The 144179-nt window shown below is 43.0% G+C and overlaps 1 protein-coding gene across 1 annotated transcript; it reads left to right on the plus strand.

Annotated features, from left to right (window-relative positions):
• Positions 1-592: 592 nt before the first annotated feature.
• TNFRSF21 (TNF receptor superfamily member 21) lies at positions 593-66151 on the plus strand. The gene is made up of 6 exons (XM_022582073.3): positions 593-1097; positions 19687-20338; positions 21875-22369; positions 40160-40425; positions 63144-63372; positions 64715-66151. The coding sequence occupies exons 1-6, from the start codon at positions 1011-1013 to the stop codon at positions 64942-64944; spliced, it is 1959 nt and encodes a 652-aa protein (XP_022437781.2). The 5' UTR covers positions 593-1010; the 3' UTR covers positions 64945-66151.
• The last annotated feature ends 78028 nt before the right edge of the window (positions 66152-144179 follow it).

The following is a 144179-nucleotide window of genomic DNA, read 5'->3' on the forward strand; positions in this document are numbered from 1 at the left end:
GGTTTGGAATTCTTTAGTCTGGATTTCCTTAACTGCATTCATTAGCCCAGAGGATTTCAAACTTTACTCCATAATCTCCTCAAATCACCTGGAGAACTGAAAAAATTCCCAATGCCCAGGCCACATCCTGTTTCAAGTAAAGCAGAATCTCTGGGGTAGGACCAGGCATCAACGCGTATGTTTTAAACTCTCCAGCTGATTCTAAAGCGCAGCTACGTTTGAGAACCAAGTTGCTGGTCTCTTTATGGCATACAGTTGATCTAATGCTATATGGTCGTTTGCTGTCCTTAATCATTGAGCCAGAAGCAATAGAAAGGCGTCTGTCACAGAAAATAATTTACTGAGAATCATCTTAGAAAAAGGAAATAAATTGGGGTCAAGGGTGTGCATACCTTCGCAAAGTTTTCCCTGGGTCAATAAGCAGCTGCAATTTCTTCGGCGAACGCCAGGCGGCAACTTCTCCCTCCTCGCTCCTCCTGGACCGCCTTCCCACTTCTGATCGCACAAAGAGCCGGCCTCCTTCGCGGTGACATCACAAAGGGCCGATTCCCCGCCCCTTCAGCACCACCACGTGTGTCCCCGCGCCCGGCGGCCACCCGACTTATTCCCTCGCCGGCCGGTCTGGGCAGCGGAGGAGGGTGGTTGGCAGCGGCTGGAGGCTTCGCTATGGGAAGTTGTTCCTTCGCTCTCTCGCGCCCAGCCCTCCTCCCTGGTTCTCCGCAGCCGCTGTCGGAGGAGAGCACGGGGAGGCGCGGGTTGCAGCCGCGGCTGCTTCTCCCCGCCCGGGCAGCCGCGCAGCTGGGCAGGTGCTGAGCGCCCCCGGAGCCTCCCTCGCCGCCTCCCTCCTCTGTCGGGCTGTCCGGCTGCCGCAGTGCACATGGGGTGTTGGAGGTAGATGGGCTCCCGGCTCGGGAGGCGGCGGTGGATGCGGCGCTGGGCAGAAGCAGCCGCTGATTCCAGCTGCCGGGGGGCCACGCGCCCCGGGCGCCCTGCGAGCCCCGGGCTCAGCCATGGGGATCTCCGCGAGCAGCAGCACCGCCCCGGCCTCCTGCAGCCGCATCGCCGGAGCCACGATGATCGCGGGCTCCCTTTTCCTGGTGAGAGCTCGGGGTTGCTGGGGGCGGGGCGGGGGGGGAGCCGGGGGCGGCGGCCGCGTGGGAGCAGAAGGCACCGCGCTCCGGGAGCCGGGCGGGTCTTCGGGCCGGGGATGTGGGGGGCTGGGGTCCGGCCGGCTGGGTCGGGAGGTTTGCGACCGAGGGAAGGCAACACAGCGGAGGGCTCGGACCGGGTCGTTTGGGGGAGACGTACGGCTCAGCCGGGACTCCGGAATGAAGGCGAATTGTTTTCCTTGCAGTCTGGCTGCGCCGGGCGAGGTGCGGGAGGTGTCCACCGGACTTCCTGCGCATTTCAGGGTTTCTCCCCCACCTCGGCCCCTCCGGGGGCCTCCACCCCCTCCATGCACCCCCACGGCCACCGGCCGCTGCCCCCGCCGCGTGGAGTGGGGCTGGGGCCGCGGGGTGGGCGACGAGGCTGGCGGCGGCCGCCGCTTTGTTGCAGCTGCAGTGTCATGTCGGGATGCTACCGCAGTGGGAGAGCGCGGGACCCGTGCGCGCTGGCTCCCAAGACCGCCGCGTGCATCCGCGCCTAGCGTTCGGCGCGGGCGCCTCGCCCTTCCCCCCATCTCTCCGCTTTGGCTGGGTGGGTCCCGGTTTCTGCACGCCCGAAGAACCACCCTGAGACCCGCTCTGAGGCGCCTCCAAAGCGCCGGCTCGCAGCCAGGCAGAGCCAGCGCGTTGGCACTTGAGTGGGGGGAGGGGGAGAGAGCTCTCCATAAAGGAAGCTGAATTTTCTCCAGCCTTTCCTATCGCTCGCTTACCTGTGGCCGGGCAGGTGAGCCTGCAGGGTGAGGCAGCTTCCTCCTTGGGCACTCGGTCTGCATTCAGCTCCAGGGCGTGCTCTGTAGGTAGTCCTCTCTGTTACTTATCTGGTCAGAGCCTGAAAGCACCCTTGACCCAAAACTTATCCCCAACTTCCCCAGCACCCTTCCCCTTCTTTGCAAATGTTGGGGGGGATGGGATGAGTTAGGGGGAAGAAAGTTGACTTAAGATCAAACCCGAGCCACCATAAGCTTCCCTTGCGTATCTTTTTGTCTCCTCAAGGAGGATGGAGATTCTTAGCTAAAGGCCGAACAAAAACAAAAAACAAGAGCCTATTTTCATGGCAGGGCTGTGTCAGGGAAAGGCAGGCTTGCTGTCTCCTTCTCGCAAAGGGCTTAATGCCTGGCCAGCCAAGATCTCTTAGATCCCAGGGCATTGCAGTTGCTATGGCCTGAGCATTCATCCTACAGACACTCTGGTTCCCTGTGTGAGGGTGTGTTTTAAAGGGGAAGAGAGAGACTAAAGAAAAGTTTGGTGCCGTTAGCATTTATAATGAGGCAAGTCCCAGTCTTCCTTCAAAGACCCTTCTCTGCCCATTTTATAGAAATGGCAAAGTCAAGATTTTTATCGTTGACTCAAGGGTGGTGGGTGATGAGCGGTAGAGGGGGAAGGTCTCTTAAAGCAGGGAACCTGGATTGGACAGTCTTGGTGTGGAGAGAAGCCCATCTAAGGCCCAGGGAACATTGATCCTAAGATGAAGTAGGTCCATCCTTCAGCTGCCTCCTTGTCAGCCTTAGATCTACTGTGCCCCACTGTGTGCCACCCCACTACATGCCTGTCCAGTCCCTCCAACACATCTGATCATTAAGCTCCCCATAGAGTCCATTTCTGGATTAAGTCTTAAGTCAGTGCAATATTTCATTGACTTTCCATTTCTGCATGAGATGCTTAAAGTAAGGTCAGAACGTAATCAAAGTGCAGCTTGCTTTAACCTCCAGAGAAAGAGCCCAGCTCCTTTTCTGAAATCATTAAGTCCAGTTGACCTAAAAATTGTGCACTGGATTTGCAACTGAAGACTTGAGAATGTAAGTTTGGCTGTCTTTAAAAAAAAAAAAAGAAATTTATAGTCATGTTTAGAAGCAATCTCAAGATATTAACTAAAATGTGTCCTTATTCTTCTGCTAATTATGATAAGAAAGTTTCCACTTCAGTTCATGGAATGGCCTAGAGTTGACCCCTTTGTCCTGAAGGGAAACTGAGAGGGTGGACCAGGGGTCACCAGGGTGGGGAGGCAATGTCTTTTATTTTTCCCATTCCCGCTCTGCAAGCTCCAGTCCTCAGCCCAGGCATTGTTAGTGTATAAAATGATGATCTCATGGGACTTCCCTGGCTGTCTAGTGGTTAAGACTCCACGCTCCCAGTACAGGGGGCACGGGTTCAATCCCTGGTCAGGGAACTAAGATCTTGCATGCTGCAAGTCACGGCCAAAAAAAAAAAAAAAAAAATGATGACCCCACGACATTGTTATAAGGATTCTTTATCCCACTGGGATTCTTGGCCATGTGAAAATGACAGACTCCAGGTACTGGAGCTCAGGTAGACACGGAAGCACACTCAGAACACTACCGGGGCCAGTGGGGAGATAATGCCCTACCCATTCGTTGCCGTTAGCTTCAAAAATACTAAACCCAATAAAATGTCTTTTTATTATGGCTTTCCATCACTCTTCTTCTTTCAAATATCTCCTTTTTTGGGTGACAGTGTTTGTTGTTGTCATGATTTTCGACAATTTCTTTCTTGTGATGACAGGCTAACTGAAAGAGACCTTACTATAAGCTTTAAAAAATCTTTAATATATAATATGTATACATATAACATATAATATGACTGTTATTATTGTATGTGTCAGGTGCTTTATAGAGAGTATCTCTCTTACTCCCAACATCTCTGAAGCAGGTGGGATGATTTCCATTTTACAGTTGGGAAAATGGAGGCTGCAAAAACTTCATTGATTGTCCTGGGCCACCCAGCTCCCAAGGGATGATGGCACTGGGGCTGGGACCCAGGACAGCCTGACTCCCTCTCCCACTTCACGCCTCCCTCCTGTGCCACTCGGCAGGTCTCACAACTCCAAATTGCCCGATGGTGAAATGTAACAGGAGGGAAGGCTCACGGGGGAGCTGAGGCTGGCGCTTTGGTCTGTTGCAGGGCGTTGATGCGAATTACACCAGCGCCTTTGGAGGAAAGTGTTTTCGCTGCTTGCACTTCTGTTTCTGATGCGTTTATTTTTGTTGTTGTTTTTTTTTTGGCCACACCACGTGGCTTGTGGGATCTTAGTTCCCTGGCCAGGGATTGAACCCACGCCCTGTGCAGTGGAAGCACGGAGCCTTAACCACTGGACCGCCAGGGAAGTCCCTGTTTCTTTTTCGTTTTTAATTAATGAATTTATTTGTTTATTTTTGGCTGCGTTGGGTCTTTGTTGCTGTGCGTGGGCTTTCTCTAGTTGTGGCGAGTGGGGGCTACTCTTTGTTGCAGTGTTCAGGCTTCTCTTGTTGTGGAGCACGGGCTCTAGGCTCGCGGGCTTCAGTAGTTGTGGCTTGCGGGCTCTAGAGCACAGGCTCAGTAGTTGTGGCGCATGGGTTTAGTTGCTCCGTGGCATGCGAGATCTTCCCGGAGCAGGGCTCGAACCCGTGTCCCCAGCATTGGCAGGCGGATTCTTAACCACTGCGCCACCAGGGAAGTCCGAAAGCCCCTGTTTCTGATGCGTTGAGATATCTGTGTGATATTGGAAAGTGAACCACACACTGAAAGGCAAAATATTGCGTGTTTCAGGGCTTCCCTGCTGAAGCCCACACGCCTGGAGCCCATGCTCCGCAATAGGAGAGGCCACCGCAATGAGGGGCCCCCGCACCTCAGCGAAGAGTGGCCCCTGCTCGCCGCAGCTGGAGAGAGCCGCGCACAGCAACGAAGACCCAATGCAGCCAAAAATAAATAAATAAAATATATTTTAAAAAACCCCCAAAAACAATATTGTGTGTTTCAGGCCAAAAGTCTGGAGAGCAGATAAATGAGACCTTAAGGTTTGTGCCAGAGTTAAGGAATGCCCTAGAAGGGCTTGCCCAGTATGACACAACACACTCAAAGATGTCTCTTGCCCTCAGGGAGTTGCTTTGACTGGACAGATAGAATATTGGCAGTGGGACAGTCAGAAGAAGGGAGCCGTAATTGATAAGGAAATGAGGTCTGAAATTTTAGAAACCACCCATCTGCACAGATTATGAATTCCAGATAGGACGGTTGCTGTAAGATCCTTCGGCTGTGCTAGTCTAGAAAGCCCCAAGTATGGTGTTTGTCAGTGTCTTTGAGACTAGATGTCTAGCTTAATGCCATCTCCTGACCTTTGCTTATCAAAGTTAAAATTTGATAATTTGATAGTACGTTTGGTGTATAAACGTACATGGCTATCAATAGTGCTGGTTGGGTTTCACGCGTTCAGAAAGAATCAGTGGATGAATGTACTATACTCAAAGTAATACACAAAATGTGATAGATGTTAACATCTTTAAACTACTTGAAATAATTTTGGCTTTTAGTCTGAAAGTCAGAAGAAGAAACGTCTTCCTACTCTCAGAATGATATCTACTAGCCTTGGTAGGGAAAGTGACTTATGACTCAGAAGAGTAGGGAATGCAGACCTGTCCCGGAAGGCAGGGTTTCTCATGTACCCCGGGAATCTCCCATCCCTGTTGTCAAAATGTATAGAATGGGATCGAGCTTTCTCATCTGAATTCTCATCTCAACTGTTTCTAAAGGCATATGGCTGAATCTGTCTCAGGCCCAGTCTGAAACAAATAAACAAACCTACCGTGTAAAGAAAACACACAGGCGCACCAAATCAGCAAGAAAACGATTCCTTGTCATGGAATGCAGGCTACCTTAAGTTGAGGAAGTACCCGGGACTAAATCGGCATAGGTCCACCAGCCGGCTAGATTACCTATTTTCGTGTGGCTAAATTTGAACAGAGTCTTTCAAGCTGGATGTGGTTAGCACAGTTAATGCTGTCTTTTCCAGCACTGTTTGCAGAAGGCCCCTTTCTCCAGGTGGATGGGGTGAGTGTGCGTGGGCTCAGTCTGCTTGTAGATCACAAGACATCACATTTCACCTTACATTTGACTCCATCTGTGAGGATGAGAGGTAACGTCTCTTCGGAGATTCCATAGAGAAGTTGCAAATTGGTTTTGTACTCAGCCGGCCCTTTATAAAACATTCAAACTATAACTGGCTCAAGTAAACTTTATTGTGTGTGTGTGTGTGTGTGTGTGTGCGTGTGTGTGTGTGTGTGTGATGGGAAATGGCCAGACGCATCCTCAGATTATTCAGGGGCCAGTGTGAATTGAGTGACTTTTCTTTCTGTCAACTGCCATGCCTTTTTTTCAGGTAAGCACTAACTCTGCTGGCCCTCTTCCCCCGAGCAGGCCTGGCCGACTCCGGTGATGCCAGGTCACCCGGCAACTTCCTGGAAGACTCAGGTGCTTCTCTTCGGTGACAAGAGTCTCTCATCGCCCTTGGGCATGTGCCCGACGACCATTTGGAGTGGATGCAGTCTGGAGCATTAGGCGCAGCTATGTCTGTTTGACAGAATGAAAACGGAAGCCGTAATAGGAGTTAACCTGGTCCCCAAATTGAATCCCCGTTTAGCGTTAGCGGGACACTGGGCATTACTGTTGCTGGGATAGCAGGTGCTGAGCTTCGATTCTTTAGGGGCGGGGTGAGGTCGTGAATAAATACTGGCCTAGCTCCAGTGTTTGTATTTGTCAAATACCAAAAAGTAAACAGGCATCCTAAATTGGCTTGTGTGCTGCCACCTGGCTACTCTACCACCTCCCATTTCCAGCCTGAGTCCAAGAGGAGAGGAGCCAGGCAGAGATCATAAGTAGGGAGGAACCTGGCAGATGTGTAAGTGTCTGCTGAACGCTCACGAGAGCTGTAGAAACCTGGCGCTCACGGACGTTTAGGCCGTTGGTTGAAAGCAGTGGTGACCTCACGCTTCATAAGAGCTGCTGAAGGCCTCCAGGAATGGTCCGTTCTCCTGGCTTCTGGCTCTGGAGTTTTTCCACATGTTAGCATCCTGGCCTTGGAGATGATGGATGCTTGCAGTGGTGGGAAAGTTGCGCTCAGGGTGTCCTCAAGCAGGGGTGGGACTGGGCGGGGCATGGGTGGGGAGTCAGGGCAGCGTGCTATAGCCCCGTCTTCTCTTGAGAATATCTGGGAATTTTGTCCAAGGCTTCATTCTATTTATTTATTTATTTTTGGCTGTGTTGGGTCTTCGTTTCTGTGCGAGGGCTTTCTCTAGTTGCGGCAAGCGGGGGCCACTCTTCATCGCGGTGCGCGGGCCTCTCACTGTCGCGGCCTCTCTTGTTGTGGAGCACAGGTTCCAGACGCGCAGGCTCAGTAGTTGTGGCTCACGGGCCCAGTTGCTCTGCAGCATGTGGGATCCTCCCAGACCAGCGCTCGAACCCGTGTCCCCTGCATTGGCAGGCAGATTCTCAACCACTGCACCACCAGGGAAGCCCCAAGCCTTCATTCTAAACGAAAAAAAACAAAACCAAATTTAAAAAAGACGGGGCTTCTGGGACTTCCTTCATGGTCCAGTGGTTAAGACTCTGCACTTGCATTGCAGGGGGCACGGGTTTGATCCCTGGTCAGGGAACTAAGATCCTGCATGCCATATGGCGTGGCCAAAAAGTTAAAAAAATAAAAATAAAAAAGGGGGCTTCATAAACGAAGTCACAGCAAGGCTCATGAGCTTATCTTGATATAATATTTTTATTTATTTTATTTATTTATTTTTGGCTGTGTTGGGTCTTCGTTGCTGTGTGTGGGCTTTCTCTAGTTGTGGCGAGTGGGGGCTCCTTTTCGTTGCAGCACGCGGGCTTCTCATTGCGGTGGCTTCTCTTCTTGCGAAGCACAGGCTCTAGGCACATGGGCTTCAGTAGTTGTGGCACGTGGGCTCAGTAGTTGTGGCTCATGGACTCTGGAGCATAGGCTCAGTAGTTGTGGCACGCGGGCTTAGTTGCTCCGAGGCATGTGGGATTTTCCCGGACCAGGGCTCCAACCTGTGTCCCCTGCATTGACAGGCGGATTCTTAGCCACTGCACCACCAGGGAAGTCCCGATATAATTTTCCATTTGCTCTTTTGCCACCCGGACTGCTTGGTGGCTCTAGTTCTTGGAGCCATTTGCTAATCTGTTTTGGGAGAAGGAGCCTGAGTTGAATGGATTTAGGAGAAAGGAAAGGAGTGAGTTCATGGGTTCTGGAATCCAATGAGCAGTGGTGGCTTTAAGAGGGCTTTGGCCCTGACAGCCCAGAGGGAAGGAATATTAATGGCTCTTAATATGAATCATCGATGTTGGTATCGTTAAGCTTCTATTTATTGAGCATGTACCATTGACATTGTGTTGAATACCTTCTACAAATGATCTCAATAAAACCTTCAAGTCCATGAGGTAGTAGCATTAGCCCCATTTTGTAGGAAATGAGGCTTAGGAGAAGTTATGGTCAAGCAATTGTCGACTGCCAGAGAGAGAGTTCAGATCTAGGCCGACCTGGCTTCCTACACACTGCTCTTTCTGCCAAGATGTGGGTAGGGCACAAGTAACCTTAATTGACTGGAATTTTGTTTCCCGTTAAAGGAATGCTTTTACCTGAGAGTCGAACATTCTCTTTCCACTGGGTGAGCATTTCTGCTCCACGATGGCATTTGGAAGTTTAGCCCAAAGGGCTGATTATAAAGTAAAAGCAACCTGTGTGTGTGTGTGTATTGAAAGGGGAGGGCATGCAGCCATTGGCAAGCATTTTCCTGTGGTGTGATTCTGACAAGGAATGGTGCCATGGTTAAGATGGAAAGATACTCTTGCAAATTGAAATGTTATAAATAGGGAATAGACGCTTTGCTTTCCTGCTCCTTGGGTCATTTTGAAAAATATTTGCTTAGTGAGTAACAGTGTGACATGGGTTCTGCTTAGCATGGCAGTTTCAACTCATCCTGAGAACCTGAGGACCTCTTGGGGCTTTTTCTTTGCTGCCAGCCTGATTATTTGTATAGGATCAGTGCGTGGGTTTGCCTCATCTGTTATTAGTATTTTCTTTGTTAACTTTTCATTTCAGGTCTCTTAGAAACTGGTTGGGCTCCATGATTTGCATGGTCTTGTATGTGATGTGTTTGTGTGTGGTTTATCACGCTTGTAGCGCTCTCCTAATCAAGGTTTTCATAGATTGTAGGTGCTGAGTAGACTAAAGAAAGGCATAAGGGGAGAAGAAATGTTACCGCAGGTTCCAGGAAAGAGGTTGGCATTCTGGTTTCCCAAAGAATCCTTTAGAGACAAGACCATAATCTGATATCAACTTAGGTATGGCCAGTTCAGCATAACCAGGGTTAATAGAGGCAAGAGGATGGGAAGGGGGAAAAGTACTCAAAGGCAAATGGTGACAGGTTCCCAGAATAATCTAACTGGGCGTTAGTCACTCCTTGCTCTTCCTTTACTTCTGGACGTCCATGGCTCTTCTCTCTTTGGTTGAAATCTTGTGTACCTGGTCCAGGAGAAATACCAAATCGGACAAGATCTGGGTATGCTTCCCTCCCCATGTGGGATGCTCAGGGCCAGCGTTACTCCATTTCAGCTTCTTACTGACGACAGACAATGTGCTATTCATCTTTGTGTTTCTGGCTCAATGCCCTGACACATAGTAGTTAAGCAATAAATGATTGTTGAATGAATTCCAGAAGGATTTTGCTGTAAACTAACTGTTCATTCATTCTAGACGAGTTAGAGGGTAGTGAGAGCTTGATCTATCTCTCAATACTTTGAGCTACATCTCAAGGGTATTTGAGTTACTAACAAGGTACATTTTATTTATTTATTATTATTATTTTTTTAGCCACGTTGCACCGCTTGTGGGATCTTAGTTCTGTGACCAGGGATTGAACCTGGGCCCGGGATTGAACCTGGTCCCTCGGCAGTGAAAGTACCGAGTCCTAACCACTGGACTGCCAGGGAAGCCCCTTCCCAATTCATTCTTATTCTTGGATGTTACACAACCATTCCTGTACAGTTAAAACTAATATGTACGTGCTTGTACTCTGCGTTTCTTTCTGTAGCTATTTTTCTGTGATCTTACAGGGATATATTTTTCACTCATTTAATAAATATTTATGGTGCATCTGTTAAACATCAGGCATTGCTAGACTCTGTGTATGTGATGGTGGTAAAAGGCTATTAATGGGTCCTCCCTCTTGAAGTTTATAGTTTATCAGGGAAGACAGAAGGGTTGATATTTAAAGACTAATCTTCTGAAAGAGCAGAAGGGTGAATATTCCAGTAAGAGGGAACAGCACGTGGAAGGGCCCAGAGGTAGGAAAGGGCCCACATGTTCAGAGACTGGAAAGAAGGCCATTGTGGTTGGTGCTCAGCGAATAGAGGCAGAGGGAGCATGGACTGAGGTTGAAGAGGTGGGCAGAGGCCAGACTGTACAAGATCTTTAAAGATACAAATATGTCAGGATATCACTCAGAGTACAGTGGGAAGCAGGGTTATAATATGGCTTTAATTAGATTTTTTTTTTTTTTAATAGATCACTGTGGCAGTTCTGTGGAAAATGGGTTGGAAAGGAGAAACGTAGATGCAGGAGGCCAGTTGGAACCTTTTGCCATAGTTCAGGGGAAAGATGATGGTTCTGGGGTGGCGGCAGTGAACATAGGGGGTTACCAGTTAGATCTGCAAGAGTTTGAAGAGAGTTTCCTGATGGTGAAATACGAGCGGGCAGGTGCGGTGAAAAGAAAGCAGTCATCAAGGCTGGCTCCCTGGCACCGTGTGGCTTGTGGGATCTTAGTTCCCTGGGGGGCACAGGTATCGAAACTGTGCCCCCTGCAGTGGAAGCTCGGAATCCTAACCACTGGACCGCCAGGGAAATCCCATGACTCTCCGCTTCTTGAATTTAGTCTTTGATGGTCTGATTCCTTTGAAGGGGAGGCTGGGGAAGGAGTGGGTGGGATTGGGGCACCCAAAGTTTGGATGTGAGTTTGAGGTGCTGTGATTTATGTCAGTGCAGTCTTCATGCCCGCCAGTTTTTAAGCCCACCTCTTCTCCGGTTGGCAGTGTGTTGAGTCATCCCCCTGTTGTTGGACACTTAGGTTATTGTCATTGTTTTCCTACTGCAAGCGAGCAGCAGTAATAGAGTTGTCTCTGTACAGACGAGCTGCTCTTTTCCCTTTTGGGTTGTTCCCAAAAGTGAGGTGCATTTGAAGTGTATTCCCCAAAGTGGAATTGCGGGGTCGCAGGAAATGAATGAACCATTTTATGGCTCGTGCTGCATGTTGCCAGATTGTCTTTAGAAAGACTAAATTCATTAAGAACATCACCAGCAACCTATAAATGTACCTTCTACCCCACAAGCCTGCCAACGTTGAAGTTTCTCATTTTAATTTATTTATGCTGCTTTAATATAGACATGTAAAGGTCCTTGGTTGTGCAAATTTACATTTCAGTAGTTGCTAGGGATATCATCAATTTATCCATGGGATAATTTCCCTTGTAATGATTCTGTCTCAACTGTTGAGTGGAATTTGTGTTAACCTCCTTTGCATTAATTCTTTACATTTTTAGTTATAAGCTTTTATTAGCTATATGTGGCATATATTTTTCCAGTCTACTTTTAATGTTTTTATATTTCGTAATGCAAACATTTCTGTTAATGTTTTTTTTTCTTTTTCTTTCTTTTTCTTTTTTTCAGCCGTGCTGTGCGGCTTGCAGGATCTTAGTTCCCTGACCAGGGATTGGACCCGGGCCACGGAATTGAAAGCGTGGAGTCCTAACCACTGGACTGCCAAGGATTTCCCTTGGTTAATTTCTTAAACTTATTTTCTGAAAGTATCAGAAAATGAGAGTATCTTCTTTTGTGTCTGAGAGTATCTTCTTTGTTGTTGTTGATTTTTGTTTTCACAGTCAGACATTGATCTTTTTTTTTTTAACATCTTTATTGGAATATAATTGCTTTACAATGGTGTGTTAGTTTCTGCTTTATAAAGCACTTTATAAAGTGAATCAGCTATACATAAACATATATCCCCATATCTCCTCCCTCTTGCGTCTCCCTCCCACCCTCCCTATCCCACCCTTCTAGGTGGACACAAAGCACTGAGCTGATCTCCCTGTGCTATGCGGCTGCTTCCCACTAGCTATCTGTTTTACATTTGGTAGTATATATAAGTCCATGCCACTCTCTCACTTCGTCCCAGCTTACCCTTTCCTCTCCCCGTGTCCTCAAGTCCATTCTCTACGTCTGCGTCTTTATTCCTAGACATCGATCTCCTTACAGATGGGCTAAATCAACTATTGCTATTACTTTAAATTTTATATTTGATCTTTTTTTTTTTAACATCTTTATTGGGGTATAATTGCTTTACAATGGTGTGTTAGTTTCTGCTTTATAACAAAGTGAATATATTTGATCTTTTTAATGTTGGGTTTATTAACCTTTCTGGAATTCAGCATCATGTTGGTGGTGAGAACTACATCAGTGTGTTCTGCAGATGTTCATACTCCTAGTGTGAGTAAAGGATTTCATGGTCAAATAAGTCTCACCATTTTCTGCAGTCCTCCCGCTGGGCCTCCTGGAGCCATCATCAGGCTGCCATTAACTGTGCCTCTGCAAGACAGGGCTTCAATCAGGAGCATTTCCTAAACTTTTAGACCAGGGGTGGGTGAACTTTATCTATAAAGAGCTAGATAGTATTTTCGGCCACGTAGACCCTGTGATCTCTGTGGAAACTACTCAACTCTGCCTCTGTACTTTGACAGCCGGACCTAGGCAATGCCCAGAGGAATGGGTGTGGCTGGGTACCAAGTAAACTTGATTTGTGGACACCGAAATTTGAATTTCAAATGATTTTTTTCATGTGTCACAAAATTTTATTCTTCTTTTGATATTTTTTCCCCAACTATTGAAAACGTAAAAGCCGGAGTTTGTTCACCGGTGTTGTAGACCCTAGAATCGTGAACATCTGACTTAACTTCTTCTCCGTTTGTCTCCAGTGTACCTACTAGTAACACATCCTTTCTCCTCTTGTGTTTTCTCATTTGCTGTATAGTAAGTTTATCTTCTAAATCTGTTTGGAAACGCCAGTTGGTCCTTGCTTGCCTTTTACCTCCTTGCCGTGCGGTCTGTATGTTTTGTTCTGTGTGGGCTCCTAGCCTAGTAGGGTGTGTTTTAGGATTACAGTGTTTTTTGTTTTTTTTTTAATTTAGAGTCTTTGACACACTTATCAAGAATTGGATATTTTCATGTTTTTTTTTTTTTTTTTGGCCGCACCTCACGGCTTGTGGGATCTTAGTTCCCCACCTAGGGATGATGGAACCCGTGCCCTCTGCAGTGAAAGCACATAGTCCTAACCACTGGACCTCCAGGGAACTCCCGTGTTTTGTTTTGTTTTTTAATAAAAAGGAGGCTACACGTTGATTCTTTTTTTTTTTTTTTTTTTTTTGCGTACGCGGGCCTCTCACTGCTGTGGCCTCTCCTGTTGCGGAGCACAGGCTCCGGACGCGCAGGCTCAGCGGCCATGGCTCACGGGCCCAGCTGCTCCGCGGCATGTGGGATCCTCCCGGACCGGGGCACGAACCCGTGTCCCCTGCATCGGCAGGTGGACTTTCAACCACTGCGCCACCAGGGAATCCCACGTTTATTCTTTAGTGTTGTAAAAAAAAACAGGTATTATTTATTTATTTATTTATTTTATTGAATGAAAGGTTCTTTAAATTCTGTAGTGCTTTACAATTTTCAAAAGCTTCATACACATGATTCGTATTCATATAATCCCATAGTAACCCTTTTTCCCCCATCCCCATATTGCTTCTCCCCCTTCCCTCTCTCCACTGGTAACCACTAGCTTGTTCTCTATTGGATATTTGTGTTTTAATTGGGGTGTTTTAAAAAGTTGTCTAATCCCAAGGGACTGAAGCTAAACTAGAGTAAAATGACAGTAGAAGGAGTGATGATTAAAATAACTAATATTCATGGAGAACTTCCTTGGGTCATGTGTGTTCTACCTGCTTTATGTGTAGTAACAATTAATTGTGAAAACAACCCTAGGATTGTTACCCTATGTATTATTTTTATTGCATTATTATTAAAATTGTTTAATTGTATTATTATTATCTCCATTATATTAATGAGGAAATGGAGACACAGGTCAAACCACTTCCATACCCTCCCCCCTCCCCCCTTCCCCCCCCCCCCCGCCCAGCTCCAAATCAGGATCTGGTAGAGCTGGGCTTGCTCAGATGCTTCAAGCTAAATTAGGTTTTGTTTATACTTTCAGGCTGGAGTTGCTGGCCTGGCTGGTGGTGTTAGTTTTGCCTTGGTTTATATGAGGATTCTATAAATTCTTAGTGAGCCCAGAGGCATGTTTCCCCTACACCTTTACCTGTCTTATTTATAAGTTGGCTTCTCCACGTAGGTGGGGTCTTAGCCTATAGAACTAGCCATCGTGATGGATGGAGGGAGATGCGTTTCTGTGGTCCAAGGCCTGAAGGCTGAGTACACACTCTTCTGCATTGTAGGTTCCAGGGAAGACAGCATCCGGGTTAGTTCAGTCTTGCCCATTTTTTTCCCTTTTCCCCTGGGTCCCCCGAGCTTGCCTCCTTCCGGTCCTGTTGTCAGCACATTCTAGCCTCAGCATTCTCTAGATTTGCCAGCTTTAACAGCAGTCCCTGCTTTTACCCTAGCAACAGAAGGCTTTTTTATATCAGAGAGGATAGTAGGCAGTGCCAGAGCCAGCCAAATTTATATAACACAACTGAGAACAGGTCTGTCCGTGCTTTGTAGAAGCTTTATCCCTGGTGCCTTTCTCTCTGTACATTCTTTTTCTTTCTTCAAGTCTAGAGAATTCCCAGCAGTCAGTGTCTTGTGATTACAAATTTAATGTGACGCTGAAAATAAAATGGTCAGAACTTCTGGGGGTGTTTCTACCCTGCCTGGTTTTTGCTGTTTGAGCATCTATTAGTATGTCTTATAGTCACCATCTCAGGAATAACTTGGTTCCCTTTTCTTTGTTATCGTATCCACAGTAGCGGAGATTCCTTTTGATGTACTAGTTTTAGGCAGCATTGAACAATTTTCTATAGCAAACTCACAAGTGGTCTTCCTGCTGATCCCTTACGAATAGACAAAAGTTTATCACTGTCTTGAGTTTGCTCATTTTCCATGAAAAGTGATTGGAATTTGATAGAGAACAAGAATGACATAAACACGTTGTACTTATAAACTGCGTGGAATTTTTTCCCCATTTGTTTGAAGGACGACGTCACGGGATAAGAATTGTTAAAGAGAAATAGGCATCAGTATTCTGACATGTATCAGCACAGCTGGTGCTTCTTGGGTCCATCTCTGTGCCCTAGAGTAGAAGCGATATAACAGGACAGGTGTGATGTGTATCACCAAGGTGAGTGTGGAGGCCTTTATAGCTGGTCGTTTTAGAGCTACCTCTTCCCTCCTTTGAAATTTGCTTTGTCTTGGGTTTTCCCTTTTAATCACTTCATAAGTATTTACAGTGCTCCCATATCCTGTACAGTTTGGGGTGGTACACTGATATTTGCTCATTTAACCATGATTGGTGGTGAAATAAGTGTCCTAAGTACATGAAATTTTTCAAATAACTAAAGTTGAAGCTAAGAGGGACATAGGTGACTTCCGGAGAATAATCTCATTACACTGCTTATAATTCCAAGCACCAAGTTAGTGTAATCTTTTTATGAAATGAAGGGGAGGTATTTTAAATTCTTCGTTACATTTGCTTGTCATCTTAAGCACCACACAAAGCATAATTCTTATAAGCCAGTTTTGGTTCTGTTAAAACAGAGTGATATCCTCAGGGGCTTTGGAGGCGAAACTAGTTGCCTTTCCACCGAAAGGTGCCAACCTGCTTTATCTCTTGAGTGATGATGGCTACGAGGCGGAGGCATTTTGGTTTTCTCTCACTTGCCTTTATATCCGTGCTCATGCCCAGCAACCTCTTCCATCCCCACCCTCTACTTTGCTGCTTCTAATTACTTACGGTCTGCAAAGCCATTCATTCATTTAGCCAACAAACCCTCGCCAGTTATACCACACATTGGGTACTGTCCTCAAGGACTTGGAGAGCATCAGAATGTAACAAGAGTCTATTCTTATCCTCATGGAGCTTGTGGTCCAGAGGGGAAGACAACACTAAGCAGATGGATGTGTAACTACAAAATAAAGGTAGTCGTATAGGAAAACCAGGAACGAGGGGATGGATAAACAACAAGGTCTTACTGCATAGCACAGGGAACTATATTCAATATCCTGGGATAAGCCATAACGGAAAAGAATATGGAAAAGGATGTATACATGTATAACTGAGTCACTTTGCTGGACAGCAGAAATTAACACAACACAATATAGTAAGTCAACTATATTTCAATAAAATAAATTTAAAAAAATAAAACATTTATTAGCCTAAAAAAATGTATATGAGGGGAGAATATGAGACCAGTTTTAAGTTGGGGAGGGGAGGGCAGGGATGGCATTTCCAAGTAAGCCCTAACTCTGGTAAAGGTTTTGCATTCCATCGTAAGTCACATGGGGAGCCATTGAGAGTTTTAAGCAGGGGATGGAAGGATCAGATTTGGTGTGTCAGTTGGAATGGGTGTCAAGAAAGGAAGCCACGCACTCCATACTCTGCTGGACTCTCCGAGGAGGTATGAGTGTTTCTGTGAGTGAGCTCCTGGTCCCTGAATTTTTTGACATTTCTTTTGACCGCTGAGCACAGGTATTGGCAGGCTTCCTTTTTTTTTTTTTTTCTTTCCTGTAAAGATCCAGATAGTAAATACTTTAAGTTTGCAGCCATATGGTCTCTATTGCAACTATCCAGCTCTGCCGTTAATAGCATGAAAGCAGCCATAGACAATACCTGAATGAATGCCTAGGTTCCCATAACACTTATTTACAGGAACAGGGGGCGTGTAGCTTGCTGACCCTTGGCTCAGAGGATGCTTTGTTTATCATTTCCATGATCTTCGTCACAGGTGGTTGAGCAAGGAAGGAAATGCAATCTACGTGGTTGACCCTGGCCTCCAGCTGCTTATAATCATTATGGGAAGATAAGTATATACACTGAGGAAGCCATCAACTAACATTACAAGGCAATATGTCGTTAGGCACCAACATGATGAACAGAAGAAACAGGAAATGTGTTGAAGAATTGCTCATCGGCTTGGCATCTGGGTTTCTAGGAATGGTTGTAAAGGCTTCATAGAGAATGTGGAACTTGATAAACAATCACAGACACCTTGAAGGTTAGAGCTGAATACAGCCTAGTCCAACCTGATAATTTTACAGGCATGTAAAACCGGGTCCAATTGATCTTAAGGCAGAGTCTGGACAAGAACACAAGTCTTCTGTTCTCTAAATCTTTGCCCAGGTATTCTTTGTATTTCAGGTCTGGTGCTCTCGTAGGCTGAAAATACGTATCTAGTAAATTCATAGTAATAAAGAGGAGAAGGAGTGAGAGGTTCCTAGTTATGGGTTGTATGGAGACTTCTTTGGTCCTTGAAGAAAGGGGTTCTCAAAAGCCTGAGGGCAGCATAGTTGTAGCTGTCATTTGGGATGAGAAGGAAAGAAAAGGGAAACCGGGGTGTTGTGTGGGAAGGGAAGGAGGCGAATATGGATTATAGAAAGACACGTGCGTACACTGACACATGGACAGAGAAGCAATCTACATGTCCTTAGTAGGAAGTATCTCTAAATTCTTTACCATGCGCATGTTCAAAGGCATATCCATACTGTTGAAGAGAGCTTGACCATTATAGAGAAGGAAGTACCTATGTGTTCAGACATGGAAAGATTTCAGTGATGCAGTATTAGAAGGTGAACAAAAGCAAGTCACTGTGAATAGTGGGTATGGCCTGTCCCCTTTATATACGTAAACCAAACCCAAACCCAAAGTAGCTGAACTAGCCAACTGAAAGCATGTATGTGTGTTTTATGTGTAAATGCTCAGAAAATGGTCTGGAACGGTGCACACCAGAATGAACAGTGCGTTTCTCTGGGGAATGGGTGGATTTGAGCAAAGACTTAAACATTTCACTCTATTTCATAATTATTAAAATTGTTACAAGAATGTTTGTTTTTGTTAAAAAAATAATCATTAAAAAAGAGTAATATTAAAACAGTAAAAAGTGCCAGGTTGGGTGAGAGGCAGAGGGAAGGGCTCTGACCGTGGAACTGAGCTGTCTCAGAATCATAGGTGATTAGAGCCCCAGGAGGCCCGTCGTGGTTCAGGGGGTCTAAAACTTAGTTGGGGATGAGAATCACTTGGAAAGCTTAACAAGCAAACCAAACCAAACCAAAACAGATTCCTGGCCACACTGCAGATCCACATGATACCAGGTGATGGGCTGGGGAGGTGGACTTTTAAAAAACTTCTCAGGTAATTTTGATGCTGCGTTTGAGGCCCGAGTCTCTGTCTGAAGCTGTGATTTAGTTTCCCTGCCTCTGTATCAAGGAGAGAAGTAAGGATCTTGATCAGGGAGAGCCAGCTTCAGGTTTTCTGGCTCCTGTTCTCCTGAACTTTTCTCAGTGACTGTGTCTCTCGATTCAGGTGTTTTCCCTAACATCGGATTTTCGGTATCATCTAAATTTGTCTTTACATTTTATAGGGAACATTCTTAAATACTGGTTTTTTTTTTTAATAATTTATTTATTTTTGGCTGCATGGGGTCTTCGTTGCTACGTGTGGGCTTTCCCTAGTTGTGGCAAGCGGGCTGCAGTTTGTTGCGGTACATGGGCTTCTCATTGCAGTGGCTTATTCTTGTTGCGGAGCACGGGGTCTAGGCGCGCGGGCTTCAGTAGTGGCAGCACATGAGCTCAGTAGTTGTGGCCACGGGCTTAGTTGCTCCACGCTGTGTGGGATCTTCCCAGACCAGGGCTCAAACCCGTGTCCCCTGCATTGGCAGGCAGATTCTTAACCACTGTGCCACCAGGGAAGTCCCTTAAATACTGTTTTTGAACTTGACTGCCCTCCTCCCCAAGCTTTGTGCTTGGGCTCCTAGGTGGCTGCAGGTTGACTTTGGCCTTCGGAGGCTCAACAAACAGGATGTGCATCTAAAAACATTAATTCTGTTATTTAAAGCTCGTTAAGAATGCCAAGGGCCTGCCTCTGTTTTACAAAATACAAACAAAAAACATTTACCTTTGTCTATTGGTCAACTCCAACCGGGTCACCTGTTAGGGAAGTAGCAGCTCAAATATTTGCCATGCTGCGTCTCAGCTGACTTGTCCTGGTATCAAGAAATGGCCACGCAACCTTTGGGTCATAGAAGGAGGACGCTATTCAGCAAGTTCTTTTCCTCTTGCATTAGAATTTTGACTTCTGTGTAGCGTTTTTAATGTGAGTCCCAAAGTGCTTTCACATTCATATTCTCCATTGATTTTACAATCAGTTCCGAGAGGTACTGTCAACTTCATTTTACAGATGGAAAAAAAGGAAGCTAATACAAAGGTCAGGCAACAAAACCAAAGCTCCACAGCCAGGAGATCAGGCCCCCATACGGAATTGGAGTCTGTTTCTCTCTCTGTTATGTTGCAGCCGCAGTCTTAAAAGGGTACAGAACGGGTCAGACCTTTCATGGGAACGATGATGATGGTGGGGTTGGGATTCTTCCATCCTTTCTCCTCCTCTCCCCGTGTAACACCTTCTTGGTTTTTGTCCCCCCACCTGCTTTTTCTTTCCTTCAGCTTGGATTCCTCAGTACCACCAGGGCTCAGCCGGAACAGAAGGCCCCAAGTCTCATTGGCAAATACCACCATGTCGATCGTGTCACCGGCCAGGTGCTTACCTGCGACAAGTGTCCGGCAGGAACCTATGTGTCTGAGCACTGTACCAACACAAGCCTGCGTGTCTGCAGCAGCTGCCCCACGGGGACCTTTACCAGACACGAGAACGGCATTGAGAAATGCCACGAGTGTAGTCAGCCGTGCCCCCGGCCGATGATTGAGAAATTACCTTGTGCTGCCTTGACTGACCGAGAATGCACTTGCCCACCTGGCATGTTCCAGTCAAATGCTACCTGCGCCCCCCACACGGTGTGCCCTGTGGGTTGGGGGGTGCGGAAGAAGGGGACGGAGACGGAGGACGTGCGGTGTAAGCAGTGTGCTCGGGGGACCTTCTCTGATGTGCCTTCCAGTGTGATGAGATGCAGAGCATACACAGACTGTCTGAGTCAGAACCTGGTGGTGATCAGGCTGGGGACCAAGGAGGCAGACAACGTCTGTGGCACGCTCCCGCCCCTCTCCAGCACCACCCCTCCTTCCCCTGGCACCATCAGCCTTTCCCGCCCTGAGCACGTGGAACCCCACGAAGTCCCTTCCTCCACTTATGTTCCCAAAGGTAACTTAACCTCATGAGTTATGTATGTGAGGAAGGCTTTGTGCTCCGTGGAGGTACCGAGAATGGGCTTGGACCCAGGATATTTTCTCCATCTGGTCTATTCCAAAGTCACCCCTTGAAGAAAGGGCTTGAGTTTTGTGGCTATTTAAAGTCTAGCTTCTTTGGACCTGTTAGAAACATTGAGAATCAGAAGTTATCTATTGGGGGGAGCAAGTATCTGAGAACTAGGTGACATCAAGCTAGAAAATAAAAACTGAGAGAAACAAGGTCAGCGTGTGGCCTTATGGAAGTCACTGAACTTCCCCAGGCCTTGGTTGCAAACTTGTCAATCGTATGACACCATAAATGAGTGATTTAGCTGTTTTAAGGTCCCTTCTAGATTAAAAGTTTTCCAACACCCAGTCAATCCTGGGGAGACACAGCCTGAAGGTCAGAAGGAGAAGGGGAGAAAAATACCATGACATCTGGAAGGGAGGGATGAATGTTGGATCTGAGGTGGGCCAGAAAAGGACAGTAAGGCAGAAGCTTCAGGAAACAAGCACATCCGTGTCACATTGAAGGTAACTAGCGTTCACATCTAGAAAAGAATTTCTTTTTTTCAAAGGACTTTATGTCCTCCATTAAGTGTATCCCAGTTTTCCTCAGAACTCATTTTGAACCTCAGGCAAGAATAACATTGTTTTTACTTTCATGTCCTTTTTGATTAAATTTAATTTTCATGAGATGACAGCCAGTGTGAGCTGTGCTTTCCAGCAGACTCACGTGTGGTTACGTTTGACCTTCCTGATGACTCCATAAGGAGGGCCTTCTCACAACCGCCAGTTGAAATGAAGAAACAACCTCAGAGAGATCCCATGACCTGCCCAGGTTTCCTCAGGTGTTGATTCAGGCCAGGTCCTGTCTCTTGGGACTCAAATTCCCAGGCTTCACTCCTTAATAGAGAATGCTTGTGGAAGCTTCTCCGAAAGCAGTCCACTGAACTGCCTGCCCAAATCTGGTTCCTCTTATCACCAGCACATACTAAGTAAGTCCTGCCTGATTTTACTCACTGACCTGTCTCACTGAACCTTTCACTAGTCAGACTTAGACTGGAGTTTGAGCTCTTTTCTTTATTTTAGTCATATTCTCCATTTTACCACTGCATCGTGAAATAGCCAACTGGTGGGAGAGTAGCAATAAAGAAACTAAAGGACAAAGGAATTCAATTGGAACTAGTTTTCTGAATAATCAAAACAATTAAGGGTTGACTCAGTATAAGCAGCACAGGAGAAGCTGCTGTGAAGCTCAGACACTGGATCCCTGAGGATGGTTTTGACATGAGGAAGTGAGTTTAGCTGTTAAGCTGAGTTTTTACCTTCTCCATAAAGGTGCTGTCAGGGTTTTTATGAAAATGTACAATGCCATTTATTCTTAAGCTCCAAAGGTCGTCTTTTCTTGGATTATCTGGCCTGGTTTGGAGATGACTAGGAAGAGGAGGGAATGTATAGAGCCCCACATATAGAAAAGCTCTTCCCCCCTCCTTACTCTTTTTTCTAGGCATGAACTCAACAGAATCCAACTCTTCTGCCTCTGTTAGACCAAAGGTGCCGAGTGGCATCCAGGAAGGGACAGTCCCTGAGAACACAAGCTCAGCGAAGGGGGAGGAAGGTATGAACAAGACCCTCCCAAACCTCCAGGTAGTCCACCACCAGCAAGGCCCCCACCACAGACACATCCTGAAGCTGCTGCCGTCCATGGAGGCCACTGGGGGCGAGAAGTCCAGCACGCCCATCAAAGGCCTTAAGAGGGGCCATCCCAGGCAGAACTCACACAAGCATTTTGACGTCAATGAGCATCTGCCGTGGATGATCGTGCTTTTCCTGCTGCTGGTGCTCGTGGTCATAGTGGTGTGCAGTATCCGGAAAAGCTCGAGGACTCTGAAGAAGGGGCCCCGGCAGGATCCCAGCACCATTGTGGAAAAGGCGGGGCTCAAGAAATCCATGACCCCCACCCAGCACCGGGAGAAGTGGATCTACTACTGCAATGGCCACGGTAAGCCTCCCCCATCTTTTCCCCTTGCTTCCAGATCCCCCGCCTCTCCCTCCCTAGTCCCTGTGGGCGGAAGGAATGGGAAATGCAAAGTTTCTGGAATCTCCTTTGAATACCAAGTGCTGTTTGATCTCAGTCGCATTACGAAAAAGGAGGTGGTCAGCATTCGACATAATAACGTTCAGAGAGAATAACTCCTCTGCCACCTGTCCCCGTGGCACATTTAGAGGACAGTGTTTTGGCATCAGAGACGTGAGAGTGACCTTTAGGGACTTTGTTCAACCTCATCATTTAACAAGTGAGGGAATCAAGTTCAGAGAGGTTTGGCTGCGTTGACCCAGGGGAGTCTTTTGTTCGGGACAGATGGGACTGAATCCATGTCTCCTGACTTTGGAGCCCTTGCTTCTCACAGGAGACTGCTCAGAAAATTGAGGGAGGAAAAAAACAACTTGTCTTAAATTTGCCTTGTTGAATTTGAACCTTGCTTTTAGGTTCCTATCACTTTTCTCACATGTACTTTTTCCCCCTTATATTTTTAGGATCACATTTCTGTCAGGAAGATCGAAAGGTCTTTTGGGTTTTAGACACTCAAAGCTTAGTATATCGGTTATCATCTGAGGCTGGGCCCTGTATCTTTTTCCTAGTTGTCAGTGTGTGCGGATATAGGCTGGAATTTTCAGTTCTTCCTCTTTTGAAGGCAAAAAATAGCTTATAGAACGTGTCCTAGCAGCTAAGTGTGATCTGAAGACTACAGTTTTCAGACTGTGGCAGTAACTTCCCTTAAATGATATTTCAGCTCAAAGTTTTGATAATCCCATTTGGGATCGTTTTCCTTAAAGATAAAGGGGAGGGCTTCCCTGGTTGCACAGTGGTTGAGAGTCCGCCTGCCGATGCAGGGGACGCGGGTTCATGCCCCGGTCCGGGAAGATCCCACATGCTGCGGAGCAGCTGGGTTCGTGAGCCATGGCCACTGAGCCTGAGCGTCCGGAGCCTGTGCTCCGCAACGGGAGAGGCCACAGCAGTGAGAGCCTCACGTAACGCAAAACAAACAAACAAAAAACAAACAAACAAAAAAGATAAAGGGGTAAGCTTAACTTCCTAAAAGGTGGTTTGGCCTTTTGTATTGAGTCTTAAAAATGTTTATACTCTTTGGCCCAGCAATTCTATTCTTGTGAATCTATCATAAAGATATAAACCAGAAATATTAAAAAAAAATTTAAGCACAAAGATCTTGAACTTTTAATTCAGCATTATTTGTAATAAATAAAAACTGGAAATACTCAAAGGGCTGGTTTTAGGGAAATGGCTATGTAAATTATGGCATATCTATATAGTAGAATATTATGTTGACATTGAAGATTTTATTATGAAGTTTTTTACTTTTTACCCATGACATAGGAAAATGTTTATACTAGGTTAAAGAATGGGAAGAAAAAAAAGCTCCGCACTACACACTTTATAGAATATTATCCTAGTTCTCTTAAAATTTGGGAATAAAGACTGAAGGAAATATGCCAAAATGACAATGATGTTTCTTCCAGTTTGGTGGGATTTGGTGAGATTTATGTGGATTTTTTTCCTTCTTTATTAGTTTTCTGTCTTTTCCCCAAATTTTCTATGATAAGTACATGCTACTTTTGTAATCAGAAATGTAGAGAAAGTTTAAAAGAACAACTCATTTTGCTTCTTTTTGCTAATTTGTATGAACGATCAAACCAAGTGAAAGTCAGACTGGGGTGAACCTCCGACTTGGGATGAGCCTATACAGACTTGAATAAAACAACCCTTTGCAGGCAACCATCTGGGCAAGGGAGGCTCCAATTCTTCCTCCTTTTTAATAAAAAATTTTTATTTGGATATAATCTCAAACGTATGGAAAAATTACAAAAATAGTACAAAGAATATCTATATACCTGTGCCCAGATTGACCTATTGTTAACATTTTGCCCTTTTGCATTATCATGTGCTCTCTTTCTATAAAAATATAAATTTTATATTATAAAATGTGCCATGTAGAATAATCTGTGTTATATATAATGTTATATAATATAATGTTCCATAGTACACAATATATAGCATGTATATGCACATATATACAGACATAAAATAATTTTTCTGAACCATTTTATGACCATTTATGCCTAGATTCTTCAGTATGTATTTCCTAACAGTAAGGATATTCTCTTAAAAAACCAGCACAGTTTTCAACTTCAGTAAATTTAACATGGATATAATATTTTAATTTGCTGTCCATATTCCATAGTTGTCAGTTGACCCAGTAAGGCCCTTGATAAACAGCATACTTTTTCCTCTGGTATAGGATCCTGCCTAGGATCCTATATTTCATTAAATTGTCCTTTAAGGTGGCCAGGCAGAACACTTGTTCTAATATATCTAATTAGCAGAAAACAGTGTTCACATTGTGCTTAATTATGTAAATATTTGGAACTCTCCTCTCATTATTCATTTTATTTTTTAATAAATTTATTTATTTATTTATTTTATTTTTGGCTGCGTGAGTCTTCGTTGCTGCACGCAGGCTTTCTCTAGTTGTGGCGAGCCGGGGCTACTCTTCGTTGTGGTGTGCGGGCTTCTCACTGTGGTGTCTTCTCCTGTTGCAGAGCACGGGCTCCAGGCACACAGGCTTTAGTATTTGCAGCACGCGGGCTCAGTAGTTGTGGCTTGAGGGCTCTAGACCACAGGCTCAGTAGCTGTGGTGCGCTTAGGTGCCTCGGAGCATGTGGGATCTTCCCAGACCAGGGATCGAACCCGTGTCCCCTGCATTGGCAGGCGGATTCTTAACCACTGCGCCACCAGGGAAGCCCTCACTTTATTAAAGAAACGACTCCATTACTTTAGTAGCTGGATTTATAGATTAGATTATGGTCAGCTATAGTTCTAAACTCTATTGCAGTGCAGTTTTCAGAATTCTTGAGAACACAGGGAGTTGTAGAAGTAAATCTGGTCCAGCAGCAGAAAGCAATTTAATACCATGATCTTAGGCATTCTTATGGCCACTGTAACCTTGTAAACAAACTACTATGTCTGTGTCCTTGAAACAATCCTATTTTGTAGAAAGAATGGAAGTGCCAAATTAAACAAAACCTGAGCCTACCTTCCGAGAAAGCAGTATTTCAGCAATACACTTTTCCAACTAAATCACAGTCGTCTCGCTCAGAAGTTATTATCCCTTCCAGTAGCTTAACCTTTTTCCCCGGGATTTTGCATTGGGAAGTTTATGTTTAAGGTGTTTTTTTAAGGAAGGCCTGTTTCCAAATTGCTATTCTCAAAGGTACACCCAGGTAAAATCCCATAACAAAGAGAGGTTCTGTTTCAGAAAAACCATTCCAGGTGCTCAGAGAGGCCTCTGGAAACAATACCGTGTTGATCTGATTGCAGTGAGTTCTGGGCAGCAGATAATCCTGTATAATAAGATCGTTTTCTGGTCCTTGTCCATTTCACACTGAATTGTTCAAGAGGATGAGGGTGGGGATAAAATCGCCTAGTCCTGTGTATTCTGTATAAGAGGTCGTGTAGGACCTCACTTAACCCTTACCCACCTTAAACAGATGGTGCCATGCTCCTGAATGCCTTGTAGACCCCCAGCACTGTGAAGCCAGCCCAGTGGTTCCCATCTTTCTCACCATCAAGAGCCTCTTTTGGTTCCACTCATCCCTCTCTGCCTTCCATGGGTTTACGGTTTTAAAGTTGAACTCCACAAAACTGCCTCCCTACTTCCATGGAATCCTAGTGTTGGAAACACATGACGAGACCTTATGTGGCCAGGAGGATGCGAGACTGAGGGGCTGTGGCATTTTGTATGTTTCCTTCCTTTCTGGAGTCATAGCTACTTTCTGTTGGTAGATTGGGACTGTACTGTGGTTTCCTGTAGTATGTCCTTTTCAGCAGCAGGAATTAATGTCCATTCAGAATTTATTTAAGAGTTTATTACTAGGTCCAAGTATCATCAAGATGTAAGTCTATTGTTAATGCTTAATGTGCCATGTTTTCGTCTTTTTCTTTTTGGCTACGTTGGGTCTTTGTTGCTGAGCGCGGGCTTTCTCTAGTTGCGGCGAGCAGGGGCTACTCTTTGTTGCAGTGCTCGGGCTTCTCATTGCGGTGGCTTCTCTTGTTGGAAGCACGGGCTGTAGGCATGCGGGCTTCAGTAGTTGTGACCCACGGGCTCTGTAGTTGTGGCTTGCAGGCTCTAGAGCGCAGGCTCAGTAGTTGTGACACACAGGCTTAGTTGCTCTGTGGCATGTGAGATCTTCCCGGACCAGGGCTCGAACCCATGTCCCTTGCATTGGCAGGAGGGCTCCTAACCATTGTGCCACCAGGGAAGTCCCTTTTTGTCGTTTTTAAAAATTTTAGTTCTTTTGATAACATAACCCAAGCATAATGGGGCAAGTGGGGGTCCAAATTGTTCAACTTAAAGATTAATGTGGGTTCATGTTATTTGGGAATTTACACGAAAAACAATATTTTTTTTGTCTGATCGCTTTGGAAACAAAAAGCACCAAAGTAAGGAGAGTGACACTTAGCATGTACGCACTGGCCGTCCATTGCACTGAGAAAGCCTCAAGTGATCTTAAAACAGTCACCTCATTCACTTCGTTAGGATTATGGATCATACAGAACAGTGTGGTCCTGTCCCAGTTAAGGACAGAGATGGCTTGAGAACGGGAGCCAGTGCCGTTCTCTCGGTGCTGTTTCTAATATGGGTCCTTGCTATTGACTTTCCTTCCTTTGTTCCTCTCCTCCCTTCTGCCTTCCCCACTTCTCTCTCTTCCTATTTGTGACCTGTAACTATTTGTGATGAGTATGAAGTTGGGTTCCCAGCAGCCCCGTTGCCCTTGGGATTTTGAGGGGAAGTTTGGAAAGCAGGTGAGGCGTGGGAATTGCCCTGAAATACTTGTGGAGGAGGTTCTGGATAGTGAGAAAGGGAGCAAAAAACGGACAATGTCTCTCTTCAGTCGCATTCCCTTTTTCTTTCAGACTTCAGGCTATGAAGAAAAATGAGGGGAAAAAAGGGTGAGAGACAAAGGAATTGGACTTACCTTGTTTAAACTGCACTTAGTTCCTGATGAGCACATTCATAGTCCTGGATCTTAGGGAGATCGGAAGCATGTGACAGGGACAGTAATCCTTCCCTGTGTAGTTTCTTAAAGCACGTGTTGTATAAAGACAGCGTCTCCTTTCAGTGGACGCAAAAGGGATTGTGAAGGTAGCTGGTGGATGTTTTCTCAAGCAGACCGTTTTGTACCTGCAGCAGCAAAAAGGCAAAGGGCTCATTCTGTAGAACGAGATACTATTTCTTTTTTTTTAATTTTTAAATTAAAAAAAATTTTTAATTGGAGTATAGTTGATTTACAATGTTGTGTTAGTTTGTGGTACAGCAAAGTGATTTGGTTATATCTATCTATCTATCTGTCTACCTATCTATCTACCTATCTATCTACATTCTTTCTTAGGTTCTTTTCCATTATAGGTTATTATAAGGTATTGAATATAGTTCCCTGTGCTATACATTAGGTCCTATGGTAGTCTGTATCTGTTAAACCCAAACTCCTAATTTATCCCTCCCTCACCCTTTCCCCTTCGGTAACCATAACTTTGTTTTCTATGTCTGTGAGTCTGTTTCTGTTTCATAAATAAGTTCATTAGTTCATTTGTGTCATTTTTTTAGATTTCACATATAAGTGATATTATACGGTATTTGTCTTTCTCTGCGTGACTTGCTTCACTTAGTATGATCATCTCTAGGTCCATCCATGTTTTTGCATAACTTTGACGTCCCAATCTGTACCTAAAGACTGTTCTTAGGGAAAACAATGCTGCTTAAGGAACAGGACAGAATTGGCTTAGTGCGCTTACTTAAAAGGTTCAGATATTGTCCTGGCACTGAGCTCTATTTTAGATCTTGAGTTTCTGGTAATGTATTTTTTATTTCTTCCATCCTTTCCCCCATCCACAACTCACTGCTCAAGCAAAGCAAAACAGGACATCATCCTGCCTTACCCAGCAAACAAGCAGATACACATCCCCTCCCATCTCTGTGGTCTTTAGGTTTTACTCCGTAACGACCATGTTCTCAGTTCTGGGTCCCTACAAATCCCAACAATAGGCTGAGAATAAATGCTTCCTTTCCTCCCAGAATTCTGATTCCTTACAAAAACCCAGCAATAGGCTGAGAAAAACTGCTTCCTTCTTTAGGATTGGCCCCGTGTGGGAGAAGTGGTTTTTATTGGGGCTTATGAAGGAAAACCATCCCTCAGTTTTGCAACTCTGCAGACTTCACCCTCTTTCGAGGGGAAGCAGGAAGATGCCATCGAATTGTAAGAGCGGAATTGTGACTGTGTGTCTCTTATAAATATTTCCCCGAAGTTGCGGGGGTTGGTTAGGGACAGATGCTGAGTAACTGACGTCTGTGCCTTGGATGCGTTGGAACAACATCAATCTACTCTTCAGTCAGGTTTCAGGAATGACATAACATTTTGCCTGAATTATTAAAACCACCATAAGCAGTGTTGAGAAATGAAGAACGAATGAAGTGCATTAGGAATTCAATAATAAGTACTTTTCCACTTTACATTTTTCTAAAGTGAGATTAGGGAGTGTTTGCTACCACCCACATAGGCAAGATCTTGAGGTGATTTTGGGGTGCAAAAGATGGAATAAACTGTGACTTACTAATATAATTTTCTAACCTTATAAGAAAGGTTTCTGCTACCATTAAGTTTTCATTGTCTACTTTTCTTTAACAAAGACTTGTATCGTGCTTACTGAATGCCATATCCTGTTCTAAGCATTTTTTATAAATATTAACTTGATTTTCTTAACCATATGAGGTAGGCCACTATCATGGCCATTTTATAGGTGGGAAAACTGAGGTACAGAGAATCACTTGCCCGAGGTCGCACAGCTACAAAAGGGCAGTAGCTAGGCTTTAAACCCAGGCACTGATCTGACTCTGGACACTGCCCCTTGATTCTTAGAATCTGGATTTATTTTTCTGGTTCTTGGCATCTGGATTTTAATTTTTCCAATGTTAGAAATTTCTAGTTTCTATGGTTGATTTTTTTAAATTGTGCTCAATCAAGAAAATTTTATTTCCCTTAGCAAAACCCAGCTTGTTCTGAAATAAAACAACTGAAAAATTGTCACCAATAATGAGTTTTCCTCCATAGAAATCACCCCGATTTCCTACTTTTCACTGTTTTCTTGGATTGCTTGAAATGGAAAAATTCTAAAGCCAGATACCCAATGGCTGAAGGCTCTGAGGGCTGTTTGAAAACATAAAGGCTGTTTCAGATAAGTCAGAGGTGATGGAGTCGTGCTAATTGGAACTCACATCTGTTGAACTTGGTGGTAGTTTTCTCAGCCCCAGACGGCAGCAGCTGCAACCAAAGAAACGCTCCTCCCTTTGCCAAAAGGCTCCTGGACTCCAAATTCTAGACAGTCATCCTGTCTGTCAGCCCAAATTTCCTACGGGAAGTAGACTTGAAGTGTAAACACCGGGAAGCCGGGCTGAAGGGAGCAGATTATTCCATTTAAGAGGTTGCTGTGCCCTTGCTCTGCCCCCAGGGCCGCAGTCATTTTCTGGGAGCAGGCAGGAACAGGCGGGCTGTTCTCCATCCCATGCTCCCCAACCCCGGTCTTTGCCACCTTTGCTTCCGGTAATGCTACTTCCAGCCGATGGCACCTTTCGGTTGAACCTCTAAGATGTTTGAGAATTATAAAGCACACACAACCACTGCAGTAGAAAAGCCTCTTATTGCGACAGCCTCAAAAGCATTATCTCGTGCACAGAGTCTAGAGTCTGTCATACAGAGTGAAGTAAGTCAGAAAGAGAAAGACAAATACCGTATGCTAACACATATATATATGGAATTTAAGAAAAAAAAATGTCACGAAGAACCTAGGGGTAAGACAGGGATAAAAGACCCAGACCTACTTGAGGATATGGGGAGGGGGAAGGGTAAGCTGTGAGAAAGTGAGAGAGAGGCATGGACATATATACACTACCAAACTTAAGGTAGATAGCTAGTGGGAAGCAGCCGCATAGCACAGGGAGATCAGCTCGGTGCTTTGTGACCACCTAGAGGGGTGGGATAGGGATGGTGGGAGGGAGGGAGACGCAAGAGGGAAGAGATATGGGAACATATGTATATGTATAACTGATTCACTTTGTTATAAAGCAGAAGCTAACACACCATTGTAAAGCAATTATACTCCAATAAAGATGTAAAAAAATAAAAATAAAAATAAAGCACTAAAAAGAAAAAAAAAAGAAAGAAAGGTGTGGCCTTTGCCCTTGGAAGGCTGTTGTCCTCCCCAGGCCCACCTACCAATGGCTTCTTCCTCTAGGCTTTAGAGGACAGGTGTTTATGTTTTAAATGTATATTTTTTTCTCTAATTTATTGAACAGCTTTTGAATTTAAGCTGTTTGGGATACTGAAAAACACATAAGCATTTTCCCCACGTAGGGCTAAAATACAAGTAGAAAAGAAAATCCTTACAAATGAGTGTCCTTGAATCAACCTGGTCAGGTATTATGTAAGCAGATTTTGCAGAGAAGGAGGAATTTCTCTAATTCTGTTGATTGTTCTTCACGAGTAATTGGTCGTTACCCTTGCAGCGTATGAACAGAATTTGACGTATTAGGTTGTTGATGGTATGTCAGATTGTAAAAATTAGGCGGGTTCAAGTTTATAAATTAAAAAAATAATAGTTCTTACTATATTTCGTCAAATCTAAGACACCACTGATTGTGAGACGCACCATTATTTTATACACCACTAAGGAAAAAAGCACACTGCAACCAAGCTACGGAAAGGCATTGGTCAAAAACATATATATCACTTATACGTGGAATCTAAAACGCTGATACAAATGAACTTATCTACAAAACAGAATTAGACTCACAGATTCGGAGAACAAATTTGTGGTTATCAAAGGGAGAAGGAGTGGGGGAGGGATAAACTGGGAATTTGGGATTAACAGGTACATACTACTGTATATAAAATAGATAACCAACAAGGACCTACTACTGTATAGCACAGGGAACTATATTCAATATCTTGTAATAATCTATAAGGGAAAAGAATCTGAAAAAGAATACCTATCTATCTATCAATCTATCTATATCTGAATCACTTTGCTGTATACCTGGAACACTGTAAATCAACTATATTTCAGTTTTTAAAAAGTGCATTTAGATGTTTTAGCACCTCTAAAATATGGTAGCAATGTTTTAGCCCCAATCTGGCCTCTTTTCCACGTAGTCTGACAGCACGATTCTCACTGCATTGTTCGGTTTTGAGTTTTCCTCTACGGCCTACTGGGTCCCTTGGTTCCCTTCTTCCTGAAACACTTCCTTCCTTTGGCTTCCTGGACTCCACCCTCTCTTGCTCTCCTCCCACCTCTCTGGCTGTTCCTTCTCCAGCTCCTTGGCTATTTCCTCCTCTTGGACCCCACCTCTGAATAATGGAGAGCCCCGGGGCTCAGGACTCAACCCTCTTTTCTACCCTCACACACCCCTTCCCTGGGTGACCCATAGCTTTAAATGCCATCTGTCTTCTGCTAATTCCCAAGTGCATCTACCCAGCCTGGATCTTGTACCCGAACTCAACATACAGATAGCCTCCCACCTGCCTGATGGACCCAGATGTCCAAGAGGCACCTCCCACTTAAGATGTGAAAACCTGAATCCCGAACTGTGCTGTTCACACCAGTTGCCCGGCGCAGAAAATGGCCCCGCTGGTCTTCCTGCTCCTCCGAGCAAAACCTTAGCATCATCCTTAACTCCTTTCCTGCTTTCTCACCCCATATTCAAGCCATTAGCCAATCCAATCAGCACTACCTTCAAAATAGATGCAGAAGGCCACCATTTGCCCTCATTTCCACAGCCACCACCCTGGCCCCAAGGCACTGTCACCTCCCTCCTGGATCATTGCCATGGCCTCTGAACTGGTTGCTCCACTTCTGCCTGTGCCCCTTTTAGTTTATTCTTTTCACAACGGCCAGAGTGATCCTGTTCCATGTAAGTCACATCGCGGCAGTCCTGTCCTTGAAATGTCAAAATCCCCAGTGACTTTTCACTGCACGGGGAGCGGCAGCCTGAAAGCCCAGTGCAATCTGTACTCCCCTCCTGGCCATTCGTATCTAGCCTCTGACGCCCACCACGCTCCCCACCACTCACTGTTGCAGCCACGCTGGTCTTCCTGCCCTCTTTGTACGTGCCAGCACCCATCCTCCCTTTCTACCTGCGGCTCCCTCCGCAGGACTTGCTCCCTCACCTCCATTAGGGCTCGATCCCAACGTTAGCTCAGTGGAGCCTTCTTTGAGTTATCAGGGAGAAGGTCCCATATCTAAAATTGCAGCCCTGCCCCCTCGGTCCCCTTCCCCTGCTGTCTTAGCACTCCTGGCTGTGCAACGTATGGAATATTTTATTACTTCCCACGTTCCCCAACAGAATGCAGACTTCACCAGGAAAAAGGATTTTGTTTTGTCTCATTCGCTGCCACGTCCGCAATGCCCAGAATCGTGTCTGGTGCTCAGTAAGGGCTCAGTACATTTTCATTATATGAATAAACGAACAGCTTCATACAGAGGCTGAGACAGGGAGGAAGAGGGCATTTTGTGTTGTTTTGTTTTCCTCCTGGAATGAAAGAAAAGGTTATTAGTTTTGTCCTCACAGCCTCAGTGAAATTTATATCTTCCATTCCTACTGCTTTGATAGAGTTTGCCCTTGGTAAACAGTTCTTCCATTAACCACGAGACCTTTGCACGGTGGTTTTTAGCGGCTCCCGAGATTCATCTGAGCTTGTAATGATTGCCTATTGAACCTTCAACAAGATACTGATGAATTCAGCTTTGGAAATCACTTTTGGGGTTTCAGATGAAATCTAAACAGTTCCTCCAACTTTTTACCTCAATAGGGAAGGAGTATTTTTAACTTGGGGCCAACCAAGTTCCTGGCGTGGATGAGAAACAGTTTCCTGTGTGATGCTTTGGGAGTGATCACTTTAGATATAGTATGTTTTTTGCCTTTTGTTTTTGTTTTTGGCCACGCGGGATCTTAGTTCCTTGACCAGGGATCGAACCCATGCCCCCTACGATGGAATCGTAGAGTCTTAAACTCTGGACCGCCAGGGAAGTCCTGATATAGCATGTTTTAACCATCCTATGACATGCTGGTTACTGCAAAAAAAAACCATGCACATGTGGGGTTGTTGCTTTTAGGAGCATTTACTATGTTATCAGGCCAGCCAGACCGTGGCCTGGATAGCTTATCTCTGGAGGAGGTTTCCGCCATGGTGGGACCTCTTTGCCTCGTGAGCTCTGGGCCCTCACATGGATTCAGTGGACCGCCCTCAATGGGAAGAGGGCGCCAGCAGAGGGAGAGGTTATTGCACAACGGCTGGGTTCCTGTGCCAGGAAGCCCACGTTTCCCCCATTGGCAGCCACACGTGGGCCTTTCTTCTTGTCATCATAGAGACTGTAGATCTGGCAGGGCTACACAGCAAGGATGTGCATTTGGTCCCTCTCATTTTTAGGGACTTAAGTTACAGGGGCTAATGGGATAACAAATGGTGGGGAGGAGGTTCAGGCAAGAGGGGAGGGATGTAAAAAGGCTCTCATTCATTCATTCAGAGATACTCATTGTACTTTTGTTATGTGCTAGGCTCCGGGAGTAGCTGGGGATAATGGTGATCGAAGCAGACATGGGGCTCGGGCAGAAGGTGGCCAGAAAAGGCATCTCTGAGGACATGACCATTGTACAGGGAAGGCCATCATGGCATGCTAAAGCCAGACTTTTTTTTTTTTTGCGGTACGCGGGCCTCTCACTGTTGTGGCCTCTCCCGTTGGGGAGCACAGGCTCCGGACGTGCAGGCTCAGCGGCCATGGCTCACGGGTCCAGCCGCTCCGCGGCATGTAGGATCCTCCCGGACCGGGGCACAAACCCGTGTCCCCTGCATCGGCAGGCGGACTCTCAACCACCAGGGAAGCCCTACCATGGCTTCTGAATGATGGCACTCATTTCAGATATTTATCTCCAAAAGGAAGGAGCGTTAATACCTTCTCTTGAAAAGGTCAATTCAGGTTCGTATTAAAAGAGGAGGAACTTTTTTTGCATACTGACGTTGACATTGAGCCTCCGATGAGGGTTGTCACCCAGATTATATCTGATTCAGGGTTTTATAACGCATGGGAAAATGCCATGTCTTCCACAATAACCCAACTGCTCACCTTGTGCCTTTTCCTTGAGCTCCCTCACAGCAGAGCTGGGCAGAGCCCGCTCATTTGGAAGAACCCCCCCGAGTCCTGTTATGATGCCCTGTGTGTGGTGGGGGGCGGCGTTGACCTCTCACATGTGCCTTTCTGTGGGTGGTGCCCCTCTTGTGCAGAGGTGCCCCTTCGGACACATACTGGTGAGGTTCTGAAAAACCCAGGAGGCGAGGATGCTGGTGCCCGGCCTCATTGTTCAGCGCCTGTGGTCCTGGTGCTAAAACCGATGTCTATGCAGAACGCCTCCCGCCTGTCAGCTTCGTTGCCCCAGTGACTCTTGTCCAGAAACGGAGGGGACAGAGGAAGGAGACCCAAAGTGCTTTGCAGGTTTAATACTTGACCCCGTACATCTCCTTACCCAGCCTATGACAGAAGAGATGGTATTTTCGTTTTACTGGTGAGCACACTGAGATCTTAGAGGTCATTTGCCCCATGCCACACAAGTAACAAGTCATGGAGCTTGAAACTGTATCTTGGGATCAGCAAGTTTATGATCTTTCTACTACCTGCATCTTAAAAGTCACAAGCCATTTCCCTGGTGCCAGAACCACCTTCTCATACACAGCCCCTGGCAAGTACAGCCCCTGGTTTATAGGGCTTGGCTGCGTCACGACTTCTTTGGAAACTTCAGCCGTTCTCCAGAGCTCCAGGACCTGCCGTCACAAGAAAAGCGAAGTTAAGCTCGTTGCCTATCAGTCAGCACTTCTGTGCGTTGACGGTTGTATAGCTTTTCAACCTAAGAAAAAAAGAGATTTGGCATCAGGCTAAACAAGTTAGATTAATTCAACACATGGTGACTGTCTCCATTCTAGATGAAAATTGTTGGAACGCTGATGGACAGATGACCAGGGCACCCAGCCACGCAGAGATTTGGTCTCTATTTTACTATCATTTCACATTGAGATTGATCATTGGGGTAGGAACTTTCATTTGGGGGGCTTTGTGTGTGTGTTTCTTTTAACAATGCTTTTCTAAATCTTTCTGCCGTTTGACAGTCTAGCTGTGGTCTCTTTAAATTGCTACAGTTTCAGGGGGTGGAGAACTTTAGCACGTGGGCTCACTTGTACTGCTTATGGCCGCTGTCACCTAACAAGAGAGTTGAGAACTTGCAACAGAGACTGTATGGTTCTCAAAGCCTAAAATACTTATTCTTGTCCTGTACAGAAAAAGCTTGATGAAACTTCCTTTTTTTTAAAAAAAAAAGGGTACCATAGTTTTAAAGGAAAGAACTACACCTGCTAGCCCTAAAGAAAAACTTTCCAAGCACCTGCTTGGTCAGTAATAACAGGCCAGGAAGACGTACACGCACCATGGTCTATGCCGAGTGCATTCATATGTGCACTGTGCCCTAGGAGCATAGTTCCAGCGAATAGCAATGTTCCTCTGCGATACCATATTCCCTATTAACCACAACAGAGGTACCACTAAGTAGCTGGGCAACCTTGAACTAGTCACTAACCTTTCTACATGAGATTCCTCACCCATAAAATTAAACATTAAAAAAATTATGTATCCCACATCATAGTATGTATAGGTATGAAGTATATGCAAATATATCTATATATGTGTGTTATATATATGTATGTAGCTTTAAAAGGAATAATAACATAAATATCAAATACAATAATAAAATAAAAAGAAGACCCATTTCCCCACCATCCAGCTTAGGAAATTGAACCTCAGGAATACCTTTGAAGTCCCCTCTGTGCGCCTATCCAGTAGGGGACAGCTACCGTACCCCCCTCCCTCCCCAACGGTAGCTATCTCAATTTAGTTTAATCATTCTACTGCTTTGCCCTATAGTTGTATTGTTTAGTTTTGCCTGAAACTTGTTTTCTAAACGAAGAGCACTTTCAGATCCCATCAGATTTTGTACTTCATCAGTGTGACTTCATTTTCTTGGTGCTAAACTCTTTGTCTGAAAATCTCCCAAGGGCTTTCAGTCCAGCAAACAAAGTTAACACACGGTGGCTGCCCAACAAATACTCTTGAAATATTCCGCAGGTTTTTCTTTTCCCTTTGGTGGCGATAGTGGGGTCGGGGGCAGGGTACACCAAAGTCGTGGGCTAGTTCAGACTGGTCTTCCCTCCTCCTGCTGTGGTTTGTGATCCTGTGCTAGGCTGAGAGGCTGGGGTCTCCGGAGGTAGTGGTTGTCTTTGTATTTATCAGCTCCGAAGTGGGAGGGGCCCGTGGTGAGGAACCTTGTTGATCCAGGCTGGTTCACAGAAGTTGACTCCATGTTTACATAGTAAAAGAATGAGGTGAAACCTGATTCGTGGACCTAAAATTTAGCCTCCAGTCAATTTTAGTTGAAGGAAAATCTCATTGCACCCATTCTTCATGTTTTCCTTTTTTTTTTTTAATTTTGTGGCAGAAAAAAGTATAAATACTGGCTTTTGGAAGAAGGAGCTATTGTTAAGCGTAAGCCTTTTAAACTCTGTAATTACTCTATAAAGCCTGTGTGTTTCCATCAGAAATGCATTTAGTCTTAAGTTGTAGTGCCCAGTGTATGGAACATTTATAATGATGGGGTACTTCCAAAAATAAATCCACTCTATAGAAAATGTTAATCAGCTCATCCCCAGGGACCACACTGAGTATCTCCATTGTACAAATGAGGAAATGAACATGACAGTTAGTGGTTTGCCCAAAGCCACACTGTCACTGGCACTACGAAGATTTGAGCAAAGGGCCCACATACAAGAAAACAGTCATGTTTCCATGTAAGACACTGTGGGCCTTCGTTAACTTGACCTAAATTAAGATTCGGGGGCTAAGAAGCCTTTTGGTGTTTGGAAGAATCGACCACACCAACCACAAAGAGCTGGCTTGCTTCTGAAAGTTACCTGCGGGGTTCTAAATAAGACATGTTGTTTTTTGAGGTGTCTGTTTGCTTGAAATCAGAAGCTCTGTATCTGGCTAAACATTGCTATGAAAACTGAAAAGCAGCGGGTTCAAGTGTATTTCACACCGCCGGGGAAAATAGTGTGGGAAGTACAGTCGGGTCTCAATCTGTGGCATTCTACTTTTACAGTTGACAAGAAAGCAGCCTGCTACCAGGAACTTACTTTCCGAAACCATTTTCAGGGGGTTGGTTCAGGATGTACACGCAAGTCTTCCAAGTCATCTGCTTCAATGGGATTGCGTGGCAGAGGAAGGGTTTCCATGGAGGAACCACAAATTCCTCCATTTACAAGGAAACTTCGGGAATTGTTATTGCTCTTTTCTCAGGCAAAAGTTGATAGCTCATTTTATAAATATTTTCCCCAACAACTGATTGGAGCAAAAAAATTTTTTTTCTTTCCCGCCCAACTAACCTCTAGTTAATTGAAAAATTCAATTAACCATCACAGTAAGCTCCTCTTCTCTTCTTTTGCTTTCTTCCCCAAGTTTCACTTGGGAACTTGACTTCATTTTTTTTTCGGCCTCGCCCCGTGGCCTGTGGGATCTTAGTTCTCCGACCAGGGATCGAACCCGTACTCCTTGCAGTGGAAGCACAGAGTCCTAACCATTGGACCACCAGGGAATACCCCCCCTGTTTTTTTTGAGTAGTAAATGTTTTAAAGACTTTTTTTCAACTTTCCTTTTAAATTGAAGTGTGGTTGATTTACAGTGTTGTGTTAGTTTCTGGTGTATAGCAAAGTGATTCAGTTATACACATATATATTCTTTTTCAGATTCTTTTCCATTATAGTTTATTATCAGATACTGAATATAGTTCCCTGTGCTATACAGTAGGACGTTGTTGTTTATCTATTTTATATATAGTAGTTTGTTTCTGCTAATCCAAAACTCCTAATTTATTCCTCCCTCACTCCCTTTCCCCTTTGGTAACCATAAGTGTTTTCCACATCTGTGAGTCTGTTTCTGTTTTGTAAATAAGTTCATTTGTGTCATATTTTAGATTCCACATATAAGTGGTATCACATGGTATTTGTCTTTTCTGTCTCACTTCACTTAGTATGATAATCTCTAGGCCCACCCATGTTGCTCAAATAACACTATTTCATTCTTTCTTTTTTTTTTTTTTTTTTTCGGCTGCACCGGGCCTTAGTTGCGGCGGACGGGCTCCTTAGTTGCAGCTCTCGGGCTCCTTAGTCACGGCTCACCAGCTCCTTAATTGTGGCTTGTGAACTCTTAGTTGCGGCATGCATGGGGGATCTAGTTCCTTAACCAGGGATCAAACCCGGACCCCCTCCACTGGGAGCTCGGAGTCTTATCCACTGCACCACCAGGGAAGTCCCTATTTCATTCTTTTTTGTGGCTGAATAGTATTCCATTGTGTATCCTCTTTGTTAGCTGTAGTTAGCCAAGACATTGTTAACTATAATAACTCTGGTATCTGGGTTTGTGAGTATGGCCTCATTCAAAGATACGGTGGTATTGATTCAGAAGATTCATTCACCTGTTGTGATACCTACCAGAGCCCTTACTGTGGGGTTATATATACACTCCATGGATAAATTTGGGAAAAGCCAATATGTAATTGCAGAGAGAAGGTACCTTAAAGAGGAAGACACCAAAGTGTGCCACTCAGGGAAAACCCCACCTCACAGAGGGTCGGTGCCAGGTGCTTATCCTGAGTTGTCAAATCCCAAGATTTGATTTTGGCATTTTCACCCTCTGTTCATCAGATCTGGGGACTGCAGACCCCTGCTGATTGAGTTTATAAGTAACTGATGAGCCAGGATGACTCCATTTATAACGTTATCCAGTGAGTTGGGTTCAAAACCCAACGCACCTACCTTTGTGATATTGGGCAAGTTGCCTGACTTTTCTGTTTTGTTTTGTTTTTTCTTACCCGGGCAGTTGGAATGTTAATGAGCGAATGCCTTCACATAATACTTGGAAGATAATAGCTAGTGTTAGTATATTGTCATTTTGCTGTTGTTTTCATTATAACTGTGCAAGTCAACTTTAGGAGACTGACTAATAGATCAGAAAGTTGCCTCTTGAGCATAGGATTTTAGAGCATGGGAAGTTAGAAGTTCTGAAGGAATGCCCCCATTGGGCTGGATCAGTTGGGAATTTCATCAGTTGATATACAAGACACCATAGCCAGACTCTCACCACCCATTACCCAGACCCTGCTGGATAAACTCCACTGCAGTTTGAACCTGTGGCTTACCTTTTCTAGATTTTATAAAGTCGCCACTTTTTTCATCTGAGAGTCTCTAGTTTATTTGGTTCCAGTTTTTAGCAGCGATAAAGGAATCACTCTGAGTACTTTGTTTGGGTTTGACTTTCAAAATATTGTTTAGGGGCGATTTATTTTTCTTCCAGGTTGCTCCTCTGGTTCCACGTTCTGGAAGTGACATTTGCAGGAGGGTACCTAACTAGTCTCCAGGATGGCCTGCATGTGCAGTAGGAGGCCCTGCATCCCTTTGACGGACGAGAGCCATGGGAAAGCGTGCTTCTTTAAGTTCATTAAAACAGATTGGCCTTCTGTACAGACCTCACATATCTGTATTTGTGTTTTATTTTATTTTGTGTCTGGTATAGGTATTGACATCCTGAAGCTTGTGGCAGCCCAAGTGGGAAGCCAGTGGAAGGATATCTATCAGCTTCTGTGCAATGCCAGCGAGAGGGAGGTGGCCGCTTTCTCCAACGGGTACACGGCGGACCACGAGCGGGCCTACGCAGCACTGCAGCACTGGACCATCCGGGGCCCCGAGGCCAGCCTGGCCCAGTTAATTAGCGCCCTGCGCCAGCACCGGCGCAACGATGTCGTGGAGAAGATCCGTGGCCTGATGGAAGATACAGCCCAGGTAATGCAGCCCGGATTGTCTGTCTTTCCCACTAACCTTTAGGCCCCTGTGCTCCAGACTTTACCAGGTATATGTAATAAGGAGAAAGAACTGAGAGTCGGTGTCTGGGTTCTGTCTCTGTCTCACTCACACACACACACACCCCTCTTCTAGGGCAGTACTTCTCAATGGTTTTCCATTAATCATCTAGAGAACTTTTTAAAAATTTTGGTATTTGGACCCCACTGTAGACCAGTCACTGTAGAATCTCTAGGGACAGGACTAGGAACCAGTATTTTTAGGAATCAGTATTTTTAAAAGCTCTCCAAGTGATTCTAATGTGCAAACTTGAGAATCTTTGCCTTTGGAGTGGATTCTGGCATCAGACTGTATGGCTAGATCTATTCCTTGTTACCCAATTTACAGTTTCATTTTGCATAACACATCTTGAACAAAAGCAAGAAGGAAGACTTTTTTCTATTCCCTTTCCCGTCCGGACGATATTTTCTGTGATGTGGTTTAAGAACGCTCTGTCTTACTCCTGAGTACCCCCAAGGATGCAGGTGGTACTGGCAGTATTTAGTAATAGGATTGATATTTCTTCTTGGGCTTGTCCAATCAGTGCCTCAGATGAAACTGAGGGGACCTCGGAGTGTGATTTATTTATAATCGTTGGTCCATGAGCCCTGGCTTTGGAGTCAGACAGCACTGGATAGGCATCCTGGCTCTGACACTTACTAGCTGGGTGACCCAAGGGTACATTACTTCAACTTTCTCTGCCTCTGTTCTCCCCATTATAAGCCAGGTTTATAGGGTTAATTAAGACTGGAGATAAAGTATATAAAATGCCTGACACATTGAAGGTGTTCTGTAAATTGTAGTTATGGTCATGATGTAACTCATTTTACTTAGCCTTTCCTTAACCCTAAGGTGCTTCCCTGAAAGGCCGTGAATTAAATACAAATCTGGCTGTTGAATCATATTTCTTAGACTTCGATTGAAGTTTTGTAACGTGTTCCCAAAGGAGAAACGCTGCCCTTGGGCCTTGATAAAACCCACTTAAAATTTAAAAGGCAATTCAGCCTGTGTTCTTTTCCAGTGGTCCAAACTCATTACCTAAGAGTGCAAGGGAGAGATTTTCCCCCTGTTCACTGTAATCTACTATCATTCTGTACCACAGTTGTATATCAAGGGACTCAGTTTTATACATTTAAGAAGTCCCAGTGCCTTCATCTTTCTATACTAACAGTGTAGTGTTTCTTCATTATTGAAATAAACATTCATTAGGTGGATCTTTTATCTAAGTGACTAGATAAAAGTTCATCGGTGCTAATTGACTTTAAAGGTAGTCTTTAAAACCCCTGGTGTATTTTTAACTTTTTTGAAATGTGGAATTTCAGAAAAGAGATTTACTAATAGAGTCGGGGGTAATTATTCAAAGGCACACACCAGTGTCTTGTGGCTTTCTGCGAAATGATCTCAATTAGGTATGGTTCACGACTAAAACGAGGCTTTGAGTAGCTGGATTTGGGGAAAGGAGAGGGAGACGCTTGGCCCCCAATTGAGTAAAATGGCTGCAGTTCAAACAAAGGGACTCAAGAGGCAAAACATTATTGTGGGGCTTTCCTGGTGGCGCAGTGGTTGAGAGTCCGCCTGCCGATGCAGGGCACATGGGTTCGTGCCCCGGGCCGGGAAGATCCCACATGCCGCGGAGCGGCTGGGCCCGTGAGCCATGGCCGCTGAGCCTGCGCGTCCAGAGCCTGTGCTCCGCAACGGGAGAGGCCACAGCAGTGAGAGGCCCGCGTACTGCAAAAAAAAAAAAACAAAGAAAAACAAACAAAAAAAACCTTTATTGTGCTTCCTTGGAGTGCTGGCTTTAAGGAAAGAACTGCTAGGGCGAGCAGTAGATTTGAAGAAGGATTTAGATGCTTGAGAATAAGCCACTGGATCGCCTTGATAATGCCTCCAAAAAAGAGAAAATGTAATTGATGCGATGTTCCTCCAAAAAGAGAAAATGTAATTGATGTCGGTTCAATGGAATATTTAATAAGGTGGAAGGATGATCATGATGTATTGTTAAGGGTTCGTGATGTATTGTTAAAGGTTCAAAGGTTTATCATTAGAAGAAACAAATGTAAACATAGGAAAATGCATACATGTTAATATTATTAAATCTAGGTGGTTGAATTAGAAGTGATTTTTTAAAAATTATTTTCTATAATGAAAACATTACTTTTGTGGTTTAAAACATTTTTTTAAATGACAGCTGAAAAGGCCCACGAGGAAAGATAGGTAGGGCTTTGTTTTACTGTGCTGAATTGAAAGACGGAACCATCCTCATTTTAATTGAGGAAAAGCAGACAGTGGTTTATGCGCCATCCATTCTTCCTTGAGGACTGGCTGAGGTTTGCTATGTTGGGTCATATTTGCCTAAAACTTACTTTACTTTCGGGTTCTGCAGATCTGTCTCCTCTCTCTGTGTACACTCAGCAATCACTTAGAATTTGGGCCTAGTCTTTAAGGTACTTCTTAATGGTGGTAATGATGGTGGTAGAATACTGTCTATACCAAATGACGTTGGTATGTTTCTCTTATAGTACCGTTGAGTTTCATCAATGTTTATGGAGCACCTACTTTATTCCAGGCACTGTCCTAGGTGCTGGGAAAAGTGGGCCAAAGGTGCAGACTCCATGGAGGAGACTACATGTCAGGGAGAGTGATTATAGCCAAAATCACTGGGTCAATGAATAAGAGACCAAAACCCTTAGTCCCCAAGTGCCAAGCTCTTGTTCCTTTTAGTTTTTTCCTTCCTCTTATCTCCTCCGTATACAAAAGATTCTAGTATCTATTTTTTGTTGTTTATTTTGTAAGAAACCGTGACCTCAAGACATCTTGTAGCCTTCTTCTTGGTTCTAGTGTAGCCTGCATGTTAGGATGGAGGCTGAGAAGGCAGTATTAAACTTCTTGTTCCATGTTTTAATCATGTCCATCATTGTCTGGCAGTGTTGTGGACCCAGCTCTTACCCTAATTTTAGCAGCCAACGAGCATGGATTTCTGGCTGCCAGCTATTATTGATTGCACAGTTTGCTTATAGTTTATCTCTGAGATTTGTGGAGTCAAACAAGAGAATCAAAACGCAGGGGGCATAATTGAGACCTAGCTTCCATTTTCTAGTGGACCTGTATTCTTTGTGTACGGTGGTACTGCTGACAATTTGAGACTTTGCCCCAGGAGTTAATGGACTCATAATATGTAACAATGACTCCGCGTGTGTGTTTAAAATGGTTAATGTTTTCCCTATTCACGAGCCTGAGAGCACCTATGTTATGTTCCACTCGAAGGATTAGCCCTGGTGTTCCCTTTAGTTACCTCTCTCAGGGACAGCTGGTCCATTATTAACCATGGTGGCCTATTAGCCATTTTTGAGTTAAACACATCCAGAGTCTTACTTTAAAAAGAAATTTATGCATAACAAATGATACAGTAAAATTTACTTTTTGGTGTACTGTTCTTTGCATTTTTTTTTAAAACAAGTTTTTAGAGCAGGTTTAGGTTTAAAACAAAATTGAGAGGGATGTTACAGAGTTTCCTGTGTACTCCCTCCCCTCACACATGCACGGGCTCACCCGTTATCAATCTCACTCACCAGAATAGTACAGTTTTACCAAGAGTGAACCTGCATTGACACATCGTAATTACCCAAAGTCCATAGTTTACCATAGGGTTCACTCTTTGTGTCGTACCTGTGCTATGGATTTGGACAAATGTATAATGACATATGTCCATCACTATACTATCATACAGAATACTTTTACTGCTCAAAAAATCCTCTATGCTTTCCCTATTTCTCTCTTCCCCATTACCCACCTCTCTCCCACATCAACCACTAACCTTTTCCTTGTCTCTTACAGTTTTGCCTTTTTCAGAATGTCATATAGTTGGAATCATAGAGTGTGTAGCCTTTTCAGGTTGGCTTTTTTCCCTCAGTCATATGCATTTAAGCTTCCTCTGTGTCTGTTTATGACTTGAATGCTCATTTGTTTTAAGCACCAAATAATATTCAGTTGTCTGGATTTATGTATTCATTCATTCATACAGTTTTATGTATTCATTGACCTCCCCGACTCTTTCCTTCTCTGAGGTATGAGCTGGGTGTTTCCGTTTGCTCTTCTTTCAAGTTCAACATCAAAACTGAACCCAGCCTTCCAGAATCGTCTGAATTCCTTCCTTCCTGGTCATGAGCTTTTGGGAGAAGCAGTAAAGCAGTGGGACAATAGTTTAGAAGTTACTGGGACTTTGCCGAAACTCTTTAAAAAACAAAACAAAACAAAAACCTAACACAGCCTTCCAAATTTTATGTTCTCTCTTTTTTTCCGTCCTTTTACTTTGATTCTTTTCTGTGGCTTTATTTCAGGAAAGTCTTTTGTAAGGAGCATATATTCAAGCTTTTAAAAAATCTATTCTGACAGTTTTTGTCATTTAACTAGAGAATTTCAGTGTGGTTACATTGTTAACGCAATTACCCGTGTATTTGGCCATCTTATTATTTGTTTTGTATTTGTCCTATCTGTTCTCTTCCCCCTTTCCTTTCTTGTTCATAAAGCATTTCTTTATTATTCTACTTTTCCTCTTAACTTCTTAGTTACACATTTTTTCTTTACTTTTAATGGATACCCCAGAGGTTACAACACGCCTACTTAAATTATGAGCCATTTTATAAATGTGTACTTTCGACTACTTTTCAGACCACACAGCAGCCTTAAAAGACTTTAATCCTATTTCTCCTTCTCTGGTATTGTGTTTTTGTTGTCATACGTTTTAACACTACACATTTCTTAAACCTCCCAAAGGCACAATTATTACGGTTTTACACAGTCAAGATCCACATGATCCACCTGCTCACTGATATTTTCTGTTGTTCTTCATTCCCCATCTCTGCCTGAGATCATTTTTCTTTGGCCTAAAGAATACGCAGTGTAGGTTTCCGGCAGTAAACTGTTTTTCTTCGTCTGGAAAGTGCCCGCTGACTAAAATAAATTGCATTATTTGCCCTTTGTTTTTGAAGGTGAGCTGGAAAGTAGAACTTAAGCTTGATAGTTATTTTTCTTTCAGTACTTTCTTGCGTGGGTTTAAGTTTCCCCTGCTAAATAAATAGCAAAGGAGGGGAATGTGATTTTATTTTTAAATCTATATTACATAACGAATTACATGTGCAATATTATACCAAGGACTTTGGGCAATGCAAAGACAAGGAGGACAGAGTCATTGCTGTCAGGGAAGCTTACCATTGAAGGGAAGAAACGTATACATATCAATGTTTAATCTAAGGGAGTAAACCCAGGAGGGAGGGAGGAGGGAATTGGTGGATGTGCAGTTTATCGACATTAAGGCTCCGAAGCGGGATGTCAGTGTGGAGATGTGTGCCGGGTTAAATTCCTGTCCAGGCAGCATATCACACTGGGGACTCAATGGTCAATTACTTGACCTCTCTGCCTCAGTTTTTTCCTGAGAAAATGGGAGCACCCTTAGTGCCTGTCCTTTGAGTTGTTGTGAAATTAGGTCAGTGTGACCCACAGAAAGCTCTTGGTGAATGTTTACCATGAATCATTGCAGTTATTCCCAGACTCTAGAGGCAAGAGAGGTGGAAGAATGTTCCTGACTAGCTCCAACTCACATGGTGGATCCTTTAAATCCTGAACGCCAAGGGTTGCTCAGTGTCGGATGGGAAGGGACAGCCAAGTCCAAGACTGCTTGACAGGTAGATGGTTGAGCACGAGAGTTGCCATCTGCGTTCAGTGCCCAAGAACTGGAAATTCTAGTAGTTGTAGATATTTATTCCTTACTGGCTGAGTGAACGTTCCTGGGCTGGCAGGGATGTTTTCTCTAGTGAAGAAACGAAGGTGATGGTGTGTGTGTAGACAGGTCTGCTCTCAAGGGCTGTCAGAAAAAGGACATGAAATTGAGCAACTGGATTTCTAGGTTTCCTTACTTTCTTTTCTTTTTTGGGGGGGGGGGGACTTTGTATATTCAAATAGGCTTACCCAGTGCTGTCATTTTCTTTTCTTTTCCCCCTCACCTTGGACTTGTATTTTTCTCTCTAGGAAACCTTGGGCAAATGATTTCTCTGACTCAGAGTTTTCTATTTAAAATGGGAATTCAAGTGCTTTTCAGAATTAAATCAGATAATGGCTTGTTGAACTGTGGGATGTAAAAAAAATGAGGTAATGAAAGTGATGCTTACTGGCTAGGTTCGGAAGTCGTGGTGATTTGAATTTTCCAGCATTCCTTTATAGTTTCATTTTGAGAAAGGGAGGCAAAAGGAATTTTAGGTACATTTAAAAATGATAAACAACAAGGTCCTACTGTATAGCACAGGGAACTATATTCAATATCCTGTAATAAGCCATAATGGAAAAGAATATGAGAAAGAATATATTCTATGTATAACTGAATCACTTTGCTGTACACCAGAGACTAACACAACATTGTAAATCAACTACACGTCCATAAAAAGAAATGATCATATTAAAAACAACCACAAGCATTTAAAATAATATAAAGTGTTACTTTAGCTTCCTGCTTTGACCAGAGATTCATAAATGAAAAGAGTTGGTGTTGATCAGGCAGGGGGTTTGGGTAGCTCATCCCCCCTGCCCTCCTTCGATTAGCTAGATTAAAACTACACTGTAATGTACCAACCAGTGGCTCTGAAGCCAGTATTGTTGTGGTTAACTTCTATGGTAGTAGAATGATTCTTTGTTAGAGATTCTTAATCCTTTCCAGAAACCACATAGGAAACCTACATCCCAGGGACAGAGTTTTCTCTCTCTCTCTCTCTCTCTCTCTCTCTCTCTCTCAACTATAGTGGACTCTGTGTTGGAGACTGAGTGGTTTTGCTCTGTATAATCAACAGGGAGAAGCTACCAGCGAGGCGAGCAGCGGGCATTCTATTTGCGAGGACGGTACCACTGCTTTTGCTGCAAAGGGAACTACGTGATTTTTTTTTTCTTACCAGCTGCAGGATGCAGCTGTCTTTATCTACAGTGTGACTGAGACCTTAATATAGCGAGGGTGAGTGGAGGCAAATACCAGCTGTACCTTTAGCTGTTGACTTTTTGGCTTTTCAAATCTGTCTTTAACTTGCCAGTTGATCATCTCTTAGAAAACAGGGATTATTGTCCTAAGGCCTTAAGATGTTAGCTAAGCTCACGTGTGTCGAGCCCCTGACTTCTGTGTGACCACTGTGTGGAAGGTCATTTCAGGTCAAGTTACTTAATTTGCAGGGTGTGACTGTGGGCTCTGGGGAACTTGTGAGGTGGTGAGAAGGGGACATTGTAAAGGCATTGCTGACACACAGTAGGCCCGAGTACATTGAGTGATGCTTGTGTTTTAGGTGGTTATTGTGTACAAAGGAGCCATGTCTATGAATAAGCCTTTAGACTTTTAATGACATTTCAGGCCATTCTACTTGTTATCATACTCCAAGGTTTCATTCAGTTAGTCAACAATCTTTTGTCGAGCACCAGCTGTGTTCCTGGTACTATGTAAAGAAGAAAGGTGTGTGCCTTTCAATAGCTCACTCACTGAGAGGGAGACACGTGCAAATAATGACAATTCAGTGGGATAAGCAAATGTATAATAGAAGTGTGCACGAGGAATTGTAAGATAGCGTCAGAAGGCAGGGGTATGCGACCCACCAAAATATACCTAGAAAATAAGAACATATATATATATATATATATATATATATTTCCTTTTTTTTTTTTTGGACACAATATGCGGCATGCAAGATCTTAGTTCCCTGACCAGGGATCAAACCTGGGCCCACAGCAGTGAAAGCACCAAGTCCTAACCGCTGGACCGCCAGGGAATTCCCTACTTCTTGAAATCGTAGCCGTCTTGTAAGCATCTGGTGAGATAGAGTGTACATAGTAGAGGTAATGATTGTAGATGTCCAGTCCTGCACTTGACATCTACTAGGAGGGGCTCAGTGAATCTTAGCTACTGTTTTCCATGTTGGAATTTGAACTCTACACTCTCCTTTTTTGACTCAAGAGCAATACCACTCTACTTTCTGTGAAAGGAGATTAAGGAGAAAGGGGAGCAGTGTTTGCTGAGTATCTATTGTGTCCCAAACACATTGGGTGCTTTGCATCTGCTTTTATCTAGCAAGCTTCATGGCCCTGTGAGATATAGGTCAGTATTAGAATTAAGATATATTTCTGTATTTCGTTGAATGTCATGGCAACCATGTATGTACCGTTGTTATAGGTACCACTAAGAAAGCAATAAAAACATTGCTAATTATAGTTGTTAGATACATCCCTATTTCAGAGATGTTAAAATGTGAAAAGAAATATCCACCATAGAATTAATGAAATACGGTAGTTGAGCTTGAAGAGTACAGGTTATTGGGGGAAAAGTCTGGGAAACAGATTCTTGGGATCTTGGGATTGATATACCCTCCCTCCCCAACACACACAGACTTACACATGCTTTTTGTGTTTTTTAGTAGCCTTTAAAGATGAGACAGTTTAACACAAGCAATTTATTTATCATTCGTTAATGGAACACCCATTTTGTTTCAAGCCCTGTACCAGGCACCGGATATACTAAATGAAAACACACACTATATACATTGGAATACTACTCAGCCATAAAAAGAACAAATTTTTGCCATTTGCAGCAGCATGGATAGACTTGGAGAGTATTATGCTTAGTGAAATAAGTTAGATAGAGAAAGACAAATACTGTATGATATCACTTATATGTGGAATCTAAAAAATACAACAAACTAGTGAATATAACAAAAAAGAAGCAGGCTCACAGATATAGAGAACAAACTAGTCATTACCCACATGAAAGGATGCTTAACATCACTAATCATTAGAGAAATGCAAATCAAAACTACAATGAGGTATCATCTCACACCAGTCAGAATGCCCATCATCAAAAAATCTACAAACAGTAAATGCTGGAGAGGGTGTGGAGAAAAGGGAACCCTCTTGCACTGCTGGTGGGAATGTAAATTGATACAGCCACTAGGGAAAACAGTATGGAGGTTCCTTAAAAAACCAAAAATATAACTACCACATGACCCAGCAATCCCACTACTGGGCATATACCCTGAGAAAACCATAATTCAAAAAGAGTCATGTACCACAGTGTTCATTGCAGCTCTATTTACAATAGCCAAGACATGGAAGCAACCTAAGTGTCCATCAACAGATGACTGGAAAAGAAGATGTGGCACATATATACAATGGAATGTTACTCAGCCATAAAAAGAAATGAAATTGAGTTATTTGTAGTGAGGTGGATGGACCTAGAGACTGTCATACAGAGTGAAGTAAGTCAGAAAGAGAAAAACAAATATCGTATGCTAACATATATGAAATCTAAAAAAAAAAAAAAACGGTTCTGAAGAACCTAGGGGCAGGACAGGAATAAAGACACAGATGTAGAGAATGGACTTGAGGATATGGGGAGGGGGAAGGGTAAGCTGGGACAAAGTGAGAGAGTGGCATGGACATATATACACTACCAAACGTAAAATGGATGGCTAGTGGGAAGCAGCCACATAGTACAGAGAGGTCAGCTCGGTGCTTTGTGACCACCTAGAGGGGTGGGATAGGGAGGGTGGGAGGGAGACGCAAGAGGGAGGGGATATGGGGATATACGTATATGATAGCTGATTCACTTCGTTATACAGTAGAAACTAACACAGTATTGTAAAGCAATTATACTCCAATAAAGATGTTAAAAAATAAACAACAACAGGGCTTCCCTGGTGGCGCAGTGGTTGAGAGTCCGCCTGCCGATGCGGGGGACACGGGTTCGTGCCCCGGTCCGGGAAAATCCCACATGCCGCGGAGTGGCTGGGCCCGTGAGCCATGGCCGCTGAGCCTGCGCGTCCGGAGCCTGTGCTCCGCAACGGGAGAGGCCACAGCAGTGAGAGGCCCGCATGCCTCAAAAACAACAACAACAACAGCTAGTCGTTACCAATGTGGGGGCAACATAAGGGTGGGGAATGGGAGGTACAAACTATTGGGTATAAGATAGGCTCAAGGTTGCATTGTACAATATCGGGAATATATCCAATATTTTGTAATAACAGTAAATGGAAAGTAACCTTTCAAAGTAGTATAAAAAAGAAAAAAAAGAAAAGAAAACACACACACACACACACACACACCCCCAAAACACAACAGGAATCATCCCTCAGGATGCTGGCCGTTTTATAGGAGGGATGCGTACGTGAGCCAAACTTTAGAATACATTCTGTGACACTGCCTCATAGAGGACTTGCAGTGGGCTTTTCTTTTTTTCCTGAGACACAGTGTCTCAACATTCAGAAAAGTCTGCGTCTATCAGTTGATGACATTTTCTACCCCTTTAATCCACACCCTTATTGGCTTTCTCAAAATGTGCATTGGAGGGAAATCAGAATCAATATTGTGAAAAGAAGCTTATTTTCTCAATCAATTACCAGTGCTGGATATCATATTTTCTTTTTATTTTAAAGCCAAAACTTATATTCAGACGAAGCTTAATACCTTTCAGTTTTGGCCTAGCTTCTCCACCCTATGTTTGTGAGACTGTCTGTTCATCTGTTATAACCCAAGTTCCAAAAGTACGTACACTTACTGATAAGGAATTGTATCTCAGTCAGCAGTAGGTTTTATTGTACACTAGTTAGTTGCAACATTTTAATCGCTTATTCCTCACCAGTTCCTTAGGAGAGACAGCTGTCACTACCGAATTCCTCATTAATTTTTTTTTTTTTTTTACAGAAGGAACTTTGATTTATCCACAGTTGGGCTGAGTCAGGGGGCAGGCTGGAATGACCGACCATTAAATTGGCTTAGGGAAAAAAGTACTAGGGAAAAAGATGGAGGAAAGTTTTTATTTTTATAATCACAACAATAAGTAAGGCTCTTCTGAGAATGATATAAAACACAGAAGGCATACAAGAAAGATTCAACTACTTAATATATATACAAGCCAGAAAACACCATATGTAAATCAAAGACAAAATAATAACTGGGAAAGTTGTTTGCAATATAGGGTTAATTTCCTTTAATAATGCAGAGCTTTTGCAAATTAATTAAGAAACCAACCATCCAAAAGCAAAATGGGCAGTCTGTGAACAAGGCAGTGCACAGAAAAGAAACATTGAAGATTCTTAAAGGTATACAGATTTTTATTTATTTTTTACCTTGCTCAAATAAGAAAAATTCAAATTGAAACCTACACTGAGATACAACTTTAACCTTTTAGACTGGCAAAGAGGGAAAGGTATGACACCATTCTTGTACTGTGAAGGGAATAAGGGTGTGTACACCAATGGGTGTGTACATCAGCCCTGCCCCTTCAGAGGGCCATCTGGCATCTTCTACCTAAGGACGTGTCCATTGACCACGGACATTCCACTCTTAGGAGTACGTCCTACATATATTCTTTTTTTAAATTTATTTAATTTATTTTTATTTTTGGCTGCATTGGGTCTTCGTTGCGGTGCTTGGGCTTCTCATTGCGGTGGCTTCTCTTGTTGTGGAGCACGGGCTCTAGTCATGCGGGCTCAGTAGTTGTGGCTTGCGGGCTCTAGATCCCAGGCTCCGTAGTTGTGGCGCAGGGGCTTAGTTGCTCCACGGCATGTGGGATCTTCCCGGACCAGGGCTCGAACCCGTGTCCCCTGCATTGGCAGGCGGATTCTTAACCACTGCGCCACCAGGGAAGCCCTACATATATTCTTTTTTTTTTAAAATTATTTTATTGAAGTATAGCTGGTTTACAATGTTGTGTTAATTTCTACTGTACAGCAAAGTAATTCGATTATACATATATATATACACACATTATTTTTCATGTTCTTTTCCATTATGGTTTATCACAGGATATTGAATATAGCTCCCTGTGCTGTACAGTAGGACCTTGTTGTTTATCCATTCTCTGTATAATAGCTTGCATCTGCTAATCCCGAACTCCCAATCCATCCCTTCCTGACCCCATCCTACATATATCCTTATATACATCCCACATATGTGCAGAGTGATGCAAGTATAAGTATCCCTCATTAATAACAAAAGAGTGGAAGCAACACAAATGCCCTTCAATAGAAAACTGGTTATGTAAGCTATGGAACATCTATACAGTGTAACAGTATACACTTATCAAAAACAGTGAGTCAGCTCTTTATGTGCTAACCTCAAGAAGTGTTTTTAAACAAAAATGGGCAAGGTACAGAACAGTGTGTATGTATACCTTAACACCATATTGTAAAAAAAAAATTGTAAAACATGAAAGAGAAGGTCTGGAGTGGGGTGGAGAATATATGTACCTACCAACTGGTATAAGTATAGACAATGTCTGGAAGAATACACGGGGAATTGGTAACAGTTAACACTGGGGGTGGTAGGTACGGAGAAGCTAAAGTCAGGGTTTAGTGAGGGGGAAGTAGTTTCAGGGTTCCCTTTTGTACCTGTGGCATTGTGTACCATGTATAGTCTAATTCTAATGGCATGAATCCAATTAACGATTTTATTAAACAACACTAATTTAATCAAATTTGGGACGTTCAGAAAACTTGAGTCACAAAGGTCGGCTTGAGCCTTCTTATTTCAAGGTCATGCATTTCCTATGAAATTATTTTCTATCCTCCATACTTTTTAAAAAAACATTCTAAAGGCTTTATTTAGCACCAGGTAGGCTATTTCATTATAACAGTTGTTAACTTCAAGACAGCCATTAAAATAACTTACTGGCAGCTACTGAAGGCCCCTTGGACCAGTATCTCAGTCTGGGATTGGGTGGATAAATACTGTAAGATTAATGTACCCCAAATAAAGGGTCAAAGCTACTGTACAGTAAGTGTCTGTACATAGCTTAAGTACACGTGCCTTGCAAACTTGAAATGCACAAGACCTCCTTTTATATAGTTGGATACTTCTATCTTGTCTTAAGGCAAGCTTATGATTCTTGCAACCTTTTTTCATGATTAGAATTGTCCAAAGGCTTTTTTGTGGGAAAGGCCTCCTAATAGGTCTCATTGAGTGAAGTTTACGAAAACCCGAGGCATTTCCAACAGCGCAATCTTCTCCTATAATGGTGGGGCCCCCTGACTTATCTCTCCTCACTTCCTTTTTTGAGAAAGCTAGCCGGTGAGTCAGCTCAGGGCTGCAACATTACGGTTGATGTCAGCAGCCTGGACTGCTTGGCAGACACATGTGCCAGCAGCTGGTGGCCACGCCCTCCTCTCCTCCCTCCGGAGCCAGCTGGTTCTTACCAGTTTTGGCAGCTTTGCACAGCACTGCTTGTGGCTTCCTGTGGCTGCCCCCTCGCCCCACCGTGCACCTAGTCCTCTTAAGTTCTCTTGCTAGGCAAGGATTGGCCACCAACCACACCTTGGCTTAAACGTGGGTGGATTTGAAATGAACTCTTAGACATGATCAGAATTAGCAGATGACATATATACACAAGACTCTGACAACTGCCTTGATTGGGGCTTGAGATACTTAAAGGAGAACCCAGCCATGGCCAGCTCGCCTGGGCTAATGTTTAAATGGAATCTTAAGTAAGGTTGCAGTTGAAACAAAATTCTTGAATTATCCTGTGCTTGGACAGATGTAGGGGGTGTGCAGGGTGTCTTTTAAAATAATTTCCCAGTGGTCTGGGCAGTTTTTGGTCACGTGAATCCTGTGAGCTTCCTGAGGGTGGGTGACTTGGTTCTGCAGGTGCTGCTGTTGGCTTGCAGCTTACCTGGGCAGTGCATAGCTCAGTGTTCACTCAGCTCTGTTGCCTCTGTGGTCCAGCGCAGGGGTTCCCAGGGAAGCTGAACAGGGCATCTTGGCATTGTACTCCTGTTCCTGCTTCCATCCCGTGACCTCCAGTGAACCCAGGGAGATCTAGACAGCATAACGCTGCAGTGTCCGCTTGCCAGCTGATGATTTACGCTTAAGTGTTAGCACTGTTCCCTACTTATGCAATGGAAGCCCCTCTGTGCTTCCCTTTCCTGTGTTCTGGGCTGGGCCGGAGAAGAAAGAAGGAAGGTCAACAAAAGACTAAATAATCAGAAGCCTAGGAAAAGTTTGGGGAATTTCTGTCTTCAGGTTATTTGGCCCTTAGCCTTCTTTTTAATTTATTTATTGTCCTAACTTTCAAAAATAAGACTTAGGAAACAAAGAAAAGTTAAAACACAGTACAACAAACACCCAGAACCTACCACCTAGATTCAACAATTATATTTTGACATCTTTGCTTTATCTATATATGTGTGTATATATTTCCAGTCCATATTCCTCTTTCTAAGACTTCCCTCCAAATTTCTTATAAATGATAACCCTTCTTTTAAAGGTTTAGGAATCAGCGTCTTCTCAATTTCCTCTTAAGTTTTTTCTTTTTGTTTGCAAAAAATTTTGCTGAGTAAATTTGGGTTGTTCTTCTTAAGACCCCTTTCTCTGGGTTGGATTGAACGAGAATTCACACTCGGAAGAATAATTAAAGTCTGTCCCCTATCAGCTGGAACTTTAAAGAAACCCACCTATTTTCCCCCTTTTCTGTTGGAGGTGGTGTATTTGTTTTATTTTTTTTAGGGAGAAATCCTCGCATACAGTTATTCTTTAGTATCTGAACTTAGGAATTGTTTTGTGATAGGACATGTTTTGTGATAGGGCTGGTAACCATCATTATCTGAACCCTCATGTAGATCTGAAGCCCTGGAACCACGTAGCTTTGGATGACAAAGCGTTTCTTATCATCCGAAATCCTATTCTCTCAAGGTAGGAACTACATAGATCCAGATATCAAGAGAGATTTGTATAGCAAGGAGGAAAGTGCTCGTTTTTATCAGAGCCCAATCTTACATACCTACGTGGACCTATGGGAGGTCATGAAATCTAATTTGATCTTGATTACACGGGCAGCTGGGAGAATGGGGGAAACAAGCTTCAGATAATATCATCCTTAAATAGCTGTAGTCATGTCTTTATTTGTGACTGTAATTCCTTTGAGATAAACCTTTAGTGGAAATTGAATTTGTGTTTTTTTAAATAGTCACTGGTCTGTTGGGAACGGAAATATTTTCTAATAGAAAACAGTTATTGGCCACAGTTGAAGTGTCTGGTTATTTACATAGTCTCTCATCTTTATCTATTTTTTAAATTTTAATATCTTTATTGGAGTATAATTGCTTTACAGTGTTGTGTTAGTTTCTGCTGTACAACAAAGTGAATCATCTCTACGTGTACATATATCCCCATATCCCCTCCCTCTTGAGCCTCCCTCCCACCCCCCTATCCCACCACCTAGGTGGTCACAAAGCATCGAGCTGATCTCCCTGTGCTATGCAGCTGCTTCCCACTAGCCGTCCATTTTATATTTGGTAGTGTGTATATGCCAATGCTACCTTCTCACTTCGTCCCAGCTTCCTTTTCCCCCCACCTGTGTCCTCAAGTCCATTCTCTACATCTGCGTCTTTATTCCTGCCCTGACACTAGGTTCATCAGTACCGTTTTCTAGATTCCATGCATGTGCGTTAGCATACGGTATTTGTTTTTCTCTTTCTGACTTACTTCACTCTGTATGACAGACTCTAGGTCCATCTACCTCATTACAAATATCTCAATTTTGTTGCTTTTTATGGTTGAGTAATATTCCATTGTATATATGTGCCCCATATTCTTTATCCATTCATCTGTCGATGGACACTTAGGTTGCTTCCATGTCCTGGCTATTGTAAATAGAGCTGCAATGAACATTGTGGTACATGTGTCTTTCTGAACTACGGTTTTCTCAGGGTATATGCCCAGTAGTGGGATTGCTGGGTCATATGGTAATTCTATTTTCAGTTTTTTAAGGAACCTCCATACTGTTCTCCATAGTGGCTGTATCAATTTACATTCCCACCAACAGTGCAAGAGTGTTCCCTCTTCTCCACACCCTTTCCAGCATCTGTTGTTTGTAGATTAATTGATGATGGCCATTCTGACCGGTGTGAGGTGATACCTCATTGTGGTTTTGATTTGCATTCCTCTAATGATTAGTGATGTTGAGCATCTTTTCATGTGTTTGTTGGCAATCTGTATGTCTTAGAAATGTCTGTTTAGGTCTTCCACCCATTTTTGGATTGGGTTGTTTTTTTGATATTGAGCTGCATGAGCTGCTTGTATATTTTGGTGACTAATCCTTTGTCAGTTGCTTCGTTTTCAAATGTCTTCTCCCATTCTGAGGGTTGTCCTTTCGTCTGGTTTATGGTTTCCTTTGCTGTGCAAAAGCTTTTAAGTTTCATTACATAATCTCTCATCTTTATCTCAGGGCAGTCATCCAGCTGAGGTTCAAGATCTGTCACTGAGTTACAGGTCCTTGCAGACTGTATGGGCCAGGGCAGCCCCTTGTGGTCATGTGATGTCTTTGTATTGAGTTTACAGGGTTTGTCAATTTCTGTAACTGCAGTGGGTCCAGACAGGGAAGTGACATGACTCAGCAAAGAGGATTACTTGGAAACTAGACCAGTCTGATCTTGAGTCCTGGCTTCTGTGATCTTGGGCAGGTTACTTAAACCTCTTAAAGCCACAGTTTTCTCATCTGTAAAATGGAGCTAATAAGAGCTACCTTAACATCAAATGGATTCCATATATTTCATGCTGAGTTGTTTAGCAGAGTACTGATGATGGCTTATTTTTTAAAGCCCCTTTTTGTTTACTGGATCTGAGTAACAAGCTGGTCAACTCAGATGGAATAGCAATTAGTTTCCGTTGAATTTAGCAAATGGGTTTTCGAAAACCATGATTAAAGTGACAGAAGTTTTCACAAATGTAACATAAGAATTCTTCCTTCTTTCTAAGTGGTGGATGAGGTCTGGAGGGAAAGTTCAGTAGGAAGGTGATTTTTAATTGTAAGGAGCTTTCTTCTTGAGTCTATCAGACATATCTGGCTACAGAGGGGAGAGAAAAGGATCTTGTGGAATCTGACTGAGTGATACCAGGAACCAAGGGGTTAAGTTGAACCATTTTAGCAGATTGGCAAGGGGCATCAGGGCTGGGTAATTAAGGCTTCATTTCAGGGGATCACTGATGCATCAAAGTTGTTAATTAGTTTTATGAAAACAAATTGTGCAACCACAGGGAGATTGTAATTAGGTAGTAATTGAAAATAACTCAGTGGTAAACCTTAGTTGAGGAACCAGTGGAAGTAACTTGGAAGGAGAAAGGGAGTTGGGGGTCTGTAGGTGGGGAGTGGGGAGAATGAAAGAGCCATAGTGAGACAAACAATAAGAGAATTTGAAGAGAGATGACCTAGAGTAACCTTTTTCTTTTAGAAATGAGGAAACAGATCTGAAAAGGGATGGGGTTTTTCTAAGACCACACAGCTAGTTAGTGGTAGATTTCCTTTCTTCCTTTGCCATGATGTTCCAGGATTGTCATGATTTTGATTTTTAGGAGTTGACTACGAAGATCATGAAACACGCTGAAAAGAAGGCTTCTGGGGCTGGAGTCTTCCACCCCTGCCTGTTTGCAGAGTACGCTCAGGAATGCTGCTCCATCATAGGAGAGAAGCAAAGTAGTCTCAAACTCTTGTTTCACTTGTATACCATCCTCGCCATGACAATGGCTTCAGCATCCATGGCTCCACCATCCCCAGGGCTGGAGAAACATTTCAGCCTTCCACAGTGTGTTATCCTCCGAAAGGCCAGTCAACAGGGAAGTGCATTTTGTTTGATGTTAAAAGAGGAGAGTTATTTTATTCTATTTTAATTTTATATTGGAGTATAGTTGATTTATGATGTTGTGTTAGTTTCAGGTATACAGCAAAGTCATTCAGTTATACATATACATCCATCCATTGCTTTTCAGATTCTTTTCCCATATAGGTTATTACAGAATATTGAGTAGAGTTTCCTGTGCTATATGGTAGGTCCTTGTTGATTATCTATTTTATCTATAGTAGTGTATATTTGTTAAGAGGAGAGTTACTTTTGAGGTTCAGTTTCAGGTTGTGATTTGATTGTGCACCCAAAGCGGGCATGTCAGTTTGGGGAGCTGGTTGAGGGAAGAGTGGACGGTTGCAAGGACACAGCTGGAAATGGCTCTTTCCAGTGCAACCCAGGACAAGTTATATCATTGTTCTCACAGATACTGCTCAAACCTCTGTAGCCCAGAGGCATTCAAGCCCACGAATTTTAATCAATAGCTTGTTTACCTAATTCCTTTGGATGGTTCCTCATACTCAGTGGTTCTGGGAATCCGGAAGGAAAATAGTCAGGTCAGCAATGGAGTTTTAGGTATGACTCAGCTGTCCTGTAAGGTGAACCACTTATCTCTCTTTTCTTATCAGTTTAGACCAATAAATACAGTATCTGGAAGGACAGAGTGTATTTGTATGGAAACTAATCAGGAGGACATTTGGGGCTCATTTGGCCAAAATAAATTTCATGGTCTTGAAGTTCATACAATAGACTCGTACTGATTTGGGTTACTTAGGGAGCTCTCCCCTCAGGATCCCTGCCTTCTCCCCCTTTTTGGTCTGTCTTACTGTCTCACCCTGATTTCTCAAATGAGTCTTCTAAGTTAGCACGGTTACAACATGGCTATAGAGCAAAAAGAACTCTACTTTTCAAGTTTCTCCAAAGGGACTTCAAATATCTGGTGGATCCATTGCCTTCACTGGCCAAGTTTTCCCAGAGGCCTTTCGTTTAAGTCTTAATATTTGCTTCACCACAGTAAGTTGGGAGGAGTGTTGTCCTTTTGTGCCTGTGAATGCTTGAAAAAAGTAAAGAGAGGAGCTCAGCCAAGTAGATGATTTTCCAACTGTCCTGTTCCTTGGCTACCAATATAAATAAGAGCTGTTGTGGCCACATTTTCCAATTAACAGAGGGAAAATATACTTATCAGTGGTAACTGCTTTTAAAAATAACATTTATTGTTTTTCTAATTATAAAAGTTAATATGGCCCTGTAGAGAATTTGGGAAACTTAAAGGAGAAAAAGGAATAAATTCATTTGCTCAGGATCTCTTTTGTGACTATTTTGATAAGTTTATGTTCAAATCTTTTCCAAGAGAATACAACCCGCTTCTGTGGACATCCAGCTTTCTTGTTTAGAGCGTTTGTCTTCTCTTTTAGTATCTGAATCTTATTATAAGTGCTCTTTATTTGCTGTAAACTCAGTACTGAACCATGAACTTTCTGAACTAAGAAAATAAAGAATTAATTTATCCCACACATCCTGAGGCTTCAATTTCTTATTAGAGAAGTCACAGGTAACACAATGCTTGAGTTGCTGCAAAACATTTTTTTTTTTTTTTTTTTTTTTTTTTGCGGTACGCGGGCCTCTCACTGTTGTGGCCTCTCCCGTTGCGGAGCACAGGCCCCAGACGCGCAGGCTCAGCGGCCATGGCTCACGGGCCCAGCCGCTCCGCGGCATGTGGGATCTTCCCAGACCGGGGCATGAACCCGTGTCCCCTGCATCGGCAGGCGGACTCTCAACCACTGCGCCACCAGGGAAGCCCTGCAAAACAATTTTGATGGATATTGTCAATAGTAAGGTAAAGGGAGGAAAGAAGTAAGTTTCTAGGGGCAAATTTTTTTTTCCTGCTAGGAAAAAAATGCAAGTAACTTTAGAGAAATCTGCAATGCAACCAGCTACTGTGTATCCTGTACATAGTGACAGATATCTATACTTGGTAGAGGAATAGATTTTCTAGAAAGATGCTTGTCAAATGGTCTCTGGCTTTAGCTGTGGTTGTGAGCTCCATTGTGGAGCTTCTAAAACCATTCCTAGCGGCATTTTCCCATTCACTTGACTCACTGTTAATGATTGGACAGCATCAATTCAGCATTCTGCCTTCCAAATTATGTTAGAAGTCATGTACTTAATTTCCACTGATAATATCCTTTGGCAAAATTGGGGGGAATATTAAATATTGAAAGTTTTGAACTGAGTTCAGGAAATAGGTGGGTGGATTTCTTAGGCTGTTGGCATGTGATTTGTGGGCAGGAATTTCTTTTTTTAAGCAAGAACAGTGCACTATATTGACTGGCCGGGTCATCCAATGTACTGTCCCTGAGAACCAGAGCGTAGACAAGTGTTCTTTGTCTAATTGAGTGAATAAAAAACATGTTTTGGCATGAATGGCCATGTGCATTTTCAGGGAGGAAGGGCACATGCATGCCAGGGCCTAATGAATTCAAATCTTAAAAACGTATCCATAAAACTTGTCTGTGGATCAGAAGGGGGCTGGTGGGAATGCGTGATATCCAAGCCTTAAGATTGCACTGGAAGCAGAAGCAGGATGTGGGTGGTTGTACAAGGGAAAAATGCTGTTGGAACATTAGATGTGCCGTGTCAGAGGCCTTCAGAATCTGCACAGTTGCAAGAATTTCTCAGGCTGTAAAGCTTGTAAAAGAGGCAGTTGTGCTTTGCTTTGTGCGTTTTACAACTGGTGAACGTCATCCTTTGAAACAAGGGGCAATGTCTTCCTGATTGAGGAGCTTGAAAATGTTTCTCTTGACAAGTGGGAGTCTAGTCATGAGGTTTCTAATGAGCGGTGATTAACAGCTCCGGGAAGAGTGCACATCACTGTCTGCACCCTGCCCGGTGTCATCTGGCACCTGACTCCCAGATTTCCCTCTGTGCCAGAAGAACCAATAAAAATATAAGTCAACCGACTAGGAGATGCCACCAGTGTCTGCCAGATTTCTAGGGTATGGTGTCAAATGACAGGGGCAACTAGAGATGTCCAGCTGGCCTGAGTTGAGCACTGACTTTCTCCCCGGGTTTGTGTGCCGTCTCTGGGCCGTAGTCATTTCACCTGCAAAACGGGGTGATACCACTCATCACTTACGCTCATCTCCACTGTGCACCCTGGTACAAGCCATGATTACACGTCACCTGCCCGCTCGCTGTAGCAGCATCCTAACTAGTCTTCCTGTGTTGATTCTTACCTCCCTAAGATCCAGCCTCCATGCACCAGCCAGAGCGGTCATGATGCTCACTGTCTCCATCTGAAACCATCTTGTTTGCTTGCTTTCTTGTTATCTTCTCTCTGATCCCTGCCCTGGAATGCAAGCTTCACGGTCTCCCCTACATCCTGAAGAGCCTATCCATTGGCTCCAGCGGGGTGGTTCTCCCTTTCTCCTTCCAGCCGCTTTTGCTCTGGTGTTCTCCTGTTCTCATTTCTTTCAAGCAGTTTTATTTACTTCCTGAGCTAGTTTGAAATGTGAATCAGGAAACGGAGGGTTTAGTTTTAGTTCTGCCACTTCCTGGCTGGGTGCCCTAAAGACAGTCACTTACCTTCTCTGGGCCTGTTTCCTTACTTGTAAAGAGAGGGTGTATTTGTTTGCAAGGGCTGCCATAATAAACTACTACAGACTGGGAAGCTTAAACATCAGAAGTGTGTTTTCTCACAATTCTGGAGACTAGAAGTCTGAGGTAAAGGTGTCAGCAGGGTTGATTCTCCTGGGCATGTCGAAGACGGCCATCTTCTCCCTGTGTCTTCAACATGGCTTCCCCTCTGTGTGTCTGTGTCCTAATCTATTCTTATAAGGACATCAGTCATATTGGATGAGGGCCCAGGTGTACCTTAATTACATCTTTAAAGGCCCTATCTCCAAATACAGTCATGTTCTGAGGTACAAGGAGTTATGAGTTCAACATATGAATTTTGGGTGCACATAATTCATCCCGAAACAGAGGGGAATATGCTGGATAATATCTAAGACCATTTCCAGCAGGTACAAAATTATATTTTTGTTGGACATCTTCCTCCTCACTTTCTTGCCCAGTTTCACTCCTGTGAGGTAACAGCTTGGTGCATATGCTTCCTAATTTTTAATGTTCATACATATCCTCTTGTGCATTTTGAAGGGGGTGTGTGTGTGTGTATCTAGCAATAATGTAAGTTATGGACTGTCAAAATGGGAGAATTTATCCACAGAATACTAAATGGAACCCAAAAAAAGCATCCAAGAAGGGCTTTTTTTTTTTTTTTTTGCAGTACGCAGGCCTCTCATTGCTGTGGCCTCTCCCGTTGCGGAGCACAGGCTCTGGACGCGCAGGCTCAGCGGCCATGGCTCACGGGCCCAGCCGCTCCGCGGCATGTGGGATCTTCCCAGCCCGGGGCACGAACCCGTGTCCCCTGCATCGGCAGGCGGACTCTCAACCACTGCGCCACCAGGGAAGCCCCAAGAAGGGCTTTAAATTTCATTTTTTTTCTATCATTTTTTTAATTTAAAAATTATTTCTTTTATTTTAAAAATTGAAGTATAGTTGGTTTAGAATCTTGTGTTCGTTTCTGATGTACGCCAAAGTTATGCAGTTATTCACGTATGTGTATATTCTTTTTCAGATGTTTTCCATTTGGTTTCTATAATTTTTTTTATTTTTTATTTTTTTTTGGCTGCATTGGGTCTTTGTCACTGCGCGCGGGCTTTCTCTAGTTGCGATGAGCCGGGGCTACTCTTTGTTGCGGTGCACGGGCTTCTCATTGCGGTGGTTTCTCTTGTTGCGGAGCATGCGCTCTAGGCACGCGGGCTCAGTAGTTGTGGCTCGTGGGCTGTAGAGCACAGGCTCAGTAGTTTTGGCACACGGGCTTAGTTGCTCCGCGGCACGTGGGATCTTCCCGGACCAGGGCTCGAACCCGTGTCCCCTGCATTGGCAGGCGGATTCTTAACCACTGCGCCACCAGGGAAGCCCCAGTTTCTATAATTTTTGAAGTATATAATTCAAAATTGTTTCTTTCCACAGCTGGAAACTGACAAGCTGGCTCTCCCGAGGAGCCCCAGCCCGCTTAGCACGAGCCCGGTCGCCAGCCCCAACCCGAAACTTGAGAATTCCACGCTTCTGACGGTGGAGCCCTCCCCGCTGGATAAGAACAAGGGCTTCTTCGTGGACGAGTCCGAGCCCCTCCTTCGCTGTGACTCCACGTCCAGCGGCTCCTCGGCGCTGAGCAGGACCGGATCCTTTATAACCAAAGGTACGGATGGTTCAGACCCACATTCATTCTTCAGCCTCCCCTCAAAGAGCCCGTGGCATCTCTCCCTCCATCAGTTCCCCATTCCAGTAGGGGCTGGGTCATCTAAATGACCTGCCCTGGACTCCGAGGTGAGGCTGGTCTGCGCGAAACGACGTCATTAGCCAGTCGGGACCTGCCTAGAAAATCTTTATAGCCCCGACTGTCTGGCCGGGAGCCTGCGTCCAGGAGTATCGGTCACCCTTGATCCTCATGATGCTATCGAGTGTGTGTTTCGGGGAAGGTCCGATAACGTGTAGTCTGGCCGGTTTTTTTGTGTGTGTGTGCAAATTATTTACTAGGCTTGCAGAACCCAGGGATTTAAAGTATAACTTATCTTGAGAGTCTGGAGTAGAGGTTTTAGTGACTGAAATTAAATTTCGCTCTGTTAAGCTTGGTTGCAAATAACAATGTTTTAAACATCATGGGTTGGTACTTTCGGTAAATAATTTGCCACTTGCAGTTTTGAATAGCAGGGTAGGGAATTAGCATGTACACTATACTGATGACAGGTTTTTGTTAGAAATTTCCTAGTTTGGGTAACACCGGTTATATTTTACCGAAAGGGGTATATTTTATGTTGTTTTTTGTATATTTGTAAAATAATTCTATTTCACATATTTATATTTTATACTTTATATATTCATATATCTCTATACTTATATAAAGATTTATATTTTAGTTTATAATTTATGTTACATATTATGTTTTAGAGAATACATTTTATAAATGGTAGTAGAAGTTATAGTTCCTCACTCCATTGTAAGATATGACCCAAGAAGCAATATTTTCTTATTTATGTGCTTTTGCTCTAAGCAGTTTAATTTTAAAATATGACAATGTAATTAGGAAGTCAGATAAGCCGATTATTGACTTGGAATGTTTGAGGGGAAAGGCTGGGCTCATATCTTTGCTTACTAACATGTTACAGATGGGGAAAGTAGTGACGTTTTGTTTTTGTTTTTGTTTTTTTAAAGTTTCTTTAAGTATTTCAGCATTCTCCTGAGTTTTAGGAGAATTTCGGAGACGTCATTTGAGTCTAAGCAAATGTCATGTTCCATCAACAACGCATTCAAGCAGATAAGCAGATCCTTGTCTGATCTCTGTTAGGCACATCTTGTTTGTTATCTTACGTGCAACGTCGGTAAAAACCACTGTGGTGTTTAAAAATGTGCCTGAGCTTCACTCCCTCACCTTGCAGGGTGGGATGGGGACAGCCTGGGGAGAGGGTCGCTGTCACCTTAGCTCTCCTCCGTCCCCCAATACAGTCCCGTTACAGCTGTCCCCTCTCCTCTCCTCCCTGCAGAAAAGAAGGACACAGTGCTGCGACAGGTGCGCCTGGACCCCTGCGACTTGCAGCCTATTTTTGATGACATGCTCCACATCCTGAATCCCGAGGAGCTGCGGGTGATTGAAGAGATTCCTCAGGCCGAGGACAAGCTGGACCGGCTGTTTGAGATCATTGGAGTCAAGAGCCAGGAAGCCAGCCAGACCCTCCTGGACTCTGTTTATAGCCATCTTCCCGACCTGTTGTAGAACACGAGGAATACTGCACTCTGGAAATTACTCAATTTAGTGGCAGGGTGGCGTTTTTATTCTTTTATTTTTTTTTTAATTTTTGTTTTTTGGTGTGTGTGTGTGTGTGTGTGCACGTGCGCGTGTGTGTGTTTAACAGAGTATATGGCCAGTGTTTTGAGTTCATTCTTTCTTTTTAAAAACCCTCCTGGGAAGTTAGCATATAAGCCTTTTCAACTGTTTCAGAATATCCACCACTGAAGTTTTTTTAGGTTCCATATTTTCTCTGTCTTGCCTTCGTATGTATTCTCAAAATTGTTCTGTGCACTTTAAATTCACTTAATGTATCACAAATACAGTGTGGCTTTTCCCACACACTGGATTATGAGGCTCTTAACTTCTTAAAAGTGTCATAGCATCTTGTGAATGCTATAAGCTGTCTTCATGTCTCAACATTCACATCTGCTTTATTATTATTATTATTACTATTTTATTATTTGCCATTTATGAATTTTCTTAAGGGTTCAAGAAACGTAAGACCCCATTGAGTTACTGTAATGCAATTAGATCTTGAAGTATCTTTTTAACATGCCTTGTTGGGTAGTTCATATTTATGGCTGAAACTTGACCACACTGTTGCTGATTGTATGGTTTTCACCTGGACACCGTGTTGAATGCTTGATTACGTGTGCTCCCCTTACGCTATTCTGCTCTGGGCTGGAGACATGAAATCCCCACAAGCCATCGTGACTTGCTATTTGAGTGGCTTGACAACTGGGCCACCAAGGAACTTGAACTTCAACTTTTAGAGATTGAGCTGTCCTGGAACATATTGCTGCACTTTGGAAAGTCACAATTGAAGTGCTGGTGACAAATGACACCTTTTCCAAAGGGAATTTGTCCAGCTTTGCTTTACAAGATGTCTTGTTTTTTATACACACAGAGTCGATAGGTCTGGTCTGCCCTCAAGGCCTCGGTCTTGGTGGGTTTCCTTCATTCAATCACTTTAGTTAAAAATGGCTGCAGCTTTAAGAACTCTTGTCTGATATATTTGCAACTCTGCTCCCATTTATAAACGTGCTCTTTGATGCTTAGTTGCTGAATTCTAATGCAAAGGTGGTGTGGACTCCCTTTGTGTGGGTGGGGTTTGTGGGTAGTGGTGAGGGACTGATATCAGAAAACTGCCTTCAAGTGTACTAATTTATTAATAAATATTAGGTGTTTGTTACTTGAGTAGTTGAGTGTATTTAATCCTTGCCTTGTTCGTGTGCTCATGTTATAATTCTTTGATTAGTCTCTTGGAAAAGTGTATTCTAAAAACCTGAGCGTTTCTAATCTGTGAATCATGCACAGTAGCGAAGGTTTGTGTTTGGAAAAGTACCTAGAGATTCATAGAGAAGGACTTCCAAGCATTGAGGATGAACAAGCATTTCCTAGTTTATTGGGGGTAAATCTGAGGCTCCTGCTTTTGAGATTGTCTCTGCTTTAAGAAATGAGGATTTGGAGGTGGAGAGGTATAAATGCTGACTAGGCTTTGGATTATATTCTTCTTAACTCAGTTCCATCTTGGAAATTAATACTCATGGGCGGGTCTATATAAGTTCATGGGCCTGTCTACACAAGTTCATAGGCTTCTATATGAAACCTTATTGCCCCTGATTAAGTTCAGGGGGCTTTCTTGGCAGTATGGCAGGGTAGCATCTTATGTTGGTGGGATATATTACATTATATTTTATCTATTATGTTATATTTTATATTTCATTGCTTATCTCCCTTAGTTTGGGAACCCTGGCTCTACAGAATTCCCACAGCCAGAACCCTTTGAGGGTTCAGCAACTTTGAGTTCCTCTTTCAGTGAGAAATGGGAAGTAGATACCCTGTCTGAACACTTTGACACCCATGTCAGTGACATGAAAGGGGTTTTCTGGTTTTGTCCACTTCCATGTGACTGGTTTCTAGAGCGCCATCCTGGGATTTGGTTTCATGGTTCTCGGGCCAAGTTTCCTTTCCTCTTTGTCACCAGAAGATAGAAACTCTTCACAAAAGGAAAACAAACCGGAATGGGTCCTGGATGGTAGTGGAGGAGACAGATTTTTTTGTTTTTCAGAGGATTTCAGGACTGCCACTTATTTTATGTGGGGTTGAGAACATCATAAATGAATGAATCAGCGTTAACGGTAATTTGTAAATTATTCATAGATTGGAGATGCTTTTATTAATCTTTTACACAGCTTTATACTTTACAAAGTACTTTTCATATTATGTTATTGAATCCTCACAACTATCCAGTAAGACAGGGACTATAATTTGTGCCCATTTTATAGATGAAAAATAGGCTTATTTTAAAGGCTAAGGAACTTGCTTAAGGGCCAACAGCAGAGTTGTAGAGATCAGACTTGAATCTGAACCCAAGACAGTTTATTCAGGACTGTTTATCCAGAACTCTTTTGTCAGGCTGAAACAGTGGACACAGAGATCATGGTGATACAATTTATCTGGGTTATAAGGAAAGCCCTATACTTAAGTTCAATAAATAATTGTGGAAATATAGGGAAGGGGTGGCATCTCTTGATGATCCAGGGGAAAGGGACATAGGAGTTGTGGTTAAACAGAAGCTGAATATTGAATTAACGTGATATATAGCTTTTCTTAAAAAAAAAAAAAAAAGGCAACCTTTAACTGCAGTATTAAAAAATAGAATGTTCTGGGCTTCCCTGGTGGCGCAGTGGTTGGGAGTCCGCCTGCCAATGCAGGGGACACGGGTTCGTGCCCCGGTCCGGGAAGATCCCACATGCCGCGGAGCGGCTGGGCCCGTGAGCCATGGCCACTGAGCCTGCGCGTCCGGAGCCTGTGTTCCGCAGCGCGAGAGGCCACAGCGGTGAGAGGCCCACGTACCTCAAAAAAAATAAAATAAAATAAAATAAAAATAGAATGTTCTGATTGGAGCTGATGATAATCTCATTTGTATACTATCTTGATCACTTTGGAGGTTTTCTCCGATTGGAGCTGCCCTGCCTTGAGGGATCTGCTGAACTGGAAGGTCTCCACTGTGGGGTTGGGGGGGAAGAGTAAGAAACAGAATCGGGAGCAATGGCTGGGAAATCTACACTTGATGAGGAAGACCCATGGAGGCAGGGCAAAGGCTACCTTCAGTGATTTGAAAGGCTAAGCAAGAGACTGTTTTTCTTTAGAGAGTCATACTGTCTTCTCTAGGCCAACTTAGGCTAAATGCAGAGGAGCTTTGACACAACTAGATGAGGCTGGTTTTCAGAGAGAATGATTCCTCCTCTGAGGAGAACTTGGACGTGCTTCCGTGCTTCTGAACTTTTCACGTAAGTAAGCATCGTCTGGGAATCAGCAGGCTGCTAAGTAGGCAGATTCCCGGAACGTTCGATTCAGGAGATTTGTGGTGACGTGGAGATCGAGCTTCCCACACAGTTCTTCTGGAAACCCTCATTGGGTCACATGGAGAAAAGTGCTTTAGATCCTTGCCACTGGGGACTGGGGACCAGCCGAACTACATCTGGGAGCTTTTAGAAATGCATAGTTTGAGGCCACTTTGCTGTGCTTCTTAAACTTTAATAAGCCATGAAGCACTTGGGGATCTTGTTACAGCACAGATTCTTTTTCAGTTGTTGGCCGGGGAGAGGGGGTGCCTGGGTGGCATGGATGCTGCTGGCCCCCAGATCACACTGAGGAGCCTGAGATGAAGCTTCGGTTTCAAAGAGACTTACAAAGAGTAGCACTGATATGGGAGAAGCTTACACCAATTCCACAGGAGAGAAGGAAAAAATCTCGGATGACCTAAAGAGATTTCCACCATCAGGCAATCCAATCCTGGTCAGAATCTACTGGAATCAGCCAGAGGAGCTTTGAGAAATCCAGTGCCCAAGCTCAACTCCAGACCAATTATGCCAGCCTCTCAGGGATGGGACCCCGACATGAGCATTTTTTAAAGCTCCCCAGGAGATGCCAGTGTGTAGACAGCTTGCACAACTGCTGATTTAAGAGCTCGTGAAGAGAGTGCTTCTGGAGCCTCACCCCAGATCTGATGGATAAATCTTACAGGGAGGTAACCTGGGAATCTGCAACTGTGATTTTGCTATAGCCAGTCCCACTCAAACCTGCAGACTTGCTTTAGGACACATAACCCTGCTGTAAAATGTTATGTAACTGTTAGCGGGCTTCCTTGGTGGTGCAGTGGTTCAGAATCCGCCTGCCAATGCAGGGGACACGGGTTTGAGCCCTGGTCCGGGAAGATACCACATGCCGCGGAACAACTAAGTCCGTGCGCCACACCTACTGAGCCTGCGCTTTGGAGCCCACGCGTCTAGAGCCCGTGCTCCGCAACAAGAGAAGCCACCGCAATGAGAAGCCCATTCACCGCAGCAAAAAGTAGCCCCCGCTCGCCTCAACTAGAGAAAAGCCCAGTGCAGCAGCAAAGACCCAGTGCAGACAAATTAATTAAGTAATTAATTAAATTTTTAAAATGCTATGTAACTGCTAGGAATTGATACACTACCAAGCACAGTTGGGGCAACATCTTATGGCTTAATTACACTGAAGAACCCACCTGCAACCAATCGGTTCTTCATGGCTTTGAGCATAATATATAAGGTATGATTAATCAAGAATATTTGGGAAGTGATGTTAGGAACATATGATTAAACAAGAACACTTGGGAAGTGATGTTATCCTGATTTATGTTTCTATCTGTATATTTGATTGAAGGTTTGCCAATTTCAAAGAAATGAAATAAGGTATCATGAGTCATAAACCTGCACTGACTATATCATAGAATCTCAGACTTTTGCAACACCTGGGCCCCTGGGGCTTCCATCTCATTGTACAGTCCTGTAGATGCAGCAAGGTCCTATCTTGACCTTTGACTTGAGAAAAGTAAATGTGATCTTTTGTTTAGCAGAATTGTAGCCCTTACCTTTGTAGGGAACATTGGACATCATCCAGGGAGCCTGTGGTTTTTCAGGTGGGAAGTTAGGGCACTGGTATAAATCATAACATTGTGGCATCCTAGAAAGAACACTGGATTTGGGGTCAGAAGTCCTTAGCCCACAGCTGCTGTTGGTTAAGACTAGGGAGGTTTGAGCACATCTGAGCCATCTATCAGAGTAAGGTAATATCCCAGTGGCTAAAGAGGCCCTGAGAGTTCCAAGGAAGCAAGAAGCATAAGACAGACACTGTTACCATGATCGTCAGGTCAGGCTCTGGGTCAGAGACCAGCATTTGGACATAAAGAAAATTGATACAGGGAAAAGCAATTAGAAAGTGATAATGTGGAGCTGATAACTGAGGCAGGGCTTTGGCAGAGCCAGAGATTTCACCTTCACTTTCTCCTTGGCCTGAAACCAAGTCCGGGTCAGGTCCCTGGCAGGGGCAGGGACAGACTAGGGAATTATGGATTATGGATTATGAGCTTAGCTTGGGTCAAGACAGAACCTGAAGACCCACATGGGAGCCCAGGTGGGAGACAGATGGAGGAGGCTTCCAGAGGGTGTGTGTCCCAGGGATCTAGAACTCGTAGGTCACAAGGACAATTTTCAAGGCCTCCCAGTTTAAAATCAGTGGTGGTCCCAAGCAGGAGTAGGGTGGGAGATGAGCCAAAGCCCAGAGAGTAGGATGTTAGTACTTAGACGACCAGAAGCATGGGTTCGGCAAGCAGCCCCTCAAAGATGGAAATAGGGGCGGAAACCCACTCATGATGGTTTGAGAGTGGAGGATTTAAAGACAGGGATTTTAGGCTCCAAGTTCTCCCCCAAAGAGCCCTTCCTCCCCTAAGATCAGATCTATCCCTGGAGTTGGGGGCAACAATTGCCTTTATAGATGAGGATGAGAGGTGAGTGGACGGCAATCAAGCAAGACAAGACAAGCAGGCATAATGGGAATTGAGGAAGACAGGTGAGTGAGCCCCTGATTCCAAGGGGGAGCAAGTGAGTGGAAATGAAGTCACTTCTGGATGCAGGGGACCTGGAATTGTCCTGGAACAAGATTCTTTGTGGTCCCTGAATGTAAATATCATAAAATATGAAACTAGATCTCAACGTGGTCAAACTCTTACCTCTACCATCCAAACTTGTCGTTGAGTCATCTTTCTGAAATTTAGTTTAATTCTAACTCCAGCCCACTTCTGGCTCTGCCCCCGACCCCTGGAGGGGAGGGCTCCATCAGAAAGCAGCTTGTCCCATGGTACACGGTCTCTTCTTGATAACACTAGGGCTCAGGTAGAAAATAGCCTTTCCCTTTTTATAGAACATTAAAAGTGATAATACTAATATATAGATATAGATGTAGATCTAGTTATAGATAGTTAAATTTAGTAGCTCCAGGTCTCTATGGTCCAGGAACTAGATATTATGTAAATGGAAGGAACCTTAGAGGTCATTTAATCACACTTCTCACTCCAAAGTGCTCTATTGCATACTTCACTGCAATTCAAATTCATGACCCATGAAACTTAAAAACAACCCTCCAGCCCCTGAGCTCTAAAAGTAGTCAAGCGCAACAACTCAAGTGTAAAGTGTGGAATTTTCAACTGCCAAGAAAATTGGGGAAGTGACGAAAGAATAGATAATTCCATGGCAATGATTATCTTCACACTCCAATTCAGTGGTCAATTGATTTCATTTTGAGTTTTACAAATCTAACGCAAAGCCTCAGCTACACGATTAAACAGCTCAAGGGCTATGAAGTGAACATTTCCAAATATATTTCCACAGGTGCGTTACAGATACAGTCAACCTAATAAAAACAACCACCATAAAAATGATTTGTCCACATCACCACCTTTCCATCCTAATTAGCATTTGTTTTGCTGCACCAAGTAAAAGAAATAGATAAAAATAATAAGGTCTGGGACTTCCCTGGTGGCGCAGTGGCTAAGAATCTGCCTGCCAGTGCAGGGGACACAGGTTCTGAGCCCAAAACTTATGTAAAAGGTATGTGTCCCTTCTCCCTTTCCTTTACAAAAACTATATCCTCATCATGAAATGCTATGGTATTTTGGATTTGCCTCAAAATAATTTGGCTTTGGGCAGGGAGAGAGTGGGATGTCTGTGAAACAAGCCTGGCCGTGAGTTGACTGTTGTTGCGTCTGGGTGATGAATACGCTGAGGTTTATGAAACTTTTCTACTTTTGTATAAATTATTCATAATAAAAAATACAAAATAAATCCTCCTCAGGATTATGAATTCTGCTCTGGTTAAGTAATATTCCAGGCTAAATTATACACTAACTGCTTGTTTACGCATGCCTTCAACAAAAGTTAATGTGTCGGATACTTGACAAGGCATCACATATTTACTGTGGTAAATGCAGCTGTCCCTGTGTTTGCTGCTTCCTCCTCAACGTGAATCCTGGTTGTCCTGGACCCTGACTCAGGTCAGGGATGATTTATTCTGGAGGAGATGGTAAGGGTTATTAATGGTCCCATGGCTGAAAAATGGGCAGAGATTTCTCCTCTCAGTGGATGTCACAGAGGGCCTCTTACATATTAAATAGCTATCAAATATGGGGACACTTACCATGCTATCTCCCTTAATTGGTTCTACTCATCTACTATCCCTAGAAAGGAAATTTAAGGCACAGAGGGGTTAAGCAACTTGTCCAATATCACACTGCTAGTAAGGAACAAATTGAAGATTTGAACCCTATGGTGTCAAACTCCAAAGTCAATTCATTTAATCGTTAAGAACTGCCCAAGTCAGCCCTATAATGCTTCGGCTTTCACATCCATTTCATTTGTGCTCATACCTCCCCACTCTCGAATACTGGCTTTAGGGACAATATTCTCACTCTCTTTCTCCCATTTTAGAGGTTAATTTTTTCTCTCTCTTGTATTCCTGATGCCTGGATTGTCTTAGGTTAAATCTGATTCCTCTTACTCCTCAGATGTAATTTTTCCCCACAGCTGTATTATTTTTGGTTCCAGGGTCTTTGAAATTGCCAATTATGGGATGTGGTGATATGATGGCAAAGAAAAAAGAAGAGAAAGAGGCAGAGGCATCAGTTCCTGTCTTAAAAAATTACTGAAGACTTTTCCTTTTCCTAGAGACAGCTCATCAAAGAGGTAGTAAAGGCTCATGACAGTAATAGCTAACATTTAGTGACTGCTCCGTGGATTCAAAGGCTGAGCACTTTATATCAGCTTTCATACTTAACTCTTAGAATAACCCAGTGGGGTAGGCACTATTACCTCCATTTTACAGATGAGGAACTGAGGCTAATAGAAATTAAGGACTTACCTCAGGGCACACAGCTAGTGGGCAGCAGGCGAGGGATTGGCACCAGGGCTGCTGTGTACCGCTGTGCAGGTGGGGACACCTCTTTCTAATGGGCACAGAGATGTCATACGGACTATCAGATGCCCTGTGTGAACCTGCCCAGCAGACTTGGGAGTCAGACCATTGACTCTTCATCTTGCTGCCTGGGAGCTCTCTTTCCCCAGAGCTCAGAGTCTACATTCCCGGGTGTGCTCCGGATTGTTACAATGACATTTTGAGAAGGGAGAGATCCATGTGAATTCGTAAAGAAGCAGGATTCATGGGAGAAGTCAGCCCAAGCCACGCTTGAATGGATAAGCAGATTATTTTTAGGCAGAGGGAGAAGACAGGATTTCCTGCATAAGAGAGGTGAGAGAAAGGCAAGGGAGTTAGGAATGAGCGGACAGAGTGAGTGGGCAGCGAGGGGAGGGATCTGAGGATGGGGAAGGAGGCAGGGCTGAACTAGGGGCACTTGGAAGGGGGCAGAGAAGTTGAGACTTGAAGCAGGATGCACTCTGGAGCCAGGAGAGTGATCTGATCCTGGGAGCAGTGAGATGAAAGCATTTTTTAGGAGGATTAGGCTGGCTGAGGCATAGGACGTCTTGGTCTTAGGCAAGTTCAGACCAAAGGTTGACGAGAAGTCCTGAAGGAGGTATCCTATTCTGAGGTCTGGCCCAACATTGGTCCCCCAGACACAGTGACGGCAGCCTGCTTAGGAAGGATGGACTCACTCGGGGGCCCTGACTGTGTGTGTCTGGGACTCATCCCACCACCAGCTTTGCCTCCATGCCATCCCTTCACCCACCATTTCCAGGTCATGGAAACCAAAGGACTCAGCAGACCGGGGTGTTCAGAGGCAACTCCCAGAACTTGCCTGGTCTGGCTCTCTTCCCCTGCAGAGAGGACAAAAGCATTGCTCAACTTGGTCTTTGCTGTCATGTGTCCAGGGCTGACTTCCCTTTGGCTCATCTTATACCCTCTCTCCTCTGTGCAGCCCTTTCTCCCACCTGTTCATTCATTGCCCTTCTTGAAACCTTCTCTAACTTTCTCTGGCTCCTTCTCATGGAGCTGTGGAGGAGAAATTCCACTGCCAGTCCCAGGGGCAAGGTTTGGAAAGACACAGTATACGGCCCAGCCTGGGAGGGTGACTTAATGAGAGCATGAGCCTCATGATTCCTCCTCTCGATCACTGGCGGTGTTTTATAGGTGACAAAGAAGGCTCCCGGCGAGCATTTGTGCGCCACCCCACTCAGGTCAGGAACAGAGTCTTGAGCTGACATTCTCGCTCACCCAGAGTCTGGTCCAAACTCACCATCGTCTCCAGGTCCTACCTCTCCATTGTGCAATGGCGGGGCCTGGGTTTCTTGCTAAGTCCTTTCCAGCTGCAGCCTTCAGGATTCCCTGAGGACCTTCCCATCCTCAGCCCTGGCCGGGGTGGAATCCTGGCTCCAACCAGGGCTGTGGCTGCCCAGAGAGGGCACATGAATGTAAGGCCTTTACATGGAGGCCACCTCCATGTAAGAACCACTCCCGCAAACAGCAGTCACACACGTGCTCACGCACATAGACACACGCACATCTTTGCTTCTCGTGACTCTGACCGCTCTCTCTCTAAGAGGATGCATTTGAACTACACTTCTCCCAAGAAGCTTCAGTGAACCTGTGCCCTTGTCACTAGAATCCTCCTGCACCGTGTAATGGCCCTTGGTTAAGACAAAGCTAAGGGAAATTCTATATGTATCATGGACTCTTGTGGTCCCTAAGTCATAGCATCTCTGGATCCTCGGATCTGCCCCATATCCTTGAATTGTCAGACCCTCTTCTCTGCTCTTCTCATCCCACAGCAGCAATAGTCAACAGGGGATGGGTAAGTCGAGTACTGGTGACTCTGGCATGGCCCACCATGCTGTTCCAGACTGGGGCAAGCCAGGGTTTCAGCTTGAAGGAAGATTTCAATCTGGTTAAGGGAGACAGGTGAGCAGTCCTGCAGAGAGGCTTATGAAGTAACTACCCAGAGAGGGGAGAGGCTGTCAATGCCACAAGGGTCCTCCTTTCAGCCGAGGAGCTGATAGGTCCAGGGAAGTTTTCTAGAGGTTGTGCCTGCAGTGGAGATGTAAGGACTGGGAGGATTTGTTGTGTGGGGTGGATACAGGGAGATTTCCCAGGAGAACATGAACCGAGATGCATGTGAGAAAGAAGACGTCCAAGATGAGCCTGGCCTTGCCTGTTTGAGGCAGGGTTTCATGGGCAGTAGGAGATGATGTTGGAGAGAAGAAGGAGGCATCAGTCAAGGATGCTGGGGATGAGCTGAACGGCTGGCACCTAGAAAGGTGGGCCCAGGTTGTGCGCGTCGCCGCTGAGGAAGGTCAGCTGATTGTAGCGACTTAGTTATGAGTTAGCATGGCGAAGGAATCCTAAGAAGACAGCCTCGAGGAAGTGAGCACTGACTAGAGCTCAGTTTGTTTTTTCAGCCAATATCTTTCCTTAGAGTTGAGGTTGGCCTTCCTTGGCTCATTCAACTCCCTAAAGTGATGCCTCATAGACTTTGAACATGGGTTACCTGTAGGCAGAACAAATTGCTAGCAATATTGGGAATGTGTGTGTGTGTGTGTGTGTGTGTGTGTGTGTGTGTGTGAGAGAGAGAGAGAGAGAGAGAGAGATTGGGATTGATTGAGAAGGACTGATAGAGAAATAACACATTGAGAAGGTAAGGGAGAAAAGACAGTGTACTATCTTACTGTTGGCGCTCAGTGAAAGCTCGTGCTGAATAAATGCTGCTCTATTAAACTGAAGTACAGAGAAGACTTACAGAGCTGGACTGGGACCACCATGCATTCTCTCTCTTGTTTGGTGGACTCTTCCACCAACCAAATCAGCACCATCTAGTCACCTCTTCGGCAACAGAAATGCTGCAAAATGAGGGAGATTGGATGTTAATTTCCTTGGGGATATTTTTGCTCTTTCTTGTCCTTAGGTTCTGTAGTTCTTCCTATCGTTGGATTTATTTTTATTATTTATTTATTTATCTATTTTGTGGTACGCGGGCCTCTCACTGTTGTGGCCTCTCCCGTTGTGGAGCACAGGCTCCGGACGCGCAGGCTCAGTGGCCATGGCTCACGGGCCCAGCCGCTCCGCGGCATGTGGGATCTTCCCAGACCGGGGCACGAACCTGTGTCTCCCACATCGGCAGGCGGACTCTCAACCACTGCGCCACCAGGGAAGCCCCTATCATTGGATTTATTAACTTTGCTCCACAAGGAGGCTATTAACAGTACCCATAACCCCAGGTAAGTCACCTTATAAATGCACGGCCCCTTGAGAGTGTGATTGCTTCCACATTAAACTCTCACCACTCCTGAAGTTACACAAAGGTTGCCTGAGTCTGGTCCAGCACTGCCGTGGTCAGTGATGAATGAAAGGTGACATCTGCCATCTTTCTCAAGGAGCTGAGCTCTCGTTCCTGTTAAACAAGCAACCAATTAATCAAGTCAGTGCTAATTGAATGTCTATTATGCTTTCAGTATTTGGAGGCAGCCTCTTGTCCTTTGATACTCCAGGAATTTTAACTCTGACTTGAACTTGCACCTACCCTTACTCCAAAATCATTTGGTTTCTCTTAACTACTTCTGTTTCTTCCTCTGGAAGCTGAAGAAATAGCTCTGCCCTAAGTGCTCATGGGGCAAGTACAGAAATTGGGTAACTAAGAATCAGTACAAGAAATTCTTTGTTATTGAGTTCTCCAGTAATTTTGGATGACATGGATATTTTCCCTCTCATTTTAAAGGTATGAAACATTTCACACCAAGAGAAAAGAAGAGAGAGTAATATCTCAATTGCCTGGGTCCCCACTACCCAGTTTTGTCAGATATTAACATTTAACCATAGTTGCTTCCTAATTTTGTTTTCTAAAGAAATGGAGCTTTGGACTTTAATCCCAATTCTATTGAGTGACCCAGAGGTGAGTTGGCTATTTCTGTGCTTTTTCTTTAAAATGCGGTGAAAGGTGGGGCTTTGAAAGGGAGGAGGTGACAAGAGCTCCAGATTCCATTGCAGAAGAATTATGTAACATGTTAATAGAAATTCTAAAATATTTTAAAACTGGAGTTTATCAATTGTATGAATTTAACAGACTTTAAGTTGCTCTTAATTTCCCCAACTACTAAATTTTTGAAAGGTTTTGGAAGTCTTTAAGTCTACACCATAATAAACCCATCAAACACTGTATGGTCCTTGCCCTGTTCAAATCAATCAAATCCACATAATCATCAGGTACTTAGAATTTAAGAATATGACTTATTCTTTGGGTTTTAGTCCTTAGAAGCCCAAAAGCTCAATGTCATTTTTCTATTTTGGCTTGGTTTAACATTTCCTAGGTTGTTCTTTGGAAAGAGAGATATGTGTGAATATTAACTTGATTTCATTAATGAGTTGCTATTTGAGTCTTCTGAGCTTGAAAGTTGAGTGGGTTGTTTCCCTTGAATCACAAAGCTGGCTCATAGAGTATTCATTCATACAGAGATCCAATCTGATAACATCGTATAGAATTTAGAATATGTAAAGCATATGAATAGTAGTGGAAAGATTTTGAGAGGCTAAAGATGACTCTAGCAAATCCTAGGGTTATAGATACCATTAAAAACCACTGTCTCCAAGGATAAAGATCATGGCATACGTAACATGTGCTTACATCAATACAAGCTAGAGAACAGTCCGTAGAGTTCAATTTGGATGACGCCACTGCCCAACGCACTTAGAAACTATGAGAGGTTTAAAGGTGACTAATACATAGCTAGTTCATCATCAAGTTGTATAGTCAGGGAGACAGGTGTGTATGACTTAATAGATTACGAGGTAATAAGAAGTCAGTGCTATAACAGACATACAAAGGAAATTCCATATGATCAGTGCGATGGGAACAGTTTGCTAATTCAGCAAAGATTTATGTCGCCAGTACTGAGTAATCCATTTTAACTGTCAGGAGTGCAGGGAAGCTCAAAATAAGATTGTATTTGGTCACAAAGCACCGAGCTGATCTCCCTGTGCTATGCGGCTGCTTCCCACTAGCTATCTACTTTACGTTTGGTAGTGTATATATGTCCATGCCACTCTCACTTTGTCACAGCTTACCCTTCCCCCTTCCCATATCCTCAAGTCCATTCTCTAGTAGGTCTGTGACCACCTAGAGGGGTGGGATAGGGAGGGTGGGAGGGAGGGAGACGCAAGAGGGAATAGATATGGGAACATATGTATATGTATAACTGATTCACTTTGTTATAAAGCAGAAACTAACACACCATTGTAAAGCAATTATACTCCAATAAAGATGTTAAAAAAAAATTGTATTTGGGGACTTCCCTGGTGGCACAGTTAAGAATCCGCCTGCCAATGCAGGGGACACAGGTTTGAGCCCTGGTCTGGGAAGATCCCACATGCTGCGGAGCAACTAAGCCCGTGCACCACAACTACTGAACCCATGTGCTGCAACTACTGAAGCCCGCGCACCTAGAGCCTGTGCTCCGCAACAAGAAAAGCCACCGCAATGAGAAGCCCGTGCACCACAGCAGAGAGTAGCCTCCGCTCGCTGCAACTAGAGAAAGCTCGCGTGCAGCGACGAAAACCCAAAGCAGCCAAAAATAAATAAATAAATAAATTTTTAAAAAAAAGTATGTTCTGTTATTTAAAAAATAAACAAAATAAAATGATACAATAGATGGAAAAAATTTTCAAAGAAGATTTTATTTGATTTGATCTTTAAAAAAATGGCTAGGCTTTCAATAGGAAGAGAATTGGGGATGACAGTCTAGGTAAAATAGGGAAAGAAGCAGGAGAGGAGGAAAGTGGTGTAAATGAGGATACAGCATAAAGATGTAATGGTTTTTGAATTTCCTCAGATTTGTCTGCAATTCCAATGCCTCACTTTTAATTCATTTCTCTCTTCACTGTGTTCTAGCCTTTGTCTACATCACTTGCTCAGAGGGCTTCTGGCCAGGTCATCAATGATTTCTCCATTCCAGATCCAATGGACACTCTTTAATCCTCATCTTATTTGACCTCTTGGCAACATGGATGCTGTGGTCTGCTCTTGTCTTCTCACTCCTCCTTTGGTTTCTACAACACCTTGTGTTTCCTTCTTCTTCTCTAATCTCTATTCTCAGTTCCCTTTCTCTGGCCAATCCTGCTTGCTCCAATTCTTTATGCATACATTTTCTTCTCCTGTAGTAGACACTCCCTTCCCATATTATATCTGAATAATTCTTATTTACCTTTCAGGTCTCAGCTCAGGAAGTCTTCCGTATCTTCCTACTCCCCAGATCTTGCCCCGGTGTAGTCAGGAGCCTCTAGATGAATGCCCATAGTACCCAGCTATCTTCCTAGATCGGTGTATTTTCATTGCTTGTATCATCTAAATCTAAACGCAGAGGTCATGTTCACCATTATATTGCCAACACTTAGGACAGAGGTGGGCTAATGCCAAGTACTTAATAAATACTTCTTGCACTTCTTGAAGAATGAATAGTTTCTTCAGGTGACATCAGGAGCTCTGGGTTGGTTACAATAGGGTGTATACAGAAAGAGAGGAGGGGACAAATAGGTTGGGAGAGATTGTTGGCTTTCAAATCAAAACATGTTAACTCCGTGCTATAGACAAAATTGACACTTGGAAGAGACCTGAGAGAGAGTATGCCGTGTTCTAGCGTTAGTCTAGTAGCCTGTTCTGTTAACTGGTGCAGCATGACCTGAGAAGTAAGGCACGTAGGATAGTCTGGTTGAGCAACTGCAGGAACAGAAAGACGATGATCCACTGAAGAGGCGTAGTGACCAAAGGTATGTTGGGGGATGATGAAAGAGAGGATTTATTCTCTTTTACACCACTACCATTCACCGGGACAAGGGGCACAGAGGGAAAGCCAGGATTAGAAGGAAGAGAGTGAGCTCATTCTTTTTTTTTTTTTTCATATACGGTTCGAGCTGACAGGATATTTTGGAGATATTGCAAAGAGACATTTGGAAATTCCAGCCTGTAGCTCAGAGGAGGTTTGAGCAAGAGATGTGGATTTGAGAGACATTTGACAAGAAGTAATGGTTGAAGACATGAAGGTCACCAGGGAGAGAGGAGAAAGGAGAAGGAGGGGGACCTTGAAGAAATCTCTCCTTTTCAGTGGAGAAACACAAAATTCCAGCCTGTAGCTCAGAGGAGGTTTGAGCAAGAGATGTGGATTTGAGAGACATTTGACAAGAAGTAATGGTTGAAGACATGAAGGTCACCAGGGAGAGAGGAGAAAGGAGAAAGAGGGGGACCTTGAAGAAATCTCTCCTTTTCAGTGGAGAAACACAAAGTCAGCAAAGAAAAGATGAAGACATTTTTCAAGAAGGGTAGTCACACTCAAATATTGTTGGGGTCAGAGTCCTCAGAGTGTGGAAAGGTAACTTGAAAGTTGGTGGACAGCACGGCAAAGATGGAGAGAAAGTTATAATCTGACATGAGTTTCAAGAGAGGAGAGACTGTTGAGTTTAAAAGTAGAAAGTTATGCAGAGATGACCCAGAAGCAACAGTGGAGTGGAGGGTAATGAGAATGTGCCCTTTCTTGGCTGAGATATAGGAGAAATTAGGAAGCAAACTTTACTTGAGAGGGTGAAAAGCTAGGTTAAAGAGAAAGGTAGGTGTTCAGTAGTGCAGAGAAATGAAAGGGGAGGAAAAGGTGAAAGTGTTTAAGGCCAAGGTCCAAAGTGTAAAGGAATTTACTGACAGTGGAATGAGAGGTCCTAAGGTTACAATAACAAAGTTTAACCATTCCATACATTTTCACTGAGTCAAGTCAACCTGAAGATAGAGCACACACCTCATCAACTACCTGTGCAGGTATGTAAACTACAGGTCTGTTACATTTTATCATAGTTAATTATGTGTTTTATAAAAATAATCATTAATTAGTCATTAGCATTCCACCTTCCTGATTTTTGTCCTTTCAGACAACCACTCTCCTTCTGTTATTTTCTTCAAATGGACTCATTGCTTTCTCATCCTCATTTTAAACAAGAATATCCATGAAATCACTGGTTCATATTTGTATTTTTATATTCCGTAAATTAAATACATAACAGTTAAAATACAAAAGGTTTATACAGGTAGAGCCTGGGGTCTGACAACTTGATTCAAATCTTACCTCTACTACTTACTAGCTGTGTGACCTTGGGCAACATACTTAACCTCGCTGTGCCTCAGTTTTCTCTTATGTAAAATGAGGATGTTGTTGGATGCTCTGGCCCACTATGATCTCCTCCTTCTCTCAAACTCTTCAGTCACTCTTCTTATCTTGTTTTCTGTACAACCTACTTGTCACCTGTCACACACTACTCTCACTCTTTTTCATTCCAGGAAAATTACTGAACACTTACTATGTGCCAGTCACTGAGAGGTTGAAGTCTGGACTGAGTGCTCAGTAAGGTCACCGAATAAAACTTAACTCACAACTTTCAGGTTGTGCGTTCTTCTTTAGCTGAAGTTTTCAACATCGAAGTGCTCATGACATTCTTATTTTGATTTGCTATCTCACTTCATAGGACCTGGGACTGTACTGCCTTGTTAGAACTCCAAGGCTTACCTGATTCAGAGACAAGTGAGAAGCCACTTAGATTTGGGCTGGGGAAGGGTGAGGAACAGGGCAGAAGTTCTAGTGCCCAGAGAAGTGATGATTCAGTAAATAGCAGGAATGTCCCCGTCTGTAGATAAGGTGACAGAATAACCTTTAGCAGGCTTTTCCTCCCTGCCTGGTACTTATTGACACAGTGAAGTCTTGGTTCACATTTCAAATCTCTACCTGAAGAGTTTCCAGAGAAACACTCTTTAGTAGCTCTGGTGGATAAACAAAAAGCAGACACAATGCTTCCTATCAACAGATTGATTGTTGCTCTCTTTCTCCCCACGTGTAGAAAGCTTTCAGGCTCTGAGTGAGCCCTCTCCATTGAAGAAGCTGCGGACTTCAAAGGCAGTCCATCACGGTCTCTGATATTTGTCGAATTGAATTTTGGAAACTGCAAGGAACCTCATTTCCAGTTCAAGCTCTGGGTAGGTTCCGGATTTTAAACAAAAGGGGTGAAACTCATCTGTCTGGTTAATCAGAAGTCGTTTTGGATAAACACCAGCTAGTTCTCTGACATCTCTGAAGTACAAAGTTTCTTCTGAGGGTCTTAGTTGCCTGAATTCTAGAAAAAAGAAAGTGAAAATGATGACACTTTTTAGAACTTTCAGGAGCTAGATTTCAACGTATCATGAATTGATCTATTTTTCCTCTACTTTGTATATCAGTAATATACACCATAAAGCCAAATCAATGCTCATCAACTATACTTAGTTACAAACTACATTCAAATTGAGATCTACTGATTGTTACTGGGCATCTGTAACCAACTATGTCATTTCATACATGTCATCACATTTTATCATATTAATCTTCACAACAAATTAGTGAGATATTATTAATCCTGTTCTAGAATTGAAGAAACTGAGATTCAAGGTCACTTAGCTAACATCTTCCTCAAATTGTAGCTACAAGAAAATACTTTTTAAAAAAGATATTGTTTTCTTATAGTGAACCTCAAGTGTCCATGAACAAATACAGAAAACTGTACAAATAACGATTTTCAACGTATAAATTGTCATGAGATGAACAGGAAACTATTTCGGGCCTTAGGCTATGTCTTGTTTTTCTTTTTATCCCCAGGTCCCAGTATAAAGAGAGATTTAATAAATGTTTGTGGAACAACATGGGTGAATAATAATGATTTCCTTGGGCCTTGGATAGATGTATACACTTGAAGGAAACAATAGAATTCTAGAACTGGAAGGGATCTTAGAACCATCTATGCCCATGGTTCTTCAAACGTTAACATGTGGCATCAGAATCCTCTGGAAGGTTTGTTAAAACACAGACTGCTGTGTTCCAGACCCCTAGAGTTTCTGGTACACGATGTCGAGGATGGGTTTGAGCAATTGGCATTTCTAACAAGTTCCCAACTGAGGCTGATGTTGCTGGTCCCGGACCACACTTTGAGGATCACTAACCTGTAACAACAATAACTAACATTTATTAAGTGCTAATTATGTGACAGGCACTGTGCTAAGGGCATAATTCATATTATGTCATTTAATCCTTACAATAAGTCTAAGGATGGTGACATTATTAGCATCCTTATTTTACTTATAAGAAAAATGAGACCCAGAGAAGCTAAGTGTTTTGCCCAGATTCATCTCTCTAACAGTTGGTGGAACCAGCGTTATGCATTCAGGCTGTGTAATGCCAGATCCGGCACTCTCACCTGATGTTAGAGAACTTCACGGAGTGAGCTGCCTCGTACATTGGTCCAGAGGAGGAGACGAACGCTCACCCGAAGTGACTCACCCAAGGTCACACGACGAATTGGAAGAGGAGTGTAAATGAGGACACAGGCTTCCTAATTCTGCATCTGCCTTCTTTTGCCATAGAGCGCTAGGAACGGACAAGGGCTCCACGCTTTCTTTCAATTTAGATTTCCCAGGCCATCACCTTCTAATCAGTTTGAGTGCTACAGATGTCCCTATGGTGTTCTGATATCTTAGTTGTTTTCCTTATTTACTCACTATTTCATAACTAAGGGAGGTGGTGGTTTCCATATAGGAGAGAGTTGGGGTTGACGGATGAGTCATGAGGCTGGAGGCTAAATCCCAGAAAGGAAAGGGGTTAATCAGACTGATGAATGGCTAAAGAGTGGGTGGAAGAAATGTCTCCATGTGTCTTGACAAGTCCTCTGTAATATCTCAGCCCACACTTAGAAAATCCAGCTCTCAGGGACTTTAGGTCACTGTACCTCAACCTCCCGAGTCTCCCAGGGATGCTGGGAAGGAGAATTAAGAATGTTTGGTTCACAGAAGATTGGGCCTGGGAGGGCTCTAAATAACCCTAAATTCAGTCCCCAGAGCTCTGTCCTTAGGTGTGCTGTACCTAAGTCCCAGAGTGTGCCCGCTCCTGGGCCAGCTGTTGGACAAATATTTATAACGAGAGGCAGCACAGCGGACAGAGCCCTGGCCTTGGCTCACGTTTTTCCTCCCAAAGACAGCTTCATGAACTTGAACAGAACTAGTATCTTTCAGAGTTGACTTCCTCATCTCTAAAAGGGGTATGGGAAGCAGGATAATGTCTGCATCTGAATCCCTAGAACAATTGGGTGAAAAGATGCATTTTTTGTAGCCAAGGTGAGGTTAGAATGACTGTTGTCATGACCCAGCTACTCATCAGAAAAGCATTTTCAGAGTCAGCACAATCGCGGACGAGCTTGTTAAACTGCTTTTTTCTTTTTCTCTGACTTACAATGGAGAGCCCACTGTGGTAGCTTTTCTGGTAAAAATAAGTGCAAAATGGAGGCGGTGCCTGGAATACCGATAATTAGTTGAAGCCAAATGCACCTTTGGCCAATAAAATGCCATGGGACTGCTTGGTCTCCAGTCACACCAGGTTACAGGTCCTGAGGATGTCCATGCAGTGTATGAGCTTGGGGTGGTGGGGACAGGCAGCTTTGTGACCCTGCCTCTCTCCTGACCCTCAGTCCCAAAGGTCCTGGAATCCCTCTGTTAGCTATGGCTTGGGCACGTAGTGATCTTGGATGGTGGCATCTTTCCTCATACTGAGTTATTCTTAATTAAGCCCACAGGATTCAGCCTGGCGTTCTAGTCCCTGGGCAGTCTGCTCCCAGCCAACCGTTCGTTGTCCCTCGCTTCTCCCTTGTGTGACCTGGGTCTCCTCTCAGTGGTAGAATGTTATAGGCATGGGCTCTGGAAACAGAAAAACTTGGTTCCTAATCCAGCTCGATTCACTGTTCTTAACTAGACGGAGCTATAACTTGACTTTTCCCCTCTTCCGTGCCCTTACTCACACCATTACCTTGGCCTGAAATGCCATCTCTACTCCTTCACATAAAGGCAAACTCTATTCACCTCTAAGGTCAAGTGCAAATACCTCCTGTGAGCCCTTCCTTTTTTTTTTTTTTTTTGGCTATTCTATATGGCTTGTGGGATCTTAGCTCCCTGACCAGGGATTGAACCTGGGCCCTCGGCAGCGAGAATGTGGAGTCCTAACCACTGGACCGCCAGGGAATTCCCAATTCTTCCTTAACTGCACAACTAGGTGTGATCTTTCTTTGGAGTTATCTCAGTGTTCTATCTCTTCACCATTTTTTATATCTTGGCTTTAATTGTTCCCAGAGCTCTCTCTCTTCTGAATTTCTACTTTGAATCTCTGCCATGCAACCTATCACACAGCAGGGTTGCCAGATAATATACAAGACACTCAGTGAAGTTTGAATTTCAGATGAACAATGACTACATTGGTTTAGTATAATTATGGCCTAGATATAATAGGGGGAATACTTATGCTAAAATTTTTCTGTCGGTTATCTGAAATTAAAATTTAACTGAGCACCCTGTATTGTGTGTGTGCGTGTGCATGTGTGTGTTTTAACCTTTTAACAGATAGCTGTGCCCTTTTCTGGATCCTTCACTGAAAGGTACGTTGTGACGATAGCAAGTTTGTCACATTTGCATCCCCCAGTGTTTCTTCCTCAAAGAAGTTGCTTGGTAAATTCTTGTGGATTAGTAAAGGGACTGTCACACCAGCAGGTATGAGCACAGATCCTAAGAGCCTTAGCTTTGGAATCAGAGGACCAGACCGTGTTGTTTTCCCATCACTAGCCTAACCACGTGTTCCTTAGCAAACCACCCACTCTCAAATCATGCTTATCTGTGAAATGGTAAGAAGACAAGGGTATCTATTCTGTAGTCACTATCTACCTTCTGTCCTCTGAACACACGTTAAGGGCTTAGCAGAGTGTCTGCTCCATAGAAAACGTTCAGTAATTGTTAGCTGTTGCTACTGGAAACACTGAAATACATTCAGACTACATAGCTTGAGTGTAGCGGCAACCACTTTGCTACAGACAATAAGGACTCTAAAAAGGAATCAGTTACCTATGATTTGCAAACACAAAAACGCAGGATGGATCCCAGTCTTCCTTTGGAGAAATGTCTTAACTCATTTGGTTTTTCTTTCCAGTGTCCCAAGCCAAAGGTATGTCCTACTCTCAGGCTAAGGTATTGTCTGGCTTTCTAAGATGTCAGTTCTTCATCTCGTGTTCTAAGCCTGCCTTGTCAGCACCTTGAGATGTTGTAGCACCTCATCCAGCCCTTCACGACCATATTTTACTTCCCTCTTCTCCCTTTCCCCTGGTCCTGGGTGCTTTGTTCCCCAACTAGAAATTATTGGCAGCTTCCTTTGGATACTTTTGCCTTGTGTGTGTGTGTGTGTGTGTGTGTGTGTGTGTGTGTAATGTGTTGAGTGTGTGTGTGTAATGTGTTGAGTGTGTGTGTGTAATGTGTTTGTGTGTGTGTAATGTGTTGAATGTGTGTGTAATGTGTTGAGTGTGTGTGTAATGTGTTTGTGTGTGTGTAATGTGTTGAATGTGTGTGTAATGTGTTGAGTGTGTGTGTGTAATGTGTTGTGTGTGTGTAATGTGTTGAGTGTGTGTGTGTAATGTGTTTGTGTGTGTGTAATGTGTTGTGTGTGTGTAATGTGTTGAGTGTGTGTGTAATGTGTTGTGTGTATGTAATGTGTTGAGTGTGTGTGTGTGTAATGTGTTGAGTGTGTGTGTGTAATGTGTTGAGTGTGTGTGTGTGTGTAATGTGTTGAGTGTGTGTGTGTGTGTGTGTGTGTGTGTGTGTGATGGGAGAAGAAATAAGTCATTCTGGCATCTCCTAATTATCCAGGCACAGTTGAATGGGTGGCCATTAGCAAAATCACTCAAATCTGACATGTATTTATTGTTACTGGGCTATGTGCAAAACCCACTCTCCCCGACTTTAATGGCCCCTCTACCAGGCACCATGAGATACTTGGCTTACAAAGTCCCATCAGATACTCACAAGAGCTCATAAGGTAGATGTGCTCAATTTTGTGGATGAGGAAACAGAATGAGCGAGGTGAGGAACTCGCTCTAAGGTCTCAAGGCTGGTACCTTCTAGCTGCGATTCAAACCCAGTTCCTTGACTCCAACCCTTCAGCTCTTTCTCTGAACCCAAGAGTTCTTCACCCTGGCTGCATTTAGAATTTAGAATCAACCCAGTACGTCCAATGTATTGATGTCCGGGCCCCGTCGCCAGAGATTCTGATTTAGTTATTTTTGACAATCGTCGCAATTATATTGCTGTCCTCTTGTCCAGTTTACTAGGATATAAGACAAAAAGATCAAACACAGTCTACTTTGATCCCCCATACTCCCCACTTGTGGAACTTGGGCCCTAAAACTTTCCTAAGATTTGTAGTCAAGGATTATTTGTCTCAGTTGCTGGGATTAATCCTAGATATAAACGTGTGCTGTGTAGCTGTGGACATATGGACACAACTGCTCAGAAGTGCTGAGGTGGAAGCAACAGCATGCTCTGCTCTTCTGCTGTGTGAAAAGAGTTCTTAAGAAGGTATTTCGGTGACTTTTCCTCCCCAAGTTTATTTTACATTGCTTTCTTTGGAAATCTTTTGCAGCAAGTTACCCAGTTTTCAGAGACTTGTTTCTTCCCTGTTGATCTTCAGTCTACGTCATCTTTCTCCAGGACAGGATGGTAGCAGGCTGAGGCTGGGCAATTCATTTTATGTGCTCAATTGACTTCATCTTCCTCTTTGTTTCCATTTCTTTTTAAGGATTTTGCTGACTGTATTCCCTTTTTCCTATTCTCTCACCTTCAGGATACCTTAGAAAGTCTTCCCCGCCAAGAAAATTGTCATGTGCCATTAATGATCTACATCTGAAGTTAATCTTTGTTTCAATACCATTGGCCTACTTCTTTGGACTGTGATCATTGACCAATTTCATTTTGGGGAATTTTAGGGTTTTTTTTTTTGTTGTTGCTAAATGAGGTGTAACAAAATCTAGCACTCATGATTTCCATGAAAAATTCATTCACTAAACAAAATTGACGGAGCGGTGGCGCAGTGGTTAAGAATCCGCCTGCCAATGCAGGGACAAGGGTTCGAGCCCTGGTCCGGGAAGATCCCATGTGCCACGGAGCAACAAAGCCCGTGCGCCACAGTTACTGAGCCTGTGCTCTAGAGCCCGCGGGCCACAACTACTGAGCCTGTGTGCCACAACTACTGAAGCCCGTGCACCTAGAGCCCGTGCTCTGCAACAAGAGAAACCACCACAATGAGAAGCCCGCGCACCACAACAAAGAGTAGCCCCTGCTCGCCGCAACTAGAGAAAGCCCGCGCGCAGCAACGAAGACCCAACGCAGCCAAAAATAAATAAATACATTTATTAAAAAAAAAATTGGCCTGTTTATTTGTTTACTATGTCTCCTCCACTCAACTGTTAGCTCTTCTACGCACTGAGTCTGTTTTGATTACCGCTGTGTACCTGGTGCCTAGAATCATGGTTGGGTTTAGCAGGTGCTCTGTAAATATTGCTGGAATGTTGACTATTGAGTGGACTTGGGAGTCTGACGTGCTGGGTTCTGAGTTTCTGCTGCACCACTTACAAGCTGTGTGTTTGTGACCTTGGGCAAGTTAACTTCTCTGAACCTTCATTTCTACCTTTGTAAAATAATAAAAATAGTAGTAGTAGTAATAAACCTCATATGGTGGTTGTAAAGATTAAATGATCTGTGCATATAGAGAAACGAGTTCAGTGCCTGGCACATAGAATATCCTTGTAAGTGCTAATGGAGGTGATGATGTTACTGAGAAATATTGATTTTCATGATAATATTATTGGGGAACAGAAATATATTCCAAAATTTAAGAGCTACTAACTTCAAAAAATAATAGCTATTCAGCTCCAGTGAGGCAAATAAATGAAGTAGAAGTTTGTCCACTTGCCTGTCCCTATATATTTTCATCCTGTAATGAGTTTCTATTCAAGAAGAAGAAAACAAAAAAGTTGATTCAATTCATTTACATGTAAATAACCAAGAACTTACTCTGATAATTTAAGGGAATATGAGCATCTTCTCTTGGCTGTAGGAGGCTGCTGATGGGGTGCAGGAAGACTTTAAAAAGAAGGTGGAAAGGAGCACGCATGCTACGGAACCAAAGGGCCCTGGGATCATAGGCAGCTCATTCAAGCGGCAGTTGTGAGACCCATTTATTTGACTTTCTTCTGTTTGCACAGATAGAAACACCCTGCAGGGTTTATTAAGAGCAGATGTATTAAATATCAACACTGAAAACTAGTTTAACCGGGAAACAAATGAGCATTTAAAAACAGAAAAAAAGAGAGAATGAACAGGAGCCGAGAGAGAAATGTGAAAACTTACAGGAATCCTAGCCAGGAAAAAAGTACCCAAGTCAAGGTCATAGCCAGATACAGTCAGTCACATAGGGAAGAGAGAAAATAGGTGGGACTGCTAGGGAGCATCTGGAATGCTGGTACCACTGAATTCATATTTTGGGGAGATTAGAGCTTTCCAAAAATATACAAGAGGTCATAGGGGGACCTGGATATCCTAAAAGTTTTCTTCTTTAAAATACCTACAATTTATGAATTAAAAAATTTTTAAATCTTATACTTCAATAAAAAATTTATTAAATTTTTTTTTAAATCTTTCAAAATGTATCACTATGCTGATTGCAAAGTAAGAGGCAAAATAAATGAACAGATGAGGAAGCAGAGACATAAGAGAATGATGACGCTGATGGCTCCCCTGTGGGTATCTTTCTACGCTCAAGTGACCCAGAGACTTGGTTTTAATATCTGAACAGTCTATGTGAGACAAAGTCCAGGGAACATGAGAAGTCAGATCAGAGACCCTCTTATAAAGTACTTTAACCCCAAAGGATATCTCCTCGGTGACAGTTGAAAACAGGAACTTCTGCAACTCCATTTCCCCACTGAAGAGGATAGAAAGGAAACTTGCCTGCGTTAACAGGCTCTGGATAACAGGAGGAAGAAGCTGAGAATTTATGACCACAGGTTAACTTTTTGCAGGCTTGCAGCCAACTTCACACTTTCCCTGTAGTTTGAAAAACCCTAGTTGATAGTTTGTTTTAATGGGGCCAAGTATCTCAGTCTAGAAACAAATCAAATCCACACTGAAGGAATCACCTTTATCATAGACCTTACCAATGCCCAGATGTAAAATTCCACGGAACTGGAGTTCACAACTGAAAAAAGGATTACAGGGCACTTGAGGAAACAAGGCCTCATGAGAGAGAACCAGCAAAAACAACAGACAACAGGTACAGCCTGGCAGACGCTTCAGCTATTCGGTTATTGATTATGGAATAAATTGAAGTATATTTAACATGCTTATCAAAGAAAAGATGCTATCAAATGGATGAGTAAAGAATAAGAGATTATTGAAAATGACTGGGCCAACTGGACAATCAAATAGAACCTTCAGGACCAAAAATTGAAATTAATAAAAGTAAAAATTATTACGTTTGAAAGGGTTGCATAAGTACCTACATGATTGTACTACCTTTGATTTTGTCTCTTGGTCCCTAAAGCCTAAAATATTCACTATCTGGCCCTTTACAGAAAAGCTTTGCCGACCCACGTGGTAGAGGCCCACCGTCAGCCTGAGGGGTCAGCTGAGTACCACACAGGCTGGGCTGACCACAGCAGATGAGGGACACAAGGGGATTGAATGAGGGAGGCCAAGCAAGACTCAGTTGGACACAGTGTTGGTCCTCACAACAGAAGTGGGGCTGGTTTCCTGTGTCCATGAATATAACCGGAGGAACAGCTTGAATAACCCCAGAGGCATGATGGAAGCCGGAGGGCTTGCCTTCTTAACTTTGATGTATGGGGTGGGGACATAAATCTTTGTTGCTCAGGAATATCAAAAGTTGAAAGCATGAGTGTGGGGAGGTCTGGGGCAGGAAGAGATTGGTCCATGAATATAATTATTAAGCAATTATGGTTGGCATTCTGCAAATAGAACAAATTAAAAAGGAAAGGGAGAAAGGGGATTTCTTTCCCTGAATCGCACGTCTCTGCAGCATACCTTCTGATGCTCCCTGATTGCCAAATGTGGGTCCAGGCCAAGTGAGTTTTATGGCCATTGGCTGCACCTGGATGGGCCTCAAAGCTTTGTTTCTGAACACCAAGTGCCGACATGTTTGCCCTGGGAGGACTCAGGGAGGGGCGAGGATGCTGGCAGGAAGCTTTGAGGTGGCCCCAGTGTAAGCTGCAGGAAGCCAGTGGGGGTAGTGACCTGGGGAAAGGAAAGCAAGAGGCTTGCCACACCCCAGGGTGTTTCTCTGAATGTGGACACCACACCCAGTCTGTCCGAGGCCCTCCCAATCATGTGTGCTCACTTCTCCCCTGTGCTTCAGAAGGGGACAACAAGGATGGAGTCTTAGAACAAGGAGGCTGGTCGTGAGTAACCATTTTCTGAGCCTCTGTTATATGCCAGGTGCTTTAGACAACAATCTCGTGGAGTAGATATTCACTTCCCCATTTCGTGGACGAGGAAACCAAGGCCCAGGTAGATGCATTAAGAACTGGGTCCAGGGCCACAGAGTGAGTTAGCAATGAATTCAGGTCTCCCTCCAGATTCAACTCTTTCTTCCCTACCAAGCAGGTGTAACCAAGAGCCACATGGAGTGAGCAATCCCACTCCTCCGGCAAGAACATGGAGGAAAACAGAAAATTAAGTCCTGCTGCCCTCATGCCCCCTCCGCCATGCCCTGGTCTGACATCCAGTGTTACTCTGCTAAACAGAGTAATTTGCCCCTAAATGTCTCTAGTGACTTATCACAGCTTTTTTTGTCTGACATGTTAACACGAGCCTCAGTGTAACAAAAGTACTGTTATCAGGAAGTTGTCACGGAAATGCTCACGTGTTGGAGTGTAGAGGTGAAGAATGGTGTACTGAGATTTCCCGCCGGGAAAGATGTATGAAGTACTTGGGTTTGTGGAAAGTTAAGAGGGTCTAACCCTGATGCTGGAGGAGTTGACGGGTAACACAGAACAGAAGGAAGGTTCTGGCAGGGAATAGAGGGTGGGTCACCATGACAACACCTGAGTAAGGAGGGCAACCTGGGGTCAGTGTGTGGAGACAGACTCCATTCACAGGCTTCATGGCTGTCTTGAAAGCTGGGGTTAGAGCTCACCTTCAACTGGATGGATCAAAAGGACAATGGGAATTCTAGCAACAGGTAGAGGGAAGGGAGAGGAAGGGCATTGTGATGGTTGTTGCCCTTGAGAGCATCGTGCTAAGTGAAGTAAGTCGGACAGAGGAAGACCAATACCATATGACCTCACTTGTATGTGGAATCTAAAAAAAAGCGAACTCATGGAAACAGAGGACAGGTTGGTGGGTGCCAGAGTTGGGGGGTGAATGGTGGGAGAAATTGGTGAAGGTGACCAGAAGTTACAAACTTCGTTACAAGATAAGTAAGTCCTGGAGATGTTATATACAGCATGGTGTGTACAGTTGACAATACTGTACCGCATACTTGAAAGCTGTTACATGTCAATATCACAATTAAACTAGAAAAATGTATTATATATAATTCTATGTATTATATACTATATTATACAGACTATATATATTTTGTTACTGGTGCACCTCGTTTTCTTACTGTGCTTCACAGATATTGTGTTTTATACAAATTGGACATTTGTGGCAACCCTGCCTCAAGCAAGTCTACTGGTGTTGTTTTTGCAAAAGCATTTGCTCACTTCATGTCTCTGTGTCACATTTTGGTAATTCTCTCAATATTTCAGACTCTTTCATTATTATTATACTTGTGATGGTGATCTGAGATCAGTCATCTCTGATATTACTACTGCAAAAAGAGTATGACTTGCTGAAGGCTCACATGATGGCTAGTGTTTTTTATCCATAAAGTATTTTTGAATTAAGCTATGTACTTTGTTTAGACATAGTACTATTGTACACTTAATAGACTACAGTATAGTATAAACATAACTTTTTTATGTGCTCTGGGAGACCAAAACATTCGTATAACTCGCTCTGTTGGGGTGGTCTGGAACTGAACACACCATCTTTCTAGAATCCTCCTAGGCTTGTGTCTTTAAAAAGATTTTTTAAATTGAAGTCTAGTTGATTTACAATGTTGTGTTAGTTTCAGGTGTATAGCAAAGTGATCCAGTTATACATATGCATATAAAAACTCTTTTTCAGATTCTCTTCCATTATAGGTTATTACAAGATACTGAATATAGTTCCCGTACTATCCTTGTTTATCTATTTTACATACAGTAGTTTGTATCTGTGAATCCCAAATTCCCAATTTATCCCTCCCCTCCAGGTCTGTGTTTTTGACATGACTGACATATAGAGGAATTTTTTCCCATGGGAATTTGTTCTATCTCCTAGATTACTGTGTATTAGTGCTTTGGAAACTGGAGAGCAGAACAGGTATCTGAGAATCTTTGTGAAACAAAATGTTAAAATGGTGCCTTCCTAAAAATAGCAACCAGAAGAAATTTGCCAATTTTCCCATATCGTAAAATGAGATGTTAGGCTATCTAATTTACTGTTCCCTTCTGAACAACCCAATGGGGACCAATAACTCTAAATCAAATGGGTAAAACATTTTTTTAATGACTGTGAAAGGAATACGTGATTATAATGAAAATGCAGAAGAGTAGAAGGAAAAAAATACCTGTAATTCCTTGTACCAGAGAAAACTGCCACTAATGATTAAAGCCTACGTATAATAATTATGGGATCTCGATCAGGGGAACGACATTAACTCTTGGTTAATTTAATTTTATTTTATTATGATCTTATCGTAGTACATTATCATATTATTTTAACTTTCAATATAGGAAGCATTTTTGCATCTTATGGTAAACTTCTTGACATAAACAAAGAATTTGATTTCCCACAACTGGATTTTCCATCCAGCTGACAGCTCTAAGACCTTGGACAAATCCATTCACCCCTATGAGCTAAATTTTCCTAACTGTAAAGTGAGCTGGTTAAAGTAGACAAGTCCTAAGGTCACTTTCAGTTCTGAAATTTAATAATTCTAAGGCATGCATGGTCTAGTGTGTGACCCCTTTCCAACCCTTGTTATCTGATTCTTGTTTTCCACTCTTCTTACTCATCCACCTTTCTTTCTGTTCTCTTTTTACCAGTTTATGCTGTAGTTCCTGACTGAGCAAGCTGTCTCCTGGCAATGTTATGAGACATCCCCCACCACCACCACATCCCATTCCAAACCTTTTCCCAGAAGCCGGTAAACAATATATCCAGGCTGCTTGGGACACAGTCCTCTCACAGACCCTGGAAGTTGACTTGTTTTGATGACCTCTGCCTGGTGGAGATAAAAATGAAAGACTGTGCTTGATGGCTCACATAATCAGTATGGAAGCCACTTCATCTAAATCTTCGCTATGCTCTCCAAGTCCTTCCTGGCTTAGAGAGAATCTAGTTGGTAAACTCCAGGGCCAGTTACACATGCTTTCAATCCCAAAATAGCAATGCCTAACACATGTTTGATCCTGACAAAGGAGGAAAGTTTCCAGCAGTTCTTTTAAAGCTATAGAAAGGGAATCAATAGTAAATTCAATAGAGGAACTTCCCTTTGATGACTGGGACAGCTATACAAGCCGGTAGAGAAATTTTGGATGGTTGGAGGAAGAAAAGAATAAGATCAGAGTAAGCTGTTCAGAGCATTGGTCAGTAAGTTTCAAGGTGGCAGTGTGATTGAAGGGGAGAATGTAGAAATGACTGATACACCTGGACAATTTATAAAGTCAGAACTCTAAGGGGAGATGAAGTTCACTAAAGGAGGTACAGGCATGGCTCCAAGGGGTGAAGTCCAGATTTCATTACGTGTTGTAATGACCATGAGCAGGTAACATCAGAGTGGAACTATCCCTCCAAAGGAATGGAAAAGGAGGTGTGACTTATTTGAATAATGGTTGATTGGGGCAGATCCAGAACTCATGGACATTTGATCTTTCACTCTGGGGGACTTCCACTGGAAAATCTGGAAAAGTATGCTAGGAAAACCAATATCTTGGCCCCAAATAAAAATGCAATGGAAATGGGTATACAAATATATTTGGCCAAGGAACCAAGAACACCTAAATTATATACCATTGTCATATTTTTCTAGAAGAGCGCTGAAGGAAATACAACAGTAATGAACATTTACGTAACACTCTGTGCTAGGCACTGTTCTAAGTACTTTGGACTTATTAGCGTGTTCAGTCCTCATAACCGATGTCATGTAAAGAGAAGTCTAGCGTGTTGGATGGGTCATCCATTTGGGAACTGAAGTAACCTAAATGGTGCAGGACATGAGGCAGAGAGGAAAATGGGCCAGGCATCGAAATCCATGATTATGGAAAAGTCACTAGGAGACTGAAAAGGGACAAACTTGAAAAAGAGGTTGAAATAATCTTAACTAACTCTCTGAGTGATTACTTACCCATTCAGGTATTCATTCAACGTTTATTGAGATGTGCTACAGGGTATGCCAATGTTCAGCTTTAACAGTAATGCAGTTATTTTAAATGGTGTTGGTACTTATACTCCTATCAGCAATGTAAAAAAGATCCTAACTGCTGCTCATCACTCCAAGCTTTGATCTTGATAGAACTTTTCATTTTTGACATTTCAAATAATTTTATACCTAATCATATCTTATTGTTTTCATTTTTATTTCTCTCATCATTCTTGTAAATGTATGCTAGTAGACCTGTGCAAGAATGACTATAGTAGCATAATTCACAGTAGCAAAAAACCTGAACTCAACTCAAATGTCAATGACAGTTGAATGGATAAAATATTGAGATGTTCATACAGTACAATATTATACAGTAATTAAACAATCACTGCTATAAATAAGAACATAGGTGAACTAGATTGAAAAAAAGCAAGTTCCAGGAGAATATATACAGTATAATATACTTTTTTTTCTTTATAATTTATTTATTTTTGGCTGCGTTGGGTCTTCGTTGCTGTGCGCGGGCTTTCTCTAGTTGCTGCGAGTGGGGGTTACTCTTTGTTGTCGCAGTGGCTTCTCTTGTTGTGGAGCACGGGCACTAGGTTCACGGGATCCAGTAGTTGTGGCACACGGGCTCAGTAGTTATGCTCGTGGGCTCTAGAGCACAGGCTCAGTAGTTGTGGTGCATGGGCCTAGTTGCTCTGCGGCATGTGGGATCTTCCCGGACCAGGGCTCAAACCCGTGTCCCCTGCATTGGCAGGTGGATTCTTAACCACTGCGCCACCAGGGAAGCCCTTTTTTTTTTTTTTTTTTGGTATACTTTTTATAAAGTTCAAAAGCCAAAACAATATACTGCCTAGGCCTATATGTGTATGATAAAATGGATTAATTTTTTTAAAGCAAGAAAATGACCCTCAACAGAGGGTCTTTGCTCAGGGACCCAGGCTGATAGAACAATAAACATCCCAAATGCTGGTGATTACTATATGTTTTGATCTCATTACCATTCTACAGCTTCTCAGCTTTTTCTCCTTTAATTTCTAGCCTTGGGTTCAATGAATGGAAAAAAAAGGAGTTAAGAAGGGGCAGTGATGAAGAATCTTAAATACCAAATAACACATTAGAGTGGAAGACTTAGGTTGAAATACTACTAGATATGGAATTTTCAATTTCCAACAATATTCGTATACATATACATGTCCTTTCCTATGCATTGTGGTCATGATTTCCATAGTTTATTCAGCATTTCTAGCTCTGGTCGTATTCAGTTAAAGGATTCTTAACTGGTAGTTCCCATTAAATGCATTCAAACCAATCTCTTTTACATGAGATCTGAGCTTATGCAGGAGTCTCTGCTAGTCTGTTTGACTTTTCATTGACAATCCCATCAAATAAATTAGTAACTGGCTCAAGCCAGAATATACTTGAGTTTTCAGGGGTTCAAGCCAATTTAGAGATCTCTCAATACAGTTAATTAGAGGATTATTGCCCCTTTTTTCCCCAGCCAGATTTATTCTCTGATAAACGTGCACAATCAGGGTTTTGTTTTGTTTTTTAACTTAGTAGGACCCTCTTTCACTCATCCTCTAGCTGATCCATTCATATAGTTTGTCAGTTTCTGGTTACCTAAATGGTGACTACCAATTATTGTTCAATCACTCATTCAATAAACATTTGCACTAAAACTTTTCTAAAAAGTACATGTATAAAACATAAAATTTATAGTAGCATGACACTTAATATGTCGTCAATAGACGTTCATGTCATTACTAAGCACAAATGGAATTAGAAAGTACTTCGAAATGATAACCATGGACCTGTTAGTTACCATGGATTTTACAAGCTTCCCTACTCCAGCATTGAAGCTATTCGTCCTTAAGTAGCAGAAATTGTGAAATAACATAAAAGGAGTCACAGAGTTTAGTTTGAGATTAGGGAGACTGGATAGAAAAAGGAAAAAGTTCTCTGAGAATCTGTTGAAAATTAAGACCATCTCCTTTCCTATTTCTCTTTCTTACAAGTTGCCCACCTTGGGAACAGGCTGTGCTCCAGAAAAATAATCATCCATTGATGTGGATGGAGGAGTCTCTGAAAAAGTCATTGCAGATGTGTGGGGGAGCAGTTCTTCTGGCTGTCATAATCATTCCTACCCTTTTGAAATATTGTCCTATTATCCTGCATCTTAGTGAGCCCAAGATACAACAGGAAAATGCTCCTATATCCCTTCAGAATAGATTTTCAGCTTGCGACCAAAGGAGCAAAGTGTCTACCCTTCCTTTCCCACTTTGAAGGCTCCAATCTCAGGGACAAGAGCCTGAAATCTTTGCTTTGTCCACCCTTCCCGCCCCAACTCTGACCTAATTTGCAGCCCCCTGGCACTGTCTTCTGCAGCTTTCCCACGTGAAATTATTTATTTTCCTTGACTGTCAACTCAATTCATTCTGGGAGAATGTTCCCCCAAGCTCTGTGGATAATCTATTCCGTTGCTGAATTACTACTGCAATTGCAAATTTCCTAAAATAGCTTAAATTTCTCGTGAAGCTTCAATCACCTCTTACTCTGCTTGAAACCCTTCCACATCTTCCCGTTGCTCTTGAGATAAAGTCCTTAATATGGGGGCTTCCCTGGTGGCGCAGTGGTTGAGAGTCTGCCTGCCGATGCAGGGGACACGGGTTCGTGCCCCGGTCCGGGAGGATCCCACATGCCGCGGAGCGGCTGGGCCCGTGAGCCGTGGCCGCTGAGCCTGCGCGTCCGGAGCCTGTGCTCTGTGCTCCGCAACGGGAGAGGCCACAGCAGTGAGAGGCCCGCCTATCGCAAAAAAAAAGTCCTTAATATGCCTTGGAAGCTTATATGATGCCGCTACTGTGTGCCCCTCCAACATAAATTTGGGCCCTTGCACATTACCCCTGCTCCATCCTGTCACTCTCAAGGCTCCAGGCTATTTCCTCCTAAGTAATTCCTGTTCTTATTTGGTTTCACCTTGTTTAATTACCAAGGAGCATGATTATTGGATTGTATAGTAGGAATATGTTTAGTTTTGTAAAAAGCCACCAAACCGCCTTTCAAAGTGATTGTACCATTTTGCATTCCCCCCAGCAATGAATGAGAGTTCCCGTTGCTCCACATCCTCCAAACCAAAATTTGGTGTCATCAGTGGTTTGAATTCACACCCTTCTAATAAGTGTGCGGTCGTATCTCATTGTTGGATCATGCTTTTGGTGTTGTATCTAAAAGGTCATCGCCGTACCCAAGGTCATTTAGGTTTTCTCCTGTATTACCCTCTAGGTACCTTTTTCATTTTCTGATGAGGAAAGTGAGGGACAGAGAAGTGGAGTGACTTTCCTGGTCACTTAGTAGCTGAGGAAGGAAAGGTCAAAATCTTTGTCTCCTGAATCTTCATGCAGTGCCTTTACCTTGTTGACCCAGCAACCTTTCTTCAATTTAATCCACACGATTTTTCTGGACAAAACAGTCCTTTTCTGTTTGGAAGGCACATGGCCTTCCAGGGCCAGATGTGCAAAGTTGGTCCTCTGAAGCTTCTTAGCCCCCATTTGTTATCCCATCTCCTTACACAATGAAGAGAGTGGCTGGAGTAGATGCTGCAATGTGTTGCCTAGGTCCCTTGGTAACACTGAAGGACCCTCTTCCCCCAGCTGCAGGGAGCATTGTCCACAGAGCCCTCAGCTGTCCATCCTCTTCAGAATTATTTAAAAAGGGTCACCTTACTCAAATTGAAGCCCCTCTTCCTGAGTCAACCTGTATCTAATGCCTAGTTGATGTGGATACAATGCCCGGCCCCATGCCCCAACTCTGCACAGCCCTCCAGGTCATCCCCGATTCTGAGCTGCCTGATGCTGCTTTGTCAAAACTGCCTTCTAACCCAGCTTCTCCCTCTGCACAGCTGCTTCTGAACCCTTTTTCTTCCACAGGTATCACGCTCAGGAGCAATCTGGAATAGATTTCCTACATGCTACCCTCTGTCTCAGCGTCTGCTTCCTGGGAACTCAGCCCATGACAGTTGGTGCCAGGAGTGGTCTGAGAAACCAGATGCTAGGATGAGATTTTGGAGCTGGGTCACTTGCCCCTCAGTTGGCAATGGGGACCTCCACCCACCAGACAGTGCCTGGCACGAGACAGCTGTGCACTTGTGAACACGTAGACTGGAGGTGAACTGGAAAAGTATTCTTGTGGGAGAGAATGTTCTCCAAAGTGCCATGTTTGGGAAATATGGGAAATGTAACTCTAAGGATAGTGAAATTGGGTAGCTCTTGCTAAGCACAATGTCCACTAGCTGCATGGACTCAGCCAGGAGTCATTCTTCCAGTCCCTGGTATATAATTGAAGAAGACATATTTGGTAATAGGCACAATCTTGACATTGGTTCCTTGGCCTGGGCAGTAAGAGCTATTGTAATGGGGAAGACTGGGTGGAAGGAAACCTCTGAAATTGCACCCTGCTCCTCTAGCAGGGTAGTAAGTGAAAAAGAATACTACATCCTTGGGGAACAAAAGAAATGAGTGTCATCCTTGAAATTCTTCCCCATCCTATCTCCATTACATTCACCAGTATGAGCCTGAAAAAACCAGATGGCTCCTGTGGGATGCTTGTAGATACCACAGGCTCAAGCAAGGACTGGTGCTGATTGCAGCTGATTCCTGAGAGTATTTTTTTAGGTCAGGTAAGCATCGCCTCAGATTCATGAAATGTGGTCCTTGATCTGGACAATCCATTCTTTTGTATCTCTATCAGAAAAACATATCTGGAATACCATAAATTTACTTGGACAACTATATAAATTTATAGTCTGGCTCTAAGGCTGTGTTAACTTTCAGAGATCTGGACTGGCTGGACATTTCATAGAACATCCACTGGTCCACTATATGGATGGAATCATGCTAATTGGACCAGACGAAAAAAATAATGGCTAGTTCACTGGAAGCCCATAGACTTCAGAGGATAGAAAAAAACCTGAAAATTTTGGGGGCCCCATATTAGAAAAAATTTTAGGTGTCCAGTTATTTGGGGGTATATCAGAACAGGGCAAATTATTTCAACTTGTGCCTCCTGGCACAAAGAAGGATGCTCAACACCTGGTGGGCCTCTTGCTGTTCTAGAAGCTGCACATTCCACACCTTGGAATATTGCTCCAGCTGATATACCTAGTGACATGGAAGTTCACTAATTCTGATTGGGGGCTGGGGCAGGAAAGAGCCCTGAAGCAGGTCAACGCTGCTATGCATTATTTGACCTTATGACCTAGTAGATTAGAAGTATCCCCAGTGGTGGGAAAAGACTCCTCAGAAGTTATACTAAGTACCAAAGAAGAATCACAACAGAGACCATAGGATTCTAGCGCAAGACCATACCAATTCTAACAAATAATTTTATACCTTTTGAAAAACAGCCTCTGGCGTGCTACTGAGCCATGGAAGTGATGGAATGACTGATCAGGAGACACCAATGATCATGGAGTCAAAAGTGTCCATCATGGGCAGAGTTCTTTTGGATCCACCTAGTTACAAAGTTGGACAGGTCCAACAACCATCCATTGCAAGATAGAAGCAGCGCGCATGGGATGGAAGCATGAGCAGGGCCAGTGCTATAGAAAATAGAGATTTTTTTTGAGCAATAAAAATAGTCAAGATTTCTGGACAAGCAAGATTTCCGAGCAAGTAGCCCAGATAGGATCACCGTTGCAACAGAACCTCTCCCTCAACTCACACCTATGACCATATGGAGGATCCTAACAACCAGCTGATGGATGAAGCAAAAACCTCAGCTTGATTCAAGGGTAGATGGCTGTATTTGTGAGCTCACGTCACAGTCCAACAGGGGTAATTAACCCTGATTATCAGGACCAAGTATGGTTTCTGTTATACAATGGAGACACAAGGAAGTCACCTGGGCGCCTCTCAAAATTCCCTTGTTTGATGATAAAAGAGTGCAGCAGCCACAGTCTGATAAAGGCAGGATGACCAGGGCTGAGATTCCTCAGGGATGAGGACATGGGTGATGCCACGAAGTAAGCCACCAAGACCCCGGAAGTGCTGGCCAGGAGGTAGAAGAATCTACAATGGTTGAAGAGGAAGGAAATAATGACCGTTGGTTTTGACCCTGAAACCAGTGGTAGTGCCCAGGGCTAACCTTCCTCTTTTAAGTTTCCCTCAAAAGAATCTCCTCACCCCTCACAACCCACCCTGGGATTCTAGAGGAGATGTTTCCAGAACTTAAAGTAGTGGATTTAAATGGTATAAAGGAAAGACTAGGTGTATGCAGTGATGCCCTGCCTAGCTTCCCCATCAGCACTTGAAGGGCTTATTCCTCTACCTGCTGGGAGTGCTATGTGTGGATGCCCTTAGCTGTCAGCGCTTTGCAATATTTACCTTGGCTAAAGAGAGTTGCTTTGCCCGAGGCCACACGCCTTTTTTCTGCAGCAGCCCACATCCAAAGACTGAAGGTGAGTGTCGAAGAATGCTGGTTTCTTAGTGATCACTGTGTCCTCAAAAGACAGGAAGCACTTTGCACGTCGTTTATTAATACATGTCTGTTTATTTGAACTGGAAGCTAGTAAGGGATGAATGTCTGAAGTCTTTATGGTTAATACCAAAGCAAGGTGCCAACTGGCCTGGCAGGGAAGCCTCCAGGCTCGGAGCTGGCCTTGTGGAAGGGGTAGGTTGATGCTAAGGAGTTTCGCAAACCTGATTCTGCCTACCCACAGCCTTCAAATCAATTCCCCTTCCTTGTGAAGCCTTACAGCACTTGTAGTATACGCCAGAAAGTGTAATAATTTAATATTTTAATTCGCTCACTCTTGTTTCATTTGTGATTATCTTTTTCCATAAAAGTATATACACCCTTTCAGCAAAAGGACCAGTTTGTAAACAACTCTATTTTCTCTAGCACTTGGCGTAGTACTGAGGACTTAGAAGAAGAATATTTGCCCATCAGCTGACCTCAAACCCACCTAGTGGGTACAGTTTATACCCCCAAATTTCCAGGTATGGTGGCAAAGCAGTTTTCACTATAATTTGCTGAGTATCTATCATATGAAAGGAAGGATGGTGGGGAAGAAAGATGTAACAGATGAAGGGGGGAAGAAACAACACTGTGATTCCAAAGGTGGAATACTTCTCTGTCTCTTTCAATCTCTCTCTTTGAATTTCATCACCAGGAGTAAAAGATTCCTTTGTTGCTTTTCTAGATCTAGAGTGAATCAGCATTAATATTTCTGGTTGTTTGTTTAGCAGAACCATCTTCCATATTCCTCGAACCCTGAGATCTGGGCAGCACACACTCAATTGAAAAGAAAAAAAGAAGAAAAATGTAAAAAGGGATGTGATGAATTGGGAGATTGGGATTGACATATATACACTAATATGTATAAAATGGATAACTAATAAGAACCTGCTGTATAAAAAAAAATTTTTTTTTAAGTAAAAAGGAAGGCTTCCTTCTCTCTGCTTCGCAGATCTTTGCAATTGATTCAGTGCATAATATTGGGTTGTTGCGGTAGTTTTAAAAATCCCTGGTTTATGCAAATAGGGATAACACTTGGGATTTTGGAGGCAGAACTCTAGAATTCCCAGTGTTTTCTGGCTGTAGGCTTTTCATTTATAGTCCATTAAAAATTTGCCTCAAAGACAGGCCAGACAGTGTGAAGACTGCGCTACCTTCATTTTCCTCCACATTTTAAGGCCAGCTGGGGCTTAATGTTATTTTCCTGTTGCATTTTGCTAGTGGTATCACTGTGAGATATATTAAGATGAATGAGATGTGTCTGTGCCTGAATCTCTAGACTTGTAAGCTAAGGAAATAATTTTTATGAGTTATTGCATGAAATAACCCGGTTTAAGGAAGAAGCAACCAGCATCTATATTTCTCAAAATACCCCAAAGCAAAAACAGTCTGGACTTTAAAAGACAAAATCTTCGTTTATCTGCATTTTATTATGCTGTGTGTGGTCTAAGAAGGGAGGTCTTGTTCAAAAGTTTCATTTTACTGTGGTAGAAATTTCGGGATCAAAAGTTCTGACTTCAATAAAAAAGATGTCGTACATATATACAATGGAATACTACTTAGCCATAAAAAAGAATGAAATAATGCCATTTGCAGCAACATGGATGCAACTAGAGATTATCATACTAAGTGAAGTAAGTCAGAAAGAGAAAGACAAATACCATATGATACCACTTACATGTGGAATCTAAAATATGGCACAAATGAACATATCTATGAAGCAGAAACATACAGACATAGAGAACAGACTTGTGCTTACGAAGGGGGAGGGGGGTGGGGGAGGAATGGAGTGGGAGGTTGGGGTTAGTAGATGCAAACTATTACATATAGGAAAGATAAACAACAGAGTCCTACTGCAGAGCACAGGGAATTATTTTCAATATCCTGGGGTAAACCATAATGGAAAAGAATATAAGAAAGAATGTATATATGTTTATAAATGAGTCACTTTGCTGTACAGCAGAAATTAACACAAATTGTCAATCAACTATACTTCAATAAAAAACTAAATTTAAACAAGTTCTGAGTTCAAATCGTAGTTCTGGTAGATATTGCCTTTATAACTTTGATTACTTGTTCTCTTATTGGCTCAATTTTCTTATTTCTAAAACTGAAACAAAAGAGATGATACTGTGGTGGTGGTGTGAAAATTAAGGAAAAAACTTAAATCATTTGGCATAGAGCATAGCACAGACAGGAAACTTGGGAAATATTAGTTGCTTATTTTCCACTCCTCTTTTTATTGTTTCTATGAAGAATGAATCAATGGCCACAGTGGGATAACATCTGCCTGTCTGCTTGAGCTGCTGTAACAAAATACCATAGACTGAGCAGCTTAAACAGACACTCATTTCTCACAGTTCTGGAGGTTGGGAGGGTGCCAGATCAAGGCGTTGGGAGATTGGGGTCTTGGTGGGGACCCTCTTCCTGGCTTCTCACTGTGTCCTCATATGCAGGGGGGAGAGGGAATCTGGTCTTTCTTCCTTTTCTTCCAAGGTCATTAATTCCATCATGGGGACCCCACTGTCTTGACCTCATCTGAACCTAATTACCTCCTCAAAGCCCCACCTCTAAATACCATCACAGTGGGAGTCAGGGCTTTAAGACATAAGTTTTGAGGGGCACAAACCTTCAGTCCATAACAACATCTGCATGACAGGCAGTGATTTCAAAGACTGCAACTTTCTCTGTCTCCATTCCATACTTCCTTTCTCTGGTCTCATTTGTAGTGCCCACCTCGTGCTCACTAGTAGGGAAGATTCCAGAGAGAGAATCCTAAGCCCCAAAGGACGCTGTGAGGTTGTTGAAGCTCGAGGAGCGTGAATCCCCCAAATCTCCCTAGAGGTAAGAGAGAAGAAGGAAAATGGAGGAGGTAGGAGAGATGGAGCCTAATGTGGCTGCCACATGATCAAAGACCTCATTTGCTGCAAGGTGGGCAGTGGGGGAGGGGGGTCCCAGTGGCTTGTGACTGGTAACACTGAAGCTGGAACACAGGCTTCATGTTAGGCAATTAACAGCTGCTGCCAACTCCACTTGGAACGCCAGGCTGGGCAGATCTTGTTTGCTACACCGCTATGAGGCTTAGGACAGCCTTGGTCCGATTGTCCCAGAGCTGACAGCAAGGGGAGGTTAAAGGAGATGAACTCATGAAGAGTTCGGAGGGAAAGTTCTGAGTTTCTTTGGAGGCAAGAAGATTTGAGTGACTCAGAGAGGCTGCGGCAGGTATGCATGAAGGGGTGGGTGTAGCTGGCAGGAGACCACAGCTGCAAAAGGAGAAATGATGCTCTTCTGCACCCCACCAGCAGGCAAGATGGAGACGGGGTACCTGGCAACAATATCCCCCTCCTTCCTTCCTTCCATGGATTTCCATAGGCTGCATGCTGATTTTAAGAGGTACACACTGAAATGTTATCTATAATATTTTCATTTGAATTAGATTTTAGTTGTATAAAAATGATAAGTAAGAAGAGGGGAAAGAGAAAAGAGCTAGCTGTGATATAACATAAGTATTAGATAGGGTCCCAGCAGCTGAAAGTTCACACTGAGAGATAAGACCTAAGTGCCTAGAGCAATGAGAAAGAATAACTGTTGCATTTGGGGTAGAATGCCAGAGGCAGAAAAATCAAATAAAGTATTACTCCAAGTTCACTGGAAGATAGGGAGTCCATGAAATCGGAAAAAGAAAACATCTCAGCTTTCCCATTTATTAGGCTTAGTGACTGCTAAGATTCTCTGTTTTCCCCTCTGTAAACTGAGGTTAACCCTATTCTACAGGGCTGTTATGGGGGATTGAATGAGATGGAACATGTTGTATAACTTAGGATTCTCAGTTGCAGGCAACAGAATCCAATTTGGACAAGTTTAGGCTGAAAAATAATTTATTGGAGAATGGGTAACCTATAGAATCTCCGTCAGGATGAGTGAACTGGGCTTAAGGGCTATGTAGTCAGAGATGGCTAAGATTTGGTAGAGGATCTAGTCGAGGGGGGTGGCAGAGGACTGGCCCCCCTCTTAGTGCTGGGACACTGGAAGCTATTGCTAGAATCCCCCATCACTGTTGCCCTAGGAAACTGGATCTGCCTGCCAACATGCTCACCAAAATGGAATCTGCATGGTACCCACTCCTTTATGCTACAGGCTTCAAAGCAAAATCTGAAGCAGGTGGCTCTGATGTCAAAATCTAAGTCATATGTCAGGCCCCAGCTGCAAAGCAGTCCAGAAGAGAATGTCTGGTGTCTATATGGAGGAATCGCCCAGTCACGAGAAGGGTGTTGAAGATGCTGGGAGACTGAAGGGAAAATGACAAATGTTTACTGCATACATATGTCTTCAGTTCACATTCATCTGAGAACAAGGCATTCAATTTGGCAGTGAGGAGGGCACAGGAGGAGGCTGAAGGGGCTCCAGTCAGAGCTGTGGGCTGGGAGAACCTCTAAAAATGGTTCTCCCAGCAGCGTCTCTGGACCCCACCGATTGAGGGATGTTGAGTTGGATTCATGCTGATGAAATTCTTTAACCTCAGTGTTAGTTTCCTCCTCCTGTGAGAGGCTGGTGAACTCGTTTTTAAGGGTAAGCAGAAGCAGCCCTATGATGAAGTCCACTAAATAATTCGGCTCACTCTTTGGCATCAACTTAGTCCCCACTTCCATTCTTCACGTGAACATAGAGTAGAGTTCATAAATGGTGCATCGCTGTACAAGCCTTGCTACAGCAAAATACTCATTGAGAATCCAGGCCCTTCCCCTGTAACCAGAGCCTGGTAAAAACAAGCAAACCAAACAAATAAACAAACAGAAAACCTATTCTCCAGGAAAAGAAAGAGACACACCTGACACCCACCGGGGGAGTCTGCTGAGTGAAAACAAAAGATTGTTCTTCTCACTGTTTCTTTTGTTACCATATAAAGAGGCTACTGAGATTTCACAAGCTGGCTGGGCTCTGTCATGGGCAGAGGGACAAGCACGATTCCTGTGGGCATAACTGCGTGAGTTTTCCTTTTTTTTCGTCATTGTTGACTGAAGCAATCGATGGTTTTCGGTTCCTATTTAACATCCTTCTTTCCCTCTACCAACCCTCTGAACTGCCCAGTGCCCTGATTGAAAATTCGTGGGTCAGCATAATTCTGCTTGAGGACTTGAACCCAAAGTAAAGATTGTATGGCTGGTGTCGCCACCGTACCCTCGGATCTGGGCTCTGTCTTGGCACCAAGCTGACATTTGACACAAGTCTTGAGCAAATGACAAAGAGGCAGTGTGACCTGACACAACAATTCCCAGATGCCAGGCCCTCTCAGGGGACAGGAAACTGGGTCACTCTCCCTGAGATGGATGCTCTGGGGAAACCTTGAGCTTGTTTGGGGCCCTGGCAGGTAAGGGTGATGGCTGAAGTTGGGGAGGGGGACAGAGGGGAGGGAGCTCTTCCAGCGGTGTGAAAAAGGCAGCATCTCACGGGTAAACTGCAAACCCCCAAACCCCTCCGTCAGGCAGACCCAGATGGGCTGACGGGCAATCCCCTCTCCTGCCCGCTCCAGGTGCCCTGCAGATGGCATCTCACTTCCTTGATTTCCCTGCCCACTCCACTGCCACCACACTTTTTTTTTTTCTTTCGGTACGCGGGCCTCTCACTGTTGTGGCCTCTCCCGTCGCGGAACACAGGCTCCGGACGCACAGGCCCAGCGGCCATGGCTCACAAGCCTAGCCGCTCCGCGGCATGTGGGATCTTCCCAGACCGGGGCACGAACCTGTGTCCCCTGCATCGGCAGGCAGACTCTCAACCACTGCGCCACCAGGGAAGCCCCACCACGCTTTTTTTAAGAAACATTTTTATTGGAGTCTAGTTGATTTACAATGTTGTGTTAGTTTCAGGTGTACAGCAAAGTGAATCAGTTATACGTATATCCATTCTTTTTTTTTTAAGATTCCTTTCCCATATAGGCCATTACAGAGCACTGAGTAGAGTTCCCTGTGCTATACAGTAGGTTCTTATTAGTTATCTATTTTATATATAGGAGTGTGTATATGTCAATCCCAATCTCCCAATTTATCCCTCCCCCCGCTTAACCCCTGGTGACCATAAGTTTGTTCTCTACGTTTGTGACTCTACTTCCGTTTTGTGAATAAGGTCATTTTTACCCCCCCCCCTTTTTTGGGAATCCACATATAAGTGATATCATATAATATTTGTCTTTCTGTGTCTGACTTACTTCACTCAATATGACAATCTCTAGGTCCATCCATGTTGCTGCAAATGGCATTATTTTGTTCTTTTTACCATGCTCTTTTTTTTTTTTTTTTTGCGGTACGTGGGGCCTCTCACTGTCGTGGCCTCTCCCGTTGCGGAGCACAGGCTCCGGACGCACAGGCTCAGCGGCCATGGCTCACGGGCCCAGCCTCTGCGCGGCATGTGGGATCTTCCCGGACCGGGGCGTGAACCCGTGTCCCCTGCATCAACAGGCGGACTCTCAACCACTGCGCCACCAGGGAAGCCCTTCCATGCTCTTTTAAACAAGATTTCAGCTGCTAAGATCGTTAAAAAATGCACGAGCAAGTGATGGATTCCTGCTTCCCTGGGGTAACTCTGCCCAGTTAGGGCCCCTCTTGCTGGATTTCCTTTATGAAAGATGGTGAGAGTTCTTTCTGGAGCACTAAGGCTACTCCCCCCATTCTTCTATATTCTTACAAGTACAAAGGGACAGGAAGTCTCTCTTTCTCTTCCTCCTATGGTCTCTATTCTCCAGGGGAGGGGAGAAAGCACAGGCTGTTACTCACAGGCCCTTGGAGCAGGTCCGTTGGACTATTTTTAGAGGAGGGCAACAGCATTTGTGAACACACCAGTTCTGTATGGACTGGTGTGAACTCACTGGACTGCTGCTGACAGCAGAATCATGGTAGCAGTGCGAGATCCTTCCTAGAAAGCCCTGCTAAGATGGCTGTTCTGGTTTGAAGGTGAATATAGAGGCAAGGAAAAGTAGTAGATGCAAGTTTAGGGGCCCTTCATCAAATACCCTTGAGAACGACTAGCCTTGTGCACTGGTTCTCAAAATTTGGTGTGTTTCAGACCCACCTGCACGGCTGGCTAAGACTCAGGTCATTCTCTGGGGCCACCTGCAGAGGGTCTGATTCAGTAGGTCTGAGGTGAGGTCTGAGAATCTGAATTTCTTTCTTTTTTTCAAATTTTATTGAAGTATAGTTGATTCACCATGTTGTGTTAATTTCTGCTGTACAGCAAAGGGATTCAGTTACACATATACCTATAAACTTTTTCAAATTCTTTTCCCATTTAGGTTGTCACAACAAGTTTCTGTTAAACCCGCTGATGTGGCTGGTTTGAGGACCACACTTGGGGAACCACTGGCCTGGAACCTCATTCCCCCAACCTGCTGTTGGTTACACAGTATTATGGAAAGACTTTGGAGTTTGGAACCAGAGAGCTGTGAGCACAAAGCCTGTTGCTATTCCTCATTACATGCATGGCCTTGAGCAAGTTACTTAACCTTGCTGGGAATTTATTCCCTCCTTGCTGTAAATACACCCACTGATGAGGTCATCTCTGTAAAGCCCATAAGCACAGTGCTTGGCAAATGGTAGGTATTTAAAGAACAATCACTCCTTTTCTTTCGCTGCCCTTACTGATACCTTTGGAAAAGTCACTTGAAGGGGGAGTGCTAGGCCAGACTGACCTTCCAAATCCTGAGGGTGCACGAGAGCCCCTGGGGAAAGTTTACAATTATACACGTCCCTGTTTCCTTGTTCACTACCTGACTCACAAGGGGTGGGGATGCCGCCCCTTCCCCAGGCAAGGAGAGAGTCTCAGAGCCCTGAGGGGGACTCCGAGGGGCAGCCCTGCCCACCTCTCCAGTGTATTTCCACCTGCCTGACTTGAGGACTTCTCAGTCCCTCATGAGGTTCCCAGCTCTTTCCTAAGACGAGCCTTTGCCCAAATCCTTCCCTCTGCCTCTTATGCTTTTCCCTCACCTTCAGTCTGATAAACCCCTACCCCGCATTTTCTTCAGCTCTCAACTCAATTACCATTTCCTCAGGGAAACTTTGACCATCTATCTAGGCCTGAACATGCTAAGCTCTCATAGAACTGTATACAATTCCTTACATGTTTATATTTGATTAAATTCTAATTGATATCAGTATCTCTGTTGAACTATAAAGGGTGACAGCCTTTGTCCATATACCTTTATCCTCATACTAGGTGGTAGATGTTTATCATGCATGTGGTCATCTGGTAATTACAAATGGTAATTGAGATATGATTTGAACCCAGGCATTTTTACCTGGGAGCCCATTATATCTTAACTATATGCTAACCCTGACCCACCTGTAAAAATGTGGCCACTTCTCTTCATTATGAGTCCTATATCTTGAAGACAGAATGCAGAACTCATGTATCTTTCCTTGCAACTTCAGTTCAGGCAAGTGGCCCAGGCTCTACCAGTGACACTAACCTGTGTGAGGCTGATTGAGGAGCGATAATATGAAGAAGCAGGTTCCATGAGGAATGCATCTTGTAGCCAGGATGGTGGCGAAGGCATCAAGCTTTTAGAAGACAGGAGTGGTGAAAGTTCTGGCATCTGACACCCAGCAATGTGGGCACAGTCTGTCATGTTCATGCCCGTTGTGGGGTGGTGAGCTCTGCCTGGAGTAGGCTTGTGGTTGAACTGGGAACTGTTCTTGCATCGGTAGCCTCCATACAGATTCTCTGGGCCTCCCACAGATTCCGGGAGATAGCTAATACACAGGAATTGTTCAATTCTTCAGATTAAACTGGCTAGAATAAATCTGTAACTAAGAACCCCTGTACTTACATTCTACCCCTGGAATAATGCATAGCATGTAACAGGTGTTCTGTAATATTTGTTGAATGGAATACTTTAGTAAGTCTTTACTATGCTTAAGCACATGCATAGGCGTGGATTGATCCTGACAAACTTATTAATGTCATCTACTCCAGTAGACTGTAGAATCCCTCAAGATATTTGCTGTCCCTCCATAGAAAGGATTAAATTTATCTGCCTCATTGATGCAGGCTTGGCCATGTCTTGCTGTGGCTGGTGAAATCCCAGCAGAAGTGATGTATATCATTTCTGAACAGAAGTTTTAAGAGCCAGCATCTGAGCCTCTGTGTTCTTTTATTTTCCCTCTCTGATAAGAGGCAAGATTCCAAAAAGAGACTGCTCTGTTAGCTGAGGTCCTAGAGAGAATGTGACACAAAGAAGGGATGAGGCTGACCGGCAGTGAACATGCAGCATGGTGGAGGGCAAGTCAGGGAGATGTTGACGTTGTTTATTTCCTTGGTATAACCTAGTTTGTCCTAATGGATACACTCGCTTATAGATGCAGACACCAAGGACAAATGGTAATTGAGATATGATTTGAATCCAGGCATTTTTACCTGGGAGCCCATTATATCTTAACCATATGCTAACCCTGACCCAGCTTAATGAAGAAGACAAAAGTAAAAACCAACACCAGTCATCGATATAATTATGAATGAGAAATCAGAAATAACCACACATTCTGAGGATGTTTAAAGCACTATTAAACAGCACCTTGCAAGACAATATGCAAATGTATTTGGAGACTTGGATAAGAGGATAATTTTCTACGGAACAAAATTAACCTCAGAAGATAAAAAGACATGAAACAGAATGACCACCACAATAGAAATGGAAAAGATTACTAAAGATCTACTACCCACCTCCCTGACTCCTGCACCTGCTGGCCACTGTTGAAAATATAGCGTAGATTCCTTCATGGGTGAATTGTTTCAAATCTTTAAGTAACAGGTAATTCCAGTGCTATTTAATCTGTTCCAGAGCATTGAGAAATATACAAAGCTTTCAAATTACTTTTAGAAAGCCAAAGTAACATTGTACCAAAACCTACAAAGAGAGCACTAAAGAAGAAATCTAACATCCAATCTCACTTAAGAATAGGGCTGACAAATCTTAAGTTAAATATTAAAAATACATAACTCAACCAAACATTAAAATACAGCAAATGAAATTCATTTTGCAAGCTAAGTACTTGACGTATATTATGATAGTGCATTCTACTAATACAGATCAAAGGAAAAACATGTTCATCTCAATCAATGGCCAGAAGACATTTAATGAAGTTCAAGAATTAGTTCTGATTTAGAGACACAGACAAACATGCAAACACATAGGAAAACGATAATAGAAGAACACTTTCTTCACCAAACAACAATAAAAAATGTATTTCAAGCCCTAAGTCAGCACATTATGTGACTTTAAAAGACACTAGAAACTTTAAAACAAGGCTCGCCACTCTCAGGACTATTTTGAGACATTGTTTGCTATGTACAGTCTACTACAGTTAGATAAATGTAGGAGTAAGTGACAGAAATGCTATATCAAGAAAACTAAGAAAATAAATTGAATAAACTATGAGAACAATGAGATCTCAAAAATGTAACTGTTTTTACAAAAGTAATAAGTACATATACTTTTGTTTCTTCTTAAAATAGAGTAAGAGAGACTAAATTTACCTTCCTAATGGAAACAACCCAAAACCTGATGAAATATATAAAACAACAGTTCTTGAAACAATGGTCATCAGGCAGTGAAGCACACAGATCCCTGAAACAGGGAAAGCAAACGATGTGAGTCTTCTGATTTCTCCAGTTTACTGCCTTTAGACAGTTTCCAGCCTGTGGTTCAGGGAGAGGAAACCAGGTGGAACTCAGCTGATTCCCTGAGTTGAGGAAATCGTTTTAGGAAAGAGCAATAATTCAGGGAATAGAAGAAAAAAATTTTAATCTATAATTAAAATCTTCAGAGGATTAAGAGAAGTTACTGCATCCATAGAATAAGACTAACATCTTAGTGAAAGGAGCAGTTCAAGACAAGCAGAATTCTTGGAAGTTTGAAATATGAGAGAAGGAAAATAAAGGAAGGTTGGAAAATAAAGTTAGAGAAATTTTCTTAGATATAGAGTAAAAACTAAAAAAAAAAACAAAAACCCACACAAAAAAACCCTGAAAAGTAAAGAGAAAAATTAAAAAACTTGGAGAATCAACCTAGTAAATAATAAGAATTCCAGAAATAGAAATTTTTAAAAAAACCAAAAAACTGAGAGGAGGAAGAAGAGTATTAAAATAATACAAGTAAACATTTCACAAGAGAAGAATTTGAGTTTTCTGATAGAAAGAATACACCAAGGACACAGTACAATGAAAGAAAAAAATGACTCATATAAATGTGTCTCATCATGAAATACCCATAAATTGGGAATAAAGAGAAAAAAACATAAATGTTTCTAAGAGGAAAATTAGATCATTGCTGGAAGAATAAGAATGGTATTTGTCTTCTCAATATACATATGGGAAGCAAAAAAGACAATGAAAAAACATATTCACAATTCTAAAGAAACAATTATTACTATTATTTTTGTGTGTGTAGAGGGGGAGCTGAATTCTATACCCAGCCAAACAAAACAGGAGTAAGGGACTTCCCTGGTGGCGCAGTGGTTAAGAATCCGCCTGCCAGTGCAGGGGACACAGGTTCGAGCTCTGGTCCGGGAAGATCTCACATGCCACGGAGCAACTAAGCCCGTGCGCCACAACGACTGAGCCTGTGCTCTAGAGCCCACAAGCCACAACTACTGAGCCCACGTGCTGCAACTACTGAAGCCCGAGCACCTAGAGCCCATGCTCTGCAACAAGAGAAACCACTGCAATGAGAAGCCCAAGCACTGCAACGAAGAGTAGCCCCCGCTCGCCGCAACTAGAGAAAGCCTGCACACAGCAACAAAGACCCAAAGTAGCCAAAAATAAATAACTAAATTAAAAAAACAAAACAGGAGTAAGAGTAGACTACGACTATATTTTAAGACTAGCAATGTCTCAAAAATGTATTCCTCGTAAACTCTTTCTCAAATGATACTGTAGGATGTGCCTCTCAAAAACAAGGGGTTAAAAAAAGAAAGAGGAAAACATGGGACCAGAAATTCAGAGAGGGAAGGGAAAGTCCCAGGACTGCAGTGGAGCAAATCATCCTCAGTGAGAGAGGAGGAAGGATGGCTCAGGTGAGATTTCTTTAGGAAAAAAATTGAACTGATAGATTTTTCTGAGGGAAATGACTGCAAGGAAATAGACTCAGACGGGTTTTACAATTCTTTGGGAGGGCTTGCTGGGAATTATCATCAGTAAATTTATCTACTTACATGTATTAGATAAGTCTTGCTCTAAATTTTTTTCATTCTTTTAAGTACGGAATTAGTTATCAATAATTTTTGTACCTTTCCAATGTTAAAAGAAAAAAATTCAAAATGGTAGAATTATGACTCTCCTACCACTATAAAGTGAACACATGTCAAAGATTTTATTTAAGCCATCAATTAATGAGGAAACCAGTAAGATGTTACAACCAGTTCAAAGGAGAATCCATAGAACATAGATGTTTGAACAGGCAATTGGTAATACTGAAGAGGATTTCCTAATAAATGCAAAACCAGTCTCTTCCACTTGGGAGAAATCAATTGAATTTCAGCTGGGCACAATTCATTTGCATCTTTATTGACAAGATTCGTTTGCATTACTATCAGTTTTCTGAAATTTATAAAGTTGTAAAATGGCTCAAAGACAATGAAAGGCACCTATCCTATGGCATCAGTTAACTCTGAAAGGTCCACTAGATAATGTATAATAGTTCATTGAAAGAATACTCAGGGTTCTTTTTGGCCCATTGCAAAGTTTTTTTTTTTTTGCAGTACACGGGCCTCTCACTGTTGTGGCCTCTCCTGTTGCGGAGCACAGGCTCCGGACGCGCAGGCTCAGCGGCCATGGCCTACGGGCCCAGCCGCTCTGCGGCATGTGGGATTCTCCCGGACCGGGGCACGAACCCGTGTCACCTGCACCGGCAGGCGGACTCTCAACCACTGCGCCACCAGGGAAGCCCTGGGTTCTTTTTAAAATTTTTATTTTATATTGGAGTACAGTTGATTTACAATGTTGTGTTAGTTTCAGGTGTACAGCAAAGTGATTCAACTATACATCTATCTATCTATCTATATATCTATCTATTCCTTTTCAGATGTTTTCCCATATAGGTTATTACAGAACACTGAGTAGAATTCCCTGTGCTATACAGTAGGTTCTTGTTGGCTATCTATTTCATATATAGTAGTGTGTATCTGTTAATCACCAACTCCTAATTTATCCCTCCCCACCACCTTACCCCTTTGGTAACCATAAATTTGTTTTCTGTGAGTCTGTTTCTGTAAATAAGTTCCTTTGTATCATTTTTTTAGGTTCCACATATAAGTGATATCATATGATATTTGTCTTTCTCTGTCTGACTTACTTCACTCAGTATGATAATCTCCAGGTCCATACACATTGCTGCAGTAAACACTTGTTAAACACATTCATGAATGAAAACCTTTGCAAGCATTTTCCTGTCTCCTTCTCTCCACTGTTAATACAGAAATAACTGTACCTATTTCGTCAGAATTCCTGCAAAAGGGATAACTTCTGGTAAATGCAAATTTTCCAAGACACTCATGAGTAATCAAGGTTTAATTTATTCCAACATTCCCAAAAATGCTTATTTGCTTTTGCACCAGGGTATACATTTTTACTCTTAGGGAAATAGGTGGGGATTTCAGAGCAGGCTGAAGGGGAAATTGTTTTATTCAGAGGTGTGTACACTCCACTTGTGGGGAGGTTGACAGGGACCCCTGGGCTCAATCCTGCACAGAACAGGACTGTCACAACTGGTGCCACCACACTTACTATGCTACTCCTTCCTTTGTTCCCTTCCACTTGAATTCTCAGGACCACTCTGCTTTTCCTACATACCATCCTTTTTTCCCTCTATTCCTACAAACTGAGGCCATGCGGGGCTGGCCTGATCCCAGCACCCTGACTATCCCTTTCCAGAGTGTTCCCAGAAGAGATTCACAGCTAATCCTGACTTTCTTCTACGTGCCTCCAATAATGATGGGCTTGGCCCAGTCACTTCCTGGGTATTTTCCCACAACAGAAAACTTCAGGGTAACCCCTAAAACCTGGGTCAGCCTCTGTAACTGAGACCATCCACTTCAGTAACTTTCATTCCTTTCCCATCATTTCCAATAAATTTCTTTCCAAACTACCACTTACAAGACACGTAGCCACCTATCAGTTTAAAAAATTTTTTTCATCTGTTTGGTTCCAGGAATTGGGTTTCTTCACAGAAGTCATTGCCCAACTTCTTGTTTAAATGATTTAAGACAAAGCTTTGTGGGCTTCCCTGGTGGTGCAGTGGTTGAGAGTCCGCCTGCCGATGCAGGGGACACGGGTTCGTGCCCCGGTCCGGGAAAATCCCACATGCCGCGGAGCGGCTGGGCCCGTGACCCATGGCCGCTGAGCCTGCGCGTCCAGAGCCTGTGCTCCGCAATGGGAGGGGCCACAGCAGTGAGGCCAGCGTACGGCAAAAAAAAGAAAAAAAAAAGACAAAGCTTTGTAATCTAGCATAATGGGCTTTAAGAGAATAGGTTCCGCGCAAAGAATTTGAGATACCTGGGCTGAACCCCTTTTGTTGGCTCCCACAGAATGGGAAAACCAGTGTGTGAACCTCAGGACCCACTCTTCAGGGCTCAGCCCCCCTCCCTGCACTAACAGCTTTGTAAATTTGCGTTTGCATTTTTACTGTCTCAAGCCATTCATAGGAACATCCCATTTTGCCTTTTAAAAGCCAGGTTAATAATGTTAGAATAATTTGGCAGTGAAATGACATTCAGCTTTCAGGTTTAAATAAGGTAGGGAAGGAAAGCCATTAGTTTCCTACCATCCTTGGGGGTGGGGGTGGGGGTGGGCGGGAAGTGCATCTTTAAGAAATTAAGGGAGAGAATAGTTCTATTTAGAAATCATTCAAATTTCTTTCTGACATGTCATGCTTAATATCTATTATCCATTTTCCTTCTCTTTGTGCTCAACTCTGAATACTTCCTGACTCAGAAGCTAACTTTAATCTTCTACTTTGTTTCAAGGCCTGTATTAGATTAACCTCTTTTTCTTTCCTTTGGGAATGACTGATTAGCAAGCAGACATTAAATTTAAAAATTCAACTCTGTACAGTGGATTTTCTCAAGCTCGCTAGACCTTGCTAGCGATAGGGATGGGATCCTCTGTAAAACCATCACTTCATGCTGGGTTGTGGTTGCCAGAAAGACAAAATACCTTTTGGACCACATCTGGAATAACAGATACAGGGCGCTATTAATCTATTCTTCTATCCCTGCAGGGTGAGATTTCAGATTTCTTAAAGTCCAGGGTCTTGGAAAGAAATTTTCAAAGTCCCGAGGACAAAGGAATTTGATAAGAAATACTTCCAATAATTGTAGAATTCAGGACTAAATGAGTCCAAGTATATAATTTAACTTCTTCATTTTAAAGATTAAGAAAATGAGATGCAAAGTTAATTATGGGTGCGGCTCGCAGATTTTTGCAGGTCTGGCTAGGTTTCCTGTGAGTACTTTCTCTAATGCACTACCCACTGAATACAGGCACTGGAATGTATAATCCGGTTTCATTCAGCCTGTTCTGAATTTCAATTAATTGCTCCTTCTTACAGGGTGTTCCCTCAAATGTCCCCCAATCCCACAGTCCATTCCATTCTGACCTCTGTTTTTTTCTATCTTCCTTTCCCTCCGATCTTTATTTTTCCTCTTTCTGACTGCTTTTACTTATTAAAAAGGCTAAGGCCTGAATAAAGTACCAGGTAATAGATTTAAGGGTCGTGATAAAGATGAAGATGTTGGTACTGATAACACTACCTCACATTCCATTGTTCTTTCCAGCAAAGCTCCTTCAATTCCATTTTCTCCTCTCATTGCAACCTAGGAGATGAGTTAGGCCAATATTATTTTTGTCATTTTATATGGAAACCAAAGCTGGAGTAAGTGAACTGATATGCCTGAGGATGCCACCCCAGGAAAAGAGATGAACTCAGGGGTCAAGCCTGTGTTTTAGGACTCTGAACCCAGGACCACACTGCATCTCTTGAGTGTGGTTCACTTAGAGAGCGAGTCAAAAGACGCCTTGCTGCTAGGAAGTACAAGGTGATTAAACTATCAAAAAGGTTTTGGGTAAATGTAAGGGGAAAACAAATTTTGATGGGTCAATAAAACATGCGAATTGTTCACTGAAGGAGATTGTGTACCGTTTCCCTTAGTAGAGGAACCTGATGAAGCAGGTTCCTAGTTATTCCCTGAAGCATTCCAAAGTGTGTTTCCGGAAGACAATTCAGCAATGTGTATCCAAAACAGTAAACACATGACTCACAGTTTCGGGCAAATTACTCAGTGTCTTCTAGGTCATTTCTTCATCTGGTAAAAATAGGGTTTGGGAGAGGATTAAATACAGTAACGTTAAATATCCCGACATATCTAGTGCATTCAATAAATATTGCCAGTGTTTAATCATGATATTTTCACTTGTATGAGGAAATAACAAGCACAAAGATTTAGCGATAAAGACATTCTTAACTGTATTTTTGTAAATAATAGTGAAAAGTTGGAAACAACCTATGTCCAGCAATAGGGAATTGGTAAAACAGGGCCTTCTGGTACCGCAAGGTGCTAGACTGTTAGACAGTCATTTAAATGATTATAAAATATGTTACTACATGGTAAGATGTTTGTGGTTTATTATATTAAAAAAAAGAAAATCATAAAGCATTAAGGACGCTGATTTTTTTTTTGTTAAAGTATATATATACAAGAGAGATATAGACATAGATAAAAATCTGAATGGGGTTATGTCACTATGTTAACAATAATTGACTGGGGACAGGATTATGAATGCTTTTAGCTTTCTTATTTTTGCTTATCTGTTTAAAATATGTTTTTCCAACAATGAACATGTAGTTTATGTGAAAAAATGTTATATTTATTTGAAAAATTTCAGGCTTTCTTGCCTCCCATTCTCTTCGTCAGTTTTGCTGCCAGGCCCTAGAAACGGACAACGTTCCCTAAACCCTCACTTAACAAATAACCCTTACTTATCCATTCCAGGCCAGGCACTGTTCTACACACCAGTTGTAGAGGTACACAAGATGGGCAAAGCTGCCCCCAAAGAGCTTACACTTGAGTGGAGGGAAGCCCTAAAATAAGCCCATAAAGAAGGGGGAGTAGACCCCGCATCCGGATGAGGTGTGTATTGCTGGGGGAGCTGCCCCTCCTAGCAATTCTAGCAATTCTCTCCCTCCTCCTCCAAGCGCCCGGCAGCCTGAGGCCCAACGTCATTTACGTGGATAAAGGCGGCTTATCTCTTGTTAAAGTGCAGCGATCTCCTTGCAGGGGAATGTGCTGTGTCAATACTGGTAATTTACACCTTAGTATGAGTCATTTCCTGAGAGCAGATTATCAGACCTTGATGGGGGAAAAAGGGAAAATGTGAAAGTACACTGAAGACCAGGTGGGGGTGAAGGGGTCTGACTTTACAGCCCCTCCGCCTTCAGAAGAGTAGGGGGCATGAAGATGGGGTGGGGCTGGCCTGGGTATGCAGTAGGCACGAAAGCGGGCAGGCGAGCGGGGTCCACCTTCATGCCATTTTTTAGTTTGCCATAGACTGACCTTGGTTCCAGCAGCTTCCTTTCAGATCTGAAAGCCAGTGTCACCTTCTCTTCTCTTTCCCTGTTGTTCTGAAGTGAATTCATGTTTTAAACGTACGTTTCTCCTACTCAAGGATTAATTTTTACATTGTGTTGTAGTTACAAATGGAGGAACTCCACTTCTCTTCTAAAAATAGATGATCATTACGGACAGGGTTTGTATCTATGGATCTTTGTAAGGTTCAATAACGTCTTTCAGCAGACACAAAAATAAATACTCTCCTCACGGTGGCACAGTTTGGGGTACATATTAGGTGTTGGATAAGAATTTGTTGGATGAGTTGAGCGAAGGAACAGATGAATGCAACATTTGCTACACATGGGTACCACTCAACCATCCACACTGGGATTTCACGCAACAGCAAGTTACCATGGCAACGGCCAGACTGGATCCTCTGCCACTGTGTTCCATTCCCACCCTCTCCCCTGGGCCACAACATGTGGAAAAAGGCAAAGCCTGGATCTGAAAATATTTGAGCCACGGGGCTCGTACTTAGCTACGTGGTAAAACGGAGGATCTAGCTGCAAATATGAGTGGCTCCGTAGGGCCAATACTGTGGTAACTGGGTGGTAATCTTGCAAAGATCAAAGGGAGCTTTGATTTTTCTGAGGGAAGGGAAGAGCCAGGAGGAAGAGAACTATGCTTGGATGGGAAGAAATTTCAAATACCAGCTAGGTGTTTAACAATTCAGTTGAATTTCATACGGCTCAGTTGAATGCCTGCCAGTTTTTCCCCACTAGCCGGACCCGACGGTCTTGTCAGGCTCGTGAACTCCAGCAAAGCAGAAAGAGGCTTGAACTTCTGGCATTTATATTTACAGACCATTAGAGACATGAGAGCAATCACAATAATTCCTGGAGTATATATCCTCCCCTCCCATAACCTAAACATACTGTACCCAGCCTGGGCATTCTAATCCCTCCTCACCCTAACCATATCCCTGCCCTTTACTGTTTCCCTAGCAACTTGACAGCATGGGGAAAGGGATGGGGAGGCTATAAAAGGAGCCACAGTACACAAAATGAATTATAACAAGGGTGTATGGCTGGGAGACTTGGTGTAGTAGAGGGTGGAGGGGTTGACCTCCCGTGGGCTTTATCTGTGTTTCTCATCTCCATCTCCCCCAATCCCCTTGGCTGTGTTAGTTCTCATATCTGCACCAGGCAGACAGAGCTGAGCATCGATAACTTCCAGTTTTCAGAAAGGTAGCTCAAAGGAGAACAAAGAGTGAAGGGTGACTTTTCCTAAATCATGAGGTTTGACCAAAATTATTTTTAGAAGCTTGGCTTTTTTATTCTGTTTTTGTTTTTTGGTCCCAGTATGCAGATGACACCTGTGAGACTACTGGTACCAGGCAACACTCCAGGGAAAGTGCCGTTTATTAAGTTTTAAAAGGTCCAGTCTTTTATTATTATTATTATTATTGGAATATAGTTGATTTACAATGTTGTGTTAGTTTCAGGTGTACAGCAAAGTGATTCAGTTATACATATATATATATATATATTCTTTTTCAGATTCTTTTCTATTATAGGTTATTACAAGATATTGAATAGAGTTCCCTGTGCTATACAGCAGGACATTGTTCTTTATCTATTTTATAAAAAGGTCCAGTCTTAATATATGACACGGTTAAGGCATCCGGTCCCACTTTTCCACAATTTCCTTGTTCTACTCCATGGGTTACACTTTATTTCTTTGTCAAGATCCTTTTGTTGTTGTCATTGTTTAGTTCCTCATCAAGAGTGTATCACTGATAGAACACACCCCTATGGAGTGTCACACAATGATTTCCAACAATTATGCAAAAGTAATTTTCCTTGATGGTTCATCATTGATTGTTCCAGGCACTGATCTAGGCCTTTGGAAAACCAAGCAAACAGATGGAAACCTCTGCAGACATTCTAGTTGGGGAAGAAACGGTAACTACTAGACACTATAAATTACGAAAATTTTGTTAGAAGCTGACAAATGCTGTGAACAAAATAAAGTGGCGGTAAGGGGGAGGTAGAGCAGGACATAGCGTTTTAACTTTAAGATAGGGTTTGCAGAGCAGGCTGCACCGAGAAGGTGACACTGGTCCAGAGGGACAGAGCCATTCTGAAATCTGAGCAAGGACATTCAGAACAGGGGAAGCCCGCTGTGGAAAGGCTGGGGGGCATGTAGCTGGTGCTTTTGAAGGGGGCCGGGGCTCAGGATGGAGTGCAGAAGGTACTGGAAAAAGAGTAGGAGGTTGGGGCTCAGATGAAGGAGTGGGGCAGGGCTTGTCTTGGGCAGATAAGCCTCTTAGCTTTGACTTTGAAGAGAATGGGAATGTTTAGAGAATTTAGGTCCAGAAGGGACATGCATCTTTTGTTTTAACAAATTCTAAAGGGAACAGGAAGGCCACTTAGGAGGCTATGACTGTAACCCAGGCCAGAGATGGCACTGCTCAGACTGGGGTGCTGACCGTGGAGGGGGTGAGTGGTCAGATTCTAGATGCTTTGTGAAAATATTTCTAATAGGATTTCCTGATGGGCTGGAGTTAAAAAAAAAAAAATCTCACTATGATACGCACGTGTATGCTTGCTTGGTTATACTGAAGAGTGGTCGATGGAATGCGTACCAAACTGTTAACAATAGTTACCTGGAGGGCAGGAAAAGATAGGACGGGAGGAGGATCTTGGCTTTAGATGTGTACATTTCAGTGTTTTTTGGCCGGTTATAAATCACGCTGTTGCTTTTTGCCGTTTAAAAGCAAAAACCAATAACTTATTTGTCAAAAGAGTACCCCTGATGCTCCTTTAACTTGCTCCCACCTGCCTTTTAATATTGGTGGGGCTCACGGCGATGTGTCCCTGGCCCATTTCCCAATCCTAAAAGCAGAGCTTGGGCTGTTCGCATTGGTTTTTTTCACCATCTGCCAGGTGCTCTGGCACTGCAGGGAATCATGTATACCCTTTGGCTCCACGTATATTAGACGCAAATGAAAAAATAATATCATCTCTGAACACTCCTGCCGTCTCTGGTGGCACTGGGCACCCCAGAAGAACACCTCAGGCAATTTGGGTGGCTTTATGCCTCTGGATACAAGTTGCTTCTCAATATCTGGTGTCATTAACACAGAAAAAAAGGAAGCTTGAGGTACCCCAGCCTCTAAGCCAAGAGGTGGGGGGGCAGGCTGCCGACATCTCCTTTCCTTGAAATTTCTTTCTTTTCTTTTCTCTCCCTTTCTTTTTAGCTATTGCAGGTCTCAGGAGGCAGCTGAGGCTTTGTCCTGGATCTGCCCTCCACCCATATCCCTGCCTGGCTCACAGAAATATTATCATGGTGAAAGGAAGGAATGCTTTCTCCCATGGAGGGAGTTCTGTAGCCTTTGTTTACCCTAGTCCATGGGTGGGGATGGCGGGTGCACTCCGCATTCTGCCTAAAAATATCTCCAATGTGCTTCAAAATATTTGTCACCCACACAGAGAATCCTGCAAATCCTCACCGCAGAGGCCTGGAAAGGAGAACATAGAAAGGTCTGCTGAGAAGGACTTCCTCTCACCTGTGTTTCGCAGCAGCAATTCTAGAGATCAAAGGCCTTTGTCTTCTAGGCTAAGATCTCGGCTTTCTGCATGTTTGTATCTGATTTTTCTCTGTGTTTTGCTCTCTGTGCTAATTGCAAACTTGAATGAAATGCTCAATATCACTTCCCCACAAACCCAAGATTCTTCGGGGCATGGGCGCACATAAGACCCGGGTACAGTTCCGACCGTCCTGGTCAGGTGTTGCCTGGCCTCCATCAAATTGGCCAGAGTGTCCCAGGTACCATTCTGTCGACATCCTCAGGTCTCAGCCAAGGGGTTCCTCATCCAGGTCCCGTATGGCACCCTGGTGCTCTGCACTCCTGATCCTTTTCTCAAGGAGCAGAAGCTCAGTTTGTGATGAGTTAAAAACACTCCTTCTATGAGTGTAAATGACTTCTATTTATACTTGGGTGCCTTTTCCAAAGACAGTCCTAGGACTGGGTCTGATATTCTCAGAGCTGGGGGGTCTTCAGACCTGACAGTACAGAGTGCTGGTGTCACCCGCACTTGGTTGTCTGTGAGACCCACAGCAAAGCACTGGTTTTCTCTTTTTTCCTTTCAGCACGTACAAATGCAACTGTTGCCAAATCCCTAAAAGCAACTATTCCCCAAGTTCTCTTATGCATGATGAGACATCCCTCAGCTCTCTTTGGATGTTACTTCCGTTTTTATTTATTTTTCTTGTTATTCATAAACATTAAGACAAACCAAACGGCTGGTTCCTTCTCCCATCCATTCTGAGGGCATGTTTCTCCTGTATTAAACTAAAATTAAACTCTGTCCCTAAAGAGTAAGCCAGTTTGAGAACTCAGAACCCTTTCACACTGCCTCAGTTTATCCAATGATAAACTTTGAACTACACTCTTGGGCATAATTGAGTTTGACTCCAACGTTTGCTCATTAAAGAGTTTATTTGTTAGTAACCCAACTCTTAGACTGCATATGTCTCTGCTTCCCCCAACTTACTGCTTTTAACCTTAACTCTACAATTAATCCTTTCAGTACCCCAGAAAGTGAAATGGGAATTGTCCCTTATTTAGTGGGTATGTGTTGAATAGAAGGTAGGTATGAATTGTGACCCTTGGAACAAAGGGCCTGGTGAAGTGAAAGCACCACTATGGTTATTATAATGAATAATAACAAAATTGCATCACCGACATGCAGCTACACGGTTTCTCCCCTGCCAGTCCTTTAACTTTGCTTGTAATGTTTTATGGCACAATCTTTCTGAGCAGCAACCAAACGCAGTACTTATTTTGCAACCTGTAGGATCCACAAGCCAGAACCCGAAATAAGGGAGTTATTAGTGAAATGGATAGTCAGGGCCAGAGAGAGAGAGACAGAGAGAGAGACAGAGAGAGAGAGAAAGAGAGAGGGAGAGAGAGGGAAGAATTTTATCTGTAGAGAAATGGTTTTTTTTGGTTTTTTTTTTTTGCCATGCCACTTGTGGGATCTTAGTTCCCCCTCCAGGGATTGAACCTGGGCCCTCGGCAGTAAAAGCACAGAGTCCTAACCACTGGACCGCCAGGGAATTCCCCAAGAAATGTCATCTTTTGAAAGATCTGGGGGCAATTATCCATATATCTTCTATAATATTAGGTAATTGTCAACTCATTACTCCTTTTTTTTTTACAGTATTGATAAGATCAGCACTAAGTATAACTGTAAGTTTATTTATAATTGCTTCTGAAAAACCATGCAAAGGAATTTAAATGGAAGAAGATTATTTAGCTATTTGTAGAGACCACTAGGAGTCTAAAATAAAATTTTGAAAAAGTCTGTCTTACTTGAAACTTCCATAAATTTCTAGCAAATAAGAGTCATAAGTATAGGGGTTAAGAATATGGGCTCCAGGGACTTCCCTGGTGGTGCAGTGGTTAAGAATCCGCCTGCCATTGCAGGGAACACGGGTTCGAGCCCTGGTCCGGGAAGATCCCACATGCCGAGGAGCAACTAAGCCTGTGTGCCACAACTACTGAGCCTGAGCTCTAGAGCCCGCGAGCCACAACTACTGAAGGCTGCGCGCCTAGAGCCCGTGCTCCTCTACAAGAGAAGCCACTGCTCAACGCAACTAGAGAAAGCCCGCTCTCAGCAACGAAGACCCAATGCAGCCAAAAATAAAAATTAATTAATTAAAAAAAAAAAAAGAGGGAACATGGGCTCCAAAGAAAGAGTGTCTGGGTTCCAAGCCTGGCAGAGCTGCCAGGGTGACCTTGGAGGAGTTGCTCAATGTCTGTTTTCTCATCTGCAAAATGGGTAGGATAACAATAAGTAACTCACAAGGCAGTAGAGAGGCTATTATAACAATCATCATTATTTACTGAGCATGTCCTGTTTATTGGACACTTTCTAAGCCCTTAATTTCCACAACAACCCCAGAGGATCGTCCATAGAAGTCAATTAGGCTATGCACGCAACACCCTTTAGACTGTGCCCAGCCACGCTAAGACTTAATCAAGGCTACTTGTTTTTCGTGTCCCCAAGCAAAGTGAAATCATCACGCCTTTGGAGTGAAATAAATAATTTAACAGGAGGGAGGCGATTTCAATAGGAGGCAATCTCCGTGAATCTCGCATATGAAGTGAGTTCATTTGAATTTGCCAACAAGCTCCTGCTAAATGAAATCAGTTGGAGAGCTATAACTTAAGGCTACAATTAAAGGGCGAATTAAAAGCAGTGCCAGCAGGTTAGGTAGTGGGGACAGGCCTCGCAGCATGCCGTGCACGCTAGCTTTTGGCTTCCCGTTTTCCTTAAAGCAACCCGAGAGGGCTGTGGATTAAATGGTGGAAAAGCAGTGACCGGAGGCTTTGGGGCCAATGTGTGAAGCAAGCTGAATAAAAAGCAAAATGATGAAGGGGGATGAAACACAGTAGAGCAGCGATTTCCACACTTTTAAGTTTCAGGATCCCTCTACTCTTAAAAAAATTATTGCAGACTTCAAAGAGCTTTTGTGAACATGGGCTGTTTCTATCTTATTTTTACCTTGTTGGATGTTAAAGACATTAAAAAATATTTATTAACTTAAAAATAATAAAACTTATGTATTGATAGCATAAATAACCTCATTTTTATGAAAAATAGCTATATTTTCCAAAACAAAAAAGTGTTATTGCTTTACAGTTTTTGCAAACCCCTTTAATGTTTGGCTTTTTAATAAATAGCTTGATTGTTATATCTACTTTTTCATTCTGTCTGTTGTGATATAACATTTTGTTGAAAATCTAGCTTGTCACGTATTTAGTTGGAAAAGGGAGAAATATGTTTAATAGCCTTTCAGGAAATTATGGATTTTCTTCTTTGATAATACACTAAAATTTGACAGGTGTTTGATTCTTTTTTTTTTTTTCATTTGTCTTTACTACTGTTTCCAAGGAAATCTTTTCTTTTTTTATTGCAGTATAGTTGGCTTACAATATTGCATTAGTTTTAAGGAGTACAACATAGTAATTATATATTTTTATAGAACATACTCCATACAAAGTTACTATAAAATATTGACATTCCCTCTGCTGTACATAACACTCTTGTAACCTATTCACTTTATACCTAGTACTTTGTACCTCTTAATCCCCTTCACCTATGATTCTTTTTTTTTTTTTTTTTTTTTTTGCGGTATGCGGGCTTCTCACTATTGTGGCCTCTCCCGCTGCGGAGCAACAGGCTCTGGACGCGCAGGCTCAGCGGCCATGCTCACGGGCCCAGCCACTCCGCGGCATGTGGGATCTTCCCAGACCAGGGCACGAACCCGTGTCTCCTGCATCGGCAGGCGGACTCTCAACCACTGCGCCACCAGGGAAGGCCTCACCTATGGTTCTTAACGAGTTGCAATGTGACATTTCAAGCTATATCAATGAACTTTTCATACTCTATACAAATGCAACAGAATGAGAGTAAAAAGGGAAAATCATGCCTCCTCCCCTTCGTCCTCCCCCTCCCCTTCTTTCTCTTCTCCTTCTTCTTCTTCCTCTTCCTCTTCCTCTCCTTCCTCCCACTTCTTCGTTGAATAGTTTTGACCTCCAAGACACCCTGAAAAGGTCTGAGGGGCCCCTAGGGCTTCCTAGAACACATTCTGAGAACCACTGTCCTAGGTAAATAATCTCCCTCTCTCTCTCTTTTCCCCCTTAGGCTCTTTTAGTCACATAGCATAAAGATTTGCTCCAGGTTATCTCAGAAGAGGTGGCTTTATTTTATAGCTAGAGATGACTTGGATCCCTACAGGTACATTCTCTCAGGCTCGCTTTCATGAACTACATATTCTTTTCCCCAGGACACCTTACCAGCTCCATTCTTTCCTCTCCTTTCTCATACCTTCTGCTCTGTCAACTTTAAACTAGCCTCCCTCTCAATAGCAAGACGTTTTACCTTAAACTCAGGTAGATAACTGCACATTCCCTTGATGTTTTCAAGCCCAGAGTTATAAGGGAAGAACTCAAGTTGGTCATATTGCGGTGCCGGTCATAGCATATTCACGGGTGACACTAAGACCAGCTGCCCTTGGGCCAGGTGTCCCTCAGAGCCCATTAGCTGTGGGTGGTAGAGTGGGGCACCCAGTACAAAGTGTATTTCTTCTGTGCTCTTTTTACAGTGGCTGAGAATTTAGCCCATTATGATCAAAACTGCACTTTCTTTTGAAACTTGCAGGTTTTCTCAGTGTTCTTCAGGGGCTCCCCCTGAGACTCCAACCTACTAGGAAGTGTAATGTAGCAGTGAAACAAATAGGTACGGAGACGTGTGCTTGGATTTGGATCCGCTTGTTACCTGGTGACTTTGGGGAAATACTTTAACTTCTTAGTCCTAGAATGTAAAGTGAGGATGATAATGGCCCTTAGGGTCATAGTAGGATTAAGTGGGAGCACCCATGTAAAGTGCTCATGGTACAGTAAGTACCCAGAGGAGTTAGCACTCATCATTCAGTTTTACTTCAGCATTGGACAGGTGGAGGCAGCTCTGCCCAAGAGGATGGAGACCAGCCCTTGGACCCGGTCACTAATATGCCTCTTTTTCTCTTGCCTGATTCAGGTCCCCTTTCCCTCAATCACCAGGTTTGCCTAGTCGGAAATAGTACTATCCACGGTCACTTAAGCACTAGGAAGCTTAAACAGCTTTTCTGTTTTCTTCTCAGTTCTATCCTTCTCCCCCAGCTTTCTCACGTCTTCTTTCCTCTTTCTTATTCTCCCACTCCCCTTCCCCTTCCAGTGTTGCCCCTCTTCTTCCCCTGTCTTTCTCTTAGTTACAGTACATGATAAGCTGCTATAACAAAAAGACCCCCAAGACCTTGTGGCTTAAAAAAGGGCAAAGAGTTTATTTGTTTCCCTTTTTGAACTGGTCCAGAAGCAGTGGCTCAAGGAGGCTGTTCTCCATCAGGCCATTTGAAGGTCCAGATTCCCTCCTTCATGCAGTTCTTCCGTCTCCTAGGATACAGGGTTCATCTGTATGGTTGAAGCTGGCTCGTTCGACATCCACACAGTCCAGCCCACAGGAAGCGGGTCAGAGGAAGTGGAGGGCAAGCAGATTGCTTTTTTAAAAAATGTATTCTGGAAGTTGGGACACGGGCTAACACTTAGATTCAAGGGAAGCTGGGGGGCTATGTGCTCAGCTAAAACCCAAAGAGATCAGAGTCCTTCTCCTAAAAGTAAGAAGTGGAGAATGGGGACAACTCTTAGTCTTTGCCATGACCCTCAGTCTATCAGTGGGACTCCTAGGGCACGGAATTTAAGGTTTTAGCAGCACGTTTCCCAAACTTTATAGCCATTGAAAATGCTGTCTGTTCCCTCTGCCTGAAATGCTCCCACCACCCACCTCCCCACCTTTGTCGGTCACCCTAGTGTGAGGTTTCTGCACCTGAATCTGAAACACTCCTGCCACATTCAGTTCCACATGGACCCAAGAAGGGAGAAGAGTCACGGACCTTCAGTGGGTTCCTCACCCAGAGCTAGGCCCTCTTTCAGTGGGTTTCCAGCTTTCTCTCTTCCCTTTTCAGGGCACATGGCCTCTGATGCCCTGGCAGTAAGAGGACCTTCACATAAGGCCACTGGCCTGGGAAGGTCATAGCAGAGCTAGGATAACATCAGTTTCAACAATCAAAACTTCTGATTGCGAACAAACCCACTTCTTCTATGGACACCAGAGGAGATAAGAGTGTGGGCTAGGCTGGAGATTGTTTCACTGAGGAACTGTGATTACCCTTTAGGGATTCATAGCTGGCAAGAGACTCGATTTAATTCACTTACAAAATTTTTATTAGGCGAATATCAACATACTCGCAAAGGTTTCCCTCTGCCCTTTTTATAACCATGTCAAAATCTGTCACTCAATTATGCTAATTCTTTAGTTTGCACTCAATGGGAAACATCATTTAAGAGGGAAATGATATTTTAAATGGCCTTTCTAAAAAAAAAAAAAATAGTTCTGAAGAACCTAGGGGCAGGACAGGAATAAAGACACAGACGTATAGAATGGACTTGAGGACACAGGAAGGGGGAAGGGTAAGCTGGGACAAAGTGAGAGAATGTCATGGACATATATACACTACCAAATGTAAAATAGATAGCTAGTGGGAAGCAGCCGCATAGCACAGGGAGATCAGCTCGGTGCTCTGTGACCACCTGGAGGGGTGGGAGGGAGACGCAAGAGGGAGATATGGGGATATGGAGATATATGTTTATGTATAGCTGATTCACTTTGTTATACAGCAGAAACTAACACACCATTGTAAAGCAATTATACTCCAATAAAGATGTTTTAAAAAATAAATAACTGGCCTTTCTTTATTACTCTATTTGTGTCAAGCCTAAGTGATTCACATGCCTGTGCAACCAAAAAGTAATTGTGACGTCACCACACTGCTGAGGTCTGGGGAGTGACCTCTTGTAGCGCATTGTCAACATCTATTTTATGGATTCTCAACTCTCCCTTTAGCCTTAATCTTTGATCTCGGGCTAGAAAGTTATTATGTCATGAAATCAAATGGGAGTCTCAAGTTGAATACCTTATCATTTTTTTATTCTAAGTTAATAACACAGACATACTTTTTTCTTATAATGAAATAGCTACTTATACGTTTCTTCAGTCCAATGAAGTTCATGACACAGGCATTGCAAAAAGAGTTTTTAAAATTTCCAATTACTTAGGTAATGGCTTACTTTCTAAGTAAATGAAGCTTACATTAACAATGTCTTGATGGATGGACCTAGAGATTATCATACCAAGTGAAGTAAGTCAGGCTAAGACAAATATCATGTGATATCACTTATATGTGGAACCTAAAAAATGATACACGTGAACTTATTAACAAAACAGAAACAGACTCACAGACATAGAAAATAAACTTATGGTTACCGAAGGGGAAGTGAGGGGGTGGGAGGAGGAGAGATAAATTAGGCGGAAGGAATTAGCAGATACACGCTATTATATATCAAATAGATAAACAACAAGGACCTACTGTATAGCACAGGGAACAATATTCAATATCTTATAATAAACTATAATGGAAAAGAAACTGAAAAAGAACATATATATTATATACACACACACACACACACACACACATATTTATATAACAGAATCACTTTGCTGTGTACCTGAAACTAACACAATATTGTAAATCTACTACACTTCAATTAAAAAAAAAAACCAATATGATCCTGAAAAACCCAGTTAAGAAGAAGGAAAATTATATCACCTGCCAAGTGTTCTTGGTTTCCTTCCTCCCCAGTTCAATATTTTAACCAAACATTTGAAAGAAGTCTTAAGTAGCCTGATTATTGATCTGGGAGTAACACAAAGTTGGGAAGGATGGTTAATAAGGCAGAACCCAGATTCGAAGAGGTCTCAATAAATCAGATTGGTAGGCATCTACCATCTCTGCAATATAGTTTAACATGGATAAGTGTTTGCCTTTAGACAGACAGAAACAAAACAAAACAACCCAAACAGCTAAATACGTATAAAAAAAATCAGTTTGGTTGAAAAAGATAAACTGAAATTAACCGACCAAAAGGCAATACAAAGTCAACTGTGACTGCCACATAGCTGCTAAAAATCCAATGTGGTCTTAGGCGGCATGAAGGGGAAAACGTGGACAGCATAAGGTGGGTGATAGGTCTGTTAATTTTTTTTTCCTTTTTTTTTGAGATCATACTGCATTTAGAGACTTTTCGAAAATTCTGGATGCTACATCTTCAGAGGCACAGTGAGAAACTAGAATGTATTCAGAGGAGAGTAAGTGTCAAGGGTTTTGGAAGCAGTCATGTATGAACTGGGGACTGTTGTACTAAAAATAGATGGCTTTGGGGAGACTTGAGAACTATTCTCAAATCTTGAGATGAGCTGAGAACTCAGGGTTGACTTTGCGAGAGGGAACATTATTTGCTCCCCTATGCTTTCCCCTATAATTTCCTTTTTCCCTGGAAATTTTACTGGAAATGGAAGAATGCTATTATTTTATGTATAAATGTCAAGTAATTTCTGGTGTTATTTTGTAGTACCTTCTTCCTATTCTTCTAGCTATCTCCTGTGACAAATAATAGCACAATCTCCCCCACTTTAAATCTTCAGAAATAGTTTCATTTATCTAATGAGATTCATCCTTTCTGGATTCAGAATGAAGGTCTAAACACCCTCTAAAATGACTCCATGAATCTGCTCTCTTGTCATCCCCACACCTTCACCGTCCTTCCACTTCTTGATTTGATTATTCCATCAGAGACTACACCTCTGTCATTCAGGCTCAAAACCATGGGGTCACCTTCAGCTCATCTGTAGTCCTGAGATGCAACCCGATTTTGCCCATCACACAGTGGCCTGGCCCAACCCAGGGACCCTGACCAGAAATATGTGGTTTCTATCCCATGTGGCAATGGTACATATGTTATCAAAGGCTCCTGTTAAGTGCAAATCAGAGATTCTGCACATGGGCTGGAGGCTGGGGAAACTTGAAGGAGCAGCTCCTGACTCTGCATCAGGACGGCCAACCCTGAAAGCTTCATCCTGGAAAACGTCTGGCGGATGTTTAAGGGCGATCCCCTTCACAAAGTCGCGAGCGTATCTCATGATTTGAGTGTAATTCCTAGTAAGCAGGGGGATGGCCTGCATGCTCCCTAGAGCCCTTCCCAGTCAGAGGGATGTGACTTACCCCTTGTGAAGCCCCGGAGTGGAGAACAGCTGAGGATTTGACAGGAAGTGGTAGGAAATGGGAATTCAGCATGAGGCGAGATGTCTTTGTTTTTCTCAGCCTCCTGGGTCTCCAGGGCCCTGGGCCAAAACGCTGGAGGCTGGGAAATGCACAGGAAGGTCTTTAGTTCATTTCTTCAGATGGAGACTTAGATCATCAGACTCTAATAGAGACACAGACATAGAGAACAAACGTATGGACACCAAGGGGGCAAAGGTGGGGTGGGATGAATTGGGAGATTGGGATTGACATAAACACAATACTATGTATAAAACAGATAACTAATGAGAACCTGCTGCAGATCACAGGGAACTCAGTGCTCTGTGACCTAAATGGGAAGGAAATCCAAAAAAGAGGGGATATATGCATACATAGAGCTGATTCACTTCACTGTACAGCAGAAATGAACACAACATTGTAAAGCAACTATACTCCAATTAACAAAAAAATGTTTACCTTGATTAATCTTGTGAGTTGAGAGAGGAGCCAGAGATCACCATGTACTTCATTATACCCTCTAATGGCTGAGGTACAGCCCAGGGCATTGAGAAGGGCAGAGAGCTGGCCTCAGGGCCATCCATAGATCTCTTCCTTCCAGTTATAGGTGGTCTACTTTGAGCAACTCAGCCAGGAATTTAACTTTTCAATAGGTCTGGTGAACTGGGGACCAGCCTTCACATCTCTTTAAGGGCCTGCAAAGAGTTCCCAACCACTAAGAAGCCTGGCAGGAAACTGTGGGAGCTGGGGACACGTGTGACCCCTTATTCCCAGTTCTCGTGCTCCCAGCTCGTGCTTCTAGGACGTAGGGTCAAAGTTGTGGAGTCTGGGGAATTCTGGGTAATGTTGCAAAACACAGGCTGCAGCTCGTCTTCCTCATACTGCCTCAGATTATCTGCTCCTGATAACCGTGTTGTGGGAACCTGTCCCCAGCTGATGTGGGTTATCTTCAGGGATGCGCCTCCACTTAACCCCATTCCATCACTGAACTGACAGTGTGCTCTTCAGGGACTGTCGGGAAGGGCAGGTGAACTCCTAGGACCCCTCGGCCTGGGGAGTCTGTTTGGAGCAGCAGGCCAGTTGCATCTGAAGGTTTCGATGATCTGTTACAGGACATTCAGGAGGTCACGTCTTCTTCTTGGGGGTCCTTCTCATAACTTCTGGTCACAGGACTGGCTGTTCACTGGTGGGAAATTCTTGATGGGACCGGGGTCCTCCTTCTAACCAAGATTATGGGCTTCGGCTTTTGTGGGGTTTTGGTTTGTTTGTTTTGGTTTTTTGTTTGTTTCTTTTCTGCCATTTCTACGGTTTAATTAGAAAAAAGAATTTTTTAACATATCTATTAATAACATGTTTGGTTTCTAGCAGAGACAGATGCTATTTGTGTCCCACCCAGAAATAATAATAACAATTATGTATTGTGTGCTTGCCTGGGACCAGTGAGTATGCTAAGTGCTTGCTGTGCTTCTCTTCACAACGATGCTGTAAAGGCATCTAGGATAAGGTACCATTCTAGAGTGACACAGCTACCAAATAACAAAGGGAAGGACCAGGTTATCTTCCCTTTAATTACTACTCTACAAAAAAATGTCCTGTTGTCCTGATCTCACCTCTGAGACTCAGCTGTGAACACACCAGCTATGATGCATTCTCTTACACAAGCTCTTTGAAATTTTAGAGGGAGAAGAGTATAGTTTTTCTTAAGCAATTTAAAAAATATTCCTTCATAATTCATTAAAAAAAAGTTATTCAGCAAATTAGAAAGAAGGAAGGAAGGAGGGAGGGAAGGAAGGAAGAAAAAGAAAGAAAGAGGTGGAAGAAGAAAGAAAGAAAATGAGTCAACACTATACCACTAATATTTTAAGGGGTTTTTTCTGTAGTATTTATCTCAGGCATAATGTTTGAAGGATAAAGATTCAAGTAAAAATTTAATAACTTGGAACTCAAATGGCTTTCCTAAGCTGGGTGAGAGTGGATAGCTTATTTAGGAATTCCAGTGCAGGCAAAGGTCAACAGATTATAAGGGACTAAGGTTAGAAAATGTGTGTGAAATAGACAGGAAAGGAGGCTGAGGATTCTGCAGGCTGGTCTCACCTGGCTCAGGACAGTGGGCGGTAGAACGTGCTGGAAGCACAGGGTGGCTCTGGAATGCAGGTAGAGTCCTGCAGCTGGAGTTTGCCTCTGAGTCTTGGAGCCTCTTCCTAGGGTCTTCACCGGCAGAGCTCTGATTAAGACACCTGGGCAAAAACAGTGGCTATTGGCTGTGTTTCTGTCAGTGACAGAGGGAATCATGATTTGGAAAGTTAGAAAGAGTGTAGTTAGAGGGAGAAGAGTCAAGACAGAACAGTCATTGGCATCCAGCCTTTCGGCAATCGTCATTAGCAGCGCATTGAGGGGGTAGGTGGAGAAAGGAACCAGTAGGACTGGTCGTGGTTTTTTTTTCTTACATATTTTGTTCAATATCTCTTCTCTGGGGGCTGGGATAAATTAGGAGTTTGGGATTAACAGATACACACTACTATATATAAAATAGATAACCAAAAAGACCTACTGTATAGCACAGAGAACTACACTCAATATATTGTAATAAACTATAAGGGAAAAGAATCTGAAAAAGAATAAATAAATAAATATATATATATAACTGAATCACTTTGCTGTACACCTGAAACTAACACAACATTGTAAATCAACTCAACTTCAATAATTAAAAAAAAAGAAAAATCCCCTCTCTGAGAAGCTTTCACATCCCAGTGTAGACCATAATAGTCAGATAATCGTGGCATTTGATTAACTTCTATAATTCGTGTTATGAAATTTCCTGTGGAAGACAGAAAATCTGTTTCTTAAATTTGCAACAAATATAAATTCATTTCCACCTAAAAACAATTTTATATATTTTGTTCAATATCCCTTCTCTGGGAGCTGGATTCTAAGAAAGCAAACAACTTTGTTTTGACTTCAAAAGGTATAATTAAGGATGCAAGACATAGAAACATAAAACAAATCATAATGGGAGGTGTTATAGGTCACCAGAAATGGTTATGTTAGGGACAAGAGACATTCATGCCTTAGAGGACTCAAAGTTTGATGATTCCATGGTGCATGATTTATCAAACTGTGGGTCTCAGCCCCTCAGTGGGTTGTAAAATTGAGTGGATTATGTCCACCATATAAAAAATACAGTAGAAAATATCAAAGTGCATTGTGTGTAGGAAGGTTATGCCTTTCATGAGCATTGTTTTTTAAGTTGTAAACACGCACACAAGTGTACATGATGGGTTTTATTATAAAATATATTTCCCCTCACAGATTCAATCAAACAATTTCAAAGATGTTCCATTCACCAAAGTAATCTCCAACCTAGATCTTTATTACCATTTATTAAATGCCTAAATATTTCCAGGCCCATTAATAACAATGCTTAAGAAAATTTTTTAGGAAATGACAATGATGCACTCCCTGTCTATGAGTCAGCCAGAAGACTGTCTTCATGATGATAACAGCTTACATTCACTGAACACTATTCGTGTGCTGGGAATCATGTTAAATATTTTTCATCCATTATTTAATCTACTTCTCATAACAACCCTATGAGGAGGCTACTATTATTCTTCTTATTTTTCAGATGATTCAAGAGAAGTTCCCAGAACTACAGTAACTTGCCCCAGGTCCCCCAGTTAGTAGAACTCAAGCCCATGCCTGTCTGACTCCACAGACAAAGACTTGTACCATCATACTGCATTGTTTTTCAAGAACAAATCCCTTTTTGTGGCTGAGTAATATTCCACAAAAAGGGCTTTGTTCTTGAAAAACAACGCAGTATGTTGTACAAGGCTTTGTCTCTGAAAGTGTATCATTTGCAGAGATGTGGATGGACCTAGAGACTGTCATACAGAGTGAAGTTAAGTCAGAAAGAGAAAAACAAATATCATATGTTAACACATATATGTGGAATCTAGAAAAATGGTACAGATGAACCTATTTGCAAAGAAGAAATAGAGACACAGATGTAAGAACAAATGTATGGACACCAAGGGGGAAAAGGGGGGAGTGGGTTGAATTGGGAGATTGGGATTGACATATATACACTACTATGTATAAAATAGATGACTAATGAGAACATCCTCTTTGATACAGAGAACTCTACTTGGTGCTCTGTGGTGACCTAAATGGGAAGGAAATCCAGAAAAGAGGGGATATATGTATACATACGGTTGATTCACTTTGCTGTACAGCAGAAACTGACACGGCAGTGTAAAGCAACTATACTCCAATAAAAAAAAAGAACAAACCCCTCACAGAAAGCTTTGTCATTTGTAAATCTTCTTTTGTGGCCTCTTTTAAAGTGTTCCCCAGTTAGCGCTAGGATGAGTCAACCCCCTTTGGTCCCCACGGAAGGTTGATAAAGAGTGTTTCTTCAGTCATGGGTGTGGAGGGTGGGGTAATGCTGGAGAGAGCTGATTCTTGATCTGATTCTAAGAAACCTGTTCCATCCTCTGCCTACAGACTCTGTCCTAACAGGCCTGAGGGCTTAGATTCTGAGGCAAACCTGGATCCTCCCACTGAATGGCAGGCATTTCCCTCATTCCTCGCTTCCACCAAGAATGAAGTTTCTTCACCAACCAGGGAACAACAGCAACAAAACATACCAGGAGTACTCAGTTTGGGACTCCCTGGAACTAGAATGAACTTCTCTGGGTCAGACATCAGCAAACTTATTTGAGGACAAAGGGCCAGATAGTAAATTTTTTTTTTTTTTTTTTTTGCTCTACGCGGGCCTCTCACTACCGCAGCCTCTCCCGTTGCGGAGCACAGGCTCCGGACGCGCAGGCTCAGCGGCCATGGCTCACGGGCCCAGCCGCTCCGCGGCATGTGGGATCTTCCCGGGCCGGGGCACGAACCCGCGTCCCCTGTATCGGCAGCATCGGCAGGCGGACTCCCAACCACCACGCCACCAGGGAAGCCCGATAGTAAATATTTTTGACTTTTCGAACCATGTGGTTTCTGCCAGAAGGCTTCAATCTAGCCATTGCAGTCAGAGACCAGCATGGGCAACACTTAAATTAACGTGGCTGGATTTGGCCTCAGGGCTATGGTTTGCCAACCCCCGTTCCAGAGCCTAAAACTGAATCTTCTCTAATGGCCAGTTCGGGAGAAGAAAAGCACATAACTTTGCTCAATTTTTAGTTCTATATTCCCCCGGTATCCTTTTTGCTGTGTGTCATCCTCCTCCAATATTCAAACAACTTTTTACCAGCAGTCCTGCATCAAGACCTAGGAAGCTGTGGAGTATGGAGGGTATCTGGGTTTTGTTCCCAAGATTCTCTTGTGTTGGTAGGTTCACGTGTCATCATGTTGAGGTGTGGATATGTGGGAGGGTCTCCCCATCCGGCTCCAAAAGAAGGACCCCTGTGAGGCACTGTGTCCTTCAAGATTCTTCTCTCCTTTACTCAAGAACAGGATTTCAGAATAGTTTTCACCAAATGAAGCCAACATCTTCCACAAATAACTGGCAGCAAAAAATGAACCCATGTGCTTACATCGCGGGTAAAGTCTGTATTAAATAAGGTTGCCCTCACATAGGAAGTTTCCCTTGACTAAGAGAAAGCCCGCTGTACCCCACATCCCACCCATACCACAGGGCTGCTGTTTGCATTTTTCACCCTCTGTGAGTCTATTCCTTTAGCTTTCAGTTCAGCCTCTAATTAAAGAGAGGATAGCCATCCTAACATAGTGTTGAGCTTGAAAATAACGGTGCAAAATGGTAAGTAATGTGACCTAATGGTTCCCTAAAATTATGTATATTTATATTCCTTCCAGGATTCCTTTCTTCCTCTGTCCCTCTCTCCCTTCCTTCCTTCCTTCCTTCCTCCTTTCTTTCTTTCTTTTTCTTTCTTCCTTCCTTCCTTCCTTTCCTTTCCTTTCCTTTCCTTTCCTTTCCTTTCCTTTCCTTTCTTTCTTTCTTTCTTTCTTTCTTTCTTTCTTTCTTTCTTTCTTTCTTTCTTTCTTTCTTTCTTTCTTTCTTTCTTTCTTTCTTTCTCCCCTCCTCCTGTTCCTCCCCTTCCCTCTCACTCTCTCTCTTTTTTGTGTTAACAATCTCCTAATACTTTCTTTTTTAAGAAATTTTATTTATTTTTTATACAGCATGTTCTTATTAGTTATCTATTTTATACATATTAGTGTATATATGTCAATCCCAATTTCCCAATTCATCCCAGCCCCCCTTTCCCCCCTTGATGTCCATACGTTTGTTCTCCACACATATATGTTAATATACAATATTTGTTTTACTCTTTCTGATTCACTTCAACTCTGTATGACAGTCTCTTGGTCCATCCACGTCTCTACAAATGACCCAATCTTGTTCCTTTTTATGGCTGAGTAATATTCCATTGTACATATGAACCATATCTTCTTTATCCATTTGCCTGTCAGTGGGCATTTAGGTTGCTTCCATGACTTGGCTATTGTAAATAGCACTGCAATGAACATTGGGGTGCATGTGTCTTTTCGAATGATGGTTTTCTCTGGGTATGTGGTTTCCTCCCAATCCCCAGTAGTGGGATTGCTGGGTCATATGGTAATTCTATTTTTAGTTTTTTAAGGAACCTCCATACTGTTCTCCATAGTGGTTGTATCAATTTACATTCCCACCAACATACAAGAGGGTTCCCTTTTCTCCACACCCTCTCTAGCATTTGTTGTTTGTAGATTTTCTGATGACGCCCATTCTAACTGGTGTGAGGGTGATACCTCATTGTAGTTTTGATTTGCATTTCTCTAATAATTAGTGATGTTGAGCAGCTTTTCATGTGCCTCTTGGCCAACTGTATGTCTTCTTTGGAGAAGTGTCTATTTAGGTCTTCTGCCCAATTTTTATTGGGTTGTTTGTTTATTTAATATTGAGCTGCATGCGCTATTTATATATTTTGGAGATTAATCCTTTGTCCGTTGATTCATTTGCAAATATTTTCTCCCATTCTAAGGGTTGTCTTTTCGTCTTGTTTATAGTTTCCTTTGCTGTGCAAAAGTGTTTAAGTTTCATTATGTCCCATTTGTTTATTTTCGTTTTTATTTCCATACTCTAGGAGGTGGGTCAAAAAAATCTTGCTGTGATTTATGTCAAAGAGTGTTCTTCCTACGTTTTCCTCTGAGAGTTTTATTGTGTCCAGTGTCACATTTAGGTCTTTAATCCATTTTGAGTTTATTTTTGTGTATGGTGTTAGGGAGTGTTCTAATTTCATTCTTTTACATGTAGCTGTCCAGTTTCCCCAGCACCACTTATTGAAGAGACTGTCTTTTTTCCATTGTATATGCTTGCTTCCTATGTCATAGATTAGTTGACCATAGGTGCATGGGTTTACCTCTGGGCTTTCTATTCTGTTCCATTTATCTATATTTCTGTTTTTGTGCCAGTACCATATTGTCTTGATTACTGTAGCTTTGTAGTATAGTCTGAAGTCAGTGATTCTTATTCCTCCAGCTCCATTTTTTTCCCCTTAAGATTGCTTTGACAATTTGGGGTCTTTTGTGTCTCCATACAAATTTTAAGACTTTTTGTTTTAGTTCCATAAAAAATGCCATTGGTAATTTGATAGGGATTGCATTGAATCTGTAGATTGCTTTGGGTAGTATAGTCATTTTCACAATATTGATTCTTCCAATCCAAGAACATGGTATATCTCTCCATCTGTTTGTCTCATCTTTGATTTCTTTCATCAGTGTCTTATAGTTTTCTGAGTACACGTCTTTTACCTCCTTAGGTAGGTTTATTCCTAGGTATTTTATTCTTTTTGTTGCAATGGTGAATGGGATTGTTTCCTTAATTTCTCTTTCTGATCTTTTGTTGTTAGTGCACAGGAATGCAAGAGATTTCTGTGCATTAATTTTGTATCCTGCAACTTTACCAGATTTATTGATTAGCTATAGTAGTTTTCTGGTGACATCTTTAGGATTCTCTATGTATTGTATCATGTCATCTGTAAACAGTGACAGTTTTACTTCTTCTTTTCCAACTTGTATTCCTTTTATTTCTTTTCCTTCTCTGATTGCCGTGGCTAGGACTTCCAAAACTATGTTGAATAATAGTGGAGAGAGTGGACATCCTTGTCTTGTTCCTGATCTTAGAGGAAATGCTTTCAGTTTTTCACCATTAAGGACAATGTTTGCTGTGGGTTTGTCGTATATGGCCTTTATTATGTTGAGGTAGGTTCCCTCTATGCCCACTATCTGGAGCGTTTTTATCATAAATAGGTGTTGTATTTTGTCAAAAGTTTTTTCTGCATCTATTGAGATGATCATATGGTTTTATTTTTCAATTTGTTAATATGGTGTATCACCTTGATTGATTTGTGTGTATTGAAGAATCATTGCATCCCTGGGATAAATCTCACTGGATCATGGTGTATGATCCTTTTAATGTGTTGTTGGATTCTGTTTGCTAGTACTTTGTTGAGGATTTTTGCATCTATATTCATCAGTGATATTGGTCTGTAAATTTCTTTTTTTTGGTATCTTTGGTTTTGGTATCAGGGTGATGGTGGCCTCGTAGAATGAATTTGGGAGTGTTCCTTCCTTTGCAATTTTTTGGAAGAGTTTGAGAAGGATGGGTGTGAACTCTTCTCTAAATGTTTGATAGAATTCACCTGTGAAGCCATCTGGTCCTGGACTTTTGTTTGTTGGAAGATTTTTAATCACAGTTTCAATTTCATTACTTGTGATTGGTCTGTTCATATTTTCTATTTCTTCCTGGTTCAGTTTGGAAGGTTATACCTTTGTAAGAATTTGTGCATTTCTTCCAGATTGTTCATTTTATTGGCATAGAGATGCTTGTCGTAGTCTCTTAGGATGCTTCGTATTTCTGTGGTGTCCGTTGTAACTTTTCCTTTTTCATTTCTAATTTTATTGATATGAGTCCTCTGCCTCTTTTTCTTGATGAGTCTGGCTAAAGGTTTATCAATTTTGTTTATCTTCTCAAAGAACCAGCTTTTAGTTTTATTGATCTTTGCTATTGTTTTCTTTGTTTCTATTTCATTTTATTTCTGCTCTGATCTTTATGATTTCTTTCCTTCTACTAACTTTGGGTTTTGTTTGTTCTTCTTTCTCTAGTTCCTTTAGGTGTAAGGTTAGATTGTTTATTTGAGATTTTTCTTGTTTCTTGAGGTAGGATTGTATTGCTATAAACTTCCCTCTTAGAACCGCTTTTGCTGCATCCCATAGGTTTTGGATTGTCGTGTTTTTGTTGTCATTTGTCTTTAGGTATTTTTTGATTTCCTCTTTTATTTATTCAGTGATCTCTTGGTTATTTCATAATGTATTGTTTAGCCTCCATGTGCTTGTGTTTTTTACATTTTTTTCCCTGTAATTTATTTCTAATCTCATAATGTTGTGGTCAGAAAACATGCTTGACATGATTTCAATTTTCTTAAATTTACCAAGGCTTGATTTGTGACCCAAGATGTGATTTATCCTGGAGAATGTTCCATGTGCACTTGAGGAGAAAGTGTAATCTGCTGTTTTTGGATAGAATGTCCTATAAATATCTATTAAATTTATCTGGTCTATTGTGTCATTTAAAGCTTGTGCTTCCTTATTAATTTTCTGTCTGGATGATCTGTCCATTGGTGTAAGTGAGGTGTTAAAGTCCCCCACTATTACTGTGTTACTGTCAATTTCCTCTTTTATAGCTGTTACCAGTTGCCTTATGTATCGAGGTGCTCCTGTGTTGGGTGCATATATAATTGTTATATCTTCTTCTTGGATTCATCCCTTGATCATTATGTAGTGTCCTTCCTTGTCTCTTGTAACATTCTTTATTTTAAAGTCTATTTTATCTGGTATGAGTATTGCTACTCCAGCTTTCTTTTGATTTCCATTTACATGGCATCTCTTTTCCCATCCCCTCACTTTCAGTCTGTATGTGTCCCTAGGTCTGAAGTGGGGGGTCTCTTGTAGACAGCATATATATGGGTCTTGTTTTTGTATCCATTCAGCAACCCTGTGTCTTTTGGTTGGAGCATTTAATCCATTCACATTTAAAGTAATTATCGATATATATGCTCCTATGACCATTTTATTAATTGTTTTGGGTTTGTTTTTATAGGTCCTTTTCTTCTCTTGTGTTTCCCACTTTGAGAAGTTCCTTTAGCATTTGTTGTACAGCTGGTTTGGTGGTGCTGAATTCTCTTAGCTTTTGCTTGTCTGTAAAGCTTTTGATTTCTTCATTGAATTGAATGAGATCCTTGCTGGTAGAGTATTCTTGGTTGTAGGTTCTCCCTTTCATCATTTTAAGTATATCGTGCCACTCCTTTCTGGCTTGTAGAGTTTCTGCTAAGAAATCAGCGGTTAACCTTATGGGAGTTCCCTTGTATGTTATTTGTCGGTTTTCCCTTGTTGCTTTTAATAATTTTTCTTTGTCTTTAATTTTTGTCAATTTGATCACTAGGTGTCTCGGCATGTTTCTCCTTGGGTTTATCCTGCCTGGGACTCTCTGTGCTTCCTGGACTTGGGTGGCTATTTCTTTTCCCATGTTAGGGAAGTTTTCGTCTATAATCTCTTCAAGTATTTTCTCAGGTACTTTCTCTCTCTTTTCTCCTTCTGGGACCACTATAATGCAAATGTTGTTGCATTTAATGTTGTCCCAGAGGTCTCTTAGGCTGTCTTCATTTCTTTTCATTCTTTTTTTCTTTATTCTGTTCTGCAGCAGTGAATTCCACCATTCTGTCTTCAAGGTCACTTATCTGTTCTTCTGCCTCAGTTATTCTTCTGTTGATTCCTTCTAGTGTATTTTTCATTTCAGTCATTGTATTGTTCATCTCTGTTTGTTCTTTAATCCTTCTAGGTTTTTGTTCTTTAATTCGCCTAGATCTTTGTTAAACATTTCTTGCATCTTTTCAGTCTTTACCTCCATTCTTTTTCCAAGGTTCTGGATCATCTTTACTATCATTATTCTGAATTCTTTTTCTGCAGGTTGCCTATCTACACTTTGTTTAGTTGTTTTTCTGGGCTTTTATATTGTTCCTTCATCTGGTACATAGCCCTCTGCCTTTTCATTTTGTCTATATTTCTGTGAATGTGGTTTTTGTTCCACAGACTGCCGGACTGTAGTTCTTCTTGCTTCTGCTGTCTGCTTTCTGGTGGATGAGGCTATCTAAAAGGCTTATTCAAGCTTCCTGATGGGAGGGACTTGTAATGGATAGAGGTGGGTGTTGCTCTGGTGGACAGAGCCCAGTAAAATTTTAATCTGCTTGTCTGCTGATGGGTGGGGCTGAGTTTCCTCCCTGTTGGTTGTTTGGCCTGAGGTGACCCAGCACTGGAGGCTACAGACTTTTTGGTGGGGTTATTGGTGGACTCTGGGTGGGCTCACACCAAGCAGTACTTCCCAGAACCTCTTCTGCCAGTGCCCTTGTCCCCAAAGTGAGCCACAGCCACCCCTCACCTCTGCAGGAACCCTCCAACACTAGCAGGTAGGTCTGGTTCAATCTCCTATGGGGTCACTGCTCCTTCCCCTTGGATCCTGATGCGCACGCTACTTTGTGTGTACCCTCCAAGAGTGTAGTCTCTGTTTCCCCCAGTCCTGTCAAAGTCCTCCAGTCAAATCCTGCTGGCCTTCAAAGTCAGATTCTATAGGAATTCCTCCTCCTGTTGCCAGACTCCCAGG

Source organism: Delphinapterus leucas, chromosome 10, assembly GCF_059928025.1.
Source record: "Delphinapterus leucas isolate spDelLeu-1000000601 "Yukka" chromosome 10, BTC_Dleu_Yukka2, whole genome shotgun sequence".
In the NCBI taxonomy this organism is placed as follows: domain Eukaryota; kingdom Metazoa; phylum Chordata; class Mammalia; order Artiodactyla; family Monodontidae; genus Delphinapterus; species Delphinapterus leucas.

What these genes read in the sequence shown, in the direction of transcription:
- TNFRSF21 (XM_022582073.3), top strand. Translation starts at nt 1,011, where the DNA reads ATGGGGATCTCCGCGAGCAGCAGCACCGCCCCGGCCTCCTGCAGCCGC. An exon ending in TCGCGGGCTCCCTTTTCCTG is followed by an intron (nt 1,098 to 19,686) that starts GTGAGAGCTCGG and finishes TCTTTCCTTCAG; the next exon opens with CTTGGATTCCTCAGTACCAC. An exon ending in CTACTACTGCAATGGCCACG is followed by an intron (nt 22,370 to 40,159) that starts GTAAGCCTCCCC and finishes TGTCTGGTATAG; the next exon opens with GTATTGACATCCTGAAGCTT.